The 141985-nt window shown below is 48.7% G+C and overlaps 3 protein-coding genes and 1 long non-coding RNA gene across 11 annotated transcripts; 3 read left to right on the forward strand and 1 right to left on the reverse strand.

The window, feature by feature from the left end:
- The first annotated feature begins 19270 nt into the window (after window positions 1–19270).
- Window positions 19271–58755, forward strand: FLT4 (fms related receptor tyrosine kinase 4). Of its 4 annotated transcripts, none has more exons than XM_051833789.2 (31): window positions 19440–19595; window positions 29935–30031; window positions 30392–30636; window positions 30828–30940; window positions 31074–31236; window positions 31390–31529; window positions 31769–31937; window positions 32237–32354; window positions 35331–35485; window positions 35566–35728; window positions 38263–38389; window positions 39441–39549; window positions 40412–40774; window positions 40919–41065; window positions 41165–41296; window positions 41402–41508; window positions 41771–41906; window positions 42327–42431; window positions 42735–42848; window positions 43033–43121; window positions 43227–43377; window positions 43742–43836; window positions 44207–44329; window positions 45301–45412; window positions 46128–46227; window positions 46813–46918; window positions 47754–47908; window positions 49205–49325; window positions 50740–50825; window positions 57055–57267; window positions 57596–58755. In XM_051833789.2, the coding sequence occupies exons 1-30, from the start codon at window positions 19538–19540 to the stop codon at window positions 57254–57256; spliced, it is 4101 nt and encodes a 1366-aa protein (XP_051689749.2). In that variant the 5' UTR covers window positions 19440–19537; the 3' UTR covers window positions 57257–57267; window positions 57596–58755. The 4 variants fall into 4 exon arrangements, with proteins under 4 accessions (XP_051689748.2, XP_051689749.2, XP_051689750.2 ...); XM_051833790.2 differs by having other exon boundaries at window positions 57835–58755; XM_051833788.2 differs by having other exon boundaries at window positions 19271–19595; window positions 57055–58755.
- Window positions 58756–69910: 11155 nt separating this feature from the next.
- Window positions 69911–70930, forward strand: SCGB3A1 (secretoglobin family 3A member 1). The gene is made up of 3 exons (XM_008275004.3): window positions 69911–70019; window positions 70257–70492; window positions 70789–70930. Exons 1-3 carry the CDS (start codon window positions 69965–69967, stop codon window positions 70810–70812), a joined length of 315 nt encoding a protein of 104 aa, XP_008273226.1. The 5' UTR covers window positions 69911–69964; the 3' UTR covers window positions 70813–70930.
- A 6210-nt stretch (window positions 70931–77140) lies between these two features.
- On the reverse strand, window positions 77141–133200 carry CNOT6 (CCR4-NOT transcription complex subunit 6). Of its 5 annotated transcripts, none has more exons than XM_051833810.2 (12): window positions 132863–133200; window positions 109345–109458; window positions 99374–99560; window positions 96749–96834; window positions 93351–93440; window positions 93185–93253; window positions 91591–91748; window positions 90423–90577; window positions 87891–88045; window positions 86462–86692; window positions 82539–82741; window positions 77141–81575 (listed from the first exon to the last, which is right to left on the reverse strand). In XM_051833810.2, exons 2-12 carry the CDS (start codon window positions 109454–109456, stop codon window positions 81363–81365), a joined length of 1659 nt encoding a protein of 552 aa, XP_051689770.1. In that variant the 5' UTR covers window positions 109457–109458; window positions 132863–133200; the 3' UTR covers window positions 77141–81362. The 5 variants fall into 5 exon arrangements, with proteins under 5 accessions (XP_051689770.1, XP_069932601.1, XP_051689769.1 ...); XM_070076500.1 differs by having other exon boundaries at window positions 93336–93440; window positions 132949–133199; XM_051833809.2 differs by having other exon boundaries at window positions 93336–93440; window positions 132932–133199.
- A 52-nt stretch (window positions 133201–133252) lies between these two features.
- Window positions 133253–135138, forward strand: LOC138850223 (uncharacterized). Its single transcript, XR_011389920.1, has 2 exons — window positions 133253–134057; window positions 134881–135138. It is a non-coding gene; the product is annotated as an uncharacterized lncRNA (long non-coding RNA).
- Window positions 135139–141985: the final 6847 nt, after the last annotated feature.

A 141985-nucleotide genomic window follows, 5' to 3' on the forward strand; every position in this document is an offset into this window, starting at 1 on the left:
TCTGCCTGTCAAAATAATAATAATAATAATAATAATAATAAAAGATCTATTAAAAATACATTGAATCTGTCCCCTTTGAATTAATATCACATTAACATGAGAATTGTGTTGTAATAATTATCATGCATTTACTGTGACCCTGAGAACCTAATGTATTAATAAATTCCTTTTTTAAAAAGAAAGAATTTTAGGATGTGTCTGGGTTGAACCGAGCTGGCAAGCAGAATTTATCATAAGCAATAACTGTACTCTCAAGATAAGGAGAGCAGGCAGGCTGGAGCTGGAAGGGGAGCATCTGCCCAGAGAGTCTGAGGGGATTTCTCTTTATCCAGCAATGATGGGAGATAGGGAGGAGAGTTCTGGGAAAGAGGCAGGGTTTCCTGGAATAGGGGTAGCATCTATTTTCTTTCTTAGTAGGTTCCTTTTGGGTCTGTCCTGGTGATTCTGGAGGTGGGTCACAGTCAAAACTGCTATGCTAATGATATTATAATGAGCTTAGGGTTCATAAAGATGACAGTGTGGCTGCCTTCTCTGGGACACCTGCCAGCCCTGTAGTTTCTAGGTCATTATGAAGAGGAAAGCCCTTGAGATTTCCTGGGACGGCTCTGTTCATATCTAGCTGTAAATCAGTAGATGGATGGACATGTTGAGTCCTTAACATGCAGGCAGGACCCAGTAAGTATAATGCCCATTACTCACCTTGCCATCTGCTCTGAAGAGGGTTCCTTTCCTCTAGGGCACAGGTGGAAAAGACAAGAAAGACTGACCCTCATAGAGGTGTGCACAACTGTTCCTCTAAGTCATTGAAAAGTATTAACTGGAGGAATGGTTTTAAATATGTGAGGGGGTGGGTGTGTGGCAGCTGCTAAGTTGTCATTTGGAACACCTATATCTCATGTCTGAGTGCCTGCTTCGAAACTCAGACCCTCTGCTTCTGATCCAGCTCCCTGCTAATGCACATCCTTGGAGGTAGCAGGTGGTGACTCAAGTAGCTAGGTCCCTGTCATCCACATGGGAGACCCGAATGGAGTTCTCCAATCTCCTGGTTTTGGTCTGGTCCAGCCCTAGCTATTGCAGATATTTTGCAAGTGAATTACTGGAATTGCTGGATGAAAGATCTGTCTCCATCTGCCTCTCTCTCTCTCTCTCTCTTTCTCTCTCTCTCTTTCTCTCTCTCTCTTTCTCTCTCATCTTTCAAGTCAAACGAAAAATAAATGAATAAATTATATAAATACAGACGCATGTTGGACAGGTGGCCACATGACATAATATGGCCACACGGTGGCAGCATTTACACAGTCCACAAATTGGTGACTCATTACAGGGTCTGTATCTTGTAGCACAAGCAGCTAAATCCCAGCAACTCACCTTCTGCAATTGCTCCCTGACTGCTGTTTACAATTCTTTTTGCAGGGTAAGACAGAAATCCATCTGGAAGCAGTCCTTATGCCAGAGCTGAGCAATGCAAACAAGAGTGAAAATCTATAGTGTAGTGAAAGATATGCAGAAGAGGACAGACAGAATTGACACAGATATGCATGATCACAGCCACAGATACCACACACACACATATGTCAAAGGGGAACATTCATCTTACCAAACATGTATTTTGAATTCCTAGAGTCTTCAGAAGCACATTAGTTCAATACGATAGAACCACCTTGAAAATTTGACGCCCTCTTCCTAAATCTGTCCCCCAGAACCAGGTAGAAGGAATCCAATCCCATTCCTCACAACATCCCTTTAGCTATTTGAGGATGGTACACTGTCCTGTGTCCCCAAGTGGATCCATCTCAGGGGTAATGAAATCACAGGCACATCTTGGGCTGTGGGGCAGGGTGGAAGATGAGCAGGCAATGTGGCCTGGTACTGTAGGCCAGGGCTGCTGTGGGGCAGGAGGCTCCCCAAGGGGATTTCTTCTTCCTTCCTCTGTTCTGGGTGCCCTGAGCCTGGGGCAGCAGTTGTGCCTGACCGTGAAACAGGTAGGTGGTTCCCTAGATCCATCCAGTCTGCCTCCTTTCCTCTTCATTCCCTCCAGCTGGGCTTTGGATGTGGCCCCCAAAAGTTCATGTGCTGGAAACCTAGTCCCCAAAGTTCTTTATTGATGGGACCTGGAGATGGAACCTCTGGGGGACCATCAGGAGTAGGTCAGGTCGTGAGGGCGGGGCCTCCATGGTGGTGGCTACAGCTTTCTCAGAAGAAGCAGAGAGGATTGAGCCAGCATCCAGCTGGGTGTGTGATGCCCTCACCATGGCAGGATGCAGCACGAGATACACACTGGATGGTCCCATGCTCTCAGGCTGCCCAACCTCCTGAGCTGTGAGCCAAACAAACTTCTATACTATGTGAATCACCTGGGCTCCAGTGCTCTGCACTGCACAGGACATGGATGGAGACAGATGCATTTCCTTGGCCATAGGGAAGGACTCTGTACATTTTGTTCTGTCAACAGAACCCTCCTGTATGTCTCTGCCTTGGAACAGGAAGGCAAGTCACACTTTTCCATGGCTGGCCAGGATCCACCCTGGGTAACTGGGTTAATGGGTTTAGCCAAATCCCCTCTTGGGGCTTTTCTTTCATGCACAAACACACATTTCTTTACCCATAAGTGAATGAACTTAGAATCCATTTCCACCAATGATGATAACAAGCCTTCATTCCCAGGGAGCTAAAGCCAACTCTAGAGTAATCCTCAGTTCCCCCTGGCTGACTTGGGCTCCTTTTAGCAAACCCTTGGCTGCCGAGGTCCTCCTGAGCCCCCACAGCTGGCCACTGTCCCTGGGACGATGGCAATGAAGAGGTATAGGTCTGTGCCCTGTGTGTGCCTGTTTCTCCCCAGGCTGCCAGCCCAGCTGTGTGTTGTAGGAAGTGGTACAGGGACCTCACTCCAGCCCTTCTGGCCTGCCCTGAGCTGGGCTCTTCTGGGGGCAGCCAAGGGGCTCTCACTTGGGCATCTGCCTCTGCATGGGTGTGACTACAGGCTGTGGGCTTCTCTGTGGCACCCACCTTATTCTTGCCCCCACCTCCACGCAAACAAGGCACTGCCTGCACCCCAAGATCTCCTCCAGCCGTCCTCTCCTTCCCTGTCACCCCCGGGGACACTGAGTCCTTCTGAGGATGCAGGCCTCCTATGACTCCTTCTCAGTTCCTGTCTCTATCGTTCCCTGCTTCCTGTCCACTGTGGCATGCTCAGCCTTCCCATGGGGAAGCATTTTCTGCCAGAGCTGCTTCCTTCCTACTTTGTGGCTTTTAGAAACTCTGTGGTCTGAGTCCACCACACTGGCTTTTGCTGGTGGTCAAATCAAAACTATTTCTCTGTCCCATAAGTGGCACTTGCATTGCAAAGCCTTTAAGATTGCAGGACTCATGTCATCAGTAATTCACAGAGAAGTCACTACACCTTTGCTCAGCTTTCATCCTCCAGCAGCCCCTTTGGACACACTACACACGGTTGTGGCAGGGTCATAGAGTGAATGGGACAAAGTCTTCCCTTTGTCACTATTGCTGAATTCTCTTGGCTAAAGTAAGACTAGAGACCTGGGGGTGGGCATGTGGTACAATGATTAACTTGCTGCTTGGAACACCTGCAACCCATATTGGAGCCCTTGGGTATGAACCCTAGCTCCACTTCCAATCCAGCTTCCTGCTAATGCCTGAGAGACAGAAGGTGATGGTTCAAGTTGTTGGGTCCTTCCATCCCAGTGGGAGACCGAAATTGAGTTCCAGGCTCCCAATTTTGATCTGGCCCAGCCCCAGTTGATGTGAGAATTTGGAAAGTAAGTCAGCAAATGAAAAAATCTCCCTCGCCTCTCAGCTTTTCAAGTAAAATCAATAAGTATATTAATTGATAAATTAATTAAAAATAAGAGGCCATCTTATAATCAAAGGGAGGGAAACCCAACTTTAAATCTTGGTGGGAGAAGCTGCACAGTTCTATTGTAAAATTGGTGGATACAGGGAGGAGTGAAGAGTGGGGATTGTCTACCATCTTTACAGTCTCCCACATTAGGAGAAAAGAGAAAAATGTAACAACAAAGAACACTTGACTGATCAATAAAAGATAAGAAAGAAGGTATAAATAAATGATGAAAGAGCAGAACAAATAGAAAGCAAAGAGCAAGATGGTAAATATCAACCCAAATATATCACTAATTACATTAAATGCCACTGGACTAAATTCAAAATTGTTGGTCAAGAAGCCAATTCCATGAGACTTACAGGAAGCATTCTAAATGTGAGTACCACACTTACATAACAGTTGTATTGGTTATTTGAACACTGTCCAATGATACCCTAGGGAAAATCTGAGCATAAGGCAAATTTTGCACATGCTGAATTTCATTTACAGGAAACTGAATGAACACAGAAAATTATTCCCAGTCCACGTTGGTCAAGTGCACAAAAAGCACACATTCATGCACACATGTGTGCCAACCACCTGCCTTCACAGTGTGTGCTATAAGCCACACCCATCCACCTTTGCTGGGACAACCTTCCATCTCACCTGATTTCAAAGTTTCCACCACTTTAAAGACAAGCAACCCCAAGGTCTTTCTTTTACATCAGAAAATGCCACATTTATGCTCCATAAAACTGTGTGGATATATTTTTGGTAACAGTTTCATTGAGATAAATTTATATACCATGGGGGCCAGCACTGTGCATAGCAGATTAAGCTGCCAACTACAATGCCAGCATCACATATGTGTACCAGTTCAAGTCTCAGCTGTTCCACTTCTAATCCAGCTCCCTGCTAATGCACCTGGAAAAGCAGCAGAAGATGGCCCAAGTATTTGGGCCCCTGTGCCCACATGAGAGACCTAGATGAAGCTTTGGCATGGCCTAGCACTGGCTATTGTGACCATTTGCGGAGTGAACCAAAAGATGGAAGATCTCTCTCTCTCTCACTCTCTTTCTCTTTCTCTCTCTCTCTCTAACTCTGCCTTCCAAATAAATAAATAATGTTTTAAAAAATAATAGTGGCTTCTCCTGTATTCACAAAGTTGGGTGATCATCAGCACAATCAATGTGAGAATGTTCCATCACCTTGGAAAGAAATGCTGTGCTCCTGAGGCATCAGCCTGCATGCTCCCATTCCCCCAGCCCCCACAGCCATAGGCAGCCACTGCTTCTTCATATCTTTCTGTTTTGGACAATACATACAAGTGGAATTGCATCATGTACGTTCTTTGTGATTGGCTCCTCTCTCAGTGTAAGGTTCTAAAGATTCATCTATGTAACACTTCATTTTATTTTATACTGGAATAACAGTCCATTGTATGGATACAACACAATTTATTTATGCTTAATGGACAGACATTTCAGTAGTTTCCACCACTGAACTTTTTCTGGATAATGGAGCCATTTCTGAAGGACACACATTTTCGTCTCTCTCGGGTACATCCCTAGGAGTGAAGTGCCTGGCTCGTGTAGTAACTCTATGTTTAGTGTTCTGAGGAACTGCCAGAGTGATTCCAGAGTGGCTGTACCCTTTAACATTACCCCCAGCCCTGAAGGGGAATTCTCATTTCTCTACATCCTTGCCAAAAATGGGTTGTATCGTCCATCATTTTGATTTTGGCCATCCCACGGGGAGTGAAGAGTGATTTTGATGTGTGTTTCCATGATGGCTCCTGAGGTGAGCATTTGTCGTGAGTGTGTTGGCCATATTTGTATCTCCTTTGGATAAATGGATATTAAGATCTTTTCCCTTTGTGATTTTCTTGTTGACTTAAAGCAGTTCTATATGGATTCCATAGAATCTGTTAAGTATTTTTCCTCATTGTATGGATTGTCACCTGTGTTTTTGTTGCACAAAAATGTCTTAATTTTGCTGTTGTATAATTCAGCTAATTTTTCTTCTAGCTTCTGTTTTTGATGTACTAAGAATCCACTGCCAAATACATGACCAGAAATACTTGCGCCTTTGTTTTCTTCAAAGAGTTTAATAGTTTCACTTTTGATTTAGGCTTTGATCCATTTTTAGTCTATTTGTGTGTATAGTGTGCAATGTGTGTGATCAAGGTCCAGCACCATTCATTGAACAGGCTGTTTCTTCCCTCATCGAATGGTCTTGGGAGCCTTGTCAAAGCTAATTGACCAGGGCCGGCATTGTGCATATTGGGTAAAGGCATCGCCTGCAAAACCAGCATCCCATAAAAGCACTGATTCATATCCTGGTTGCTCCAATTCTGATCCAGCTCCCTGCTAATGGCCCAGGAAGAGCAGCGGAAGATGGCCCAAGTGCTTGGGACCCTGCCACCCATTTGGGAGACCTGGCTGAAGCTCCTGACTCCTGGCTGAAGCTTGGCCCAGTCCTGGCCATTGTGGCCATCTGGGGATTAAACCAGTGGATGCAAGATCTCTTTGTCTACCCCCTTCCTCTGTCTGTGTAACTTTGACTTTCAAATAAAAATAAATACATCTTTTTAAAAAACTAATTGACTGAGAATATTCTCGAAAGATGGAAGACTAGGAAGCACCATAATCTGTCCTCACCTAGAAAATGGCCCTGGCAGAACCTGTGAGATGTCAGTGCTGTGGAATTCTGAAGACTATTGAAGGCTTTCAGGAGAAGGATTGGAAATGAAGCTCATTTAATTTAGCACAGGACCAACTACTAGTCTCCCACTTCTCACCCTGCTGGCAGCCTCTGGGAACATTCCTGTAGCAGCTTACACACAGCCTGTGGGAGCCAGGGTGGGCAAAAAGGACTCTGTCTTCCAAACACTGGAGATCATGCTCTGCTGATTGCTGTATCTGAATAGAGAATGCCTTGGTTCCAACATAACCTAAAAGGCTAAAACATTTTTTTAAGGTTTCTTCATTTTATTTGAAAGACAGAGTTATAGGGTGGGGGTTGGGGAATCATCCATCTGCTGCTTCACTCCCCAAATGGCTGCAGCAGCCAGAACTAAGCCAGTTTAGAGCCAGAAACCAGGAGCCACGTGGGTGCAGGGGCCTAAGCAACTGGGTCATCACTGCTTTACCAGGTACATTGGCAGGGAGCTGGATTGGAAGTGGAGCAGCTGGGAATCCAATCAGCACCCATAGGGAATGCTGGCACTGCAGGCAGTAGCTTAATCCACTACACCGCAGCACTGGCCCCTAATGCATTTTTTTAGAATAGACTATTTTTGGTGCACAAAATGTGTAAAAATGTAATTCCACAACAACTCAAAGTGTTGGGGGTAGAGCAGTGAAAGGAGCAGGTTTTGTGTTATTGTAGTCAAGCTGATATAAACTCAAATGAGAGTCCCACAAATTTAGGATGTTACACGTAATTTTGGAGTTGACAAATGATTTAGTGGTTAATATGCCAGTTGGGACACCTATAATCCCACACTGGAGTGCATAGGTTTGAGTGCAATTCCAGTCTCCTGTTAATGTGCACCCTGGGAGGCAGCAGGTTATGGCTGTAGTTGGGTCCCTTCTATGCAAGTGAACCAGCACATAAGATCTCTCTCTGTTTGCCTCTATCTCTAGCTTTATCAACTCTAACATCTCTATCTCTGTTGCTGTCACTGACAATCAAATTAATTTTTAAAATGTGACTCAGTCTCTTTATCACAGGCGTTCTCTGATTTTCTATTTCTTTTCAAAATAGCTAAAGAATATACATCAAAAGACACAACAATGGGATTTAAATGCCGCACTACCACCCAGAAATCAACCAAACAAAGAAGATGGCAGGAGCCGACACTGTGGCATAGCGGGTAAATCTGCCACCTGCAGTGCCCAAATCCCATATGGGCCCCGGTTCAAGACCCAGCTGCTCCACTTCCGATCCAGCTCTCTGCTATGTTTTGGGAAAGCATTGGAAGATGGCCCAAGTCCCTAGGCCCCTTTACCCTCATGGGAAGACCAGGAGGAAGCTCCTGGCTCCTGGCTTCAGATGGGCGCAGCTCCAGCCGTTGCAGTCAATTGGGGAGTGAACCAGTGGAAGAAAGACCTCTCTCTCTCTCTCTCTCTCTCTGCCCCTTCTTCTTTCTCTGTGTAACTCTGACTTTTAAAAAAAAGAAGATGGTAAAGGATAATAGGGGACAAAAAGAGTATAAGGCATATAAAGCAAATAGCAAAGTGACAGAATTAAGTTCTTCCTTATCAGTAGTTACTTTCAATGTTAGTTGATTAAACTCCCCCAATAAAAAAAATTGGATGAATAGACCAAAAAAATTATCAACTACATATCTATAAGGGACTCAATTTAGATCCAAAGTTAAAAGTAAAAGGAGGGAAAATTATATTCCATGCAAGTAGTAACCAAAAGAGAGGCTGGTGTGGTTATACTGACATCAGACAAAATAAACCTCAGTCAAAATAGCTACAACAGACAAATAAGGATATTAGATGTTGATAAAAGAATAACCATCAGGAAGATATAACAATTTCAAATGTGTGCACCTAACAAAATAGCTCCATACAAAGAGAAAACATACATATTTTAAAAAGAGAAGTAGCTTCACAACATTCAGAGACATCAATATTCTACGCTCACTAAAGGACATAAACAAGACAGAAAATCAGTAAGGAAATGGAGGACTTGTACAACACTGTAAGCCAGCTATACCAGACATACACAGAACATGCCCCCAACAACAACAGAATACTCTTCTCATTTACAATGAATCTTTCACCAGAACAGATGCGAAATAAGCCTCAAGAAATTTTAAAACATTGAAATCATATAATGTGTCTTTTCCAAAAACATCAGGAAGGAAATCCGTAAAATCCACAAATTTGTGGAAATAATTGAAATGAAACAACTAGTACAACAGGAAACTGTGATAGTGACGAGAAATTATAATGAAGTGAAGAATTCAATAGATCAAATGAAAAACACATTAGAGAGCCTTACAAACAGAATGGGTGAAGCAGAAGAGAGAATATCAGACTTAGAAGACAGAGCACAGGAAAGGATACAGTTAGACCAAAGAAAAGAAGAGGAAATTAGAAATCTAAAACATATTGTTGGGAATCTTCAGGATACTATTAAAAAAAAACCAACATTCGGGTTCTAGGAGTTCCTGAAGGCATGGAGAGGGAGAAAGGATTACAAGGCGTTCCTAGTGAGATATTAGCACAAATTTCACAGGTATGGAGAAGGACAGAGACATCCTAGTACAGGAAGCTTATAGAACCCCTAGTAAACACGACCAAAAGAGATCCTCACCACGACACGTTGTAATTAAACTCTCCACAGTGAAACATAAAGAAAAGATCCTAAAATGTGCAAGAGAGAAATGTCAGATTACTCTCAGAGGATCTCCAATCAGACTCACAGCTGACTTCTCATCAGAAACCCTACAAGCTAGGAGGGAATGGCGAGATATAGCCCAGGTACTAAGAGAGAAAAACTGCCAGCCCAGAATATTATATCCTGAAAAAGCTCTCATTTGTGAATGAAGGTGAAATAAAGACTTTTCATAGCAAACAGAAATTGAAAGAATTTGTCGCCACTTGTCCAGCCCTGCAAAAGATGCTTAAAGATGTGTTGCACAAAGAAACACATAAACATGGTCATCAATACGAAAGAAGGTAAAGGAAGGAAACCTCACAGCAAAAGATCACAGGGAATTCAAAGCATACATTAGAAAATATCTTTGGCAAATGGCAGGGCAAAGTTACCACTTATCAATAGTCACCTTGAACGTTAATGGCCTGAACTGTCCAGTTAAAAGACACCGATCGGCTGATTGGGTTAAGGAACAAAACCCATCCATTTGCTGCTTACAAGAAACACATCTTTCCAACAAAGATGCACACAGACTGAAAGTGAAAGGCTGTAAAAAGATATACCATGCCAACAGAAATGCAAAAAGAGCGGGCGTAGCCATCTTAATATCGGACAACATAAACTTTACCACAAAAACTGTTAGGAGAGACAAAAGGGACACTATATAATGATTAAGGGATCAATTCAACAAGAAGATATAACAATTATCAATGTATATGCACCTAATTACAGGGCACTGGTTTATCTAAAAGATTTGTTAAGGGACTTAAAGGGAGACTTAGACCCCAATACAATAGTACTGGGGGACTTCAATACTCCACTCTCAGAAATAGACAGATCAACAGGACAGAAGATCAACAAGGATACAGTAGATTTAAACGACACTATAGCCCAAATGGATCTAACAGATATCTACAGAACTTTCAATCCTACAGCTAAAGATTTTACATTCTTCTCAGCAGTACATGGAACCTTCTCTAGGATTGACCACATACTAGGCCATAAAGCAAGTCTCAGCAAATTCAAAAGAATTAGAATCATACCATGCAGCTTCTCAGACCATAAAGGAATGAAGTTGGAAATTAGCAACTCAGGAATCCCTAGAGCATACGCAAACGCATGGAGATTGAACAACATGCTCCTGAATGAACACTGGGTCATAGAAGGAATTAAGAGAGAAATCAAAATTTTTCTGGAAGTAAATGAGGATAACAGCACAACATACCAAAACTTATGGGACGCAGCAAAAGCAGTGTTAAGAGGAAAGTTTATATCAATAGGTGCCTACATCAAGAAATTGGAAAGGCACCAAATAGATGAGCTTTCAATTCACCTCAAGGATCTAGAAAATCTGCAGCAAGCCAGACCCAAATCTAGTAGGAGAAGAGAAATAATTAAAATCAGAGAAGAAATCAACAGGATTGAATCCAAAAAAAATTACAAAAAATCAGCCAAACGAGGAGCTGGTTTTTTGAAAAAATAAAAAAATTGACACCCCATTGGCCCAACTAACTAAAACAAGGAGAGAAAAGACCCAAATCAATAAAATCAGAGATGAAAAAGGAAACGTAACAACAGACACCACAGAAATCAAAAGAATCATCAGAAATTACTACAAGGACCTGTATGCCAGCAAACAGGAAAATCTATCAGAAATGGATACATTCCTGGACACATGCAACCTACCTAAACCAGGAAGACATAGAAAACCTAAACAGACCCATAACTGAGACAGAAATTGAAACAGTAATAAAGGCCCTCCCAACAAAGAAAAGCCCAGGACCAGATGGATTCACTGCTGAATTCTACCAGACATTTAAAGAAGAACTGACTCCAATTCTTCTCAAACTATTCAGAACAATCGAAGAAGAGGGAATCCTCCCAAATTCTTTCTGTGAAGCCAGCATCACCTTAATTCCTAAGCCGGAAAAAGATGCAGCATTGAAAGAGAATTACAGACCAATATCCCTGACGAACATAGATGCAATAATCCTCAATAAAATTCTTGCCAATAGAATGCAACAACACATCAGAAAGATCATCCACCCAGACCAAGTGGGATTTATCCCTGGCATGCAGGGATGGTTCAATGTGCACAAAACAATCAACGTGATACACCACATTAACAGACTGCAGAAGAAAAACCATATGATTATCTCAATAGACACCGAGAAAGCATTTGATAAAATTCAACACCCTTTCATGATGAAAACTCTAAGCAAACTGGGTATGGAAGGAACATTCCTCAATACAATCAAAGCAATTTATGAAAAACCCACAGCCAACATCCTATTGAATGGGGAAAAATTGGAAGCATTTCCACTGAGATCTGGTACCAGACAGGGATGCCCACTCTCACCACTGCTATTCAATATAGTTCTGGAAGTTTTAGACAGAGCTATTAGGCAAGAAAAAGAAATTAAAGGGATACGAATAGGGAAGGAAAAACTCAAACTATCCCTCTTTGCAGATGATATGATTCTTTATTTAGGGGATCCAAAGAACTCTACTAAGAGACTATTGGAACTCATAGAAGAGTTTGGCAAAGTAGCAGGATATAAAATCAATGCACAAAAATCAACAGCCTTTGTATACACAGGCAATGCCTTGGCTGAGGAAGAACTTCTAAGATCAATCCCATTCACAATAGCTACAAAAGCAATCAAATACCTTGGAATAAACTTAACCAAGGACATTAAGGATCTCTATGATGAAAATTACAAAACCATAAAGAAAGAAATACAAGAGGATACCAAAAAATGGAAAAATCTTCCATGCTCATGGATTGGAAGAATCAATATCATCAAAATGTCCATTCTCCCAAAAGCAATTTACAGATTCAATGCAATACCAATAAAAATACTGAAGACATTCTTCTCAGATCTGGAAAAAATGATGCTGAAATTCATATGGAGACACAGGAGACCTCGAATAGCTAAAGCAATCTTGTACAACAAAACAAAGCCAGAGGCATCACATTACCAGATTTCAGGACATACTACAGGGCAGTTGTTATCAAAACAGCATGGTACTGGTACAGAAACAGATGGATAGACCAATGGAACAGAATTGAAAACCAGAAACAAAAACAAAGAAGATATATAAAGTATATATGAAAAGATTTTCTTATTATTTATCACTATCTTATTTATCATTTCTTGTTCTCTTCATGCATTCCTGAGTTACCATCTGGAGTCTTTCCTTAACCCAATTCAGCTTTGCTGTCAATCTCCTCCATTGGGCTATACTGAAATATAATACATTTCTATATGTCAGAGGCCCAGCAATACATTAACGTACTCATTGCTTTGTACAATTGCTTTCTAAACCAGTGAAGAGAAGAGAAGACTAGAAATATACATTTATTCTGTCTTGGATAATAACCTTTGCTGATGCTCTTTGTTTTTGCAAGTGGATTCAAATAACTGTCTGGGGTTACTTACTTCTAGCCCAGAAAACTTCTGACGTTATTTAATGTGAGGTGGATCTGCTGGCAACAAATTCCTTCAACCTTTTTTGTAATCTGGAAATGCCTTTATGTTGCTTTTGTTTAGGAAGATAGCTTTATCAATAGGAGATTCTTAGGTTAACAATGTTTTTCTCTGAGCACTTTTTTTCCTTCTATTTTTTTTAATGTTTATTTAACAAATATAAATTTCCAAAGTACAACTTTTGGGTTATAGCGACTTTTCCCCCCATAACCTCCCTCCCACCGACCACCATCCCATCTCCTGCTCCCTCTCCCATCCCATTCACATCAAGATTCATTTTCAATTATCTTTATATACAGAAGATCAATTTATTATATACTAAATAAAGATTTCAACAGTTTGCACCCACACAGAAACACAAGGTATAAAGTACTGTTTGAGTACTAGTTATACCATTAATTCACATAGTACAACACATTAAAGACAGAGATCCTACATGGGGAGTAAATGCACAGTGACTCCTGTTGTGTTGATTTTAACAACTGACACTCTATGGCGTCAGTAATCACCTGATGTTCTTGTCATGAGCTGCCAAGGCTAGGGAAGCCTTTTGAGTTCGCCGACTCTGATCTTATTTAGACAAAGCCATAGTCAAAGTGGAAGTTCTCTCCTCCCTTCAGAGAAAGGTACCTTCTTCTTTGATGGCCCATTCTTTCCACTGGGATCTCACTCACAGAGTGAGTGTTGTGTTTGGGTTTTTTTGTTTTGTTTTTGGTTTTTGGTTTTTGGTTTTTTTTTGCCAAGTGTCTTGGCTTTCCATGCCTGAAATACTCTCATGGACTTTTTAGCCAGATCCAAATGCCTTAAGGGCTGATTCTGAGGCCAGAGTGCTGTTTAGGACATTTGCCATTCTATGAGTCTGCTGTGTATCCTGCTTCCCATGTTGGATTGTTCTCTCCTTTTTAATTCTATCAGTTAGTATTAGCAGACGCTAGTCTTGTTAATGTGATCCCTTTGGCTCTTAATTCTATCACTATGATCAGTTATGAACTGAAACTGATCACATTGACTAGTGAGATGGCATTGGTACATGCCACCTTGATGGGATTGAATTGGAATCCCCTGGCACATTTCTAACTCTACCATTAGGAGTAAGTCCGATTGAGCCTCTGCCAAACTCTACATCTCCTCCCTCTCTTATTCCCACTCTTATATTTAACAGGGATCACTTTTCAGTTAAATTTGAACACCTAAGAATAATTGTGTTTTAATTGAAGAGTTCAACCAATGGTATTAAGTAGAACAAAAAAATACTAAAAGGGATAAAGTATTAAATTGTACATCAACAGTCGGGACAAGGGCTGATCAAGGCACCATTTCTCATAGTGTCCATTTCACTTCAACAGGTTTTCTTTTTGGTGCTCGGTTAGATGTCACCCATCAGGGAGAACATATGATATTTGTCCCTTTGGGACTGGCTTATTTCACTCAGCATGAAGTTTTCCAGATTCCTCCATTTTGTTGCAAATGATCGGATTTCATTTTTTACTGCTGTATGGTATTCTATAGAGTATATATCCCATAATTTCTTTATCAAGTCTTCTCTGAGCATTTTTAACATGTTATCTAATTGCCTTCTGGCCTCCATTGTTTTTAATGAGAATTTGAATTAAATCTTACTTTGGTTACCTTCTATGTAGCTGTTTTTTCTTGCTGCCTTCAAGATTTTCTCATCACTGGGGTTCATCATTGTTACTGTGATGCATCAGCTGTGGATCTCTATAAATTTTATATAAATATATTTTATATAAATGTATATATAGATCTCTTTATACATTATACCTTCTTGGAGTACATTGAGGTGTGTGTGTGTGTGTGTGTGTGTGTGTATTTTTTTCTTCAAATTCACAGTTTTCAACTATTATTTCTTCAAATAGTTTTTCTGCTTTGGGCCTCTCTCTTACTATCTCCTTGTCTCACGGCCCCCTCTCCCTGTCCTAATGCCACCATCATTATATATAAGATGATGTGTTCAATGTCAGCACACACTTCTCTAAAGCTCTTAATAGTTTTCTGCATTCTTTTTCCTTTTTTTTTCCTTTTTTCTCACTGTATTTCAGACTGCATATATATTATCTAGCTTTGATTTCAGATGCTGTCTTCAGCCAGGGAAAGTCTATTTTTGAGCCTATATAGTGAATTTTTCATCTCAGTTACTTTACTTTCCTGTTCTCAAATCCCTTCTTGGTCCTTTCTTTTCCATTCACTCTACATTTTTCTTTATTGACATTGTATGTCTGATGAGACATTGTTGTCAGACCTTCTTTTATTTCTTTAAATTTAATTGTTTTAAAAGAAAGAGTGGTGGCCGGCGCCGCGGCTCACTAGGCTAATCCTCCGCCTAGCGGCGCCGGCACACCGGGTTCTAGTCCCGGTTGGGGCGCCGGATTCTGTCCCGGTTGCCCCTCTTCCAGGCCAGCCCTCTGCTGTGGCCAGGGAGTGCAGTGGAGGATGGCCCAGGTGCTTGGGCCCTGCACCCCATGGAAGACCAGGAAAAGCACCTGGCTCCTGGCTCCTGCCATCGGATCAGCGCGGTGCGCCGGCCGCAGCGCGCCGGCCGTGGCGGCCATTGGAGGGTGAACCAACGGCAAAAAGGAAGACCTTTCTCTCTGTCTCTCTCTCTCACTATCCACTCTGCCTGTCAAAAAAAAAAAAAAAAAAAAAAAAAAAAAAGAGTGGTGGGGCTGGCACTGAAGCACAGTAAGTTAATCCTCTGCCTGTGGCACCAGGATCCCATATAGGTGCTCGTTTGAGTCCTGGCTGCTCCTCTTCCAATAATTCAAGTCTCTGCTATGGCCTTGGAAAGCAGTAGAAGATGGCTCAAGAACTTGGGCCCCTGCACCCAGGTGGGAGACCTGAAAGAAGCTCCTGGCTCTAGATCGGCCCAGCTCTGGCCATTGCGGCCATCTGGGGAGTGAACAAAGAGTTGGAAGACCTCTCTCTCTCTCTCCCCCTCTGACTGTCTGTAACTCTACCTCTCAAAAAAAATAAAATATTTTTTAAAATACACAAATAAAGAAAGGATGGTTAAAATGATAAATTGTATGCTGTATTTTACCACAATATTTAAAATATGAAATTAAAAGATTAAAAAGCTAAAAATTAATAAAGATGGTTTTAGGAAACTATGAAATAATATTAGGTGGTCTAATAAACTTTTAACTGGAGTACCTGCAGAAGAAAGGAGGAGAAACATCCTTTTTTAGACACACATTCAAAAGCTGAAAGAATTGATCACTTGCACATTCACATTATAAGAAGTGTTGGAGGAAGTTCTTTGGGCATAAGGAAAATGCTACCTGATGAAAATATAATGTCAAAAAATGGTAAAGATAAAAGATTGTTTCTTCCTAGTTAAGTACCTTAAAATATAAGTAATGAAACAAAAACACTGAAACTGCATTGTGAAATACAACGATAGGTATGAGACCAACAATACCTGGCTTGAGAGCTTGGAGGGAAGAAACACTAGTGACTTTTGTGAGGTTTTGCATTATATGTGAGGTTGTATATATGAAGCTGGGCTGTTATAAGTTAAAGTTGTATATTGTAAACACCAAAGCTATAAAAGAGAGTGTAGCTAATAAGACAGTAAATTAGATAAAATGAAATCATAAAAATACTCTGTCCAAGAAAAATGAGGGAGAGAAAGAGGGAAAAGTAAACAAATAACAGATGGGACAAATAAGAAACAACGATCAAGATGGCAAATTTAACTTAATTCACATCAACAATCAAAGAGCTGAAAGTGTCAAATGCAAAATAAAAACAAGACCCAATCACAACTGAAATATAAAAACACATATGGGTTAAAGGTAAAAGGTCCCCAAAAAGGTGCCAGGCCAACACTAATGCTAAGAAAGTTGGAGTGGTTATATTAATGTTAGACAAAGTGAAATCCGCAACAAAAAAATAATAACTTAAACATCATGAAAATTAAAAATTACTACTCAAAGGACATTCTGGGGAGAATGAAAAGAAAGCAACTATCTAGAAAAAATATGTGCAAATCATAGGTCTGATAAAAAAATTTGTATCTAGGGTATATTGAAAAACCTAAATTCTCACTCACAGAGAAAAAATTACCTGATTTTTTCAAAAAACAATGTATAATTATACACAAAGAGCAAACAAGGAAATGAAATGCCAACATACATTTTCTTTAAAATTGCATAAGAATAATAGATATCAAGGAATAAATGTAACAAATATGCCCATGAGATATACACAAAAGCAATAAAACATTATTGACAGAAATCAAACATTTAAAAATAGAGATTCTGTTTATGAATCAAATAAAAAGCTGGTTTTTCTCAAACTGATTATAGCTTAATTACCACTGAAGTCTCTAAGTCACAGCATATCACCTGTGTGTAGAAATTGGCAAAACAAGTCTGAAATTTGAATACAAAAGCAACTTGTTAAGTGCTGCAAAGTCACCTCTGAAGAGTATGTTGGGAGGATTTATGCTCTCAGACACACCATTTTATAAAGCCAAGGTAATTAAGACATCATAGCATCGGTACAGAAAAAAAAATAATAAAACCCAGAAAATAACTCATTCAGTGTAGGCCTGAAATTTATGAGCAAATTAGAATTAGAAAACAGTGCAGAAAGAATGACCTTTTCATCAGTGATCATGAGACAAAGAAACCTGGCCCCCTGTCTACTTCACATCACAGAGAAAAATCAATTATCTAAATGTGAAAGAAAAACCAATTTAAAAATTTGAGTGATAGAAAAGATAACCCTCTTCACAACATCAAGAGTGAAGACTTAAAAGCACTAACAAAAAGGAAAAAAGTCATAAGGAGGGCTGCATGAAAATTAAGATCTTCCCCTTTCCTGGGGAAAAAAAATAAAAAGATACCAATAAGAAAGTGAAAAGTGGGACACGGAATGGAAACGGGATGTAGCCCATGGTGGTTAAGGGTATTTTCCAAAGATGGCCTCAGCAGTACCTCCCATTCCACATGCTCTTCTGGAGAACGACTTTGCCTCTCCCATCAAGCGCTGATGGGTATGTCTCCTAGGCAGGTTTTGACTTCTTTGAGATGGTAAGACTTCCACCTGGCTCTCTTGGGATGCTCACTCTGCAGAAGCCAACAGCATCCTACAAAACAACCATCCCAAGCTTGCCATGCTGGAAAGGCCATGAATGGGTGCACAGGTTGCCAGTCCCAGCTGAGCTCATGACAGCCAGCACCAACCACCATCCATCCAATCCAGTCAAACCTTCGCTAGCTGACAACAACAGCTTGAGGGACCCAAGCAGAAATTACCCTGCCAAGTCTTCTCACATTCCTGACCCATAAAAACAAGAGCAGAATAAAACAGTTGCCACTTTGCAGCTATGGAGAGAGAGAGAGAGAGAGAGAGAGAGAGAGAGAGAGAGAGAGAGAGGAACAGGGCACATAAACACCAGGAAATACGCAAAACTGTTCATAGCAGCTAAAGCTGGAAACTGGTAACAGCAGGCAACAACTTCCATCAGTAGTAGATGCATAATAAACTGTTTATTCTACAGTATGCAAGTGAGCAAAGCAGTATTGATGAATCTCACAAAAGTGTTTAAGGATTAAATATATCTGCTACATATCTATTTAAATCACTTTTTTAAATAAGCAAAGCATTATTTCATGAAATAATGAAAAAAGCAGGAAAGTGATAAAGCCATCATAGTGGAAATCTTTGGTGGGGTGGGGGCGGAAGGCAGGCAGTTTCTGGAATGCCAGTGCCATTCCATATCCTTTGGCCTGGGTAGTGCAAATATGGGTGTTTGCTCTAAAATTCACATTTATAATACACCGATGTCTTATATACTTCGCCCAAGTGTTACATATCACAGTAAGTTTTGTTTTAAAATTGAAAGAAAGCAACAAAATATAGGACTAAGGGAAAAAAGTCTACCCATTCATTATTTGGTTGTCTTAATTCCTCCAACGTTACTTATTAAATCAGCAAAACGGTCTCCACGATTCCAACTTAACACTCTCAGTGCTGCCTCGTCCTTGAGAGCGGTAGTGGTTGCAGCCGACCCTCTGGGATCATTTGAGGGCGAAGATAAACGGGCTTTGGGGACCCATGGGGAAGTGTGAACCAAGTGAGCACACGCAGAGGGAAGACGGTGAGACGGTCATCGTCGCAGGACTTATTTTTAAAGAAATGTTGAGAGGGAGAACTGAAAACAGAAAGGAGGCATATGGGAGGGTGGCCAGGCCAGAAAGCACGGTGTCACCCCAGGGGCCAGTGTGGGCACGAGTCCGCCACAGAGACCTCGAGAGGACCCACAGCGGAGACCAGGCCTGCAGGCGGGGACGGGCGCAGCCCCCATGCACGCCTCCCGCTCGGGAAGCGGACATCTGCGGGACGGTGACGAAGATGGGACCGACTGCTGTTTCAAGCAGCGGCGCTCAATGTTGTCAAAGGACGGAGAAACGTGAGCGACCGCCTTCCGTCCATCCCTGGTGCCAGGCCCCAGCTGCTTCCCAGCGTGGCGAGGGGTGGGCATCGTCAGTGACCTCCACTGCCCGGGGCGGCCACGCCGGACAAGGACGCCGCGGACTGGGAAGTGCGGGCTCTGGAGAGGGGCCGAGCAAAGCTGAGGTCCTTCTCGCCGACCCCGCACTCTCCGGCAACCGCTGGGAGGTCCTGCGCGAGGTGCGAGGGGCGGTCGGAGGGCCCCCCTCCCCGCCCCGGCCCGCCTCCGCGACGGCCCCGCCCCGGCCCGCCCCGGGCTGCCCGAAGGCGCCCTCATTCCCAGCCCCTAGCTGCGGCCGCGCAGGTCGCACCCGCGCCGCAGCGGCCGGAGATGCCGCGGGGCGCCGCGCCGGGCCTGTTCCTCTGGCTCTGCCTCGGATTCCTCGACGGTGAGCGCGGGACTGGAGGTGAAGGGGGTACGCGCGGCGCGGACGGGCAGGAATCCGCGGGCCCGGAGCGCGGCGAGGAGGAAGAGTCTGCGGGACTTTTGTCCCGGCGCCGGAGAGGCCAGCGGGCTGCGCCTTGGGTGCCCGACCGGTTCCTGCGTCCAGTGTTCTCGGAGCGAGCTCCGTCGGGCTGCAGCCGTAGCCCGGATCTTGCGTTTCCCCTCTCCTTGTTCCCTGGGTCCCGGCGCAGTACGGCCCGGCCCGCAATCCCCGGGGGCGTCGCAGGGAGCCGGAGCGACCGACCTGGCCTGGCCCAGGCTTGAGCTCGCTTCTCGTGGGCTCTGGAAATCATTCCTCCAGCCGGGAGGCGCGATGCAGGCGCAGGGGCTCTGGACCTCCGCGGCGCAACCTCGGTCGCGAGGGCGCAGGTGCCGGCACGGACTTAAGGCGAATCCAAGGTCCGCTTCTCGTGGGCGACCAGCGCTGCAGAAAGGGCAGAAACGTAGGACTCTTCGGATTTGAGGGGACAGGAGGAAGGAGGACCAAGGAGCCTGGACTAGAAGGCAGAGTCTGCCACCAAGCAGAGGAGAAGCGGGGTTGGGTTTGTGCCCTTGGGGGGAGAGCGCAGGTGTGTTGGGAAAGGGGGCTGTGGAGATTGAGGCCGAGGGTCGAGGGTCGGAGGAGAGAGTTCAGGTGTGGGCGGGAGTGGAGATTTGGATGGGACCGCAGAGGAGATGGCGTGGCTCTGGGAATCACCAGGCACGGGGCCTCTTGGGTGCCCCAGGTGCAGGGAGGCGTGAAGAGGCCTGAAGGGAGAGATATGCGGATGGAGGTGGCTTTGTTGCTTCCTCTGGTCCAGGTCTCTAGGACCACACAGCTCTGCTCTCTCTGTCCCCTCCTCCCCCAGGTCGGAGGACCCAGGACAGGGGAGGAGAGGGAGGCGTGGCTGAGCCTGGGGGAGGAGGGTCTCCCAGGACCCTTGCACCCATCCCATGGCCAGGCTCTCCCAGGTGCTCTGGCTGTGTGTGTTGAGTGACTGAGTGAGTGTGAGTGGAGGAGTGAATGGGGCCCTGGTTGGACCGCCTGGGTGTGGAATGGGAGCTGTCCCCCCCCCCCACCTTCAGGCTACATTAACTGAGACTTGGGAGAGAGGCTGGACTGAGACGTTGGACAGGAAGCAGAGGCAAGGGTCTAAGAGAGGACACTAAGGTCAGGAGGCCCGGGGGGAGGGGAGCTTCCAGAGAAATGAGGAAGATTCCACAGGAGGAGGAAAGAACCTGGGGAGGCCAGAGGGTGTGGGAGGTGGAGGCGCATCAAGAGGCAAGGCCATGTCACGCAGTCCGTGCAGGTGACTGATCAAATCGACCAGCAAAGGACAGACAAGGAGACACCCAGGAAAGGAGGTGTCCCAGGCTGGCAGGGAAATGACAAGAGACAGAGACTCACCTCCCTCCAGCCCCAGCTGCGCTAAGCAGAACCCTAAAAGCCCTGAGTCTTAAGGGGTGCTGTGTCCTGTACCCCCAAGTACTGTCAAGTGTCAGGATAGCCAGAGCAGGAGGCAGGCGAGCAGCCTGATAACCCTAAGCTGACCCTCCAAGGTATAAGAATGGTCATAGAAGTGAACTCTGGCCCCTGCTGTGTCCCAAAGTGCCTTGCTCTGTGGCCTCAGTTCCTTTTCCTCTCCCTGCACCTGCACCTCCACCTCCCTGCGAACAGCAGTGGAGCAGGCTGGCAGCCCCCAAGGGCTGTGCATGCCAGGGCTGCACTGCCAGGTTCACAACCCAGCCAGGTCCACAGTCCCATCCCAGCAGAGTCCCTGCAGAGAGAGGGCTGTGTGCACTGCCGGTCAGTTCAGGGATGTGTACAGGAGGCTGAGGACACTGGCTACTGCTGTGGCCTGAGTCATGCAGGAGCCAGTCCCTGCCCCTCAGCCCTACCGCAGGCCCAAGGTGGACAGCAGTGTAAGGGGATGAGGCAGGATGCAGGCGCCCAAGTGCTCTGCAGACTCCAGTGCAGACCTGAGGCTGGGACTGCGGCTGAGGGGCCCTGCTGCCTCCCCAGTGCACAGCATCCCCAGGACCAGGCCCAAGACGATGAACTATCTGGCTTACTCCTCAGCATGCCCTCCCCACCCTGACCCCAAGCAGTGGCTCACTGGCCCAGGAAGGAGATTGCAATTCATACAAGCCATGAACCACGGTGCCTGCTCAGGGTGGCTGAGGGAGGATTTGGACCTGCACCCATTCTGCAGGGGTTTCCCGATGCCAGACTGGCAGGGACACAGACATGGCAACAGACATCCGTGGCTCAGAGATGAAAGTATTCAGCAGCCTCTGTGCGGCCAGCAGGTGACTGTAAGACTGCACAGGAAGGCGATGTCACTTCCAGCCACCGGCTTCCTGCAGAACTCCAGGAAAGGGAACCCCAGGCAGGGCAACGACCGTCTCAAAGTGCCACAAGCAGGAAAGTAGATCTGGTGAATGAGACAAGAGGACAGTCAGACACACAGGGGACAGTGACAGGAGCCAGCAAGGCAGCAGCAGCAAGGAAGCCGTTTTCTCTGCAAGGCAGGTGGAAGGGAAGAGCACCAGGGGGGTCCTGAGATTGTGCAACAGGTGGGGACCCTGGAAGGAGGAAGGAACCCATGGCCTCCCCGTAGAGTGTCCATCGGGCTGTCCTGCAGATCCCAGGTCACGTGACTAGGCCAGACAAGGAGGGAGGAAGGCTGGGAGCACGCAGGTGTGATGGGGCAGAGTGGAATGAGGTTATCCAGGAAAATGAGTGAGGTCCAAGTGTGAGGAGGAAGGTTCTTCTCTGTGCTGGCTTGTATCCCTCCTGCTGGCATTTGGGCGGATTTCCTGTTGCCTAGGCCTAGCCTCAGCCCCATGGCCCTCTGAGACTCCCCTTGCAGGTGGGGGAGTGGGCAGGCAGAGGGCTCCAGAGGACCCTCACTCTCCCTGGCTCGGCATCTGAGTGAGACCCAGGCGACAGGTCCCGGCTGGAGCCAGGGATTCCTGAGTTTCGATCTTTTTCAGACACTGGCTTCCTCTGAGATCTCAGTTTTCCGGTCACGCCGAGGGGACAGTGTGGGAGCAGGAAAGTGTGGGCATTCGTCACCGAGGCACTCCGGGGGAGTGCTCTGGTGGAGAGCGGGGGGCAGGGCAAACCTCAGGCCCAGCCCCACCATGGTCCGTGGCTGGCCAGGTCGGGGTGGCAGATGGGGGAGCCCCGCCACGTGGCCCACAGGGTCAGCAGGGGTTCATGGGAAAGGACTTGTCGGCCACAGAAGAGGACATCCTGCCTGCGTTTCCCTCTTCCTGCGGCAGGAGCCGGTGGCCCCGATTTAGCAGCAGTGGGGGCCACCTCTGAGCCAGCTGGGCTGTCTGATAACACAGCTCGTCCTGCTGGCTGCCAGCAGAGCCCTGACCCCAGGGAGACCAGGGCAGCTGCTCCGCGCTGGGCACTCAGCATCTGCTCAGGCCCCTTCCCCCTTGCCACCTGCATGGGGTGTGCAGGTACCCCAGCTCCCCGGCAGGTCCAGTCCTGGCTCAGCCTTCCCACTGTTCCCTGGCTGCCCCCAAGGGACCGTCTGCATCACAGGTGTGGTCCCCAAAAGATTAGCAGTGGCAGCCACTGCACATCCTGACCCCAGCACCATGGCTTTTCCCAAGCCCCACAGATGCCCTGCAGGGGGGCAGCTAAGAAGCCAGGCAGAAGGTGCTGCACACACACACACACATACACACACACACACCACCCCCAGAGGTCTGCCAGGCCTGGAAGGGGCTTCATTCCCACGTGCTCTGCATCCCGCTCTCTATGTAAAACCCAGGCTTTCGGATGGGCTTAGGGAAGACTTTATTCTCTCTCAGACCAAGGTTGCCCTCAGTTCTATAAAACGGAAGAGACTACTTTGATGAGGCAGGGCCCACGCCTGCCACACCCATGCTTGAATTTCTAACAGTAAACACGCCTCGGTGTCGAAATGGTTAAACAAACTGCCTCCCACTAGGGCTAGTTGGACCCAACCTAGAAGCTGGGAAATTGAGATGAAAGGAGCCAGTAGCTCACTAGATGCTAGTGGCAAAGTGGCTCAGGTCACGGAGGTGGCCGATGTCTGGTGTCTGGCCCAAATGCCATGGGGATCAAGGGATAAGAAGGGAGTGGCAGGGCAGGTAGCTGGCTGCATTCCTCAAGGAAATCCCTCGAGTGGTGGATGGATGCCACCTCTCGGACATTGGACCCTGATGCCCTAGAGACCTTTTGTAAGATCGGCTGCCCCCCAGGTCCACTGCTCGCTTGATGTGCCCCTCCCCCAGTACCTGGCAGCTGCACCTTTCCTGGCACTGCCTCCCTCACCTTCTATACCTACCCATATTTTAGGTACTTTCTGTCCCTTGGGTCCTCCGGGCCAGTCCTGGGCCAATCACCAGCCAAGCCCAATGCTGGCTGTGCGAGGGTGAGAAGGCACAGGAACTCAGGCAGCTGCTACAAGGAGGAGAGGAGCCTCCCTAGGGGCTCTGAGAAGGGGGGCAGCTGTGACGTCATGGATGTCACATGGATGGTGAAGTCTTCTGGGGTGGGCAGGGCACTGAGTGAGGGGCAAGGAGACCAAGAGGTGTTCAGATTCCAGCCACAAACAGCTGGGAAGCTGGGAATGGTTTTAGGCCGGACAGGGATCAGTGTTCTAGAAAGTACGTCAGGTAAGGACGGGACCATTGGGGCCACACCAGGGGTTGGTCCATGGGAGGGACACTGAAGCTGGACAGATGGTGGGGACAGGGGGAGAAGAGGGGAGAGAGATCACCCTGTGGCCAGGACAGTGTACGTGTCTGAACACTATGACTGCCAAGTGCTTCTTTAGCCCAGCCAGCGGAGGGGAGGGGCAGGAGCCTGGCATTCCCAGCCACCCCACCACCGATGCCACCTCCTGGGCCAGCAAGCTCCTAATCCACCTACAAAGCCCTAGGTTACAAAGACCACATCTGTGCCAGCAAGGTGTTCCCTGACCCCCATGCCTCTGCTCCGACCTCACACTCAGCAGGTGGTGACAGCAAAGGCTCAGTGTGCAAAAGCTGGTAGCACTCTGCTCGCGGGGCTTCTTGAGGTGCTGTTGTGCTCTCTGCAGCCTGTGGGTCCTAGCAAGCCCTGTTTCACAGTGGGGAAACAGGCTTGGAGAGAAGAAGCAACTTGCCTAAAGCCCTGCAGCCAGAGAGAGGGGCATCATGGGATCCAGCCACAGCCCCTCCCACTGCAGCCATCCCAGGCCTACAGGGTGAAGTGGGAGGCTGGTGGCCTCCTGGCCTTCACACTGCAGGTTTGGAGGCACAGGGACTGCCCGCGAATTAGGGGGGAACCCCACCCTGCCAGGACTCTGCATATGGCTGACCCAGAGAAGAGACAGAGCTGGCACAGGTCTCTCCACTCTGCCCAGACCAAGAACCAATGCACAGAGACCTCAAGCCCAGCTATGCCTGGCCAGCTGTCCCCTTGTTCCTGCTCATACTCTCAGCCAGAGTGACCTCCAAGCTCACAGAGGATCCTGGTGTCGTTGTGTGCAGGACCTGGGGAGGCAGTCATGGCCCATGCCATCATAGCCTGGGAACTACCTAGAGACACAAACCCTCCTTGCTGCAGATCATAGCTGAGAGGGGTTGGATGCTCTTGACCTCATCACCAGGGATAGGTGCACAGGCCTTGGAGCACACTGACTGGGCCCGGGCAGCAGAGGAGGGCAGAGGGCACAAGGCAAACCCAGGCAGGGCAGTGGGCGAGGTCCTGATGTGGCAGGACTGAGAGATGCAGCCAGCCAGGATGGTGGGGGCTGCCAGGAGGCCATATCGAGGGCATCTCTGGGTTCAGATGGCTTTGAAGAGCCGGTGAAGGCACCCTCAGGTCCTGATATCCTGCTGGGCTGAGGTGGGGGACGGAGCCCAGGCAGCAGGCTGAGTTCAGGGAAGCTGTGGGAGAGATGTTGCTGTGACCCCAGCCCTCTCCCTCTTCACTGCCCTGTGGACTCAGCTATGCACCTGCAGGCAGCTCCCAGGAGCAGCTCCTAGGAACAGCTCCCAGGAGCAGCTCGGAGCAGTGCTGTCCCCAACACTGCAGAGAGAACCAGGCCCTGTCTCACTAGACCATGTCCCCAAATCTCATAGAGGTGGACGCAGAGGAAAATAGGAATTCTGTGTGGGATGGAGGGCAGAGGGGATGGCAGTTCCCCAGGGCCACACCGAGATGTCCATGAAGTGAAAGTCAGCCTCACTCTCTTGCTTCAGTTCTGCCTGTGCCACAGTTTCCCAGGAGAGATCTTTCTGAAGCCTGGCATTGGTGCTTTAAAGGGCCTTGTCTGCAGGGACCAGGCCATGCAGGGAACAGACCCCAGAAGGGGGGAGTGCAGTGACCAGGGCCCAGGTGGCCATGTGCTCTCCTGCGGAGGAGGAGCGGCTCTGGGGCTTCAGATTGGAGGAGCTGAGGCCCACAGGGGCCAGATTCTTGTCTGAGCCCTTCCAGCCTGTGCCTGTGGAAAGGAGGCTGGGGCGCCCCCTGCAGGGACGGGCCTGTTACTGCACAGCTGCGGAGCTGCCCGCTGCTGCCAGGGCTGGAGCCTGTTTCCTCACATTTGTAGACTTCCTGTGATCCCTACCAGCCCCGCTCCCAGGCTTTGGGAAGACCAGATGAGACAGCAACAGCCAGCCACTGCCTGGCTCATGACCAGCGCATACCCACAGGACTTCCCACCCACCCCGTCCCTCGCCGAGGGGTGGTGCTGCCGCAGGAGGCAGCAGGACACCCATTGTCCACTGTTCCTGTGGCTGACACACAGGTCCCCATGGCCCCAGGCCAAAGGGTGTCCCAGGGCTGCTGACAGCACAGAGAAGAGGAGGCGTGCGCTCTGGCCCGCTGACCCCAGCCGGCGCCTTCCCCGGGCCCCTCTGCTGCAGGCCTTGGGGCCAGGGCCATGCTGGCGGGGGGAAGGAAGAAGCCAGTTCCCAGGCCAGGAACAGGAAGGCAGGGGGAGTGTGGTAGAGGCCGGGATGACAGCACTTCCTGCTGCGGGAAGGGAAGGCCAGCGGAGACAGACAACAGCCAGGCAGGAAGGATGCACCTTCTTCAGAGCTGCAGGTGGGGGCTGGGCCGCCCCAGAGCCTGTGGACACAGCAGTGTTAGGCCCAAATCTGGCCCGCCGCTGAGTGGCCAGGGGCGTGCAGTCACCAGGGACTATCTTTCCCACGGGAATGACGGGGTCTGGCACGCTTCCAGCCGGAAGAAAGATGGATGGTGGAGGTTCTGTTGGATGTCCCCTCCTCTGTCCATCCTCCTACCTGTCCATCCTCCCTTCCTCCCATCTGTCCCTCCATCCACCCAACCATGCACTCAGTCATTCAACAAACATTTATTTGTTGTGCCAGCCTGTGCCAGCCATGGGGTGGGCTAGAAAAGGGAGCTGTCTTGGTTCCTGCCCTACTGAAACTGCTCTGAGGACGGCATAGAAGCACACAATTAGACACACAAAGAAGTTCATGAGAGCACCACAAGTCATGGTCAGAGGACCGAGTAAGCACCAGGAAGCTGAAGGGAGCTGGTTTTTGTAGGATGTGAGGAGGTTGTATCTAAGCTGAGGCCTCAGGTGAGAGGAGGCCACAGTGCAGGAAGAGGAGAGGAGATGGGAGCAGAGGTGTGTGCAAAGGCCCTGAGGTAGGAAAGGGCAGCCGATGTGTTGAGAACAGTCTGGAGGCTATGGTGGCTGAAGGACATGAATATTAGGTGGCAGGTAGAAAGGCTAGGCCCCAGTCTGCAGTTTGGATTTTGGGAGAGTGCAGTGGGAAGTCCACAGTGGGGTAAAGTAAGCCTGATGTAGCCCATTTGTGTTTTTAAAATACCACAGATAACGGTGTGGAAGAGGGCAGGTGGGCTCCAGCTGCTGCAGGGGGTGGGTGCAACTGCGCAGACCCCAGCAGGACAGCAGGAGCTGGCTCTGGGATGCCTCTGGCCCAACAGGTGCTGGTGGTAGACAGATGGGCAGGGGGAGGAGAGGTGGCCGTCCACAGCGTGTCCCAAGGGAGGAGATGGATACTGTCAAGGGAAGAGCTTTTGGCAGGAAGGTGGTGGGGGTCTGAGTCTGGGGATTCCCCTCAGGGCACAATTCAACTGTGGGGCCATGGATCTCCATGGACCAGGACAGGGCCACGTGGGTGGGAGGAAGGAGCATGGGCTTCTGATGAGGCTGAAGGGCTGAGTGGCAGTGGAACAGGGGCGTTGAGCCAGGAGGAAAGAGAGAAGATGGGCCCCAGTGCGGGATTGAAGGTGGGGAGGATTCAGAACATGCCTATGAGTGTGCGTGGCCAGGGGAGAGGCTAGGGTGCTGGTGAGTCATCGGTGGATGATGACATCATGTAGAATGGGCTGAGTTGGGCCAGGAGGGGATGGTGAGCTACGGTCTACAGAGAATAAGGGGAAGTGAGCAGCACAGCCACTGCTGAAGGGTTTAGAGGGGGAGAGGGTGGTGCCATCAGGTGTGTACAGGAATCGTCCCCTCAGGCATGTGGGTGATAGCAGCAACTGCCCCAGGGCAGTGATGTCCCCAGAAAGCCAGGCTCTAGATAAGATGAGAGGAGCCATCAGAGGACATTAGGGTCTGCAGCAAAGTCTGGTGATCACAGAGGGCACTGTGGAAGGTTGGTGAAAGCAAAGGCGAGCTTGCGGGGATGGGAGGAAAGGGTCGGCAAGAACTATGGATGGTCCTGTTCAGCACAGTGGTGTGGATGCTTCCTCTATTGGTGTACTGTCCCTAAGGCTCCCTCCCCTATCCATCCACACACACACACCACTCATCCATCCATCCATCCATCTACTCACCCATTCATCCATCCATTCACCCTCCTACACATTCACATACCCACCACCCATCCATGAATCCATACACACACACACATACACACACTCAGAACTGACCCATCCGTTCATTTGCCCATCCACCTACCCACCCATTCATCAATCATCCATCAGTCTTTTTTTCCCTCCATCATCCATCCAGCCATTCCTGTGTTCACCTGCTGGAACCATATTGCTCATCAGCTTCTGTTTGGGGATTAGTAAGATGTCTTCAGATCTGGCCATCACAGTTCAGTCCATGTGCTCTAACAGCAGGAGCCACAAGGGGCACAGATGAGGTAGGAGCCACCTGAGTAAGAGCAGCTGGTCCCCAAGGCAGGGGTACATGCCCTGGACCCTGTGAAGGAGAGCCTCAGGAAGGGAATACAGGAACCCCAAGGGACCTATGGGACTAGAAATCACTGGAGGCGAGAGACGAGGCTGTGTCTCCCTCCCCCCTCCAGGACAGGGACTTGGGGGAAGGGACAGGACGCAGCTCTGGGCCTCTGGCCACACAGAGTCCTCCCTTCCTGTTGTCTCAGGTTGGCCCTGGCAGGATACATCTGCCAGAGCACCAAGCCCAGACCTCCTGCGGGGCCCGACCCACCCCACCAGAGTCCCACCCCCAACATACATGTACATGTGGGTGCACACACCACTCTGTCACTGATGCATAAATATGCACCCCTGTACATGCATAAAGCCACACACTATGCTCATGGACACACAACAGACTCACACGCAGACCCACAGAAACTAACATGGACCCACACCTGTCAACATGCACAAATGCAGGCAGCAGGCTGGGGTCCCGTGGGACAGAGGGCTGAGTCCCAGTCAGCCTGCACCTGCCAAGGATGGGTTTCAGCCAGGGAGACAGGTTTCTCTGTGCGAGTAAAGAGATGATCTATGGGGAGAATGAGGCGTCGGGGGAGGCCCAGGTCAGGAGCCCATGGAGGAGACTGGGGCAGCCGGTGGGAAGCTGTGCAGGTGCAGAGAAGCTGATTGGGCCAGAGAATCGCCCATGGGGCCTGGGCAAGGGTGGGGTCACAGGTAGGGAACAGAGGGGCAGGCTCTAGAATGTGCAAGACTCACCCATGATCAGGGAGTGTTTGCTTGGGGTTCAAGAAGGAGGGGCCTTCAGGCAGAGCTATGGGATCACAGGGCCAGTGTAGGAGGAGGCTTTCTCCTTGCCAGCACCACAGCTGGCTTGGAGCCAAGTGCCTGGGCTCAGTCCACACTTTGACCACAGTTCCCCTAGGGCAGATCTGCCGTCAAGGCAGTCTCTGGTGGAGGCTGTGGTGTCTTGGAACCGTTCTGCCTCTACTCCAGGTGCACATGGCTAGACCAGGCTGCCCCTGCCCCAGGCTGGGGACTGTTCCCGTGGGCCAAGAAGACCTCACAGCACCTGATGGACATTGTCAGGTGAATCCCAGACTACAAGCCACACTAACCCTGTCTCCCACCTCAGGCCTGGTGAGTGGCTACTCCATGACCCCCCCGACCCTGAACATCACAGACGAGGTGTACATCATTGACACCAGCGACAGCCTGTCCATCTCCTGCAGGTATGTGGGCCCCCTCCCCCATGGCAGGAAGTGATGGCTGAGGATACAGAAGGCAGCCTGTCCCCAGTGTGGGTACCTGGAAGCCCTACAGACATAGGCAGACTGCATTCATCCAGCCTCAACCTCACCCACCCCCAGGGGCTCTGTGTGCCCAGAGATGGTGGCCTCCCTGCAGCCCTAGCTGTGATCCAGACACTGGCTCCCTGGGGCTCGTGACTGCCCTGCCCTGAGTGTGTGCTGTGTGCACCTGACCCCTGCACCATCCAGTCCTCTGCCATAGACAGCGATCTGCAAGGCTTAGCTTTTGAGGGAGGCTCTCTGGGGATTGTCCTCTTCTGACCTCCCCCGGTCCCCCACCAGGGGACAGCACCCCCTCGAGTGGGCCTGGCCAGGGGCTCCGGCAGTGCCAGCCACGGAGGAGAAGGACAGCGAGGACACAGGCGTCATGCGAGACTGCGAGGGCAGTGACACCAGGCCCTACTGCAAGGCACTGCTGCTGCGCGAGGCGCACGCCAACAACACAGGCAGCTACCACTGCTACTACAAGTACATCAAGGCCCGCATCGAGGGCACCACAGCCGCCAGCACCTACGTGTTCGTGAGAGGTGAGGCCGCCAGGCCCCTGCATCCCCTCCCTGCCGGCCTGCTGATCCTGGCACTGGCAGGAGGGAAGGGGGCCTCACCCTGCTCAGGAGGGTGGCATGCGGGCAGCAGCAGCAGCTGCAAGTCCCACGGGTCTGCCTCGCTGCCCCAGTCCTGGCCAGAGTCTCCCCCATCACCCACACCCTCTCCTCAGACTTCGAGCAGCCGTTCATCAACAAGCCCGACACACTCCTGGTCAACAGAAAGGACTCCATGTGGGTGCCCTGCCTGGTGTCCGTCCCTGGCCTCAACGTCACACTGCGCTCGGTACACAGCCTCCAGCTCCCCACCCCTGCCCTGGGATCTGGCCCTCTCGCCCTATCCGGGCAAGGCAGCCACTCTCCTAGCCAGGAGGGAGAGAGGGAGCAACCAGCTGCTGATGATGGCCATGTCCCTGCAGCAAAACTCAGTGTTGCGGCCCGATGGGCAGGAGGTGGTATGGGACGACCGCCAAGGCATGCGGGTGCCAACGCCGCTGCTGCGAGACGCCCTCTACCTGCAATGCGAGACCACGTGGGGCGGCCGGGACTTCCTGTCCAACCCCTTCCTCGTCCACATCACAGGTAGTAACTAACCCAGCCCCATGACTGCTCCAGTGCCTGGGCAGGAGGATGCAGGCCACACCCACCTGGAAGCGTGCTGTCCTTGCCACAGCTGGCATGCTGTGTGCACCGCCCCGCAAGAGCCCTGGGGGATAACTGCTCCTGTGTCACCAGGCAACGAGCTCTACGACATCCAGCTGTTCCCTAAGAAGTCCCTGGAGCTGCTGGTGGGGGAGAAGCTAGTCCTGAACTGCACTGTGTGGGCCGAGTTCAACTCAGGTGTCACCTTTGATTGGGACTACCCAGGCAAGCAGGTGAGCTCAGCAGCTGCCCCCGCCTACCTGTGCCTGGTGCGCTCTGGGCCACTGCGTGGAGGAGGTCGGCCAGCCCCATGTGCCCCAGCGTGATGGGGATGTCTTTCACCCCAAGGAGAAATCTGGGTCTGGGTCTGAGGCTCCCGGAGCCCCCACCGTTGGGACCGGGCCTGTGCCCTCCGTGGGTTAGCCCTGCCGAGGCCCAGCGACTGACCCCGGGCTTCCCCTGGGGCGGGCAGGCAGAGCGGGGTAAGTGGGTACCCGAGCGGCGCTCCCAGCAGACTCACACAGAGCTGTCCAGCATCCTGACCATCCACAACGTCAGCCTGCGTGACCTAGGCCCCTACGTGTGCGAGGCCAACAACGGCGTGCAGCGCTTCCGGGAGAGCACCGAGGTCATCGTGCACGGTATGGCCCAAGCTCAGGGTTCTCGTGCCCCACATTGCCTAGGTTGGGGCAGGCATCAAGGGTGGGGAACCAGGGTCCTTGGGCAGTGGGGCCTGGAGTCAGAGGTCATGTTGCACCTGAGCAGGAGGAAGGGAGGGTGGTGAGCGGAAGGCCCTGCCCAGTTCCCGAGCGCTGGACGGCCCAGCAAGCACCAGTCTGCAGTGTCTGGCTGCTGGGGACGCAGGAGCCGTGCTGCGACTCCCCACCCCCTTTCAGCACTGGTCAGCCCAGGATTTACATTGATGCCTCCTATCTGGCAGAAAAGCCCTTCATCAGCGTGGAGTGGCTCAAAGGACCTGTCCTGGAGGCAACCGCAGGAGACGAGCTGGTGAAGCTGCCCGTGAAGCTGGCAGCGTACCCCCCTCCCGAGTTCCAGTGGTAAGCTCCCCGGCACCTCCCTGCCAAGCCCAGCCCACAGTGGGCCCAGGGATGAGAAAGGCAGTGTCCTTCCTCACCAGAGTCCATGTGCTGAGTCCTGCTGGGGACTTTGTCTTGGGAGACCTCCAATGGGCGTGCACATGAGGCGAGATTCCAACTCCAAGGAGGTGGCCTGCGCTGCTGCCGAGTTGTGAAGAGTTTGAACAACACCCTCAGGCATGGGTGGGTGTGATGGGCACAACATGAGGCGTTGTCTCCTGCTTCCTATGTACCCTAAGCCCACCTGTGCTCTGGGTAACCTGCAGGGCTTGCCCCATGGCAACAGCTTCAGGCTCTCTGGGCCTCTTTCCAGCTCCTGCCTCTCCCAGGAGCCTCCTGTCCAGAAATCTGGAGATGCTATGTGGCTCTGACCCAGTGTCATGCAGCCCAGCCTTGGGCCGAGCTGGGTTGCATGGCAGTGAGCAGGAGAGCATCCAGGAAGCCTGAGGCCAGGCTGCCAGTCTCTGAGCTGAAAGAATGTTGTACCCCCCGAGCAGAGTGTGCCAGAGGCATTGATGGGACTCTTAGTAGTGGCTCTGACCCCACCAGGTGCTCCCCAGAGAGCTCAGGAGGGCATAGCACCACCCCATACACCCTCAGGCCATGTGAGCCATCCTCAGTCCCAATCCTGATACATTGCACTGTAGTCCAAGCCAGGGAAAGGAACAGCAGTCCAACCTGGGCCTGGAGCTCCTCCTAGTCTGTCCTCCTCCTTCTGACCAAGGGAACCACACTCCTCCCAGCCTGGGGCACCACCCTCCCAGCAGGGCAACAACAGGCCCAGGCATCCTGAGCCAATATCCCTTGCTCTGGCCATAGGTGGAAAAGCAAGCTTTTCCTGGGAGGGTCCTGGTCACCCAAGGCCCAGGATGACCCTTCTGAAGCCACAGATCCTGGGGTCCTCTGGAGACACATGGTGCAGTACAGGGGCCCTTGGGCACGGTCCTGAGGACACTGCTGCTGCCTGGAGCCTCACTCACAGGTGCAGCTCCTGGGGACGTGGGGACCCCCAAGCCACTCGCTGTGCCACATCAGTCTCCAGCCCACTCCCCAGGCAATGAGTCTCACATGGCTTTCCTGCGGGAGCATTCGCAGCATGTGCAGCCCTTCTCCTCCGGCTTGGCCAATACCTGCCTCCAGGAAGCGCTCAGCTGCCCCAGGGCACCAGTGGCCAGCATAGCCCCACAGGTGCCATCTTCCAATGAGGACCACACCAGTACATGGAGGGAAGGCCTCCAGGACAGACAGGCAGGCCACACTTAGAAGCCCCACAGCATGCCCAGCACAATAGCAGTGCCACCTACTGACACTGCTGCAGCTGGGCTCCTTGCCCACTGCAAGGTGCATTTGGTTTCCCCAGTTTTTAGGGGAGGACACAGTAGCTTATGGTGGTGAGGGGTTTGCCTGGGGTCGCAGATCTGGCTGGTGACAGACTCAGGATTGCAGCCTTGTTCGCCAGAGCTAGGCAGACAGCACAGCCTCAACTCCACCCATGCTCTGCCTTGCGTTGTGATCCCAGACCAATCACCTGCCTCTAGTCCCAGCCATGGCATCACAGCGGAGAGTCAAAAGCAGATCCCTACACCGCTCTCGCTTCTGGTCTCTGCCAGAGGGGCATTGCGCCCCTTTCCCAGACCCCACCGTAGCACCTCTCTGGCCGACATGTCCCAAGGGGACCATTTCCCAGCACTCAGGTTGCAAAAAGTCTGGCTCAGGACTGGGGAGGAGCCCCCTTGAGATATGAGGCCTCTGACACCCAGACAGCAGGCACCTAGCTGCAAGGGACCTCCGTGTGCTGGGTACAGCGGTGAAGAAACAATCTCCACCCCCAGGGCTCACAGCTCAGTGGAGGTGGGGTGGGAGTGGCAGCCAACAGCTACACACAGGAACCACTGTTTCTGACTAGGGCTGTCTAATCAAGATGGTGAGTAGGGCTACTCTGATGAGCGGAATAGCCAAACCCCAAGGAAGCAGGAGGAAGGAAATGTGCTGATTGCCCCGAATGGAGATTGACACGCAAGCAAGGTGCCCAGCTCTAGAGAAATCAACAACAGGCAGATTCGGGAGGCGGGGGGCAGAAAGCCAGGCAGGGACCGCCCCTCGTGGGCAGGATCTGGGCTGTCTTGCATGGGGACTGAATCTTCTTCCCGGGGTCCTGAAGGAGGACAGGACCAACGGACACCCCTGCAGTTGGTCCCCAAGTCAGTGTGGAAGAGCCGCTGCCAAAGACTTGCAGGGGGCAGGACCCTCCTGACTGGGCCTGGTGACCCTGGCTGCAGAGGGCTGGTCATGGCCACAGGCAGGGCAAGGGAGAAGAAGGAGGCTGCCACACACGAGTCATGGTCTCTTCTCACTGTGTGTGAAAACAGTTTGGAGGCTCTGGAAGTGAGTCCAGACCCAAGCCCAGTGCCTGGTGCGGCTGTGGGAACAGGCAGATCAGGCCTGGGACATCACCTCCGCTGCCGGGCCCTCTCGGCCTGGCCCAGGAACAAGTGTGCAGCAGCCTGGACTGCAGGACAAGCCTCAGGGCTCTTACTTCCTTCCTCCCAGCAGTAAACATGAACCTGCCATGGGTTCCACCTCTATGGATTCCACCCACCAGGGATAGCAAATATTTGGGGAGGAAAAAAATTGTGTCTGTACCGAGTATGTGCAGAATGTTTTATTCTTATTCCCCAAACAATACAGCACAACTTTGCATGGCATTTATATTGTGTTAGGCATTATCAGTCATCCAGTGCTACAATAATTTCACAGGTTCTATGCAGATCCTACATGCCATTGTACATAAGGGACTCAAACAGCAGTAGATTCTGGAATCCAGGAGGGTCCTATGGATTTCAAGGGACAGCTGCATCACAGTTGGAGGGGATGGGACTACCAGCTGGAGCTAAGGCAGGATCCACATGGTCACTGAACTCCCCTCCTGGCCTCTAGGTACAAAGACAGGAAGGCAGTGTCTGGGCGCCACAGTCCACACGCCCTTGTACTCAAAGAGGTGACTGAAGCCAGCGCGGGCATCTACACCCTTGCCCTGTGGAACTCTGCAGCCAGCCTGAGATGCAACATCAGCCTGCAACTGGTGGTGAATGGTACATGGGGCCGTGGCCAGGGCTGGGCCCAGGTGTCTGGGGGCAGGCCAGCTGACCAGCCATCTGCCTGTGCCCTGCAGTGCCCCCCCACATCCATGAGAAGGAGGCCGCCTCCCCCAGCATCTACTCCCGCCACAGTCGCCAGGCCCTCACCTGCACCGCCTCCGGGGTGCCCCCGCCACTCGGTATCCAGTGGCACTGGAGACCTTGGACACCCTGCAAGACGTTTGCCCAGCACAGCCTGTGAGTACGGCCATAGCCCCTCTGCTTCCCAGTCCCGATCCCAGCCCCAACCCCATTCACCCACCGCCCACGGAACCCTGCTCTAAACCTGAACCCCATCTTTGCTTGTGTTGCCTGTGCCTTTGAGGATTTATTCATAAAAATCTCCACCCAGATCGTGTCATGAAACTTTCTCTCTGTTTTCTTCAAGTAGGTTCTAGAAACCTAGTTTTGGTCTCATATTTAAACCTTTTAATCCATTTGGTTTTTGAAAGAGGTGAGAGACAGAGGTCTAATACCTTCTCTCACATGTGGATTTCTGGTTGTCCATGTCCCATGTATAGAACGGACTGTCTTGTCCCCAGGATGGGTTCCCCAGCAGCTTAGTTGAAGACACATCAGCTGCAGATATGTGGGTTTCTTTCAGGGCTCTGTGGCAGGTGTGTGGATTCTGCCTCCAAGGCTGCATGTCTGATTTATGCCAGTGCCAAGCTATCGTGGTTAAGGGAGCTCAGTAGTGAGCTTTGAGGTCAGCTGTCACGTTGCCCCCAGCTTTGTTCTTTCTGTTCAGGATCACTTTGGCTATTCAGGGTCTTCTGTGATTCCACACGAATTTTGTTATAAAGATTTATTTATTTATTGGAAAATCAGAGCTACACAGAGAGAGGAACAGACAGAGAGAGAGAGAGGTCTTCCATCCACTGGTTCACTCCCCAAATGGCCACAATGGCTGGGGCTGGGCCAGGCTGAAGCCAGGAGTCAGGAGCTTCTTGTAGATCTCCCATGCAAGTGCAGGGACTCAAGCACTTGGGCCATCTTCTGCTTTCTCAGGTGCATTAGCAGGGAGCTGGATCTGAAGTGGAACAGATGAGTCTGGAACCAGCACCCACATGGTGGTGGCTTTACCTGCTATGCCACAATGCCAGCCCCTCCACACAAATTTTTAAAATGTTTATCTACTTCCGTGAAGAATGTCTAGGATTGCATTAAATCTGTAGATTTCTTTAGTTAGTATGGGCATTTTAACAATTTCAACTCATCTAACCTGCTGTAGCCAATCTCTGGCCTCACCTCCCGAGCCAGGCTCAGTCTCTCTCTCTGTCAATCCAAGAAGCCTGGCAGGACACTGGAGCTGGGCCAGCTCATACCACCTCCTTTGAGAACAAAGTCCCCAGACCCATAATTGCACCATCAGAAGCAGACAAAAGGGCAGGCCTCTATGCAGCAAGGACAGTGCTTGGCCAAGGGGGCAGACCTGGGTAGAGCCGTGACACCTGCACTGAGCTGTGTGGCACACCAGGCACCTGCACACGCTTTGCTAATCCATGCAACTCATAATCCCCCTTACAGAGGAGGAGACAGGCGACTCTCCCGAGGTCCCAGTTGTGAACCACACAGCGTGCTCCTCTGCTGGGACAGGACCCTCCCGAGCTTGCTGTCAGCACATGGACAGACTGAGGGCTCAGACAAGCAGGGCGTGGGGAGCAGGTGCTGAGGTGGCTCAGTGTCTTAAAAAAAAAGAAAAAAAAAAAGATTATTTGAGAGGTGGAGTTACAGAGAGACAGAGAGGTCTTCCACCCGCTGGTTCACCCCTCAGATGGCACAACAGCCACAGCTGAGCCAATCCAAAGCCAAGAACCAGGAGCTTCTTCTGGGTCTCTCACGTAGGTGCAAGGGCCCAAGGACTTGGACCATCTTCTACTGCTTTCCCAGGCTGGATCAGAAGTGGAGCAGGCAGGACTTGAACTGGCGCCCATATGGGATGCTGGCGCTGCAGGCTGGGGCTTTAACCCATTGTGCCACAGCACTGGCCCCAGGCCAGGATCTTGACAGCACCAGGGAACCAGCCAGGGAACTGAGCAGGGGACATGCCAGGGCAGGTGTGCCATGTAGCCAGAGACCCTTGCATCACAGGCCAGAGAAGGACAGAAGCTGGAAACCCAGGCAGGAGGTGAGGACTGCACCTCTGGTGTGGTTGGGGACAGGCTCAGTAGGGGTGACTGTCGGCCTGAAATGTCCAAGGCCCCTAAGGGATTGTGTTGAACCATGTGGGCTGCAGCTTAGCACTGGCCTCTGCAAATGTGCTTCCTTCCAGGGCTCCACTATCATGATCTGTGCCAAGCAAGGGAGGCCTGGGGCCCCCTGCTTGCCTGGTGCTGGCAGACAGGGACCTCTTTTGGGGCCCTGGAATGCCCAACTCATCATAGGAGGAGGCTAGATGTGCAGGGGCTGCACAGCAGCCTGCAGGGGAGCCTGCAGTTCCAAGAAGGGGGAGCGAGGGAGAGCAGGGTGAAATGGTGACTTGGTGAGCTAGGCAGCTCCAAGGTGGAGTGGGCAGGAAGAGGCCAGCAGAAGCAGGATGCAGGGCGCCCACATGAGCACGGGCAGTGCCACAGAAGGGCTGTGTCTGGCATCCTGTGGAGGACAAGGGGCAGGGCACTCCATCCCCCTCACTCACCACGATGGGAGATGAATCTGAAGATGAACCTGACCCCTTTTGTGGGCCTCCCTGCCCATATCCTGCATCCACCCTTGCCTCTCCTGATCCTTGGCAGCCGGCGGCGGCGGCAGCGAGACCGCATGCCACAGTGCCAGGACTGGAGGGAGGTGACCACACAGGACGCTGTAAACCCCATTGAGAGCCTGGACACCTGGTCAGAGTTTGTGGAGGGGAAGAACAAGGTACAGTCAACGGTGCCACCAGGGGGGTGGGAGGAGAGGGGAAGGGGCCTCTTCTGCCTCTCTTGGCTTCTACCTGGCCAGCTAAGGATTAGAGATAGTTCTTGAGGGTCAGGTACCTTTTCTACAACATCTGGGCCTCAGCCCCTCTGCCTGCATGTGGACGGGGCCTGGCCTTGCCTCCAGCTGCTGCCAGCACAAAGATGCTGAGATCCAAGGTGACCCCAGCTACCCACAGGCCCCAGGGCTAGGAAGGGACTGGGTGGGGGCTGGCCAGGTCTCCATAGAAGGGCTGCTGAGCCAGTGGACCAGCCTGGGGGCAATGCTGACAAGCAGCCAGGCGGGGGAGGGGAATGAACAAAGGCACCCACTTCCTACAGTCACTTCCTGTTTTCCTACACACCTCCAGAGCCTTTTCCTGTTCCAGGCCTGGCCAGGAAGTGCCCGGCTTGGGGTGGGGGTGGGGGTCCTAGGACATAGGCAGAGCCTGTGGCCCTCTCTTCCCCACCCCCACCCTTCTCAAGCTTCCTACTCCCTGAGGCCAGAGTCCTTCTGGAATCCTGGGACCACCTTCTCCCCTGGCAAATCCCCAGGACCACAGGAGAGGTGCTGTGGACAGCCCATGGGCCGATGTGGGCACGGCAAGCACAAGGAGCTCACACACTTCGCAGCTGCTGACCCCAGCACAGGAGGGGCTGGACTCTCCGTGCAACCACAGCCTGAAGTGTCGCTCTGGCTTGAGCTGACTCCTTTGGCAAGCAGGCTGCTGACTCCTCCTTAGTGCCAGAGGTCTCTCTGGTCTTCCACGCACTGCCCTCTGACCTCAGCTGCAGCCTGGGCCAGCTATCCATGTGCTGCTCTTGCCTGTGCTGGACAGCCCGAGAGCCTCGTCTTCTCTTCCCAGTCCCGCCTCAGTGCTTCGGTCATCCCTACTCCCAGTGCCTCCACTTCCCCCATTACTCTGGTGGGCACAGCAGGCCCCTGTGCAGACAGGGAGGTCCCGGGAGGGGGACTCAGGAGAAATGGACCCACCTCCTGCCTGTGTTCTGCCCAGACGGTGAGCAAGCTGGTGATCCAAGATGCCAACGTGTCTGCCATGTACAAGTGCGTGGTCTCCAACAAGGTGGGCCGGGACGAGCGGCTCATCTACTTCTACGTGACCAGTGAGTGGCCCGAGAGCCCCCATCCCTTGGGCAGGCCTGGGTGCAGGGTCAGAATCCGGGTGAGGAGGCACTGAGTTTCAAGCAACGGTAGGATGCCCAAGACAGATATCCATGGCCTGCGGGCCCACTGGGTCATCATGGGAGTTGAGATCACCAGCATCTAGACAGGTCCTGGTGCAACAGAGTGGAATGGTACTCTCTGCCCCCCAGCCCTGGAGGCTCTGCCCTCAGGGATGTCCTCCTGCTCCCAGAAGCCCCACCTGGCCCTACCTCCCTGTCACCCAACCCACCCCGACCCCAAGCCCTGGAGCCCTGCAGCCCACTGATGTGTTTTGCTCAGAGGAGAGGAGTTCCAGAGTTGACCCAGATTTTCAAATGTGTTAGTGCCCTCAGGACAGCCAAGAAGCCCAGGAGTAGGCAGTCATGGGCCCAGGAGGGTAGATGAGGGCACCTCCAGAGGCATGGAGCCAGAGAGAAGGGGCCACCAGAACCTGACCAGAAGCAGCCAGAGAGACAAAAGGTCATCAGGACGACAGGGCCAAGCTAGTGGGGAAACCACTGCAAGGAGAGGATGATGGCGCAGGGTGTGGTCAGTAGGGAGAAAGACAGTCAGGTCCCGGATGAGTGTGGTGAGAGGCACTCACAGACATCTGGGCTCCGGGGAGAAATGGGGCTTGTCCAGGAGAGAGATGGCGGCAGGAGGGGAGCTACGGGGCTGATTTCCGAGAGGACACCCTGGAGTGGAGAGGGCCCTGCTCCATGTGGTGCACACTCTCTGCTGAGATCTGAGTGAATTCAAAGGCTGACAGGGAAAAGGAACGAGCTCCCAGCAGAGTCACAGGGGTTCCTCTGCCCTCCATAGCCATCCCTGACGGCTTCAGCATCGAATCGGAGCCGTCCGAGGAGCCCCTGGAAGGCCAAGCGGTGCGCTTGAGCTGCCGCGCCGACAACTTCACCTATGAGCACCTGCGCTGGTACCGCCTCAACCTGTCCACGCTGCACGACGCGCAGGGCAACCCGCTGCTGCTCGACTGCAAAAACGTGCACCTCTTCGCCACGCCGCTGGCCGCCAGCCTAGAGGAGGCGGAGCCCGGGGCGCGCCACGCCACGCTCAGCCTGAGCATCCCCCGCGTGGCCCCCGAGCACGAGGGCGACTACGTGTGCGAGGTGCAGGACCGGCGCAGCCGCGACAAACACTGCCATAAGAAGTACCTGTCGGTGCAGGGTGAGGCGCGGGGCGGGGAGCCCTCCCTCACCAGCTCCACCTCATCCCTGTCTTCCTCCCTTGCCCCTCTTCCGCATCATCTGCGCCCAACCCCAAGGTGCTCTCTTTAGCTCTGCTTAGTTCTCTCTCGACCCCCTGTCCCAGCCCTGGAAGCCCCGCGGCTCACGCAGAACCTGACCGATCTCCTGGTGAACGTGAGCGATTCGCTGGAAATGCGGTGCGCGGTGGCCGGGGCACACGTGCCCAGCATCGTATGGTACAAAGATGAGAGGCTGCTGCAAGAAGAATCTGGTGGGCAGGGTAGCCCCAGGCGGCGGGCAGGGTCTGGCGGTCTGCGAGTCCCACGCGCCAGGACCCGCCTGAGCCCGACCCGCCACTCACCTGCCGCAGGAATCGACCTCGCGGACTCGAACCAGAGGCTGAGCATCCAGCGCGTGCGCGAGGAGGACGCGGGCCGCTATCTGTGCAGCGTGTGCAACGCCAAGGGCTGCGTCAACTCCTCCGCCAGCGTAGCTGTGGGAGGTCCGGCCGCCCCCTCGACCCTCGACCCACGCGCCCTGGTACGGCTCCCCGCGGCCCCTCCTGCGCGCGGCGCGCACCAGAACCTGCCCCTTTCTGCCCATGCAGGCGCCGAAGATAGAGGCAGCATGGAGATCGTGATCCTCGTGGGCACCGGCGTCATTGCCGTGTTCTTTTGGGTCCTCCTCCTGCTCATCTTCTGTAACATGAGGAGGGTGAGTGCTCCTCCCCCAGCTCCTAATACGGTCTCCCTTGCCCCTGCGCCCACTGCTGCCAGCCTTCCAAATAGGGTCCCTACCTTGGTTCACCTGGCAGCCTCGTCTCCCTGGAAACCTCCCCCACCTTTCCATACCAGGCTTTAAAGAGACTGGTCTCTGTCCTCTCGAGTCGATGAGAAACCCCAAGGAAGTGCCATCCACTTTGCCCAAACCGCAGTGGAATGGCCAAAGCAAAGAACTGTCTCACCCCCGTCCCCAGCCAGCCCACGCGGACATCAAGACGGGCTACTTGTCCATCATCATGGATCCCGGGGAGGTGCCTCTGGAGGAGCAATGTGAATACCTGTCCTACGACGCCAGCCAGTGGGAGTTCCCCCGAGAGCGGCTGCACCTGGGTGAGGCCAGCGCCCTGTCTGCCCCCCCCCCTCCCAGCCCCTGCACAGTCGAGCAGGCTGGAGCCAGAAATCCCACCCTTCTCAGAACTCCTGCCAGGAAGGCCCGCCGGACCCTCACCTGGCTGACCTGTTCATCTGGGCGTGCATCCCCAAAGCCACAGAGCCACGGCCAGGGCTCCCAGTTCCCAGGCCCTGGGGTCACTTCCAGCTGCTCTGAGTTGGGTGGGCCTGTCACACCTGCCTGGAGAGGATGCCGGGGGCTTCCTGTCTGCCTGTCCTCTCCCTCTTTTCCCATTGCAGCTGCCCGCGCGCTTCCTGTTTGGCGCAGAGGCTCCTGCCCCGGACCCTTGGGACAGGCTGCCCCTGCCGCCCACCCTCACCCCCCAGACAGTTCACCTGGACCCTCCCCTGCCTCCACAGGGAGAGTCTTGGGCCATGGGGCCTTTGGGAAGGTGGTAGAAGCCTCTGCTTTTGGCATCAATAAGGGCAGCAGCTGCGACACCGTGGCAGTGAAAATGCTCAAAGGTGTGGGAACAGCAGGGGGATGGGAGTCAGCAGGCCTGAGGGGTGGGGGGCCGGGGCTGGGGACTGTGATGCCAGAAGGGAAACTGAGGCTCAGAACTAGAATCTCATCCAAGATTCTACAGAGAGATCTGTGAGAGTACAGCCAAGCTCACCCGCTTCCTCGGAGGGTGGGGGGCGGGGAGCCAGCTGAACATGCTGGGGCCCCAGAAAGAGCCTGACTATGCCTTCAGTAGCGAGGGAGGAGGGGCGTCAGGGATTAGGGCAGAGCCTGGGTCACATGCTAAGGCCCTGTGTTCCCTACAGAGGGCGCCACAGCCAGTGAGCACCGCGCCCTGATGTCGGAGCTCAAAATCTTGATCCACATCGGCAACCACCTCAATGTGGTCAACCTCCTAGGGGCGTGCACCAAACCCAACGGTACGCGTTCCGGCGCCCTGGGAGGAAGCCCAGGCGTCGGGCGCTCGGCGCTCCGAGCGGGAGGAGCCTGCTGGGTTTGAAGGGGCAGGCGGGAATACTGGGTGGGGCATCCTGTCGGGCGAGCGTGTGGCTGCGCACCCGGGGCCCCAGTGCCCTGGGTCACCCAGGGCCGACCCCTCTGCAGGCCCCCTCATGGTGATTGTGGAGTTTTGCAAGTACGGCAACCTCTCCAACTTCCTGCGCGCCAAGCGGGACGCCTTCAGTCCCTTCGCGGTAAGTGGCTCCCCAGTCTGGACGCAGAGCTTCAGGGCGAGCCGGCGGGCGGGGCCCGCGGGTGGCCGGCAACCCTGGGACCCGCCTGGCTTTGTGCACCCGCAGGAGAAGTCTCCGGAGCAACGAAGGCGCTTCCGCGCCATGGTGGAGGGGGCCAAGGCTGATCGAAGGGGGCCGAGAAGCAGCGACAGGGCCGTCCTCGCTAGGCTCCTGATGGGCAAGGGCGGGGCAGGGCGGGCTCCTCCAGTTCAAGAAGGTAAGAGCCTGGCCCGCCCCTCCAGGGGACGCTGGGGTCTGCGGGACTTCCACGGGAGAGCAGGTCCTGGCTTTCTGCCAAGGAAGGGAAGAATCTGCCCTCAGGGACAGATATCACAGATGTTTGACATCCGGCTTGGGATGAATTGACAGAGTAAGGGAGTAGTCCAGGGCCAAGAAGCAGGTGCAAAGGCCGGGAGGTAAGCAGGTGTCCTGGAGAGAGTGGAGGCTGACAGAGTGCTGGGAGCTTCAGGGACCCAGCTAGGAGAGATGCAGTTGGGTGAGCAGATGTCCCCCTTGGGGCTGGATGAGTAGGGAAGCCAGGACAGAGGTGTCTCCTGAGTCCACCTTCCTTCCCTGTGCAGCTGAGGACCTGTGGCTGACCCCACTGACCATGGAAGACCTTGTCTGCTACAGCTTTCAGGTGGCCCGAGGGATGGAGTTCCTGGCCTCCCGGAAAGTGAGCATCCTTCTCCCCACCTCCACAGGCCCTTCAATGGGGAAGAGGGCCCATCCCGCCACCAGCCAGCTGTGCTCTGCCCGCACTTCACCCCACAGTGGTCCTGGGATCCAGCAGGTTTTCACCCATTTTGCAGTGGAGAACTAAGCCCGAAGCCTGGAAATGACTTCCAAGGCCCCCCTGGCGAGTTAGTGCACAGCTGACTGATGGTCTCTGCCGTCCCACACTTTGACACATCCTGGGGGGCACACAGAAGTCTTCACCTGAAAGAGCAAGGCTCAGGCAGGGCACACCCAGGGCTCTGACTGCCTGGGGCACCTGGGAGCTCCACCCTGGCTGACTGCCCCCTCCCACCTCTCTGCACCCCCAGTGCATCCACAGGGACCTGGCTGCTCGGAACATCTTGCTGTCAGAAAGTGACGTGGTGAAGATCTGTGACTTTGGCCTTGCCCGGGACATCTACAAAGACCCTGACTACGTCCGCAAGGGCAGTGTGAGTGCAGGTCACCAGGAGGAGCAGAGATGAGGGCTGGGCAGAGGTGGGGGTAGGGGAGGGGAGGACCACGGTTCTCTTGTCCAGGAGTGGGCAAGAGAGGCTGGCACAGGGTGGCATGTGCTTCTTGGTCTGCCAGGCCACCTGCCCAAATACTGGAGACCCATTGTCCCCCTGGGCCCCAGCAAATTCTGAGAATCTGAGGTCAGGGCACTAACAGTCCTGCCCACTGAGGCATCCTGGGGCAGAGGAGTTGACAAGCATGGAGCACCGTGCTGCACCTGGGGCCTGGTCCATTTGGTGGACACTGACTCCTGCACCTGCCCTGTGGGGTGGTAGAACAGAGACTTTCCACCCAGAGATGGGCAGGCCTGGTGCAGGGCCACCAAAGGAAGTCCATCTGCGCACAAGCTGCAGAGTATCTGCCTGGCAGCCCGCTCTCTGATTTGGGGACAGGAAGAAAGGGTAGGACTGGAGGAAAGGAGCAGGCTGGGTACAGGATGTGCAGTGACGGCCGCCCGCCCTACATGGCTGCTGTGTGAGAGGTGTTGGTCCTTCATTCTAACTGTCAAGTGTGGGGGCACCGGGAGGTGATGGTCATGTGTTCGCAGGAGCTCCCCCATAAGCTGTGAAGAGAAGGCAGTGGGGGTGGCTGAGGTGGAGACACAGACCAGTCCATAAGGGCCCCCAGGTGGAGGGTGTGAGAAGGAGAGGGAGAGGTGATGGGAAAGATGCCTAAGGCCCTCAGGAGGAGGAGAGAATGGGTAGAGCGCGTTTGTAGAGGGTGACGGGGCGACAATGTACAGGGGGGAGGCTGGGCTGAGGGCCTGGAGCTGGAGGACTCTGGGGGAGGGGACTTGTGTCCTGGGCCTACAGCAGGAAGCGGGGGCAGAAGGGACCTGCTGTGGGGGGCGGGGGTGCGCTGCAGCCCTGATTTCCCTCTCCCCGTGTGACACACTTGCGTCCCCCAGGCTCGACTGCCCCTGAAGTGGATGGCCCCCGAAAGCATCTTTGACAAGGTGTACACCACTCACAGTGACGTGTGGTCCTTCGGGGTGCTGCTCTGGGAGATCTTCTCTCTGGGTGAGTGCACAGTGAGGTGCCCAGCTGGGGGGCCTGCCCCGCAAGCAAGCAGCCCAGGCCATTCTGAGGCAAGTGAGCTCACAGACCACCAGGAGCACCCACTTCTCCCCAGCCTGGCCCAGGATCCTCCGGGCCTGAGCCTCCAACAGGGGCCACCCTGGCACCACCCCTGGGGGCAGCCTGCAGGAGGTTGTGCCAGGGCAGATCCCAGGTGCACATGGCAGCCCTGGTCACTGCAGGTTCTGGAGGAGCCTCAGTGTTTACTCTAAACACTCCTGCTGATGCAAGTCCCACAAGGGACTCGGGCACCAGGGGAACAGAGAGGGGTCCCCACACCAGGGCAGGGGAGGCAGTAAACACATGGGAAAATTAAAGTCTCCTCATATGGCCATGGCAATGGGCACCATGCCTGAAAGTGAAAGAGCAGCAAGACTTGGAGGGGGGAGCTGCCTGTGAGCCGGAGGGGCCGGGGTCTGGGCTGCTGCAGGAGGCATTGCTAACATGTCTGGAATGTGTGGGTTCTCCCGGCACCCCCAGAAAGCAGGCCATTGTGAGCTGTTAACTACATGGAGAACTTGGAGCTGAAGAAGGGCAGCTGCTTGTGGTTGGGGGTAGCTATCCCCCCAAGAAGGGGGAGCAGACAGGACAGGGGTGATGGGAGGCTGGGCTGAGTAGCTGGCAGCCCACGCCCCACCCCTCCCCTTCCTGCCACCAGGGGCCTCCCCATATCCTGGGGTGCAGATCAATGAGGAGTTCTGCCAGCGGCTGAAAGATGGCACCCGGATGCGGGCCCCAGAGCTGGCCACCCCTGCCATGTGAGTCTCCCCGACTGGCCTGTGGGGGTGGGGAGATGGGTACAGGGAGAGAGGTGTGCCTGTGGGTGGGGGTCTGTGTGCAAGCGTAGAAGAGGGCTGAGGCAGGAGAGGGCTATGCTGCCATGGACAGGTGTGGGAAGGGGCACAGGTCGGGTAGAGCTAGGGACTGGGGACAGCGTGCAGGCCCAGGGCTTCTCACCCAGCAGATGACTTACTCACTGCCTGTGCCTCTGTATCTCTCCTCTACCGGTGCTGTATGCTGACTCCAGGGAGGCTAGAGCCAATAGCACAGGCCTGGCCTCCACCCTAGAGGACAGAGAACTGCATCGTAACTGCGAGGGGCACAAGCCGGGGAGGGGATGGGGGGGACACAGGTGCTCTGAGAACACTGGAGCCGCAGAGTCAGGGGGACCAGGGCAAGCACATCCTAGAAAAAGGAGCCAGAGGCCGCTGGAGACAGAGGGGAGGGTACTCCATGGCAGGAGCCTAAGCCTACAGCAAGGAAGCTGGGGTCTACTGGGATTGGTGGGCAGAGGGTTTGGGACCCCCTCAGACCCCAGTCCAGCAGCCAGCTGTACCCCGCAGTCGCCACATAATGCTGAGCTGCTGGTCCGGAGACCCCAAAGCAAGGCCTGCCTTCTCAGAGCTGGTGGAGATACTGGGGGACCTGCTCCAAGCCGGGGGCCGGCAGGTGAGTCCCCTCTGCCCCTGCCCTGACTTCCCACCCTCGCTGCCCCTCCAAACCCTGCCCACGCTCAGCTATCTGGCAGGGGCAGGCACGTCCAGACCTTGAGCACTGCCCTCTCATGCCCGCTGCCCATGCCCCCATGTCCCTAGAAGTGAAGATCAGAGCTTCTTCCTGCCCCTGGGGAACCGCTGGCTGGTCCTCACCAACCTTCCAGGCAGCCCTCCTCTCACTAACGTATTAATGATTCGTTCCTTCCCCTTGCACCCGTTCTGCCCTCTGCCCCTGCCCAGCACACAGGCCCTGGACTTGTGAGTCCTGCGTTTCTCCATCCATGCTGGAGTGGCACAGGGGTGGGGAACAAAGCAGGCACCCAGGGCTCTGGGACCTGGAGGAGTCACAAGAAAGCCATCTGCAGGCCAGGCCTCAGGGGCTGGTGACAGACAGTGTGGGGCTGTTTTCACGGCAAAAATAAGACAGAAAGGGTGAGCAGTGGATGCTAAGCCTGCAGCAGCAGCCACAGGCTGCCGTCAGGACACCCCAGCAGAGCTCTGTCCCGCCACCTCTCCCACACTTTCTATAAGCAGGGGCTGTGACCAGGGCCTGAGCGGGGCTGTCAGGAGAATTTAACAAGCCTGGCACAGTGAGCAGTCAGTGTGCTTGACACCTCATTGGCCACAAGAGCTGCGTGTGCTGGGGACCTGGCCTGGGCCTCTGTAGCTTCAGCACTTCACTCGCTCCCATTCCAGGGCTTAGGGCTCCACGCAGACCTGCGCTCAGGGCTTGGGGAGGAGGGGCAGTGCAGGTCTGTGACCCTGGCCTCCTCTCCTGTTCCTGCCAGGAGGGAGAAGAAGGCTGCACAGCGCCTCACGCTGGCTCTCGGAGCTCGGAGGAGGAGGGCAGCTTCCTGCAGGCATCCACCACGGCCCTGCACGTCGCCGAGGCTGACACGGATGACAGCCCCCCACGCCTGCACCGCCACAGCCTGGCCGCCAGGTCAGCAGTGCTCCCTGGGCCTGGCAGGCGACAGGGGGAGAGTGCTTCGGACAGGGCATCATGGAGGAAAGGCAAACTACAAACCTGAGAGACCGTGGGACACCGACTCCAAAAGCAGAGCAGCTTTAAATGACAGCATGGGGTCAGGACGCCTGAGGGCCATGTGGCCTACGCTGTGCTTCCCTGCTCGCTGCCTGCCAGTGCCTCAGGTGTTTGGTGTTGCCGTGACCGGATTCCCGAGGCTGGGTGCTTTAACAAGAAAGGACACTCACTCAACTCACTCTTAGAGAGATTCGGGGGCACAGTGCCGGCACCGGCCCAGCTCTGAGGAGGGCCTCACAGCAGAGGGCTCCACAATGGAGCGAGTGCGAGAAGGACCACAAGGCAGGATAGGAAGCCGGGGAGATTCAGGGCCAGCCTGGTTCCTTTATGACAACTCCCTGGGGATTAACTAGGGTCCCGGAGAACTACAGTAGTCCCTTCTGAGGGTGTTGTCCCTATAACCTGATGACTTTCCCCTAGGCCCACCTCTTAGCTTCAACACACTGAGGACCAGACCTTGGGGCCACCCTCCGGTTCCTTGTGCTCCTGGCCCCCTGAAAGCCCCCTCACCCCAACTTTGTGGAACACCCATCCCAGGCACATTTTCTCGCAGCAGGAGAGAGAGTGGAATGGGCTGGGTTTGGGCCAGGATCCCTCCCATGCCTCAGAGGCAAGCTCTGTGGGCCACAGGGGCCCTGTGAGCAGAAAGACCCCTCAGTAACTGTTTTCCAAAGTCAGAACTTAGCCCAAGTCCCCCAGAATTCTGGATCCGAGCTCTCGGGTAAGCGGCCCTCCACGTTCCCACCAGCATGGCTGACAGGCATTGTCCTGAGAGGGCTGTCCTCAGCACAGAACAGGGCCAGACCTGGGCGACACAAACAGGGATCTGCCCTGGCAGGCTCCCTCCACCACCACCACCCCCTACACAGCCCGCCTTCTTGGCATGGCGGCCCATCCTGGGGAGACAGCCCAGCTGGGGACGACCGTTCACCTCCCACAGCTGAGCACCGGCCATGTACTCGCCAAGCTCTGTCCCTCCTCCTGTACAGCAGTGGAAACACAGCTCAGGGTGGGTGTTGTGGGGAGGCACGCAGCCCAGGTCCTTCCCCTAGAGCTTCACGATGGACATTAAGGCAGGTCCCAGACCAGCACTCAGACCCAGGCTGGGGGTCATTCCCAGGAGGGGAGGGGGAAGGAGCTGTCAGAAGGACTCCTGTGTGCATTTGCTCAGCACCTTCCATCTTCTCCCCACAGATACTACAATTGTGTGTCCTTCCCTGGCTGCCTGGTCAGAGGGACTCAGGCCCAAGGTGCCTCCCAGATGAAGACGTTCGAGGAGTTCCCCATGACCCCGACAGCCTACAAAGCCTCCGGGGTAAGGTGGGGCTGGGGGAGGGGAGGAGTTGTGTGCCTCAGGCCCCAGGGCCACTGAACCCCATGGGGAGCAAGGCATGCAGGTGACAGAAACCACCTGGGACAAAGAGAACAGGACAGATTATACCTGGGCGAGGTCAAGGCCGGGTACGCTTAGGTCTGGGTGCTCATGGGATGTGTCTTAGTATGCTTGTACAGCTGCAATACAGTCCCTGAAGAGGGAAAAGAGGTTTACTTGGCTCACCGTGCTGGATGCTGAAAGCCCAAGACCAGGGGCCGCCTCTGTGAGGGCCGCAAAGCAGGTGGCATCCCAGTGGGGGAGTTTATGCCAGAAAGAATCTCACTGCAAGACAGGAAGCCGGAGACAGACTCAGCAGCCAGGCGACCTCTTCTTTAGCTATCTGTTCTCCAGGAAACTAACTGGGGCCTGCAGAGCCACGCTGATCCCTTCCAGAGACCTAATTCCCTGCCCAAGGTACTAAAGCTCTCTCCTAAATCCCCCACGGCCTCTCAGCAGCACCACACAGAGGACCAGGCCTCCAACACAGGTCCTCCAGGGAACAGGCCCTACCGGTGCCCCAGCAAGCTGCTGCCCCCACATGCAGCTTCCCCTGGTCCCCGTGACCCTCCAGCAGCGCAGAAACTCTAGTGCAGAGACAGCTCCTGCCCCAGCAGGTCTCATGGTGTCCACCTGAGTCTTCGGCCCACTTTGGTGGCAGTAGGCACCTCCGAGCCACGTGGCCTGAGAGTGGGAGACAGTGTCACTAGAAGAGGGGGGGCATGGGAAAGCCTTAGGTGTCAGGCAGGGCCGCCCAGCTAAGCTCAGGTGGCCCCATGAGGCTGGAGCGTGTCCATTTGATCAGAGGAAAGACCAAGGCCCCAAGACCTTGTTCTGGGTGCACACAGTCAGGAGACCAGGCAGGACTTCCCTGTCAATCCCCTTTCGGGGCCGCAGAGAGCCTGGGTTGGCGGGGCTGTGGGGGTGGGGTGGGGAGTGGGCATCAGTGGGAGCCCTTGGCCAACAGGCACAGACTAAGGCCAGCAGAAGGCCTGGGGGGCCCCCACGCTCTGAGAAGGCTTCAGCCTTCCCTCCTGCGTGGTTCACAGTGAGGGGGACCAAGCCTGTAAATGACGAGCTGCCAGACGCTGCCATGCTTGCCCCGTCTCTCCCACACCCAGGCTGGCCTCTTGCAGGGCCCCAGCGCACAGTGGCCCACGGACCAAGGAGTTTCCCTTGTCCATGACAGGGACATGTGAGCCTCTGCCATGTGCCCTGGCGATGGACCAAGTTCCCATTTGAGGGACCGTGTTGGGCCTGAGGACACAGGCTCCGGTTGCCCTGTCTCCTAGCTGAGGACAGCTGTCTGCAGCAGGACCCCCCGTGTGGCCCACAGCCTCGCTTTCTCTCTGCATAGGACAACCAGACAGACAGTGGGATGGTGCTGGCCTCAGAGGAGCTGGAGCAGATAGAGGACAGGCATAGACCAGAAGGCGGGCTCAGGTAAGGGCTTGCGGCGCTGCCTCCCCTGCCAAGGTGAATGGTGCCCTCCGGAGAGAAGAAGAAGCAGAGAGGCCCAGGGAGGGAGACTGGGGTTTGGGTGTGCCCTGTCACTCCTACCTGAAACCTTTCACGCATCCCTGTTCCCTGTGTGGGTATTGAAGGTGGGCCTCTCTGAGGCTCAAAACATTCAGCTGTCTAGCCCCACCGCACAATTCCCCATCACCATTTTGACCCGGCAGCATCTGGCTCCTGGTCAACATCTCCCTTTCATTTGACAGATGCTCAGATGCTGAAAGTGTGCATGACCCACCATGCACATGCACCCCCTCCCACAGCCATGGGGGCCACCCCCAGCCTCAAACCTCCAGCACCCCCACAGAACCACCTTCTGTGGCTGGTGACCACAGAAGCCACACAGATCGTTATAACTTTTGCTGGTGTCACGTTTTTGTTCATGGTCTTCTGGCCTTTTGGGAACATCCTTATGGAGTTGTTTTATGATTATGGTTTGATTTTTATTTATTCGTTTGAGAGACAGATCAAGATAGAGAGAGGGGGAGACTTTCCATCCACTGGTTCAGTCCTCAAATGCCTGCAGCAGCCCTGACGGGACCAAGGCTGAAGCCAGGAGCCAGGAACTCTATCTGGGTCTCCTACGTAGGTGGCAGGGACCCATCACCACTGCCTTCTACGGTCTGCATTCACAGAAAGCTGGAGGCAGGAGTTGGAGTTGGGCATTTTAACTACATGACGCCAGTAGCATTTTAACTGCCACACCAAGCGCCAGCCTCTGGCACTGTATTTTGTTAACAGAGGGAGTCTAGATTGAAGATGATCTCTGTGTCCCCAACAAGATAGCCAGGAAAAAAAAAAAAAGAAGTCTGTCAACTTGAATCTGTAGACTTTTTTAGGGTGCAGACAAAAATACTAAATGTCTACTTAAAATATTTATTTTGTCAGTTTACTAACACATACCTGTTTAAATGACAGGACCTGCAATATTTTGTGAAACATTAGTCTTTTCCCCTTTCTTTAGCCATTTTATCCAAATCATTCACCTGCAGCTCTGACATGGGGACCTTTGTCGGGGGCCCACATGGGGGTGTCTGACATCATTTGCCAGCGACAATTCTTTACTTATACCTGTGCAGTTTTTTTTTAAGACTTATTTACTTATTTGAAACGCAGAGTTACAGAGAGGCATAGGTAGAGAGAGAGAGGACTTCTATCTGATGGTTCACTCCCTAGATGGCCACAACGGCCAGAGCTGCACCGATCCGAAGCCAGGACCAAGAGCTTACCCCGGGTCTCCCATGTGGATGCAGAGGCCCAAGGACTCGGGCCATTTTCTGCTCTCCCAGGCCATAGCAGAGAGCTGGATCAGAGGTGGAGCAGCCAGGACTCGAACCAGTGCCTATATGGGATGCCGGCACTGTAGGCCACCACTTTACCTGCTATGCCATAGCACCAGCCCTGCAGTTTTTGAATCTTTGAATCTTCTACCCTCTGCCTTGAGCATTTGCACTGATCCTAGTTTTGTGTTTGCTGTTTCGACTGTGGTCAATGGCGGCCTGAAAACACTAAGTGAAAACTGCCAGAAATGAAGAGGCAGCCCCTTTTCATGTGCACACCATTTTGAGTTGGATGATGCAATCTGACAGCCTCCACTCGACCCTGCCCTTGTGCAGCGCATCCACACTGCACACACTGCCGCTGCCACTGCCACCACCGCCATGCGCTCACCACTGCTGTGTCCTGGCCCTGGTGTTTACATAACCCTTGAGAATGGCTCAACATGCGGGAGTGGTGATGCTGGCAGTTCCACAGATGCTACAGAGAAGCGGAAAGGTGCCTCCTTGAAGAGACAAGGTGGAAGTTTGCAAGTTCAGATGGAAAGAAAAAAACCCTACGCTGAGGTTACTGTGATGTAAAATAGGAGAAAAAGAATGGGTGCCCTCTTTGCTGTCATACCTCAGACTGCACGAGGTACAGCGTCGGTGTGTGGCAGGTGCTCAGTGAACATGGGAAGGCCCTAAGGGACAGGGCTCCGTGCCATCTGTGGTCTCAGGCTTCCACAGCCAGTCTTGGCTCTCACCCCTGCAGCTGAGGGCTAAGGCCTTTGTCTGACTTTCCGATGGTTGGTGTCTTTTGGTTCTGCTTTTCTCACAGGTGTATTTATGACTTTATAACTAAGCCAACCACTTGCTTGTGTCTTGCTCCAGCCAACAAAGGCTGTGTTGGCGGCATGGCTGGCCCTGGCAATTGTGGGGCCTGCCCAGGAACCACCCCTGCATCTGCATCCTGCACCTTTACCTCCCTGTCTCTTGTCTCGCTGATCAATTCCATCAGGTGACTTCTATTTTCTGTGAGTAACATGGGCTTGGAAAGGCAGCGGCAGTTACACCTGCAGAACTATAAGGGCTGTTTCGTTCCCAAACAGCATGTTAGTGTTCCAAAAAAGCAAGTAAAATGGTAAACTGGAGAGGACTACCATTTAAATGCTGATCTCCTAATCTCGCTCAGAATCAAACAGAGCCACCATTCAGCCCAAGCCTGTGAGGTAGGCAGACAGACTCCGTGTACCATGAGTAGGGCGCTCCACACAGGGACCAGCACATCCAAGCAGGAGCCACAGGAGAAGGGGAGTCAGCTGGGGCAGGAGAGGAACGTGGCAAAGCCCTGGGGACAGGGGCCGCACTGACCGGGGACACAGCGGAAGAGACTGAGGCCCAACAGAGGAGGAGCAGAGCTGTGTTTGTGAACATTTGAGGCACGAGGAGTGGCTGGCTGGGGAGGGCTCTGCTTCCAGAAGAGCGATGAGCAGGCAGGGAGTGCTGCTGGGTGGTCAAAGAAGAAAGTACCAGAAGATTCTGTGGAAGGATGATAGTGTCCAGAATTCAGAAAACAGCATTCTCGCTCTCTCTCTCGCTCTCTCTCTCTCTCTCTCACACACACACACACAGTGCCTGGTTCTCTACCAAAAATGCTCCTCACGACAATGGCAACAGAGGGCACTGTTCTTCCCACAGGTTCCCTTGGGACACAGGTGCAGCAGCTCACTGGGCAGATACATGCCCCTGGAGAGGTCTGTGTGGGAAGAAGGGAGGAGTTTATCTGCCCGGTCCTTTCCTGCTAACCCTTGGTCAGATTCACCCCGTAGGGAGTTAATCTCTCCTCATTTCCAGGTTGCCTCATCTGGCCCTTTCAGCAACCAGGATGCCAGATCCCACTCCCTTCCCTATGGCCTTTTATCTGAATCTACAGGTGGCTGATGGGAGAGCCAGGGAGAGAGCCCTGCGTTCCCTCAGGCACTGGATGACCCTGGCAGCAGTGTGATGCAGGACTTGAAAGGAGCCTTTGAAAGAAGGATGCAGTCAAAGGGATTTGAGTGTCACCAAAGAGGCAGGGTGCTATGTCATTTTTCAGTGGAGGAAAAGCCACCTATCTTCATTCATTTTCTGCTGCTGTAACAAAATACCTGGGCCTTGTGGGGAGCAACTCGGACTAGACTAAGTTACTGGAATTAAGACTTATTCTATGCATCTGCTCTCCCACAATATGGCGCTGGGAGAGGAGGAAACAGCTTCTACACAGCTGCCTCCAGTTCGACCAATAACCTGCAAGAGCTGATCCTGCTCCTGATTGGAGGAGAGCAGCGTACTCGGTGTGTGGGTAGCAGAGTTGGGATTGGTAGAAGAGGACTATAAAGGAGGAGAGAGACAACATGCACAAGGAACATCTAAAGGGAACACCTGAGCAGCCCCCGAGAGAGCCGGCCGGCGGTGTGCCGCTCCCCCGCTGAAGTGGGGAAAGTGGCAGGGGGAGCCGCCCTTCCACGGAGGTGGAAGGATCGGCAGCCAACCCAGGAAGGACCAGCAGCAAACCCGGGAAGGGCCGAGCAGACAAAAGAACAGCGCAGGGTCCTGTGTTGTTCCTCCATGAAGAGGGAGAGCGACAGGCCTGGATAATTTAGAATGAGTAGGAATTTCTTTGACTCACGGTGCTGGAGACTGGGAAGTCCACTTTTCTAACCCACACACTCCCGGGATGACAATGTGAATCTGCTCATGAGAGCACTCGGGATCTAATTACTTCTTCAAGGTCCCAGCTGTCCACACTGTCTGCCCTGGGCACTGGGTTTCCAAACCATGAACTTAGAAGGATGCATTCAAACCACAACACCACCGTGGCTCCTCACGCCTTGCATGGGAGAACCTACCATTTCCGATGTAGGAAATTCCAAAGTGAATAATCATGAATGGAAAAAATAAGCAGTATCCATACAAAGTTCTTGTAAGAATAAAACAGGATATTAGAATCTGAATGTCGCAGTAGCAACTTGCTGAGCAGAGACACTGTAAGGCTACACTACAGGAACTAAATGTGGAATGAAGCAGGAGCTACACACATGCAAACATACAGACAAGATAAAGACATAAAATGACAGCCGACAAAATTCAGGAAAGAAACTGAAGCAAAAGACAAATCCACTCGAAACAAAGAGTAGAGTATGCCAGGGACAGTGCAGCCATCCCCTGCCCTGCAGGGTCCCCTTCCATGCATCTGAAAGTGCAAACATTTGCTGTCACTTTCCAGAGAGAATGCATGCATGGAAACCTTTATTCCAGTCTATCATTATAATAATTTATTATTCGCTGTTCATCTCTTGCCTATGAAAATTAAACTAGAGAATAAAAGTTTACCATAGGCATGTACACATAGGACAAAACCTAGCATATATAGGGTTCAGTACTGTCCGAGGTCTCAGGCAGCTACTGGGGTGATGGATGCATCCCCCTAGAGAAGGGGGATGCTGTATACATGACCAGACTTGCACAGCGGGATGGATGCCAAAGGAGTCAAGACAATGAACCTGAATGAGGTTAAAAAGGGTTAGAGAGAAAGTGGCAGGTTATAGAAGGCATGGAGAGATCCAGTAAAAGTGAAATTGCAGTCCCTGGGGAAGAATATGCAAACAGTGGGATAGACCTAATATTTGAAACCTACAACTCAATTTATTTATTAAATAAATAAATGAAGACCTGACTCTACATGTCGGCAAGAATATCTGGAGAAACTGGCACAGGATGGAAAATTGTGAGAGATATCAGAGCTATTCAACTTTAAAGGTGGACACTTTGGGGCATGTGTTTGGCTTTGCAGCTTAGATTCCAGCTAAGATGATCCATGATCCACATTAGAGTTCCTGGGTTCGATTCCTGGCTCCTACTTTTGACCCCTGGAAGGCAGCACATGGTAGCTCAAGCAGTTGGGTCCCTGCCAAGCACACGGGAGACCTGGATGGAGTTCCCAGCTCCTAGCTTTGGCTGCTGCAGGAATTTGGGGATGGAACCAGTGGATAGGAATGCCTCTCTCTCTCTCTCTCTCTCTCTCTTTCACAGCATACACACAGATATCCATGTGCATGCTGCTTCTTGCTTCTTGAATGAATAAATATAAAAAGAAATGCACTCTGGAAATTCAGACAAAAAGAACAAATCCCAAAGAAAAGAGTCAGGTTGGCCACAGACTTTATCTCAACAGCTCCATGCAAAACAAAGCAATAATTAAACCAATTCTTTCAAAAATCAAAGAAAACGAGAGCCAAGGCTGGAGCTCAGCAGGGCAGAGAGGTGGGTGGCACTGGAACCGGCAGGACCCTGCAGGCCCCAGGGGAGAAGCTCGGGTTTTCTTCCCAGAGCTACAGGAAGCCATTAGAAAGTGTGGCAGGAGACCCTGATGTCACATCTAACCTAAGGAGTCTGGCTGCAGGGGTGAAGACCTGGCAGAGCCTACAGAGACAGCAGCCTGCTCTGCAGTAGGGGCACCAGTAGACAGCTGAGCACAGTGCATTCTGGGTGTACAGTAGACAGGACTTCTGGATGGACTGGGTATGAAGCGGGAGGGAAAGGAAGGACACAGGAATTTTAGGCAGGTGCTTGGCTTGAGTGGCCAACTGAACACTGATGCCATTTACTAAGATGGGCCCGAGAGGTCAAAGGGTTTGTTTGGGGGATGAAGGCAGAGCTTCTCCATGGCTCCTTGTCCAGGCCTGGGACAAATCTGACCGGTGTGGTGTCTGTTTCAGTCAAGGCTGGGCTGTGTGGTTCCCAGAGCCCCTGAGCACACTTCTTGCTCCAGTTGTATCATGATCCTGATCCATCCCCAACCCCGGGTCCAGTTCCCTCTCCTCTTGTCCCGCTAACGCTGCCTTCCTTTGTCTTGACAGCTGTAAAGGACCTGGTCAGGCTGTGGATGTGACCAGGGGGCACCCTGGCCCCCATGGGCGGCGGCGGCGGCCTGACCGGGGAGCGCAAGGAGGCCAGGTGTTTTACAACAGCGAGTATGGAGAGCTGTCACGGCCACGCGACGACAGTGACAGCTCCCCAGGGTCTGCCAGCCCACCCTTCTTCACAGACAGCAGCTACTAAGGCAGCAGCAGGCAAGACCCTCTGCCCTCCTGAGCCTGGGCCCTGACAGTTGGGGGTAGGGAGTGTGGGGCGTGCTGGCAGGGGCGCCCGGCTGGAAATACCTCCTCTTTGATTCTAACCCTGGAGGAGCTTCCTCTCCCTCTGCGGCCTCCAGAGCCAGGAAGAGCAGAACTGGCTCACGGGCTCCCCTGCAGCCTCCCACCATACCTGTCCCCAGCCTCCCCTAGCAGTCCCTCTCCACTAGATGCCAATGCCATTTAGCTCCATGTCTGCAGTTGCAGCCTCTGGGCTGGGTGCTTCCATGAACAGCCCTTGGTCCCCTCCTTGCATCACCAACAGGGGGCGACGTGGTGCCATTTTCTGATGAATCCTACGTGGGTCTGAGAGTCCCTAGTGGCTGAGGCAGAGCTGGACGAGTGCCACCCCTCCCAGCCCCACGAAATCGTCCTCCACCCACACGAAGCCTCTCCTTGTGGGCGGTGACTTCCTTCACCTGCTAGGGGACCAGGTGCCATCTCAGAGCCACAGAGGCCGGCTGTGGAGGCCCCTTCCTGAGCCGAGCCTCGTCGTCTGTCCAGGATGAGCCAGGCACCTCGAGCAATGCAGAGCGGCCGCCCGCGAGGACTGAAAGGACCCATCGACAGTTTTTTCATTGGAACTTCACAGACTCTTTGGCCGCTGTGAAGAATTCACCTTCCAGAACTTCCGCCATGACGGTCCTACCAAATCTAGTCGATTCTGGCCTCAGACCCCCAAGTCAGATTGCCACTTGTCCCTAGAAAAGGCCCCCAGAAGCAGTGGACGAGATGGATGGTCGAGAGCTGCCCCCTTGTTTCTTCCTCTGGTGCCTTGCAATCTGCCACCCAAGACCTGAACATACCTGCACCGCCGTTTTGCCCGTGTCACCCAGCAACCCATCCCTGGGGGTACCCTACCTGTGGCACCCTCCTTGCTTGTCCTGTGGACACCCCAGCAGGCCAAGCCTCTGCCCTCAGAGGGGAGCAGCCCAGAGAACGGCTCTGCCCAGGCCGTCAGCCCAGCTTGCCCTGCCCAACCTCCCCACCAAGAGAACGCCCCCGCCCCCGTGCTAGTTCCTCCCGGAGATCAGCCCCCAGCCACCCAACCCCCACACTGAGACGCTTGCAGGACAGGCGCCAAGCGGGGAGTAGGGTGGAGTCCTCCGCCAGACCTGGGTGTGCATCTGGCCGTGAACCTCGGCGTCCTGTGGCCTCCTTCCTCTCCTGTCCCCTCACCGTGGGCCCAGGCTTCAGGCTTATCTAGTGGCAGTCTGGGCAGGTCCGTGAAACCCCACACCCCACCCCACCACGTGCGCACCACCTGCCCGTGTCACCTGTCCTGCCATGTTACAGCACGCGCAGAGATGTCCTGGGGAGGAAAACCGACCACCTCCTCCCCGTTGACCGCGCTCTCTGAAAAGATCTAAAATATTTAACAAAAGATAATAATAAACCTGATGCCAGTCTTTGAGTTACAGTGAATGGACTCGAAGTAGTCAGCGCTCCGAAAATTCGGGCTTAACCTAGTTCCTGGAGATCTCAAAGGAAGCGATGCTAAGAGGCAGGGACCCTGGCTCGCGCTGCTAAGCCCGAGGTCCCGTCTCTCCCTATGGCGGCTGGGGTGGGGGTTAGGGGCGAGGGTCCTCCAGAGTCGTCCGCAGACAGCGTCGGCAAGGCAGCGGGACGCTGGGAGCGGCCCGGGTCCGAGCGAGCGCACAGTCTGGCTCCGACGCTGGACGCAAACACCTTCCCCGGCGCGTCGCCACCCCGCGTCTGCATCAGCGGTTCGGCGGGAGGTTTGCGTAGCGGCAGCGCAGCCCAGGCCGCTGGCTGCCCCTCTCAGGTGGAGGCGGCGCTCGGGTGTAGACCCGGGTCCTGCGACCACGCACTAAGGCGCTCGCCTGGACTCTGAGGCGTGGAGGCCACGGATCGCGGCGTGACACCCACCGTCTGGAAACGGCCTTAGGGAGAAGGGCCGCAACGACCACGAGCGGCTGCGGCGGACATAGGCCCGCCCGGAAAAGCCGGGTCGCCCACGCAGGCGCAGGCGCTGGGCGGAATCCGAAGGAGCTCCCGCGGCCCGCGCTGCCTCTGGTCGCGTCCTGGCACGCAGCTGTCCTGGGGAGAGCCACCCCCTGGAGGGAAATAAAATGAATCTAAATGGGAATGCAGAAAACACCAGGATGGACTTTGACCAGGGCTTAACCCGGGTACCGTTCAATGGGCTGTCCTCACGGGCCTGCCCGAGTCACCAACCCCAAAATGCCCACCTGCGGTGGGCTCCTGCCCAGCCTTCGCTGCGCCGGCCTCCTGGGGTGCGGCAGGGGCTGCACTCATACTCTGGTCCTACCTGGACTGCAGGCAGCATGAATGGGAACCCCGCTGGCCAGGGAACTGGGCCAGGGGAAGTCACACCAGGCTGCGGGGCACGGGCGCTCACCCTCGAGGGTCTCCCAGCCTCTCCCACCCCTAAGAGCCTTGCCTTCTCCTTCCAGGCTCTAGTCCTCCAGGCAAAACCTGTCCTCTGCTTGTCCCTTCTCAGACCCACTCTCCTGCTCATTTCCGCTAGAGAGCATTAGGCGGGGACCTGGGGCACCCTGGACGGTCCCTTGACGGCCGTGATTCTGTCTTGTGGTCACAGCGTCCCTTGGCCTGGGGCACTACTTAGGCTGGGGGGCCTGCTGGAGGGGTGACTGATGTGTATGAACAGGGAAAGCAGGCACAAAGGTGGTGGCAATGGGCCTGGGACCAGAAGGAAGAGTGGAACCAGAGGACGTGGTCTGAAGTGGGACAGAAGGCCTGTCCCATAGGGCCTGGGAGCTCAGAGTTCCCCATTCTGCTTCTTACTTTAAGGCTACAGGGGCAACATGCTGGGTCAGTGACACTTTGAAAAGAAGGGATCATTTTTAAAAAAAAGATCTATTTACTTATTTGTAAGGCAGAGTTACAGAGAGGGAGAGATAGAGAAGTCTTCCTTCTGATGGCTCACTCCCTAAATGGGTTCAACAGCCAGGGCTGGGCCAGGTCGAAGCCAGGAGCCTAGAATTCCATTCCGGGCTCCCCCACCCACCCCACCGTAGATGGCAGGGGCACAAGTTCTTGGGTCATCTTCTGCTGCTCTCCCTTGTGCATTAGCAGGGATCTGGATCAGAAGCACAGCAGCCAGGACTCAAACAGGATTCAAGTATGCAATGCTGGAGTTGCAACCATCTGCTTGGCCCACTGCACCACAACACTGCCCCCAAAAGAAGGGATCTTGAAGGAGCCCAGCCAGGAAGGATTGGGCTGCATCTGGGCAGCTCCAAAGGCAGGAGCAAGGTCTGCTGCAGAGCTCACATGGGCACGGGGGGGGGGGGGGGGGGGGGGTCCAGTCTCACATGGGTCTGTGGTGTCTGCAGGTATCCAGTCTGGACCTATGGAAAAAAAAAAAATCCTCTTCCAAACTGGTCTTCAACCACATTGGGTCCCTGGACCTGCTCCACCCACACCACCTGAAACCTGGATGCCCTTGACTGAGGAGGAAAGGTGAGGCCATGTGCCAAGGGCAGGCTGGGAGGACAGAAGGAGGTTGGAGATAGAGTCTCACCCCACAGACAGGGACATTGTGGCTTCCTCTGGCCTGGGAAGGTGCCGAGGTCCAAATGGAGTAGAAGGAATCAGAAGAGCAGGCTCAGGAAGGGCTGGGGGCAGGGAGGCAGCTGCTACTCCCCCTGCAGGTGGAAAGACAGCACCTCCAGACCCACAGAGTTCCTGCCTGTGGCGGTCTTTGTGCCTGGGAGGAGGAGATCCAGGGAGCTGCCTCCAGCAGAACCCTGGCTCCACATAGACCACACCCCCAGGCCCTGCAGCCCCACATTGCTCTCAAAGCCATGGGCCCTCCCAGATAATTGGCCACAGAGTGTCCAAGGTGCTGCCCTATGTTTAGGAGAAGACAGAGCATCACTGAGAGAGAGGCCAGCACTGGGACTCCAGGGCAGAGAGCCGTGACTAGGGGCTGCCCAGGGCTGAGCGTGGAGACTGGGGACCCACCCTGGCCCTCAGAGCCTCAGCTTCTCACTTGTAACTTGGCTGCTTGCTTTACAACACCTTGATGGTGACAGTCACAGTGCATTACTGGGGAAATTAGAGTGGCTGCACCCAGTAGGAAGGCCCGGTTCCACCACGTCACATCAGCCATGGCATCTGAACTCCCCCACCCACCAGTGCCCCAATCAACACATGCTCCATCCCCCGCCCCAGGTGCCCACCTGCAATGAGGTGAGTATTCCAGCCTCTCCCTCACTAGATTCCTCTGTTGAAACCCTAGTCCAAGGTGATGGTCTTGGGAGGGAGCCTTGGGCTGATAGTGCCACGAGGGTAGGGCCCTTCCAGAAATCAGCTGGCAGCAAACCAGGAAGTGGCACTCACCAGATGCCAGATCTGCTGGTCCCTTGACCTTGGACTCCAGCCTCCCAGACTGGGAGAAATGGAAGTGTGCAGTGTAAGCCTCCCAGCTAAGACGCCATCCTGCCATCCATCGTCCCAGCTGCCGAGGGGTCACAGAGAATCCTCCGGAGGCTGCAGCTGTGGAGCATGTAGGCAAAGGCATCCTCAGGACGATGTGGGAAGAGCTGGGATCAAGTGAGGCCGGGGAGGAAAGGCATCCATCAGGAGATCAGGCTGGGCAGTGTCCCGGATCAACAAGCCACTGCAGTTCTGCCCCTGGCTGCAGCCATCAAGGCAGAGAGCAAGAACCGTTGGTTCTGGGCCAAGCATGCATACACTTTCCAGCTGGAACCCAGGGCTGCAGCGCGTGCTGTAACCCAGACACGGCTCATCCACAGTGGGGACTGAGTTGGGGTTCAGGGAGGTGCTCAGCGACTAGAGAGCGAGAGAGAGGAAATTCAGGGATTTGGAGCATGTCAGGACACAGCATCCTAGACAGCCCCAGAATTCCCTCTGTGAGATGGGAGGTCAGCAGGTGGGCACAGCCCCGGGCACCTATCTCTGGGTTGCTGTGGGTACTGCAGGAAGCCCCACCAGAGCTGGCTGCCGCACAGCTTAGTAGTCGGGAGTGGCCTTGTCCCCGGACCTCGATGCCCTTGCATCTGACCCCTCCCATGTGCCTGAGAGATGGGAGTGAGAGAGGGATCGCTAGGGCTCTCTGAGGTTCTCAGCTGCTTTGAGGTGGCAGGAGGATGTCTCGGATGAGGGCGGGACCCTCGTCTGAAGTCTGGGATGGGAGTGCTCCCCCTCCCCAGGGTCTGGCCCACCAAGTCACATCCCTTGTGTGGAGGGAGCACAGGGCAGGGCACTGGAACTGGACAGCACGTGACCTGGGCACTGTGCAGAGTCCCCTGCACCTGTAACTGTCCAAGTGTCCCAGGCAGCTCTGTTTCTTCTGGGTCATGAGGGCTGCACTATCCCTACTCCTTGCCCCCACACATTTCACTTAGGGAACCACTGCCGACTTGGCAGAGCTCTGCCTTAGCCTGGGATGAAGCAGGTAGACTGGACCTAATAATGCAATGCTTTTCCTGGCCCCCACTGCCACAGTCAGCACAGCCTCTGAGAGCAGCAGATTTCAGTGAGACCACATAGAAGAACCCTAGGAATGGTGGCAGGTCCTGTTCCCCTGGTCCTGAACCAATGTTTGAGGTTTGGCACTGCCAGCTGCCAGCCTGTCACCCCCAGGGAAGATGGTGACCTGAAAAATGAGAACCGAGAGATGGCAGAGAACAGCAAGGTACTGGTGATATCCCTGGAACCTGGATCAAGTTTTGCCTGAAGGTAGAATGGTCCCTGGAATTTCTGTCTTTGCTTAAACCACATAGGTCAGCTTTTCTGTCACTGTCACTGTCACCAATGCCTGGAGCCCATGCAAGCAGAATCCTCCTGATGGCATCCATTGTCCCTCTCCAGGATGGAGCCCTAAGGGGAGGAGGGCCCCCGACAAGGCAAAGGCAGAGGAAGTGCTTGAGAGAGCCAGGTCAATATTGATCTAAGGGAAGGCACACACACAAGGGGGAGCAGCAGGTGTAGCCAGCACTGCCCAGAGCCCCAGGGCCAGATGACTGAGCTAGGAGGAAGCAAGAAGGAAACTGAGGAGGGCTGGCAGAGATCCTGGGCAGGACACCGACTCCTGGTGCCTCCTGGGTGATCTGGGGAACTGGGAGAGCCCAGGAGCCCCCACTACTCTGGCACTGCCCATGGCCTGGCTGTACCAGATGCTAGTCTGCTCCTCTTCAAGCCCCCCAATGAGGTCCCACTGGTGGCCTCAGTTCAGCTCCCAGTGGAGCCCCGGATATGCCCACCTGACCCCGTGATGAGGGAGAGTCTGCATTGGCTGCTACAGTGGTCCTGACCAGAAAGATGTCCCCAGAGAGAGAGCAGTGTGGCTGAGTTAGCCAGGGGTGCCTGAGGAGGGACCCTGGGGTTGTGGGAAGCAGCAGGGAGCAGACCGAGCCTCTCGGGGTTGCCCACCCATCCCCGCCGTCTCATGGTCAAGGAGCTGGAAGGAGCAGGGAAGGCCACGCAGGGTCTGTTCCCATCTCACTCACACATTGGCTTAGAAATGCAGAGTGTGATAGGAATAGTTTTATAGGAACGCACATGTCCCAGGGCACAGCAGCCACTCAGTGGGCTCTATGACACCACATAGTGGTACCTGGCCCAGAAAATGCGGGCGGTGGGCGTAGAAGACCCCCCACAACAGCTGTGTTCCAACATTCCCAACAATTCGCTTAATAATTTACTTAGCTGGCTGTTAGAGATGGCATCAGAGAGGGCTCCTGGGTGACAACCAAGAAACACAGATGTTTCTCTCTCTCTCTCTCTCTCTCTCTCTCTCTCTCTCTCTCTCTCTCTCTCTCTGCCTTTCGGATAAATAAATAAATCTGGAGGGAAAAAATGGGACTAGCATTGCGGTACAGCAGGTTAAGCCACCGCCTGCAACTCTGGTATCCTGGTTCAAGTCCCAGCTGCTCCGCTTTTGATCCAGTTCCCTGATAATGCACCTGGGAAAGCAAGAGAGGATAGCCCAAATGCCTGGGTCCCCACACCTACATGGGAAACCCCAGCTCTGCCCACCACAACCATTTGTGAAGGGAACCAGCAGATGAAGAATGGGAGATTCCTCTCTAGCTCTCTCTCACTCTCTCACTCACTCTCTCTCTCGCTTTCTCTCTTCCTCTCTTCCTCCATTCTTCCCTCTCCATAACTCTGCCTTTGAAATAAATATAAATCTTTCTTTTAAAAAAACAGCAAGAAAGAACCACAGATGCTAGTTTATCATAAAGACAAGAAGAAAAGAATAAGCAGAGCTCCTGGGACCCTGGGGAACGCTTAGGGTGCTGGGGGTGGGGTGGCGTGCCAGCCTGCATGTTGAGGCTCCAGTCCTCACGCCCTCAGCAGCCGCATCTTGGGCCCAACATAGCCCCCATCAGGCCTTGGAAAGAGAAGGGCGGGCTCCAGGAGGTGTCAGCAGCCTGAGGAGCTCCTTGCAAACAGGGGCTCCGGTTGCTGTGTCTCCCAGGAGTGGACAAGTCCTCACAGTCGGCCGAGTCTATGTTAGGGCCCCTTCTTACTAGCGGGCGCCCCAGTGACCAAGTGTGATTTGTTGAGGCCCCAAGCCGCCATGCCAGGGGAGGCAGCTGGCATGGCCCTCTCAGCTCCCACGCTGGAGCACCTGTCGGTGGGGTGCCGGGCCCGAGGCCAGCGTGCTCCTTCCACAGGCCCCAGCTTGGTTCTTGGCCCAGGCCTCAGGGCCACCGAGCTCTTGTTTACTTCGGGCACTTCCTGCATTCCCGGAGCAGTGGTTGAGGTGTGAATGTTTGTCTTGGCTTCAAGGACATCCTGCAGACACTGCCCAGTTCAGGCTGACCCTGTCACCTGCAGAGGATGCCAAGTGCTCCCTCAGAGTTACAGCCAGCTGGAGGCAGGCAGGCAGGCAGGGGCTGGGTGCTGATGGCTGCTACCCACGTGCACCCTCCCTTTGTGCCAGGTGGAGTCTGATGCCCACTCTGGAGACACTCACGTGGCCTGGCAGGCAGGGAGACAGCACAGGGCTTGGAGGGCATGGCCAGCCTGCAAAAGTACCGCGGTGCTGGCTCCTAGAAACTTCTAGTGTTACCTCACTCGGGAGGAGTCTGGCCATCATGAGGTGTGTTCTTAGAGGAAGAAGACTCTTGTGGATGATCCTGGGGGGTCCTACACACAATCATGTGGAATCTTAGAAGGAAGCAGGGCGATTTCACACACGGGCTCATGCACATTACATGCACACACATACACCAAGGAGGAGGAGGAGGCAACGTGAGCACAAAGGCGGAGCCGCGAGCAGCGGGGGGGGGGGGGGGGGTGGGATGAGGAGCAGGTTGGCCACAGCACTTCCAGGAGAAGCGGAGCTCAGCCCTCGCCTGACTTCTCCACCACCCCCACCCCCATGCTGGGCTCCAGAGCTGTGAGTGAGAACATCAGATGAGCAGCCATTTGTGAGAGCAGCCTCGGGAGACCACAAAGGGGCATCCACCGGCCACCCGAGCAACCTGGGCTCCGGCAGGCCCCAGCTGCCTCCACAGCCACTGATGCAGATGGTTTGCGAGGAGCAGCACTGAGAGCCCATGTTGGGGAAAGAGTAGTCCAGCAGGCAGAGCCTCGCCTTGGCTCAGGAGTCTGCCCTCCCTGGCCCCTCCACGGTGGGATGGGGATGCAATGGAATGTATTTTGCTGGGGCACTGTGCAGCTGTTCTCTGGGGACAAAAACCTTGGGGTACGTGGAAGAGGGCTGTCAGCACTCTGGGCTCCCCAGAAGCACCCCACCCCTGAGCCAGTGCAGCTGCAGCGCTGGAGGGAGGTGATCTCACAGAGGGAGAGAGCCAAGGGGGTGAGGGCGGCCACAGAGACCCATGAGCTGTTGGGAGCCTGTGGGTCCTCAGCCTCCACTCTGCTTGGCCTCTGCAGTCGGCTCCCTCTGTCCTCAAGGCCTCACATTGGGAGAGGCCCAGGGTCAGCTCCCAAATCTACCTGCTTGGGTTCCTTGGGCCACGGCCTCCCTGGCATGGGACAGTGTTGGAGAGGACATAGAGACACTGGCATCCCTGGCCCACTCCTGTCATTGCAGCCATTTGGAGGGTGAGCCAGCTGCTGGAAGATCCATTTCTAACTCTGTTTCTCCCTTTCAATCTGTCACTAAGCTGTTCAGAAGTGGAGGAGGGGCCTGTGCTGTGGTGTAGCGGGTTAAGCCACCGCCTGCAGTGCTAGCATCCCATATGGGCACCAGTTCAAGTCCCGGCTGCTCCACTTCCAATCCAGCTCTCTGCTGTGGCCTGGGAAAGCAGTGGAAGATGGCCCAAGTCCTTGGGCCCCTGCACCCATGTGGGAGACCCAGGAGGAAACTCCTGGATCCCGGCTTTAGATGGGTGCAGCTCCAGACATTGTGGCCAATTGGGGAATGAACCAGAGGATGGATGGAAGACTTCTCTCTCTCTCTCTCTCTCTCTCTCTCTCTCTCTCTCTCTCTATGCCTTTGCCTTTGCCTTTGCCTTTGCCTTTGCCTCTGCCGCTATGTTACTCTGCCTTTCAAATAAATAAATAAATCTTTCTTAAAAAAAAAAAAAAGTGGAGCATGCTGGACTTATACAGGCATCCATATGGGATGCCAGCTGCAGGAATCTGGAAGCCTTGACTGAGCATCAGGGCAGGGCTGGGACTTGCACACCGCCAGCACTTTGCTCCTGCACAGACTCCAGGTGACCTGGCTGCTTGTGCTGGGGTGGTGCCTAGGGGTGAGGGTAGCGTGCTAGGCAGGTGGATTCATCTGATTTTGTTGCTATAGGGAAAAAGTGAGGCAGATTATAGAGAAAAGAGGCTTATTTAGCTCTCCATTTTGCAGGCTGGAAATCCAAACAGCACAGCACAGACAATGGGCAGGGCCTCCATGGCTCTGTCCCTTTGGTGAGCGGCAGCAGCAGGAGCTTGTGTCGGGGGAGAAGTCACAGAACAGGAAGCCAGAGTCATTCCGGGATGTACAGCAAATCCCCGTTGCGAGGAGCTCGGGCCCGGGAGAGAACCTTACTCCCTTTTGAGGGCTCTGCCTCATTTCCGCCCCACCCCTGCTGAGGCCCCACACAAGGAGGACCAAGCTCCCAGTACCTGAACCCTCGAGAGGGGCATGCGCTCAGGCCACAGTCACACCGCAGAGCAAGGAAAGGTCATCACCCTCCACAAGCGATTTCTCCACGTAAAGGACTTGAACAGACGTCTCTCCACGGGGATACACAAACGCCCGACAGGCACAGGAGCGACACTCAGCGACCTTAGTCATGGAGCAAACCCAAACCCAATCGCAGTTAGGTGATTCTGCCCCCTCTTGGAGGGCAAGGTCGTTGTAGTAATACAGAAAATTACAAGAGCACGGGAGAACCCGCATCCATTGGGGTGGGAATGGAGAACGGTGGAGCAACTGTGGAAACATGTTCTGTGGCCCCTCGATAAATGAGACATCCAATTTTCGGAGGGCCCAGCGATTCCACTCCTAAGTGTGCACCCGAAGAAATGAAAGCAGCTGTTCCACGCGACCCGGAGCACAGATGTTCAAAGCAGCACCATTCACAGTGGCTGAGAGGTGCCCATCACCGGGAGAGTGGTGCCATCACACAGCGGGCTATCACTCCGCCACGAAAAGCAGTGCGTGGCTGTGCTTGGAGGATGGGGGTGGGGGCCAGGGACCGGAGGCATTTCCTCTTGGGTTAGGTAAGGGAGGCATTTTGGAACTGAGCAGACTTGGTGACTGCACACCACCATGAATGCACTGACTGCCCCGGCCACTGAATTGCTCACTTTGCAAATGGCTAACGTTCTGTTGTGTTAATCTCAACTCAGTAATAACTTTTTAAAAGATTCATTTTATTTGTTTGAAAGGTAGAGTTAAAGAGAGAAAGGGAGAGAGAGAAAGGTCTTCCATACACTGGTTTATTCCCCAATGGGCCGCCAACAGTCAGGGCTGGGCCAGGCCAAAGCCAGGAGCCTCTGGGTCTCCCACATGAGTGCGGGGGCCCAAGCACCTGAGCCATCTTCCACTGCCTTCCCAGGTGCGTTATCAGGAAGCTGGATCGGAAGTGAAGCAGCTGGGGCTTGAATTGGCGCCCACATGGGATGCCGGCACTGTAGGTGGCAGCTTAACCCGTTACACCACAATGCCAATACCTCAATAATAATATTTTATTTAAAAAATGGATTTATTTATTTGAAAGACCATCATAAAAAGGGTGGCAGTGGGGAGACAGGTATCTTCTGTCTGCTGATTCACTCCCCAAATGTACACAACACCGGGGCAGAAGCCAGGAGCCTGGCACTCCAAGTGAGTCTCCCACATGTGTGGCAAAGGCCCAAGTATTTGGACCATCTTTCACTGCTTTCCCAAGTGCATTAGAAGGAAGCTGGATCAGAAGTGGAGCAGCCAGGACTTGAACTGGCACCCATATAGGATGCCGGCATCCTATATGGCTTTGCCTTCTATGCCCACAGTGATGGCCCCACAGCATGCCATTTTCAACTTGGGAACTGTTTGTTTCTGGAATTTCCCACTATAGAGAATGAAACCAGTGATGGGGTGTCAATAAGGAAGGCCAGCCAGAGCAGAGTCCAGCTGGCATATGTCGCCTTCAGAGAAGGAGGCTTGGGACACACAGGTGATGGCCACAGGACCTGCTGCTTCCATAACAAGGAAGATAGCGTGGCCCCTGCCTGGTGAACATCATCCCTTCCAGAAAATTCCTGGAAGGGGCTGAATCTTCCCAAGCTGAAAATTCATCTCCCATTGAAGTTAACTTCCACAACGACCAACATGCTACGTAACTGCATGCTGGGGTTATGATGCAACAGCCAGCTCCGAGCAGCCACCAGGGGCAAGGGTGCACCTGTGAGGAAACAGGGGAGCGCTTGAATAGCCCTCACAGCTGCTCCCAGGCTGGGCGGCCACGGCAGCAGGGCCTCCCACCCACGAGCCCAGTCCAGGGTAAGCACAGGCTATGCCCTCCGGCTACAGACCTTCTGCAGGTGGCCGGTGACTGAGGATTTGCAAAAGGGGTTCTTAAGTACCCCAGGCCCGCCCCCTAACCACCACCTGACCCAAGTCACAACTGGCTTCAAGGACGGGCAGAGGATCCAGGGCCTTGGTTCACATTAGTGGCTGCCAGTGGCCCAGCCAGAGAGAGCCGATCACCTGCATGGAGAGGCCTCTCTGGTGGCTGCAGCACCCTGGCTTCCCCAGGACCAGGGGGCACAGGAACCCCTACAGGACATCTCCATGGTCTGGGATGGGGGCTCCTCCATGCAGGTAAGGACAGACCTGCCGATCTGAGCGCCTCCCCTGGGCCTCACCATGGGGCAGGGGAGACGAGGTTAGCCCATAAAGGAAAGGGGCAGGGCTGGGAGCCCCTGTGGAGACAAAGCATAGCCTGGGTTTCTGCTCTCAGCTCTGGGCCCCAGGAGGCTGTGCCAAGAGGAAGTCCCCAAGGTCCTGGCAGGTTAGGGGGCACAGGCTTCCCAGGACCCACCCGCCACGCAAGGAAGTTGGCCGGGCTCTGCCTGAGCAAATAGTGCCTACTGGAGAAGATGGGGTGAGGCTCCCGCTAAGGTATATGAGGCCCCTCGGGGCCACTGAGGAAAGCTTATCTTCATTCCCAGGTGGCTCCGTCAAGCCCACACCAGCATGAAGCTCGCCATGGCCAGTCTGGTACTCTGCCTGGTCCTGCTCAGTGACTCTGGTGAGAGCCCTTGGGGCCTTGGCTCCCAACCCTTGCGAGGCTGGGACCTGGCCTTGGTGCCTAATCCTTCCCGGCCCCGACTCCTGCAGCTCCCATACCCAAGGCACAGTGGGGCTCACAGATGCTGGGCAGGTTGTAGGGGCTCCCATGGCACCTCCTGGAGGACACAGGTCCTCCCACGGGTTTCCTCGGGACCCCTGTGTGTAGGTGCTTGACTCTCCCTGCTTCTGTCTGCAGCTGTGGCTTTCTTTATGGACACCGATGCAAAGCCTGTGGCCCAGCCTGCAGCTGCCCTGGCCTCTGCCGTGGAGGCTGGGGCTGGGGCTGTGGGCAGCCCGGCCTTCAGCCGCTTCAGCTTCCTGAAGTTCATCCTGGCCAGCCTGGGCATCCCTGTGGAGCACCTCATCGAGGGCTCCCGCAGGTGTGTGGCTGAGCTGGGTCCCAAGAGCATGGGCGCCGTGAAGACGCTGCTGGTAACTAGGGTCCTGGGCACCTGGTGGATACACCTTGCTCCCCAACCTGTTCTCCAAGCCAGCCCGGAGAGAAGCTCCATGGCCTCCATGTTAACAGTGGGGGCTGTGAAGGGTGCAGGGGCTACTTGGGGGCTCCTTTCCTAGGGTGGTGGCCAGTGAGCTATGCTGCTTGGCCCCAGTGTCCCCTCCCCAAAGAAGGCGGCTGCCCCTTTCTTCCCACATGGGTTTCTCGCCGCCCCGCTGTCCTTGGTGGCTGTGAAAGGCACCCCACCCCCAGCCTGGCTTCTCCTTCCCAGGGGGCCCTGACACTCACAGGGTGAATGGTGTCTGGAGTAGCTCCCACAGGACAAGGTGCTGCCCTTCCAGAGATGGGATCCCTGCTGCTGGGTCCCGAGCAGCCGCCCCTCCCCTGCCTCTTTAATAAACGTGGTCACAGCAGCCTGGAGTAGCGTTTCTTGCCTGCATGTGGCCGCCGTGGGGGGCTGACAATTCCGCAGGCGACAGGGAATGGCAAACATCAGTTACACTGGATTTGGGACCAGAACTACGAAGAATCCTGGTTATGCGCTGTACTCGTTCATGAAGCACAGAAATGATCTGATTGTTGAAAGCTGGTGAGAACGCAGCAAATAAGCAAGGCCGTTTGTCGCTAACCAGAAGGTACCCTGACAAGTTCATGGCATTTGGCACTGGTTAGGATGCTGCTCAGGACCTGCATCCTGTAGCTGAGCACCTGGGTTTGGGTCCTGGCCCTGCTCCTGATTCCAGCTCCCTTCTAATGTGCAGCAGTGAGGGCTCAAGTAGTTGGGTCCCTGCCACCCACATGGGAGACCTGGACTAAGTTCCTGGCTCCCAGCTCAGCCCAGCCCCACTATTGCAGGCATTTGGGGAGTGACTCAGCAGACGGAAGACCTCTCTCAAATAAAAAAAAATAGTCTATATGGGTGCAAAAGGTTTTGAAATCCACGAAGCTTTTCAGATCATGCATTTCCCAAGAAGCAGTTCAAGCCCCCTCCCGTGTGGAAGCCTCTGTTGCTCCCTTGGTGGATGAACTCCTCTGTGGGGTGTGTGTGTCTGTGTATTCTCCCCAGTCCCTGGGGCGCTCCTCCTGGCTCACCCGAAGGACCATCCACCCCCGGTGCTGGCAGGAGGGCACCCCAGAACCAAGACACAATGACCACATGAGGGGCCGGGACCAGGCGGAACCCCTGCAGCTGCTTCATGTCCCCTGGGGCACAGCTGTCCGTCTTCACTATTCACGCGTGCTGGACAAACATAAGCCATCTCCAGCTATTTGAAATTAAAACATGGGTCTGGCCTTTTCTGCCCCTATTTTGACAAAGATATTCAGGGAATTAAATGAGCGTTGAGTTCAGAGTCAACCCAGCGCAGGGAGGAGCCACCTAGATTCAAAGATTCAAATTCAGTTTAAATCTCATTATCAAAGCATTGCCCCTGAGGTGGTCAAGGATCCTGTGTCCATAGAAGGCTCCCCTCTGGACAGTAACAAGCCCCTACCACATCTCTGGTGAGGACACAGACCCCAACATGAACCCCGGCAAACCTCTTCCAGGGTGACAAAGCCAGGCTCTTCGCCGGCCATCTGGTCACAATTCCTTATTAATGAGCTGGATTCAGTGTCCAGGAGAAGCGGTGTAAGGAGTGGACATGAGCAGTGCAAGTGGTGGGGGCAGGGAGGTTGCCTACCCCAGCCCTCTCTGCCACAATGGGGTAAGCGTACCCATGGCGCTCATGGGTGCTGGGAGTTGCCTTCAGAGAAATCCACCTCAGACTGCGCCACTGAGGTCACGCCCCTCGCCCAGTGGCCATCTGCTGGTGAGGGAGGACCTCTGAGAAGGCCTGCCGTCCCAGTCTCTTGAAGGGACGGGTCAGCAGCCAGGCAGCCTGAGGTGGTGCCCAGACGACCAGGAGCTGCCCCTGCAGGAACAGAATACAGTCCTTCAGGGCTGGTGCTGTGGCGCAGGTTAAAGTCACAGCCTGCAATTTAAGCATCCCATATGGGTGCTGGTTCAAGTCCTGGTTGCTCCACTTCCGATCCAGCTCCCCATTAATGCACCTTGGAAAGCAGCAGCAGATGACCCCAGTCCTTGCAGCCCTGCACCCATGTTGGAGATCCAGCAGAAGCTCTTGGCTCCTGGCTTCGGATCAGCTCAGCTCTAGCCATTGTGGCCATCTGGGAGTGAACCAGTGGATGAAGACCTCTCTCTGTTAACTCTTTCAAATAAATGTTTTAAAAAATAGTCCTTCATTTCCCCACCCAATACAGAGTGGCTGCCCACTTAGGGTGTTCTGGAAAGTGACTCCCACCCACACAGGACCTGGACTCCCCGTTCCAGATGGCTCTGCCACACTGCAGGCCAAGCTGAGTCTCAGACAATGCACTACTGTTCAGCTTAAGCATGGTGTTGGTGCATCAGAAACAGGGGCAGGCCTTCCTAGAAATGGTTACTTGGGGCAGGCACACTCACTCTACATCCTCTGTCAGAGTCCCTGGTTTGGTTCCCAGCTCCTAACTCCAGCTTCCTGCTAATGCACACCGTGGGAGGCAGCAGGTGGTGACAGGTCCCCACCATGCGGGAGAGCTGGACGAAGCCTGGGCTCTCAGCCTTGGCCTGACCAGCCCTGGCTGTCAGGCATCTGGGAGTAAATTCAGTCAATGGGAGATGGGAGACATCTCTCTTAAAGAAACAAAAAAAAAACTTTTTTAAATGATGACATGTTGGGGAAAGAGGAAGCAGAAGTAGAAAGCTAGATTTCTTTAAATATATTTTATTTAGCCAATTGGTAACAGGAATATTTTACATTACTTTTTATGGAAGACCTGAAGTTTTTTTAAAGAAACCTCTAAAAATGGAAATTTAAAAAAAAAAAAAAAAAAAAAGCTTTGTTTCTGGTGGTGACATAACCGCCAAAGAGGAATAATTCGATGTAGCATGAAAATATGGAAATTTAACTCCACATCCTGGGGTGGGAACAGTTGTACCCAAAGACAAGAACAGCAGAGAGTCTGACATCTTTCTTGTGCGTGGTGATGCTGCGCTGAAGCCATTCTCTGCGGTAACTCGGGCAGGAGGGCTGATACTAACTCAGTGTCGCTGAAACAAGATTTCTGGCAAAGTCAGGAAATGCTGACATACGATGATTAAGGGTATGAAAAAATGTCACAGCATTTTGTCAATTATATTACAATTGGAAGTGTAATTGCAAATGCCTGACGTACTCTTTTTTGAGGAAAAAACAACCTAAAAAAAACTCTTATCTTTGTCCACTAAGCTGAACTAGAAACTGGCCCACTAAGTAGCAAGAGGTGTCTTTCTGGATTGTGGTCTCTGGATTCCATTCCCACAAACATCCAAAGCTCTTGGGAGAAACTCTCCAGAAATCTGGAGCGGGGAAGATGAAAGGTGAACCTGCAACACCAGTGGAGTCCAGAACAGGAGGCGGGTACCCAAGCCGCCTACGTTCCAAAGAAATGGAGCCAGACAAGGAAACTTTGACCACCAGCAAAGGACACTGTTGGCTAAACTGAAAACCAGCTACTATTCTGTTATGCATCACCTAAAAACTTCCTGGTGACATTTATGACTTCAGGTGACTAATTTATTTTAACCCTGGGAAGGAAGCATTAATTCAGTATACATTTGACAAACAGGGTTTTCTTTTGTTCTGGTGCAGCTATATTCATCCCGAAGCCTGTGGCATACCTTCTGCGGTTTACTGCTCCCACAGGTGGCGCTAGGTTTGCATTTCCACTCAACTTGCACATTTACATTCAGGAACTTGTCCACATTTTTTAAACTAGGGAAGTTAATTATGAATTCTTATTCTTCACTTTATCTGAAAGGCACACAAAGATCTTTCAGCTACTGGCTCACTCCCAAAATGCCCCTGGCCAGGACTGGGCTAAGCTAAGGCCAAGAGTCCAGAACTCCAGCCAAGTCTCCCACATGGACTGGAGGGACACAGGCACTTGGACACTATAAGCTGCCTCCCCAGGAGATGCGTTAGCAGGAAGCTGGAGAGAAGCATAGCAATTGGGACTCCAACCAACACAGACACGGTGTGTGGCATCACAAGCAGTAACTTAAGCTGCTGCGTCAAATGCCCACCCTGGAAAAACTAGTATGACAATTAAATATCAATTTAATTAGCAATTTTAACTTACACAGCTTTAGTAACCCATGCTCTGTGCATCCAGATTTTAGAAATTATTGTGTGATTTTGGCTAGGCGTCTGTTACAATGAAATTTATTTTTTCATCTCACTGCACTATAACCCCTTCTCAGCTCATCATCCCCGTCCACTGAAGTTGATGACTCATCTGACCTGCAAGTCTCCCTCTCTCACCCCGTCTCCACGCCGCCCATAGCTCTGTGACTTTTCCAAACAGAAATCTGGCACACCACCCCACCCCCCCCATTTAAAACTGCGATGGGCCACCATGTGGCTCACTTGGCTAAATCTTCCGCCTACGGCACTGGCACCACAGATTCTGTCCCGGTTGCTCCTCTTCCAGTCCAGCTCTCTGCTGTGGCCCGGGAGTGCAGTGGAGGATGGCCCAAGTGCTTGGGCCCTGCACCCACATGAGAGACTAGGAAGAAGCACCTGGCTTCTGGCTTCAGATCAGCTCGGTGTGCCAGCCGTACCAGCCAGTTTGGGGGGGGGGGGGGGTGAACCAACAGAAAGAAGACCTTTCTCTAACTCTGCCTATCAAAAATAAAACAAACAAAAAAACTGTGCAATGCTCTCTTTACAATTCCTGCCAAGATATTCAAACTTTACCACATGGTTTGGGTTCAGAAGGTGGTGTGTTCCAACCACTCCACAGGTACCCTGCGATCCAGTTCATGTTCTGATCTCATCCAGCTCAATAGCTACACACATATCATAAAGGTTTAAAGATAGCTCTAAATCATCCTGCAAATAAGGTCAAAGGTCACCTTGTAATAATTTATAGACCCAAGTAGGCTTATTTGTTCCACACTTGGTTTACCTTTAAAAATATATTTATACATTTGAAATACAGAGTGACCAAGGCGGAAGGAAAGGAGAGAGAGAGGGATCTTCCACCTTCATTTTCCAAATGATCCTAAAAGTCAGATCTGGGCCAAACTAGGGGCTCCATCCATATGGGTAGCAGACAAGTACTTGCGCCATTTTCCTCTGCCTTCCCAAGGGCATTCATTAGCAGGAAGCCGGACAGGAAACAGAGCAGACGTGACCTGGATGCGGGATGCTGGAGTTGTAAGCAGCAGCTTAACCTGCTGTGCTGCAATGCCAGTATCTTTAGCCCGTACAGCACTAGACTGTAGTGGTCAGCAAGTAACCTGAAGTCAGGGACTGTCCCTGTCAATCTATTATCAAACTAAATACAGCACCTGGCGATTCCAAGTGTCTCAGTGATGAGAATCAATAAGTATGTGACCTAGAAAACTGGGTGAACACCTGTGATTCACCAAAATGAGCCAACCACTTAGTCCTTCTATTCACGGGGTCTATTCAGAAGCTGGCTAAGCTGTCCTTCACTGACTTGAGGGGACTCTGCACACATTAAGGGTCACTTTCTCAATGAGGTTGGAAAGTATTTGGTGTAAGAGCCCTTGCAGATCTTGCTGAAGCAGTTTCTCAAGACAAAAATCCAATATAATTTACTACCTTTTAAAGGAGATTAGACTAATTTGAAGTTTGCAGTTCAAGGAAAATGAGAAAATGGACATCACTTCATTTGATTCCAAATGTTAAACATCCTGGCAGTTTCCTCAGTTCCCAGCCATAGATTAGTTGGGCACTTATTTGGGGAACAATCTATTTAACAAAGTAATCTATTTACCCAAGTAATTCTCAAATTCTAAAATTTTAGCCCAAAATAACCCTTCTAGAAGATTCTTCTTACGCAAAACCTGTTACGTTAAAATCTATCTTTTTGGGGCCAGAGCTGAGGAGTAGCAGGGTAGGTCCACCGCCTGTGATGCTGGCATCCCATTGGGGGTGCTAATTCAGGTCCCGGATGCTCCACTTCCCATCCATCTCCCTGCAAATGCACCTGGGGAAGCAGGGAGGATGGCCTAAGTCCTTGGGCCCCTGTACCCACGTGGGAAACCTAGAGGAAGCTTGTTTATAGGTGAGATTATGACGGATTGGGTAGAGCAGCCTACTTTAAAACATCTCCCAGCTCTCTGCTAATGGCCTTGGAAAAGGAGAAGATGGCCCAAGTGTTTGAGCCCTTGTGTGAAACCCAGATGAAGTTCCTGGCTCCCAGCTTTGGCCTGGCTCAGCGCTGGCTGCTGTAGCCATCTGGCGAGTAAGCCAACAGATGGAAGATCTCTCTCTCACTCTTTTAAATAAATAAATAAAATCTTGGGGGGAAAAAAAGCTGAACATCTCAGCACAATTTCACTTTATCTAAATTGTTTTCTGGTTTTAAATGACTTTTCTCCAGCCCTACAAAAAATTCACATTAATTTGTTAAAGAAGTAGTTTCTAAAAAGCAAACAGACTTGAGGTTTCCTTCTCAATTGTAAGCCAACATCTGAAGACTTGGGAAGCCACGCATTTTAAAAGTTTATGCAAAAAAATACACAGGTAACATGTAAAATACTTAACAAATTGTATAACCCCAACACAATGTTTGCTACTGTATTTAAAAGCATTTATTTAAAATATGTCAACCTTCTTCCAAAAGACAGGAAGACACACGAGCCCATTTCTTATATTATGAGGTATTATGGTAACAACAACAACAAAAATTCTAAATGTAAAAGGACCATCAGTCGTCTAAATATAAAAGTGAACTTTGGCAAAGATATATGAGTGTTATACAGAATAACACAGCCAATAAGGAGATACATAAGTTTACACAATTTCCCCATAACCATGGCCCTGTCCCCATCCACTCTTCCCTTCGAAAGGGTGAGTTATAACCCTGTCCCAGATAACTGAGAATTTTAAATAGGCGGTCTTCTGTCCAACATTATTGTTCTCAAACTTCAGTACTATAGCTATACAAATTACACTTTTAAAATATTTGAAACAGATACTGAATTTATTGGTTGGCTATGAATAGGAAAATACATCAGGTAAAGAAAGAGACCCTGTATATAAATATAATACTAGCTAGTTACAATTTGACCAAGAAGGTTCCAAACCAAAAAGAACAGTAAAAGCCCTTGTTACCACCAGTCCACATGGTATATATTCAGTTTCCCATCCCCCTCCCAAAGAGCTGCCTAGGCAATGTGACATTCTTTGAGCTTAGTGCAGATAACGTGCTGGGTTTTGTTGCATGAATGGTAAACAAGAGTTAGTCCAGTGCATTACACAATATAATGTAATGTTGAGTAAGCACTAGAAACTCTATTTTAGACACTACTTCAACAGAGTAGATATTAAATTTATGTAACTGAAAAGGAGAAAAGTAAACATCTTAAAACACTGCTTATGAATGGGGGAGAAACACCTGCTAAAAGGTGTTTGAATTATTTGCAACTTTTGTACTGAATATTCTTGATAGGTTCATTAAAAGAACTGCTCTAATTGTTTTGGCTAACTTGGCTTTTGTCCATATACAACATGACCCATAACCTTAAAACTTACTATGGAAAATAATTTTGTAAGTTTAAATAGTTAATTAAAAAAAGTGGAACTCTACAAAATTTGAGCATTATTACTAAAAACCTGAATCTTAGAAGAAGAGCTCTGAACTTTTAATTTCAACATTTAGAAGTGCATTCCATTCAAATGAATGATATCTTCGGCTTTCAAAGTGCTAACTCATAATAAATTTTCCTGGTTGTCACTAAATCAAATAATAAAAACAGAAATACATTGCTTGGAAACGTTCATTGTCTATCTTCTTGGACTATTAAAGTTGCAATCAATTTATTTCTATAACTTTAGTTTAAATTATGCCATAAATTAATTTTGATGAACATTATTTAAATTCTCAAAGCATAAATAATTACCAATACGGTAAAATGTTCTTCAAGACAGTACAACAAGGAATTGTGCGCCTCCAGATTTCTGATCTTTAAAAAACATACCCCAAATTTTCTGTAAAAGATTCATAAAGAGGATTTATCCAGCAAGAACACTGAGATTACATTATGGCAACACATTAAATATATTTGTTACATATATTTTGAAAAAAAAAAACTATGCTGTAAAAACACTAGTTTTTATTGCATTTTCAGGAGTGTGGATCATTGAAAATTATTCAGGACACAGAAAATACTTAAAACAGAAAACCTTACTTAACAAAGTATCACAATCTATTTTGGTGTGACCATTTATCCCCCAGAGACCTGTAAGTCTTTCTTTTGAAGGTTAATCTACACTCTTGGTTCATTTTATCACTATCCAAGTAAGGTGGAGAAGCTGTTCAAAGTGATCCACAGAATGCAGTATGCTTGGAAGAAGCAAAAAAAAAAAAAAAAAAAAAAAAGGTGTTTTGGGACACAACATGCCATTATGCCTTAATATGCTGTCCCCAAATTCAAATTAATTGTAGACAATAACAAATACAAATGAAAACATCTTGTGTAAAGCTCAAACCTTTTAGCATCTAACAAGTGCACTCTCGTTCCAGTATCTATGAAGAAACACACCTTCCATGAACAAGTACAAGATGAGTAAGTGCTCCTCCCTCCTCAGTGAAGCTCTCTGGACCTGAGGCTGCACAGTGCACCTCACAGGAGTGGCTTCCTTGGTCTCGTCATTCCGACCAGCTCTGGCTCACCCTCCCTGGACATTGTCATGATGCACGTTACCAACACAGTGTTTAGGAAAACAATAAGTAAACACATCTTTTATTCACACTTCACCAAAAAAAAAAAAAAGAAAAAGAAAAAAGAAAACCAAAACCAAAAACCCCGTAAAAAGTTATGCACTGGTTCTACATCACTAATGCCAAGGTTTTCAATGTACTGATTATAAACTGGATGTGTCTGATATCAGCATAACTTAAAAAGCAAAAATTTAAAAACGATCACAACAAAATCTTAAAAAAAAAAAAACCCTCAAAGGAAAAATCAGGTCCAAGACAAAGATTCAAGATCAAAACCTTCTGAAGAATTTTTTCAAAGAAAAAAAAAAGAATCATTTATTTAAACAACATGTAATTTTATTTTCTCTTAAAAACAGAATAAGCACATTTGAGTGCTAAACATTTTTCATAAAATTTTAAGTCATTATCCAAAATGACTCATTCTCTGTATAAAAATTGCTAATAACATTCAACATTTTTTTCCTTAATGCTCACATGGTATTCTTTTGCTCCCCTGCCTGCAGTTGAAACAAAAGCAGTTAGACCAGGATCCCTCTAAATTCATTTGATATTCAAGTGAAGAATGAACAAATGAGAACAGAACGTATAAAAGTTAACTTTGCAACGTTAAAGCTGGCTATAATCTCTAATCTACGGCACTAAGGGTGAAATTCAGGGTGCAATACAACTTTTACCTTGGTTGACATATTAAAATGACTTAGTTCAAAATTGATCTGAAGAATTGTCTTAGGGACCTGCTTTAAAAATGCATCTAATTTATACTGCTTCATAAATGGAAAATTACTTTTCTTAAAAAAAGGAATGATTAAAAAAAACACAAAGACTAACGAATACATGGATAACAAAAAGAATTCACATGATAGTAGTATTGTGGGTGACAAACAGCACTGTGCAATGACACCAAGAAGCAGTGCTTGGGTCTGGTGAGCAAAGAAAGACCCAGGGACCCATCCTATGAACATGTTCCGAAACATGGTGTTCAATGCTTCACAATGGGAAAAAAGCCACAGCTCATACAAAAGCATTTTCATAAAATTCTCACAAATGTTAAATAGTATTTAAAAAATAGAAAAGAAGATGCACAGATTTTCTCTGCATGCACAGGCAGTGCTTGGTGAGAATAAATTTAGGCAGGCACAGTGGAGATAGAACAGGAAGTGTCTCAAAAAGGAGTTAAGAAGCTGTACCCAAGCAGCTATAATTGTTTAACTTAAAAAAGTTAAAGATTTAAAAATATCAGAATGTACATATATCAACCATTACATTCAGTCCACAATGTCTACAGATCACACACTGTTCAGCTTATCTGTCCTGGTAGATTGCTTTCATAAAAATTCAGCAATTCATGAATAAGTTGCATCTGGTTCAAGATTTGGATTTAAAGAGCAATGTTCTCAATTTAAAAAGAAAGTAGTATAAAAGGGCTAACAAAACCCTAACAGTGCAAATCATTAGCAGAGAAAGTCTGTTGCAACTTCTTTTACAAGCTGGCCTTTATAATAACACATGAAACATGTAAAAAAAATTTAGCCTTAGGTTACAATACAATCATTTTCAAATCTGATTTTAGTACAAAAATTTCATAAATCAGGTCTTCGTGGATCATATACAATCATAAAGGCTAAATTCAATTCTATATTTTACAAACAAGTCTGAAAAAGGAGGGAGTAAAGTATGGAAGAATGGTCTCTGGATGTTACTACTGGCCTCAAAAAAGTAGTGCTACAGATTTCTGTGCAAAGAGAATATGCTGTTCAAACATTTTCCTATTTCAAGGCATGAAAATATACTGGATAGAAGAAACAGGAAAATTACTTGTAACAAATTAAAGATAGGTGCAAACACACCAATCCCTGTCTAGCAGTATATAAAGCATATTGGGCTCAGAATTTGTCTGTTGCTAGCACCTGGCTTTCATACTAAATCCTTACAAAGTAATCAGATTGAAATTTCAAATCATCATTAAGAAAAAAACCAAAACAATCCCTAGTGGCCATACCTCACTCCCATCATCAGATTTTCACGAGTTTACAAGTAAAACTGAGGTTGTCCTCTGAAGGTACTTGACTACCTCCTGCCAGGAAGGTGAATGCCATTAACTTGGGGCAGGAAAGGCAGTAAGAGCTCCAGTTGTGCAAAAAGTGAGAAGTGGTCAGAGGGGATGAGAGGGTGTGGGCAGCCGCTGATATTATTCTCAGCTAACCAATGGTGGTCCAAAGGTCCCAGGATGCCTAACGTGTTCAGCTGAGGTTTAGAATAGAAGATGTAGTCAATTATACCCTGAAAAACAACAAGAAAAAGACAAAGCCCCACATAGGATTAATACCAAAATACTTAATGTTTTCAAAGACACAGCCTTACCATTATGTTAGGTTGGGTTAATAAAAAGAAAAGTAAAAAGAAACTTACTAGTACTATACAAATGGAATGATCCCTTCAAAGGTCAAATGCAACAAAACAAAGCATTCTTCTTCCCATCTGAATTTTTTTTAAGATTTATATATTTGAAAGACAGAGCTAAAAGAGAGAGAGGGAAAGGGGGACAGAGAGGGAGAGGAGAGCCCAGCCCCACTGTTACAGGCATTTGGAAAGTAAACCAAGGGTCTTCTCTCTCTTGTATGTCTCTTTCCCTCTCCTTTTGAAGTAAATTAAATATTAAAACAATAAAAATCTCTGAATAGCTAAAGAAACCATATGCTATCTTTCAAAGGAGTACAGTTTTGGTTAAATTAAAATATAATAGAAGCAACACCTCACCCCAAATGATACTAAATTAGATAACACTGTACAGCATATCCAACTGCTAGTAAGGTATTCTACAGAAGACTAACAGAAGAATATTGCTGTCGACAAATTTAAGATTGTTTAATTCCAGTCTGAACATATATCCACTGTTTTATTTTTTGAGAAGCAGAGACAGAGCCCCCTGTTTACTCCTATTTTATTGGTTCACTTCCCAAATGCTTATACTAGCCAGTGCCAAAGCAAGGAATTCAATCCAGGTATCCCACATGAGTAGCAAGAAATCAACTACCTGCGCCATCACCACTGCTTTCAAGGGTTTGCATTAGCAGGATCAAAGTTAGGAGCTTGGACTAGAACCCAGTTGCTCTTATGTGCGACACATCATCGTAACTGCTAAGCTAAATGCCCACTCCCATACCCCCATTTTAAAGACATCCAGAAGTTAGAGGGCTTGCTGGTTAGCTGAGGTTTTATAAGCTTGCCAATCTCAGGACACACCTTGAAATCAAATGTGTAATTCGTGTAAGGCATCAGGCCACTCTCATAGGCACTCTTTAACTTGAAACCGTGAGTGATCCTTCCGTTGGTTGTTCCATTCTTCCCATTACAGCTGAAGTTTGTAAGACTTTCATTGTATCTCAGTTCCTTAAAGTCTTTATGATTTGTTTCTACTCCACCAGTGCTCAAATATTCTACAACACCTAAAATAAAAAGAAATATACTTTTTCATTATCAAGTACAATATACAGGGCACAAGATGCAATTTAAAAGATCATGCAATAGTATAAATATTCCCACTTTCTATAATGTTTCTCTTTTTCTTTAGATTTATTGAGAGGCAGTGTTACAGACAGAGGGAAAGACAGAGAAAGAGGTCTTATATCCATACGGCCACAATGGCTGGAGCTAGGCCAGGCCGAAGCCAGGAGCCAGGAGCTTCTTCTGGGTCTCCCATGTGGGTGCAGGGGCACAAGCACTTGGGCCATCTCTATATCAGAAGAGGAGCAGCTGGACACGAACCAGCGCCCATGTGGGACAGCGGTGCCCTTAACCTACCATACCACAGGGCTGGCCCCTACAAGTTTTCTTTTAAAAACTTTGCCAGACTCTGTCTAAACTTGTTTTAGTACACTGAATATTTTATATATATATTTTTTTTTTTTTCATTTAAAACTGTATCACATGAGCAGGTACACTTTCCTATTATTTTTCTTTAATGGCTACATAATAAGGTACAGTGCCTGCTAAACTAGTTCCTTATTTTTGAAAATTCAGGTTGTTTTCACTTTAAACGAATTAAAAGTTATCACCACAATTGTCGTCTTAGTACACAGGTGTCTATTTATACTAAATTATTTACTTGGTATATGGCTCAACACTAGAACTCTGGAAGAGAATGCAGTTAGGGATGGGCATTTGGCTCAGCAATTCAGCCACCACTTGAGATGCCTGCACCCATTTAAGAGTGCCTGGGTTTGAGTTCTGGTTCCACTTCCAATTCCAGCTTCCTGCTAATCTGCACTCTGGAAGGCAGCAGGAATGGCTGAAGTACTTGTGTCTCTTAAACCCACATGGGAATCATAGAATGAGTTCCAGGTTCTTGGCTTCAGCCTGGCCCAGCCCTAGCTGTTACTGACATTTAAGGGTAAACCAGCCAATGAAATACCTCTGTGTGTCTCCATTTCTTTGCCTTTCAAATAAAAGGTTTAAAAAATAAAAAACAGGGCCTGATATTATGTGCATAAAATAGGCTTAAAAATTTATTTATTTATTTACTTGAAAGGCAGAGTTACAGAGAGGGAGGGAGAGACACATCATCCACTGATTCATTCCCCAAATGGCTGCAATAGCCAGAGCAAGGCCAGTCCAAAGCCAGGAGCTTCTTCTGGGTCTTCCACATACATGGGTGCAGAGGCCCAAGCCACTGGACCATCTTCTACTGCTTTCCCAGGCTCATTAGCAGGGAGTTGGATCAGAAGAGCAACAGCTGGGACTTGAACCAGTGCCCATATGGGATGCTGGTGCAGCAGGCGGCAGCTTTACCGGTTTAAATTTTCATTGTATTTTGAGCGGAAGAGTGAGAAAGAGAGGTATCTTCTATCTACTGGTTCACTTTCCCAAATGTTCACAGACCGCCAACAGCTGGGGCTGGACCAGGAGCCATCCAGGCTTCCCATGGGGTAGCATGGACCCAAAAGCCTGAGCATCATCTGCTATCTCCTAGGGTAAATACTAACAGGAAGCTAGTGCATGGATGAAACAGGCACTCCAACATGGGATGTGGGTCTTTATTTATTGAGTTCTAAGCCTCATTTTACCACCAGGCCAAATGTCTGCCCCATATGAAAATATTTTAATTTTAATAATTAGTTAGCAAAAATCAAATATATTTCTCATGGTTGCTATCAAAACACTGTATTTTCTGGCCGGCGCTGCAGCTCATTTGCCTAATCCTCTGCCTGCGGCGCCGGCACACCGGGTTCTAGTCCCAGTTGGGGCGCCGGATTCTGTCCCCATTGTTCCTCTTCCAGTCCAGCTCTCTGCTGTGGCCCGGGAGTGCAGTGGAGGATGGCCCAAGTGCTTGGGCCCTGCATCCACATGGGAGACCAGGAGGAAGCACCTGGCTCCTGGTTTCGGATTGGCGCAGCGCGGTAGCCGCAGCGCGCTAGCTGCAGCAGCCATTTGGGGGTGCACCAACAGAAATGGAAGACCTTTCTCTCTGTCTCTCTCAGTCTGCCTGTCCAAAAAAACAAACAAACAAACAAAAAACTGTATTTTCAAATGGGTCTTAGGTGTACTTAGGTGTATACAGACTGTCTTGTCCCATGGGGCCAGCATGTGGCTCAGTAGGTTAACACCCTGGCCTGAAGCGCAGGCATCCCATAGGGGCACCAGTTCGAGATCTGGCTGCTCCTCTTCGATTCAGCTCTCTGCTTTGGCCTGGAAAAGCAGTACAAGATGGCCCAAGACTTTGGGCCCTTGCACCCGAATGGGAGACCCGGAAGAAGCTCCTGGCTTCAGATCGGCATGGCTCCAGCCGTTGCGGCCAATTGGGGAGTGAGCCAGTGGATGAAAGACCTCTCTCTCTCTGCCTCTCTTCCCTCTGCATGGCTCTTTCAAATAAATAAATAAAATCTTCAAAAAAAAAAAAAAAAAAAAAAAAAGATTGTCTTGTCCCTTAGGTATTTTATAGCTATACATAGGTAGAGAAATAGACAAGAGATAATCCTCAATTGTTTCAGTGGCAATAATCTCCAATCTTTCAATGTGATGTGACAGATTATGTAATGTCAGATTTCAGACACTTGTGTTTTCCCTGAAAACAAATTTTGACGTAGTTTTTTCTTTTTAATGGCTTTTATCTATGCCAATTATATGCTATTTATTCCAAACATGAATGTATGTATTTATGCATGCATGCAAGTTCAAGCAAAAGTATTCTTGTGTGAATGAATATAAGCAAGGACTTCATACTAAAATAAAAAAAGAATAATTTGATATTATAAGGACTATGATATATATTCTCTGTACCATCTATGGAACCGTACCAAAATCAGGCTTTTTTATTTTTTAATTCTACTTTGTGATTATAAAGATTCTTGCTCTTTTTTTGGTTAAAATCACTTGACTGACAATTTATATAAATAAACAATCTCAATTTCCCCTTAAGGTGTATTCTAATCAAGTCATCAAACTTATATTTCCACATGCTGAAATTACAAAGAAATAGTCTTAATTTTTTCAGAGTCTGGATTATGTATGATTTACAAAATACAACTCTGTGTTCTTTACCAAGTTATTTCAAATTATCAATGGTGATTAATATCCTTTCTCCTCAGTCTCCATAATGCCATCCCATTTTCAAAGACAGTCTCTACATCCCACATACCAAACATTTTAAAACCTAATCACAGGGCCGGCGCCGCGGCTCACTAGGCTAATCCTCCGCCTAGCGGCGCCGGCACACCGGGTTCTAGTCCCGGTCGGGGCGCCGGATTCTGTCCCGGTTGCCCCTCTTCCAGGCCAGCCCTCTGCCGTGGCCCGGGAGTGCAGTGGAGGATGGCCCAGGTGCTTGGGCCCTGCACCCCATGGGAGACCAGGAAAAGCACCTGGCTCCTGGCTCCTGCCATCGGATCAGCGCGGTGCGCCGGCCGCAGCGCGCCGGCCGCGGCGGCCATTGGAGGGTGAACCAACGGCAAAGGAAGACCTTTCTCTCTGTCTCTCTCTCTCACTGTCCACTCTGCCTGTCAAAAAATAAAAAAAAATAAAAATAAAAAAATAAAAATAAAAAAAACCTAATCACAGCTGCCACTAAAAGTTAAATTTTCATTTTGACTGAACTTGGAATTGTCGGCAATAATGCATTATGAAAACATTGTAAGTCAAAAAAGCATTCATATAAAGTAAGATTCTTTTCTCACCAGAGTCTGGCAAAGAATTAAGGTCTGCACATAACACAAGTGGAATAGTTCCAAATTCTCCCAGTACATTAGATCTCAAGCTTCGAGAGGCTTTATCAATAATGTTCTTCACTTCAGAGAGGAACATCATAGTTTGTACCAACTTCACATCGGAGTACTCTGGATCCCAATGCATATGAGCATTCGCCACAAGAATGAGTTGCTTCTCTGTTCCAAGATGTGCCTTTCCAGCTACATTAGATAAAAAGAAAACAGACAAAACCTGCCCATCAGCCCATATTTTCTTAGAGTCTGAGGAATTGATATCTCAGTCTCAGAACACAAAAGGACCCTCAAATGTACCTAAGAATTTCCCAACTGACAAACGAATATGACCCACCATAAACTTGAGAAACACTCCAAAACCCTTGCTTGACACTTTCAGCACAGGACTCATTCTATTTGGAACAATTCTCGTTTTTTAAACAGTTCTGTCTGCTTAAAACTTTTGGCCTTAGCTCAGATGTCCTAAATCAAGCTTCACAAAAGTAAATCTAAACTCTCTTTCTTAAATGTATTTCAAATAACCATTAAGCTCTTATCTTTCTTATCTTTAAATTAAATATCCCCAGTGAAACTGTTCCTCAAGTGACTACCATTTCAGATATCAAATGATGGTCACTCTAACTGTACTTTTAGTACCTGGTAAGTGGTCCATGTAACCAAAACTAAAACAGTGAATAGATGAGGAGTCAGCTTACACAGTCTCCTTGTTACCAAGGAACTGTGGAAGTATATGGAGCTCTTATCCCTGAGCAGTTATTTAAATCAGCATTTACATCAGTATTTCTTTTATGTGAAAAATTCTTGAAAGCCGGCACCGTGGCTCAATGGACTGATCCTCCGCCTTGCGGTGCCGGCACACCGGGTTCTAGTCCCGGTTGGGGCGCCGGATTCTGTTCCGGTTGCCCCTCTTCCAGGCCAGCTCTCTGCTGTGGCCCGGGAGTGCAGTGGAGGATGGCCCAAGTCCTTGGGCCCTGCACCCACATGGGAGACCAGGAAAAGCGCCTGGCTCCTGGCTTCAGATCGGCGCGCTGCAGCCGGCCTCGGCGGCCGTTGGAGGGTGAACCAACATCAAAAGGAAGACCTTTCTCTCTGTCTCTCTCTCTCTGTCCACTCTGCCTGTCAAAAATAAAAAATAAAAAAATAAATTAAAAAAAATTCTTGAAAGCAAATAATACTTTTCTGTGCAATGCTTCCTCATCTTAAGCTCTGATGCGGAGCAATAGAGGTATGATTTTAAAAAGAATTCTCACTGAGTTTCTTCAGGTGTTATAGAAGACCATTAATGTATAAATAAAACTTCTGTTTTCTATTCATTTTGAAGATGTCTAGTCAAAACTACTAAATTTTGGAGGTCAATTTTCCAGGAAGTGAAAGGATCACTCACATGACATTTCAATCAATTCCTTCCGAAGTTCTAGTAGTACTGCAACTCCAATGTTATCTTTTGTCATGACTCTGTTCAGCATAGCTTCAGACCCTTCTGAATTTGCCATTGCTAGCTGATTAAATTCAACAGTGTGTTTCTGAATCAAGGTAAATCTAAAACAAAAACAAACACACACACACACACACACACACAAACATAAATTGGGATTACCAAAACTATGTGGGAAATGTAGCTACTCAAACTCCCTTAACAGATTACCACTTAAATCAAATTTTGGAAAACCTTCCAAACTATTATCAAGTATCCCACATCCATTTAAAGCTCTTCTCAGTTTGTGACCAACACAAATAACACCTTGAAATATCTTTATAACTTTTTTGGCCGGCGCCGCTGCTCAATAGGCTAATCCTCCACCTTGCGGCACCGGCACACCGGGTTCTAGTACCGTTCGGGGCACCGGATTCTGTCCCGGTTTCCCCTCTTCCAGGCCAGCTCTCTGCTGTGGCCCGGGAGTGCAGTGGAGGATGGCCCAAGTCTTTGGGCCCTGCACCCGCACGGGAGACCAGGAGAAGCACCTGGCTCCTGGCTTCGGATCAGCGCAATGTGCTGGTCGCAGCGCGCCAGCCACGGCGGCCATTGGAGGGTGAACCAACGGGAAAAGGAAGACCTTTCTCTCTGTCTCTCTCTCACACTATCCACTCTGCCTGTCCAAAAAAAAAAAAAAAAAAAAAAAAAAAAATCTTTATAACTTTTTTAAAATCTTATAAGATAATGTAGTCATCTTCTTTTTAGATTTCAATACTGGTATATCCCATTTTGTAATTTTTAAACAATTGTTTCCCAAAATATGGGTTTAGGAATCCCTCTACCATCCTAGAGGAATGTTAACTACATGGTTAGTTACAATTAACAACTGGAGTTAAATCCTAGTAAACACCTGAAGAAACAGCAGCACTTTAAACATCTCTGCAAAACAAGGTTATTTTTAATACATAAAAACAAACTCAGGGCAAGTGTGGTGGTATGGCAGTATAAACTACCACTTTGGAAGCCTGCATCCAATATCAGATCACCAGTTTAAGTCTGGGCTACTCCACTCTGATTCAGCGTCCTGCTAAAGCACCTGGGATGCAGTGGATGATAGTCCAACTACTTTAGTTCCTGCTACTCAGGTGGGAGAAATGTAGGGATTCCTTGGCTCCTGGCTTTAGCCCAGCCCCAGCTGCTGCAGCCATTTAGGAAGTGAACCAGCAGATGGAAGATCCCTCTCTCTCTCTCACTCCACTCTTCAAATATATAAACAAGTCAATCTTTAAAATAAAATAGACTTATTTATTAGAAAACTTCAGTTGCAGACAGGGAGATACAGAGAGATCTTCCATCTCCTGGTTCACTCCCCAGTTGGCCACAATGGCCAGGACTGGGCCAGACCAAACCCAGGAGCTTCAGTCAGGCCATCTTTTGCTATTTTTCCCAGGCCATTGGCAGGGAGCTGGATGAAGTGAAGCAGCCAGGAAGGACACTAATACACCCATAAGAGATGCTGCCATTGTAGGCAGCAGCTTTACCCACTATGCCACAATGAGGGCCCCAATAAATAAATCTTTTTTAAGAAGGCAAAAAATACACCCCTAAATCAATAGCATTGTTTTCTTGAGTAATAAATTTCTGTTATTTATCAAATAATGACCCTTGAGAACTTTTTTCTTTTTAGAAAACAAGATGAAGGGGCTGACATTGTGGTACAGCAGGTTAAGTTGCTGCTTGCAATGCCATGACCCCATATCAGAGTGCCAAGCTGAGCACCAGCTTCTCTTCTGATCCAGCTTCCTGCTCATGTGCCTGGAAAAGCAACAGATAATGATCAGCTCATGAGGGAGACCAGAATGGAGTTCTAGACTCCTGGCTTCCACCTTGTCTAGTCCCAGCTTTTGCAGGCATTTGGGGAGTGCCTTCTCTGTCACTCTGCCTTTCAAATAAATCAACGGTCTGGCCTACAAAATCATTTGGTCTGACCCTCCCAAGGCAATCATAGGCGGGACTTGAAATTCAGTAAATCTATAGCAGGCTAATTGCTGATATTTTTATGGCCCAGGGGGCCTGCACAGTGGTGTAGCAGGTAAAGCCACCTCCTGCAGTGCCCGCATCCCATATGGGCGCCGACTTGAGTACCAGCTGGTCCACTTAGGATCCAGCTCTCTGCTGTGGCCTGGGAAAAGAGTGGAAAATGGCCCAAGTCCTTGGGTCCCTGCACCTGCTTGGGAGACCCGGAAGAAGCTCCTGGACCCTGCCTTCAGATCAAGTCCACCTCCAGCCGTTGTGGCCATTTGGGAAGTGAACCAGCAGATGGAAGACTTCTGTCTCTCTGCCTTTCAAATAAATAAATCAGTCTTTAATTAAAAAAAAAAATTTTTTTAATGGGCCATGAATGGTACTATAAATATCCAAATGGCCCTTGGCAGAAAAAAGGTTCCCCACCCCAGAAATAAATAAATAAATCTTTATAAAAAAAGTTTTAAGATGACTTACTTTTCTACCTTGAAGAATATTGCACAACCATCAACATGTTTTCTTTCTTGTTCTGACATTGTCCTAGCTCGAGACTTAGGACTAAAGAATCCATTATACCCACGTTCTTTCAGTTCTACCAGAAAGAAACTGTAATACTGTTCCGTTTCAACCTCCTGAAAAATGGTAAATGGCAAAGTTATTACACAAGACAAAAATCAGTTCTAGGTACTAACTTTATATGAATAGTTTGAGAGCCTGAAGTAACTCCAAAGGACAGATCTGTAAACTAAAAAATGTAATATCATTTCAACGAAACTTGAATATCTACTTGTCGTTTTACAGATACTAGTTGCCAGGGTCAATTCCCTACTGTTCAGGAGTAAGGAATGGACAATCATATATGCCTATAAATGTCAAACCAATGTGAACTAAGAATCAAGAGTTGAACAGAGCTTCACAGATCACAACTTCAGATCCATGAGGAGAAAGCGACTTGCCCAGGATTTCACATGTCCTTACGAAAGAAGTAATGGAAACCCAATGATAGCACATGCTAGGTCTGATCCTTTGACCACTATGCCCTAATTATTCTGATGACAAGGCAAAATTATACCTTGGCAATATCACAATTTTAATGACTTTGCCATTCAATTAAAAAAGTGTATAGGGACACTGGAGTGAGACAGAAGGTGAGTATTTAGCTGTCAGAGCAAATGATTATAACCCAGCTTAACCTATTTGCTTTGGCAGTGCTGGGCTACAAACCGAAGCAGGTACAGCTAGTTTGTGTCGAGACTGCTGCTCTTCTAATCCAGCTCTCTGCTAATGGCTTGGGAGAGCAGCAGAAGATGACTCAAGTACTTTGGCCCTCGTATCCACATGGAAGACCTGGAGGCTGCTGGCTTCCAGCTCTGGCTGTTACGGCTATTTGGGGGAATGAAACCAGTGGATGGAAGACCTTTCTGTGTCTCCCTCTCTCTGTCTGTAACTCTGCCTCTCATATAAATCAATAGAATCTTTAAAAAAAAAAAAAGTTCAATAAAAGAAGAAAATAGGCAGTATTTTAAGAACCATTGAAGCTATGACTTCAAATGTGCCCATGTACTTCTACCAGTATACCTGAACCTTGCTTTATTAATGCTGAGGAATTTATGCTATTTATTTATACAACTTCTGTACGACTTACCTGAAGGCTTATGATATCAGCATTGCAGCTCAAGATTTCTTGAATAATGGCCTTTTTCCTGTAGTCCCAATTTAATGCCCATGATGGACAATAGCCGTATAACTGCCGGGTCGCATATTTATCACAAAGAACATTATAGCACATGACAGAAAACAAGGCTGTAGGAAAAATAACTTTACTTATTCACACACGTGACAGAAAACAAAAATGTAATTTCAGTAAAACCTTCATGTAAATATTAAGTTTTACTTTATTATTTAATTTAAGTTCTCTGAACAGTTATCGTATGCCAGACAAGGGGGATAACATAAGGAGGAGAGATGATGAACAAATTAGAATGGTAGGTGCAGAATGTTTGGAAGCTAAAAAGACTAAGATGCTGGGTCCTTTACTCTCTAAGACTAACATTCCTAATTTCCATACCCCCTCCTCCAGGCATTGTGGAAACTTGACACATTATTAAGCTTCCTTAATAGGCATGTCTAGTTTTCTTCCTTAAAGCAACTATGTGATGTTAACTCATACAAAAAAGGAGAATTATCACAGACCAATACTTTATAGACTGCAGGGCTTCAACAGGACTACTTATGTTCTGAGTGGGTGAAGCCTTTGGTGTGGGGAAACTGTGCTGTGCACTAGAGGATGTTGGGTAGCCTCCCTGGCCTTTACCCATCAGATGCCAATGGATTCCTCCAGCTGCGACCACCAAAACTGTCACCTGATATTGCCAGAAGTCCCTTGGGGGACAAAATTACCTCCCTTTGAAAAGTACTGCTTTATAAAATACTTCCCATAACTATATTTAGAGCACAGATGATCTAGAATAAAGTATTATTATCTCCTAGACCAAATCAATCTCAAGCATTCTTTTTTTTTTTTTCTTTTCAACAGGCAGAGTAGACAGTGAGAGAGCAGAAAGGTCTTCCTTTTCCGTTGGTTCACCCTTCAATGGCCGCTGCAGCCGGCGCACCAGCTGATCCGAAGCCAGGAGCTTCTCCTGGTCTCCCATGCGGGTGTAGGGCCCAAGGACATGGGCCATCCTCCACTACTCCCAGGCCACAGCAGAGAGCTGGACAGAAGAAGAACGACCAGGACAGAATCCAGCGCCCCAACTGGGACTAGAACCCAGTGTGCTGGCACCACAGGCAAAAGATTAGCCTATTGAGCCACAACACCGGCCTCAAGCATTCTATTTTAATGTTGCCTATAATTTAAATTTTGCCAAGAATATTAATTAAATAAATTTAAAAATACAGCCAAGGGGCCAGTGCTGTGGCATAGCAGACTAAGCCTCTACCTGCAGTGCTGGCATCCTAGGTGGGTGCTGGTTTAAGTCCTGCCTGCTCCACTTCTGATACAGCTCCCTGTTAACAGCCTGGGAAAGCAGTGGAAGATGGCCAAATTATTTGGGCCCCTGCACCCACGTGGAAGACCTGGAAGAAGCTCTTGGCTCCTAATCTGCCCAGCTCCAGCTTTTGCGACCATTTGGAGTGAACCAGAGAATGGAAGACCTTTCTGTCTCTCCATCTGTCTGTAAATTCTGCATCTCAAATAAATAAAGAAATAATCTTTAAAATAAAATTAAGCTACCAACCAGTTGGCCTTGTTCTGTCTGGTTCTTGTAACATAATCCAAGATCGTGGAGGTGGATGTTCTGCTGAAACTAGTTGAACAGAAAACATAGAATTAAAACAATATTCTTACACGTCTTCCTAATAAAAAGGCTTAAATAAATGACCACTTACTTCTTTTTGCAGTACCTGACAAATTATCAAGCAAATAGTTCAGTAACCTTCTTGTTCCATCAGGTTCTTGATAGAGGTTCAAGATAGCCTGTGTAAGTGGATTTCCTGAAAATATTTTTAAATAGGCAAAATGAAAACCAAGACAAAGTACTAAAATATTTCAAAACTGAAAAATGTACAATTATCAGATCATCTATAACATTACAGAAATTTTTGTTTTTTTGACATGATGAGTAAAATGATTTGTGCCATGTTCCACAGAAGTACCTAAAAACTATTAATAGAGAGCTATCATCTAGAAGTGCCCTGGTAGTGGTGGCCATGAGCCTCACCAACAGTTTCAACAGCACAGATATTTATAATGATCAAAAGCAAGTGAAGAGGCCAGCATTGTAGCATGGCGGCTAAGGCTGCCGCCTGCAACGCCGACATCCCATGTGGTGCTAGTTTGTGTCCCGGCTGCTCCATTTCTTAATACAGCTCCCTGATGATGGCTGGAGAGAAGCAGAAGATGGCCCAAGTGTTTGGGTCCCTGCCACTGTGAGGGAGACTGGGAAGAGGCCACTAGTTCCTGGCTTTGGCCTAGCTCAGGCCATAGCAGCCATCTAGGGAGTGAACCCACAGACAGAGGATCTCTCTCCCTCTTTCCCTCCCTCTCAAAAGAAAAAAAAAAAAAAAAAAAAAAAGCAAGTGAAACTAGACTGGGTCAAGGGGTGGCAAGAGAGATTATAAAAACAGAAAGTATAATGAATCAGAGAATCAAAATTCAAGAATGCTACAAATACTACAGTTGTAGTCTGGCCCTTAAGTTTTTTAAAATCCTTTCTGAATAAAATAACAAGATAGGGCAGGCTTGGTTTAGAAATTAATGTATTAAGGAAGGGGGAAAAAAATCCCAGAGTCACAAAACATCTGTCACTTCAATAACTCTTTTGTAAGTGCCAAAAATAAAAGCAAACTCGGTTATTTATATGTATGGACGAGAGGATTCTCAGGATGATCCCCCGTGTGCAGCAGTGTTCAAACAGAAAAATCCCTACACAAGTGCTGTGCATGTGATTGGGGATGTTACAGCTCCATTTCAAGAAACATCAAATGGGGCCAGTACTGTGGTAAAGTGAGTAAAGCCACCACCAGCGGAGCTGGCATCCCTATGGGTGCCAGTTTGAGTCCCAGCCAATTCACTTTCAACTCAGCTCCTTGCTAATGCACCTGGGAAAGCAACAGAAGATGGCCCAAGAGCTGGGGCTCCTGCTACCTACATGGGAGATCAGGAATAAGCTCTTGGCTCCTGACTTCATATCAGCCCAGCTCTGGCAGCTGCAGCCACTTGGGGAGTGAACCAACGAACGGAAAATCAATCAATATCTCTCCCCCCCACCCCCACCATAACTGTGCCTTTCAAATGAATAATCTTAAAAAAAAAAAAAAAAAAAAAAGGAATACCAAATAAATTTTACAGATTAAGGAAGACAGATAAAGTGGTAGAAGACTGTAATCATACAATGAATAAAAATCAGAGTATGGTATATAGTAACAAGTACAGCCCAGGGGAAAAAAGCAGCTTTTTCCTATTCTCTTATGAAAGACTAGACTGAAAGGCAGAATGAGGACAAGGGATAGCAACTCAGGACAGAAAAGGAAGGTGAATCTTAAGAGCTACGGAGGGTAAAATGCCCCATCCAATGAAGTAGCTAAACATTCTTCCAAGCTGCATTACACGGATGGGAAAATCAGCAAAGTTGGTTTGACTTTTACATACTCTTTCAGTTTCAAGATTCTAGACTCTAAGAATTAGAAAGGAAAAACTGTGCTGCTCTAAATGCCAAGTATGTTTTTGCAGACAAGTTCCAAGAGCATCACACAAGCACAGTTCTTTAGTCCGACATAGCCCTTACACTTGTTAGTCACGATCCTGTGAGACAGGCTCACTCGTAACACGGAAGTCACCAGGACCCTTTGTTAAAGCCCATCTCGAGAAAATGGAGTCAAATGAAAGCTTGTCAGCTAGTTAAGCAGCACAATCTGAAGAAACCTCCACAGATGCTGCTGTCCCTACTTCCCAGTGCCAAAGGCATTAGAGATGACTCCTTATGATCCTGTGCTTCTGCTCTCTAAGGTCTTTATACACTGAAAACCATTCCCAAACAGCTTTATGCCCCTTCTCGTAAGTGCATCCAAGCTCAGTGGTGCATTTCTTCCTACATCTGTTTGCTCTCTGAAATTCCCTTTTTTAAAAAAGATTTATTTGAAAGGCAGAGTTAGAGACAGAGGCAGAGAAAGAGAAAGTGAGAGTGAGAGCGAGAGACAGCGGTCCTTCATCTGTTGGTTCACTCCCCAGATGGCTGCAATGACTGGAGCTGTGCCAATCTGAAGCCAGGAGCCAGGAGCTGCTCTCCCACACAGGTGCAGGGGTCCAAACACTTGGGTCATCTTCCACTGCTTTCCCAGGCCACAAACAGAGAGCTGGGTCAGAAGTGAGTTTCTGCCTTTGGCCTAACCCAACCCTGGCTCTTTGGGGTCATTTGGGGGAGTGAACCACTCAACAGAAGATCTTACTATCTCTCCTTCTTTCTGTCACTCTTTTAAAAAAAAATTTACTTCTGATCTTGGATCATTTTCCTAGGACTGGTGTTGTAGTGTACGGGTAAAGTGATCACGAGCAATGCTAGCATTCCATAAAGGCACCAGTTCAGATTTGGGCCGCTCCACTTCTGATCCACCTCTCTGCTAATGTGTTTGGAGAAGCAGCAGAGGATAGTCCAAGTCCTTGTGCTCCTGTACCCACATGGGAGACCCAGAGAAAGCTCCTGGTTCCTGGCTTCAGACTAGCCCAGCTTCAGCTGTTGAGGCCATCTGAGGAGTGAAGCAGCAGATGGAAAATCTGTCTATCCCCCTCTCTATAACTCTGCCTTTCAAATAAATAAATTTTTAAAAATATATTCATATATTTCCTAATATTTTTATTGGATTAATCATGCTCCTAATTTCTAACACATTAATCAAGCCCTCATAAATCAAGTTTTAAAATATTATGTTCAATGTTCTTCATCAACAGGTCCAAAGGAACCAAAAATTTCTATTTCTTGTTTCTACAGTACTGTACTGTACTGTTTTTCAAGAAAAAAGCTGTTTTTAATATGACAAAATAAAGTAAGGCCTCAAAAATGTATCATCAGAACAGAGTTGATGAAAACAGAAGCTAAATAAGCAAGGTTGGTCTAGGAGCAAAAGAATACAAAGAGTAGTATACAGTCTACAGATAAGAAGGAAAACCAATGGACTACATCTAAGAAACTGATTAAAAAATCTGGTTAAAAGTGAGCCTACAGGAAAAACAATCCCCCAAGAAAAGGAGTTTCTAGATTCTTTAAAGACATACATAGTAAGAAGCACAAACATGGAAGCCATACCTTTCAGGCCTAAAGTCTGCAACTGAAACAGTTTTCCCAGCTCAAAAGGTAGAACTCGTAACAGGTTGTTATTTAAATGGAGTTCCCTGTTAATGTAAAAATTCCAGGATGTCAAAAGATATATTAACCTTTAACTAAAATGAACAATATAATTTCTAGGGATATAAGCACCTACAAATGACAAAATCTTGTATTCCAATATCTCGTACAGTGCTTCTCGAACTATAAGTGGTTTTAAAAAAACCAAACTGCCACAGATGAATACTTAGGCTAACTACAAGAAAAAGTGGATTCTTTAAAAATGAAACAAGGGTGGGAAAAAAAGACAAAATACAAGCCCCCATTTTCATAAATTATTAAGAGTGAACAGACATATCAAATCAACTCTCAGTTACTGCACATGTCTCACTGCAGATTGGCATACACACGTGGTACAGACTACACCATTCCTCAAGCCTTGCTGAACAGTACTGGTCTAGTATACCTGGGGTCTACTACCCACATTAGGAAAGCAGAGATGACAAGACAGTCTACCACGTGAGTAGTTAAGACAAGTAAAATCATCAGGTTGTAACTACACAGAAGAGTTTATGATAGCTGCATAATTAAGCCTATGGTTACTATTTCTCCAATATATTGATTTCACCAGCAGATTTCCCATCTGCTGGTTCACTCCTCACATGGCCACAACAGACGGAGCTGAGCCGATCCGAAACCAGGAGCCAGGAGCCAGGAGCTTCTTCTGGACCCCCCACGCAGGTGCAGGGGCCCAAGGACTTGGGCCATCTTCTGCTGCTTTCCTAGGCAGTACGCAGAGAACTGGATTGGAAGAGGAGTGGCTGGGACATGAACCGGAGCCCATATAGGATGCCAGTGTCACAAGTGGAGGCTTAGCTCACTGTACCATAGCGCCAGCCCCAGCATGGCCATCTTAACCAGCACCTTAAGTGCTGGGCCAAATGCCCGACACCAGTGTTTTTAAATTACAGAGGTAACATGTGTTGTGATAGAAAAATTTAAAAATAATGAAAAATATTTTAAAAAATAGAAAAAAAAGTCAGCTATCTTAACTTCTGATTATTTTAATTATTTATTTTGTATAGATAACTGTAATAAAAATATAAAAGGAATTTTCAGTAGCAGTGTTTAAAAAAACAAAAAAACAAAAAAAAAAAAAACAAAAAAAAAAACAAACAAACAGAAACCCAGCCCTGACACTAGCAATTCCCTACATTAAGTTTTATTAATCAATGCTTAAGAACTTTGACTACTACTAAGCAGACCAGACCTATGGAGCCACACACTAAGAAAATCTAGTTTTTGGGCTGGAGCTGTGGCAAAGCAGGTTAAAGCCCCAGCCTGCAGTGTCAGCATCCCATATGGGTGCCAGTTTGAGTCCCAGCTACTCCACTTCTGATCCTGCTCCCTACCAATGCATCTGGGAAAGCAATGTAGGATGGTCCAAGTCCTTGGGCCCCTGCACTCAAATAAGAGACCTGAAAGAAGCTCCTGGCTCCAGATCAGCTCAGCTCCAGCCACTGAGGCCACTTGGGAAGTGAACCAGCAAATGGAAGACCTCTCTCTCTTTCTACCTCTCTAACTCTTTCAAATAAACAAAATAAACCTTTAAAAAATAAAAAAGAATATTTAGTTCTGAGTATTGCTTCCTATTTACTTTGAAGTGTGTTACCTAGGAAGGAGGTTCTTTAAGTAAATCTATCTCAGCAAATTAAAAATATAGTATATACTGAATAGTTAAGCCTAGAAAAATGCCAAAACACTGGAAGCTACAGAAACTAAACAATTTTTATGGGGATCCTATTTTTTTTCACTATGTGGCTAATGATTGAATACTACAGAAAAACCACGAAGACAAGGGAGGGTAATATCACGTTAAGGTTAACATAGTAGCTGGAATTTGGCTTTATATTTAATTTGGGTAGATCTTCTCTACCTTATAAAACAGATGCAAATTTTAAAAAAAGCAATTATCATTTGTTAAAAAATAATAGGTACCAGGCAGGGTACAAACAGTTTTTTATTCATTATCTAAAACATCTCTAATGTCAGGCTTTGAAGCTTGCTTGAGATCATGAAACTTGTAAACAGCAGTCAGGATTTTAACCTGAATTCCGTATGACCACAAATTCTACATACCACATTAAAGTCTTCCAAATTTAAGAACTAATTCTAGGATCCTTCAAGTTCAGACTTTACAACTATGATGTATAGCAGTACTGAGATGGCAAAATGGTTTCACCAATAGGCATTGGTTTCCTGGACCCTGTGTTAAGGATGGATGATGCCCCAAATGTCTGTAACAGGTGAGTCTCTGGGATAACACAGTGCCTTACAATGGTTTACCCTCACTCTGATCAAAACTTTCAGTTCAAGAATAAAATACATGACACAAAACACAGTAATTTAAACAAGCTTCAAGCAATGGACCTATTCAATTTATTATTTACTAGTAGACATTTAATTTGCCTTAAATTTTTTCATAAAGAATATATTAATGTTTACTTTTCTTCCAATGTTATTAAATGGATAGTCTACTTCCTAACCAACTGAATGCTGTCTTGTTTTAGGTATACAGTACAGCAGCACTAAGTGGAATCTGCATACCTGAGTGATACCATGTTTCCGAGTTCTGCTGGTAAACTACGGATTTTATTAGAAGACAGGTCCAGATATACCAGATTGTGAAGCTTGGCAATGTCTGAAGGAATGCGGGACAAGGAATTATCACTCAGATGCAAAGCTGTCAAGTGAGTTAGCGTCCACAATGATGAGCTTAAGCTTCTTACTTTACCTGAAAGAGAGGGAAAAAACAGGGGAAGGATTTTAATAGTGTTCTCTACGGTCTGATCAGTTTATTAACGTAACATTTAGGGTTTTTTTGATGAGTAGCTCAAATCATAAAATTCATCTAAAAACTCTGAGAATGGTTTAACAAGAAATGTTATTTATTCTAAAACAACTTACTGTATGATTCAGTTATAAACCTTTTAACATGTTGAAGTTATATTACAGCTCTTCAAAAAGTTCATGGAAAATAAGTATTATGAAAAAATTTATTATGAAAAACTGTGCATGAGTTTCAAAAAAAATTTTTTTAAGATTTATTCATTTACTTGAAAGTCAGAGTTAGAGAGAGGAGGAAAGGCAGAGAGAGAAATCTTCCATCCACTGATTCACTCCCCAGCTGGCCGCAACGGCTGGAGCTGCACCAATCCAAAGCCAGGAGCCAGGAGCTTCTTCCTGTTCTCCCACATGGGTGCAGGGGCCAAGAACTTGGGCCATCTTCTACTGCTTTCCCAGGCCACAGCAGAGAGCTGGATCAGAAGTGAAGCAGCCGGGACACAAACTGGCACCCTTATGGGAATGCCGGCACTGCAGGTGGTGGCTTTATCCCCTACACTACAGCACCCGCCCCTCAAAACTTTTTCATACCCAAATAAACAATGTTTCATTTCACTTTCTGAAGCATCCTTGAATAGCAATACTTAAATTGCATTTTGAAATTCTGCACAATGGGAAAGATTTTATCCTTTAAAATGACTTGTTATATGACAGAAATATAAATGCTTAATAGTGATGACAGATAAAATATTTAGGCATCATAAAACTGATTTGCAAAAACATAAACTCTAGTATCTCAGAGGCTAAAACAAGAAAGTTCTTGAAAAAGAACAAAAATTTTACCTTACAAAAAAAAAAATAGAAAACAAGATAGTCTCAGTTGAGCTCTTAGACCACAGTACAAAATAATAACTGTATCAAGAACTATGTGAGGGACCAGCCAGTGCCAGCATTCCATATGGGCGCTGGTTCATATCGGCGCTGCGCCAATCCGAAGCCAAGAGCCAGATGCTTCTTCCTGGTCTCCCATCCGGGTGCAGGGGTCCAAGGACCTGGGCCATCCTCCACTGCCCTCCCAGGCCACAGCAGAGAACTGGACTGGAAGAGGAGCAACTGGGACTAGAACCAGTGCCCATATGGCATGCCAGCGCTGCAGGTGGAAGGTTAACCAAGTGAACCATGGTGCTGGCCCCACAAACCCAACTTCTTTTAAAAAATTTATGTATTCAGCCGGCGCCGTGGCTCAATAGGCTAATCCTCCACCTTGCGGCGCCGGCACACCGGGTTCTAGTCCCGGTTGGGGCGCCGGATTCTGTCCCGGTCGCCCCTCTTCCAGGCCAGCTCTCTGCTATGGCCAAGGAGTGCAGTGGAGGATGGCCCAGGTGCTTGGGCCCTGCACCCCATGGGAGACCAGGAAAAGCACCTGGCTCCTGGCTCCTGCCAGGATCAGCGCGGTGCGCCGGCTGCAGCGGCGGCCATTGGAGGGTGAACCAACGGCAAAGGAAGACCTTTCTCTCTCTGTCTCTCTCTCACTGTCCACTCTGCCTGTCAAAAAAAAAAAAAAAAAAAAAAAAATTTATGTATTCATTTTTTTAAAAAGATTTATTTATTTATTTGAGAGGCAGAGCTCAGAAAGAGATGGAGAGACAGAACTAGAAGTTTGGTTCACTCCCCAAGTGGCCTTGTCAGCTGGAGCTGGGCCAATCCAAAGCCAGGGGCCATGGCCATGAACTTCTTCTAGGTCTCCAATGTGGACGCAGGGGCCCAAACACTTGGGCTATCTTCCACTGCTTTCCCAGGCCACAGCAGAGAGCTGGATCAGAAGAGGAGCACCTGGGACAGGAACCAGTACCCATATGGGATGCCGGCGCTGCAGCTGGAGACTTATTAGCCCACTATGCCACAGCGCTGGTCCCTCAAATTTTATTCTAAAATTGAATTCAGTGTCTAAAAGAAAAAACAGGATTGGATGGGATTAACAGCAGATTAGACATTGTGGAAGATAAGTGAATTTGAAGACAGCAACAGAAACTATATAAAATGAAACAGAGAAAATACACTGAAAAAAAGAAAAGTAGATCAGTAAAGTCTGGGACAACTTTAACAGCCTATATGTACGTACTTGGAGTTCTTAAAACAGGGATAGAAAGGGGACAGAAAAAATATATTCAGAAAGATAAACAAGAGACAACTGAGTATTTATATACAAAGAATGAAGCTGGGGCCATAATCACACTATTTACAAAAATTAACTCAAGGGGCCGGCGCCGTGGCTCACTTGGTTAATTCTCTGCCTGTGCGCCAGCATCCCATATGGACACCAGGTTCTAGTCCCGGTTGCTCCTCTTCCAGTCCAGCTCTCTACTGTGGCCTGGGAGGGCAGTGGAGGATGGCCCAAGTGTTTGGGCTCCTGCACATGGGAGACCAGGAAGAAGCATCTGGCTCCTGGCTTCGTATCAGCGCAGTGCTGGCTGTAGCGGCCATTTGGGGAGTGCACCAACAGAAGGAAGACCTTTCTGTCTCTCTCTCACACTGTCCAGAACTCTACCTGTAAAATTAAAAAAAAAAAAAATTAACTCAAAAACCCTTGGAAGAAAATATACGCATAAGTCTTCATGGCCTCAAAGATTAGGCAACTGTTAGTTGTGACACTGATAGCAAAAACAACCACCACAAAATTAAATAAAAAGCAAGACTCAACTATATGCTATCTACAAGAAATGTTCTTCATTTGAGAAATAAAAATAAATGAGAACATAAAAAAATAGATTAGGCTGGGGCAGCAGCGTGCTGCAGTTGCTTAAACTGTCATCTCTGATGCAGGTATCGTATATAGAAGTGGTAACTCGAGTCCTGTCTGCTCTGCTTCCAATCCAGCTCCCTGCTAATGAACCTGAAAGTAAGACAATGGCCCCACATCTTGGGGCCCTGCCACTCATACAAGGGATCCAGAAGAAGTAAGTTCTAGGCTTCTGACTTCAGCCTGGCCCAGCCCCTGCCATTGCAGCCATTTGAAGAGTGAACCAGTAGATCAAAGATTTCTCTTTGTCACTCTTTCAAATAAACTTAAAAGAAAAATAAATTTTGCTGATACCAACCAAAACAAAACTGAAGTGGCTATGTTAAAACAGATTTCAGAACAAAGATACTCCCAGAAATGAGGTGAAACCAAGAAGATATGCAATCCTAAATGTTTATACAACTAATAAAGCATCAAAATACTTGGAAAAACAATAGAACTGAGGAAAAAAAAAACAAATACACAGATTTCAGAACATTTTTCTAAATTAGCAACACAAAAAATCAGAGAAGATATAGATGATTTGAACACACCAACAAGCTTGACCTAAATAATAGTTACAGAACACTCTACCTAATAATAGCAGAATACACTTTCTTTTCAAGGGCATAAGGAATATTTACCAAGACAAATGACATTACTGGGTCATAAGTAAAAAAAAGCCTCAATCAATTCAAAGATACTATAATAAAAAGAATGTTTTCTGCATGTTGGAATTAAGTTATCAAAAAAGATATCAGGAGAATTCCTAAACATTGGATATTAAATAAAACACCTGCCATAAGCAATCAAAAGAGTAATTTAATTAGGAAGTATTCTGAATTGAATAAAATGATTCAAATTGAATTCCTGAGTAGATAAAAACCCTCTACCTCCTACCACAACTGCCTGGAAAACACAAATTCATCCCTGAAGAAGAGAACACCAAATTATTCTATTATTTCACATATAATTTCAGGTATTCAAGATAAATGATCAAATTGAAGGACTCAAAAAAAAAAAAATCCCCAAGAGATAGTTATTGAAGTCACCAGAGTCACCAGATACAGTCTTAAAAAAACGATAGACTTAGGCCGGCGCCGCGGCTCAATAGGCTAATCCTCCACCTTGCAGCGCCAGCACACTGGGTTCTAGTCCTGGTGGGGCGCCAGATTCTTTCCCAGTTGCCCCTCTTCCAGGCCAGCTCTCTGCTGTGGCCCGGGAGTACAGTGGAGGATGGCCCAAGTCCTTGGGCCCTGCACCCTATGGGAGACCAGGAGAAGCACCTGGCTCCTGCCTTCGGATCAGCACGGTACGCCGGCTGCAGCGTGCCAGCCGTGGTGGCCATTGGAGGGTGAACCAACGGCAAAAAGGAAGACCTTTCTCTCTGTCTCTCTCTCTCACTATCCACTTTGCTTGTCCAAAAAAAACTGATAGACTTACACAGCCAAGAGATAGTAATAGGGACTAGATTTTCCCTCCCACCCAAAACAACTAAAAATCCAGACAAAATATATGAACTGGACACTGGACACCAGGCAGCACAGTAACAGATGGGAAATAAACAGTGAGAACTGTCCTGCCAGTTTCTTGATGGCAGTGCAGATGGACAGGACCCAGGCAGGGTGGATGGCTGACCTAAGCTGAGATAAAACTGACAGATGCCAAGGTGCCCACAGTTCACAGAGTGCTAACAGGAGAGAACACTGGTAGAAAGCTCTGGTGATCTGAGTATCAATTAGCAAACACATGTGAGGAGTAACTTAAGGCCAGGATAGGGGAGTAGAGACAAACCAAAAACAGCAGAGGGAACAATCTTTGGGGATCACAAGGGTCAGGAACAGTTTGTGTCCAAAAGTCAGGTAGGATTCAGGGAGGACTATTTAAAGTAAACTCCAAGAGAGTCAAACTGTTTCCAAGTAATTAGAATTACCAGGAACACAAAAGTATCTTATGTCATTGTAACACAGCAGGTAAACAGCCACTTGTAATACTGGCCTCCTATATGGGCGCTGGTTCATGTCCTGGCTGCTCCATTTCCAATCCAGCTCCCAGTTAATGGCCTGAGAAAAGCAGTAGAAGATGGACCAAGTGCTTGGGGCCCTGCCACCCACATGAAAGACAGAAAAAAGCTCCTGGCTTCAGCCTGGCCCAGCCCCAGCCATTACAGCCATCTGGGGAAGGAACTAATAGGTGGAAGAGCTCTCTGTATCTCACTCTTTCTCTTTAACTCTTTCAAATAAATACATCTTTAAAAAAAAATAACCAAAAAGGTTTAAGTTTCACAAAGTACTGTGTCCGATCAGAAATTGTCAGCCACACAGAGAAATGAATTAAAACAAATCTAGAAATAAAAAAGATAACAAAATTAATGACATTAAAATTACAGCCATATTATTTATGCCAAAGAAAAAAGGAAAATGTTTTTAAAAAGTACCCATATGTGGGACCAGTGCTGTGGCACAGTGGATAAAATCACCACCTGTAGTGCCAGCATACCATATGGGCGCTGGTTCGAGTCCTGGCTGCTCCACTTCCAGTCTAGCTCTGTGCTATGGCCTGAGAAAGCAACAGAAGATGGCCCAAGCGCTTGGGTCACTGCATCCACGTGGGAGAGCTGGGGAAAGGTCCAGGCTCTTGGCTTCAGATCAGCTCAGCTCTGGCCATTGAGGCCATCTGGAGAATAAACCAGCAAATGGAAGGCCTCTCTCTCTCTGCCTCTTTAACTCAGCCTTTCAAATAAATAAATAAATAAATCTTTTTAAAAAAAATACCCATATTTAACTCCCAGTGATGAAAACACACACTATTACTACTAGAGGGGATTAACAACACATTAGATACTGCAAGAAAAGTATTAGTAAACTTTAAGACACAGTATTAAAACCTGTCCACAATGATAAAAAAAAATAAAAAACCATAGTAAGTTAAACATGGCATCATTAAGCTACAAGACAACTTCAAGTAGTCTTAAATACAAGTAATTATACTTTTCAAAGGACCAGATGAAGAAAAACAAACTCTGAAAAAAGAGGCCTTAACTATAAACCCACAGACCCAAGAAGCTTAACAAAACCTGACCACAACAGAAGTGAAAAAACAAAACTAGAAGTCACATCAAAATCATACTGCTGAAAAGCAATGATAGAGAATTTAAAGGTAGCCACAGAAAAAGGACAAATATATTAACCAGAATGACAGTGGACTTCTTAGAAACAAACAAAAGAGTTAACATATGCCTCCATTTCAAGTCATTCCGATGGAAAAGGCAGTAGCTAACACAGAAACTTACACTCGCATAGCAATGAAGAACTTTGGAAATGCTAAGTAAATCAAAACATAAACATACATTAGCTAATGAAAAAGCAATGACAAAACTAGAGTATCACTATTTGGAAATTTCAAAGAATTAACAATGACAATGAACAGCAAGACAAAGGAAGGCATACAGACCTTAGTGCCTCAGGAAGAAAAAGCCCGAAATGGCCTGCTGTGGTTGGATTTTACCCCTAGGCTTCACCTGCTGAAATTTAATCCCCATTTTGAGGAATTAACAAAGTGGAAACTTAATCCAGCTAAGCAGTTTAGAAGTGAAGTCTCTGGGAAGAGACTAGGGTTAAATAAGGTCATCAGGGTAGCGCCCTAGGATTAAACACTGGTGGCTTTAGAAGAAGAGGGAGAGGGACTGGTACTGTGGTGTAGCACAGAAGGTAAGCAGTGCTGGCATACCATATGGGCTCTGATTCAAGTCCCGGCTGCTCCACTTCCAATCTAGCTCCCTGCTAATGGCCTGGGAAAGCAGTAAAAGATGGCCCAAGAACTTGGACCCCTGCACCCATGTGGGAGACCTCGAGGAGGCCCCTGGCTCCTGGTTTAGGATTGGCCCAGCTCCAGCCATTGCAACCATCTGGGGAGTGAACCAGTGAACAGATCCTCAATCTCCCACCCTCTCTCACTCTCCGCATAACTCTGCATTTCAAATAAATAAATAAATCTTTAAATAAAAAAGGGGACAGGGAGAAGTGGATACAGACACACATGAACTCCTGTTCCTTGCTGTGTGATGTTCTGTGCCACTCTTGGACTCTGGTCAGCAAACATCACCAGATGCAGGCCCTAGCTTGACCTTGGGCCAGAGCCAAAAATCAAAATAAACCTCTTTTCTTTATAAATTACCAGCCTCATATATTTCATTATAGTAACTGAAAATGGACTAATACTTAAAAAAGCTTATTGAAAATCAAATTAAAAACAGGTCAAACTGCCTGGTCTTCATTAGAGAAGCTGCAAGGCCAAAAAAAAAAAAAGGATGGAGAGGGAACTGACAAATTAAGACACACTAAGAAGGGTCAAAGAACTAAAAATGGAATACTTCTTACATATACCTGTATGTCTACCTCTATGGTTTAGGTATACATAATTTGGTGTTAAATGGTTGTGACTGGATGTGGCACATGGAAAAGTTGAAAAATTCTATTGCTTAACCTGGGTGGTGATTTTGTGGTTCCTGATATTTTAATAATTAATACATCAATGACATGGGGGTTTTCTGTCCATTTTATTTTAATAATGATCTTTAAAAACTCTTTCTTTTAAAAGCAAACAATGGTGAGTCATCCAGCTTATCTGTTTACCTCCAAGTGGCACAAAGAAGTCAATACCCATCTCCCTGGAACCAGAACAGCACAAGAGCAAACCACAGGTTTGAATTCAATGACCCAGGATCCCTAGAACTTTATCACAGGATCTAAAGCAACCAGCGCTAAATTATCCACATGAAGTAACTATCTTAGCATGAATAACTCAACCTACATAATTTGTACACATATTAGCTTAGGTATTAGGGCTATGAGAATAAAGTGAGTAACTTTCTATCAACCTGTTTAAACCAATAATTTATCCTCCATGAAGACAGTTGATAAAGACATGACTAAATGTTAAAAATGTTAAAGCTGTCTCCCCTACTCCAAACAAGGGACTTATAATACAACTGCTGGTACAGGCTGAAAATGGAGGAAAAAATACAATATACTAATTCCACATGAATTAAAAAAGTAAAAGTGGGGACAGTAATTGCCCTTCCTTTGAGAGATAACTACTCAATGCAAGACTGTTTCTCTTTTGGGCTCCCCTGACACAAAAAGATCAATTAGACAGAAAGGGGAAAACTCTCCATTACTACATCTACTTTACTGAACTAAACTTGGTTTAACTAATTCCTGCACTCGACGTTATCAGAAGTGGGAAAACAGAAGAGATTCACATGGTACCAACTTCTACTATGGCTGCAGAGGACAAAACGGAAGTATGTTCAACAGTTTAACCAGAAATCCTGAATTATACTGTTACCATGACATCCTCTTTGTTTCCTGTTTAGTCTCTTTTTACCTAGGCATGTTGCTTCTAATTTGTCTCACACTTCTGCACTCCCTTCCTCCCATCTTTTTTTTTTTTAAGATTTTTATTTATTTGAAAGAGTTACAGAAAGAGAGAGAGACAGGTCTTCCATCTGCTGGTTCACTCCCCAAATGGCCGTAGCTGAGCTGATCTAAAGCCAGCAGCCAAGAGCTTCTTCTGGGTTTTTATCAGGTGCAGGGGCCCAAAGACTTGGGCCATCTTCTATTGCTTTCCCATGTGTAGCAACAGAGAGCTGGATTGGAAGTAGAACAGCCGAGACTCGAACTGGCACCCATGTGGGATGCCAGCAATGCAGGCGGCAGCTTTACCCGTTAAGCCACAGCACCAGCCGCTATAGTTTTTTCCGCTATGTATCTTGCGTACGCCTAAGGCAATGCCAGGTAATGTTTTCCACATTAGCATGTGCTTACAACATTAAATTTAAGAAAATCAATAGGTAGAAGAAGAGAAAATTTCTTCTACACTATCCCAGAAGGCAAAACTCAGGACAATCTGGAAGTTTAAGGGAGCATATCAGGCCAACATGAACACAAAACTTATTTAGCACTGCTTGCAAGAAAAAATCATGCCACTTCACTACTTCTGAAATATTTAAAAAGAGCCTGGAGGCCCACTGGCAGGATACTGAAAAGATATCCTTAGTGGCTCATATATTTATTTCAATATGTCTATAGCACATGAATGGTAGGAAGAACCTTAAAGATCTGCTTCAAGCTCAAGATTTTGTTTCTGGGGCCAGTGTTGTGGCACAATGGGTTAAATCACTACCTGCAATGCCAGCATCCCACAAGAGCACAGGTTCATGGGGCCAGAATTGTGGCACAGTGGGTAAAGCCTCTGCTTGTGACGCGGGCATCCCATATGGGCACCGGTTCAAGTCCCAGCTGCTCTGCTTCCCTGGTAATGTGCCTAGGAAGGCAGTGGAAGATGACCTAGTCCTTAGACCCCTGTGCCCACATGAGAGACCCAGATGGGAGTTTCAGCCACTACAGCCATTTGAGAAATGAACCAGCAGATGTCTCCTCTCTGTAACTCTGCCTTTCAAATTAACAAATCTTAAAAACAAACAAAAAAAATCCACAAAAATAAACAAAAAAAGATTGAGTTTCTGAGTAAGGCTATATACTCAGACTAAAAAGCAAATAAAGAAAATGAGAAATGAACCTATCCCAAAACCTATACACAACAGTCATTTCCCAACCCAGTGGATTATCTATTATTTCATAATGTAAAAGAACAATCCCACTTTGAAACTCTACTATCAGAGAATTAAGTATCAGAACAAACTTCTGGGCACTAGGTTATTTCACATGTGTTGTTTTCATTTCATTTTATAACAGGAAACGATACTGAGCATAAGCAATGAATGAGTTTTAAATTTTCAAGCCATGTTCTTTTTCACTGAACCTCCTGTTTCTAAAATAAATTACCATGTATAAAACACAATCATTGCTTCTCTTGTGTATTGGCGTTAGAAAATTTAATTTCCTACCATATTTTAACTTCCATACCATAAACTCACACTTCCATGTCTTACCACTTATTTCAAGCTCTGCCCAATGTGATTTCTTTCCATTTGCTGCTTCCTCAGAGGACATAATCGTGTACATCCTCCGAGGGTCAGGGGGCTCGTATTTTTCTTTGGGCATGCCTGTTGAATTAAGAAAAGAAACCAATCAGCATTCTAAAGAATCAAATAAATAAAAAACAATACTTTTTTTTAAAGTAGACATATATTATGGCCTTTAAATATCATTTCCCACTAGAAATGAACAAGGGGGCTCCTTAGAGAAACAGGTGATTTCAAGTCCAGGACAAGCAGAAACAAACAAGCCTGGATACCAACAAGGGGGTGCCATTTTGCAGGACATGGGAGCCAATGTGAAGAAGCTTCCACCAGCCAAATGTGAGACAATCCGGACATCACAAGAATAATCGTAACTGAATCATTATAAATTACATGAAATAATAATTTTAACTTAACAACACACATCAGAATGTCAGTTTGAATTCTGGCTACTCTAATTCCAAACCAGCTTACTGTTAATGTGCCTGGGAAGGCAGTAGATGACGGATGACCCAAGTGCTTGGGTCCTTGCCATCCACATGGAAAATCAGGATGGAGTTTCTGGCTCCTGGCTTTAGCCTGGTCCAGCTCTGGCTGTTGCAGCCATTTAGGAAATGAACCAACAGATAGAAGATCTTTCTGTCTCAGTCTTTCTCTGCCAAATAAATCAACAAATTCTTAAAAAAACAATAAAACTATTAAAACAAATCAACAAAAAAATGCTGTAAGACCTAAACTCAGTGATGAATCTCATGACAAGCGCAACTGTACTGAATGTGCCTCCTGATGACATACTACAGGGAGCACACAACACTCCTTACGTCCCTTCTCCCTTACCAACAAATTTAAAAAACATGAATAAAGTTAATACTATAGAACTGTATACCTGCTTATGGTGACAAATTTTATTTTATGTGTTTCATCACAGTTAAAATTATATTAAAAAAAAAAAAAGCGGAGCCAGCATTTTGGCAAAATAGATTAAGCTGCTGTTTGCAGCAGAGAGCCTGATCAAGTTCCAGCTGCAGTGATTCTGATTCATCTTCCTCCTTATGTACCTGGGAAGGCAGTGGAGGATGGCCCAGACCAAGATGGAGTTCCTGGCTCCTGGCTTCAGCCTGGCACAGACCAGGCTATTGGGGCATTTGGGGAGAGACCAGCAGATGGAACTTCAGTCTCCCTTCCTCTCTCCCTCTGTTAACCTGCCTCTCAAATACATAAATCTTTTTTTTAAATCACAAAAATACAATCAGATGCAGAATATGGAAAGTTCAGAATGACAACAGACCCAATTTCTTCAACAAAAAAACGTTAAGAGGAAACTGACACAGAATAAGTGATTTAAGAGGCTCAGCAAAAAATGTAACATGTAGATCTTGTTTGGTTCCAATTTGAACAAATTAAGTATAAAATGGCATTTTTTGAGAATCAGAGAAATTTGAAGATCGCATACTATGGTTTGTCTTTCAAAAGTTCATTTGTTGGCCGGCGCCGCGGCTCACTAGGCTAATCCTCCGCCTAGCGGCGCCGGCACACCGGGTTCTAGTCCCGGTCGGGGCGCCGGATTCTGTCCCGGTTGCTCCTCTTTCAGACCAGCCCTCTGCTGTGGCCAGGGAGTGCAGTGGAGGATGGCCCAGGTGCTTGGGCCCTGCACCCCATGGGGAGACCAGGAAAAGCACCTGGCTCCTGGCTCCTGCCATCGGATCAGCGCGGTGCGCCGGCCGCAGCGTGCCGGCCGCGGCGGCCATTGGAGGGTGAACCAACGGCAAAGGAAGACCTTTCTCTCTGTCTCTCTCTCTCTCACTGTCCACTCTGCCTGTCAAAAAAATTAAAAAAAAAAAAAAAAAGTTCATTTGTTGAGGGTCTGGTTCTCAGTGTGGTGGTGCTGAGGTAGTGGGACTTTAAGAGGTGGGGCCTAGTGGGAGGTTGTTAGGTTGTTAGCAGGATGCTGGCCTTGGAAGGGATTAACAAAATTCTTATGGGATCTCAGGCAAGAGTGAATTGTGAACCTGAGTTCACAAGAGTGAAAACAGTGAACCTGATCCAGAATTTGTCTTGCTTCCTGTCATGTCTTGTGATGTCACCATGATGCTATTCCACACCTGTGACTCAACCAAGGGACCCTTACCAGGGGTCACATCAATGGGGCTGCCAGATCTTGAAATTCTACCCTCCCAAACTGTGACCTAAACCCTTTCTTTATACATTACCAAAGCCTAATTATTTTGTTATAGCAATGGAAAACTGACCAATAATTGGACTAAATACAAGGGGGCTTGGTTTACTGGTTAACATACAAGTTAAGATGCTTGCATCCCATACCAGAGTACTTGAGTTCAATATCAAGCTCTGGCTCCTGACTCCACATCCTTGCTAAAGCAGTCCCTAGGAGGCAGCAGTGATGGCTCTAGTGATTGAGATCCTGCCACTCACCAAAGAGGGTTGGTCTAAGTCCCCAGCTCTGGCCTGGGCCCAAGCCCAGCCTCAGTAGTTCTGGACAATTAAGTCAGCCAATGGGAGCTTCTCTCTGAAGCTATGCTGCCTCCCCTAATAATCGAAAGCAGAACTAATCTGCAACACAGAAATGGGCTTTGACCATTTAGTCAAAACACAAGAGATAAGTAACTCTAACAAGCTACTTGAAATATGAATATATAAATGGTGAGATTATTTAACTGCATAAGAAACAGCACATCTAAAAACGGTTTTCTGACTTACATGTCAATTGCTTCAGTGTAAAAATACAATAACTAGTTTTCATACTGATACAAAATAGATGATACAGAAAGTTACACAGTAAAGAACTATCCATTCTGTAAGAGGGACAATCTTTCTCAATGACCATATCACTAACCACCTAGGAAACGGGAAATGTTGTGTACCCAACTTGATGATAATATCATCTAAGATTACCCAAATGCCAACATTCCGACCAGATTCTACTTACAGAGCAACCATATGATCTTTCTTAGCTTTCCCAAACAAAATGTTCAAACAGTAAGAAACTGCTCTGACCAGCTGAGATCAATATTTTAGTCCTATTAATCATTCAACTTTTCAGTGAAAGCTTGGAAGTCTGACTTACCAATTCTCATGTTAACTTAATATAAACCCATGTCCAGAAACTGATCACATTTCAAAGAAGTGTCACTGAACTCAGAAACCTTAACACCATGTCCTGGACATGTGGTCACTCTGTCAGTCATGATTTCTTTTAAGTTTTAATTTTATTTGAAAGGCAGAGTGATGGAGAGATCTTCCAGCTGCTGGTTCACTCCCCAGATGGTCAAAACAGCCAAATCTTGGCCAGGCCAGGCCAAAGCCAGGAGCCAGGAACTCCATCCAGGTCTCCCACACAGGTGGCAGGGGCCTGGGCATTTGAGCCATCCTCTGCTGCTTTCCCAGGTGCATTAGCAGGGATCTCGATCTGAAGCAAAGCACGAAAAGCCACTGTGCATCAACAACTGGCTGAACAACGCTTTTTAACCAGGCTGTATTTGCCACACTGTGGCAAATTCACTACTCCGCCATTGGTCACTTAGTAGCTGTCTCTGGGATCAGATGGACTGTTGAGATATCAAATTACTTGTATTCAAGTCATAGTTTACTTAGTAAGTGCCCTAATGTCCAAAAGTAATGATGTTGAAAATTCAGACATGCTGCAAAAAAGCCATAAAGTGCTTCTTTTGAGTGAAAAGATTCTCAACTCAATAAGAAATTCATGCTGTTATACTGTTAATCTATTACTATGACTAATTGACAAATTAACTTTATAACAGTTATATATGTATAGGAAAAAAACATGCATATATAGGACTCAGTACTATTCAGTTTCAGGTATCCACTGGGGGTCTTGCAAAATGTCTCATCAGATATAGGGAAACTCTGGTTTCTCAGATAAGCCATTTGCACAAAGCCACTTTCCTAACAACACATCTCTACCATTGAACTAATGCTAACTCCTACACTAAAGCCCCTGTTACCAATCACCCTTATTTCAAAACTGCTTATCTGGTATCCTTTTAGTCTTTAAAAGCTTCCCCTGTGCCCCAACACCCACCAATACACCTGTGGCCCCCAGCACAGCATGCATATCCTTGATTGCAATCTCAGCTATTTATTTCCAAATAAACTATTTGGTCTCTCTGAAATTAACTTGAGGCTATTAATAGGGACTTATGCTTTTTAATTTATTTCCAACAATTTTTTTAGGTGTACTAGAAGCAATGTTACCTCTGGAATAAAAGCCCTCCAAATCCTCAATTCTGATCTTTACCAGAGAAGTCCCCCATTACCTGCAAGGAGCATATTCCAAGGGCCCCCAGTGGATGCCTGAAACCCTACAACTTATTAAACCCTACAATTTAATGTCTTTTCAATCTTAATTAAGCACTTAATCACAATCTGTGGTCCTAACTTTTGCAGTTTGAGGTGTGGTAGGAAAACTGGCACAAATTCCTCAATTCACACAATTCCACAGATTACTTTCCATCATAGTAGTATCAGCACCCTATTTTTATTTCCTTATTGAGAAATTTCATCTTTCCACTTAAAAGAATCCCTTTACAGCATCTCCTTGGCATATCCAAATTGCCAGTATCATAGTCTTGTGATCTGGAGTCATTATTAAGTAAAATAATGGTCACTTAAACATAGCACTGCGATATTCTAACTTTCAATCTGATATCCCAGATGGCTATTAAGTGACTAATGGATAGGGAGCACATAGCAGGGATACAACAGATAAAGGCATGGTTCATTCACTTCCTGGGATCAGCACATTTTTCTACACTACTCAGAATGGCATGCAAATTAAAATACACAAATTATTTCTGAAATTTTCTACTTAATATTTTCAGACTACAGTTGACTATGGATAACTAAAAACTCTGGAAATCAAAACCACAGATAAAGAGGGACTGTACAAGAAGGCAAAGTTTTTGTAAAATGATCAATTACATGTCGTGGAGAGGAAATGTTTAAGAGGAGCATGGGACATCTTTCAGGGCCCAAAAATTAAGACTAATGAGGGCTGTCATGTCAACATGATACAGGAACCAGCTAGAAGGGTCCCCTTCACCAGCCAATTTAAGCAAACACAATCACAATTATAATAGACTGAAACACACTTAACCAATAACATTTTATGGGTACCTCAAAGAAAATTAAAACAAAGGAAAACATGCTCCTATTTGTGCCTCAGAAAGAGCTGGCAATGATGTAAAAGATGAATTAGCAGCAGAGGAAACTACTATAATCAAACCAAGGAAGCAAGACAAAGAGAGAGAGTATATGCACACACCATATGTGGCAGCTAATGAACTATGAAAACAGGGCCAGCGCCGTGGAACAGTGAGTCAACACCCTGGCCTGAAGTGCCGGCATCCCATATGGGCGCCGGTTCGAGACCCTGTTGCTCCATTTCCGATCCAGCTCTCTGCTGTGGCCTGGGAAAGCAGAAGAAGAATGCCAAAGGGCTTGGGGCCCTGCGACTGTGTGGGAGACCTGGAAGGAAAGCTCCTGGCTCCTGGCTTTGGATCAGCGCAGCTCTGGCCATTGCAGCCAACTGGGGAGTGAACCATCGGATGGAAGACCTCTCCCCCACCCCATCCCATCTCCCTCCCTCTCCCTCTCCTTCTCCTCTCTCTGTGTAACTCTTTCAAATAAATAAATCTTAAAAAGAAAAAAACTGTTAACCGAAGAGAATTATTTAAAGTCATTCCCTCAGGAGGAACTACATTCATAGTACTCAAACAGCACCAGTGAAGTGAAGTCCTTCTTTACAAAAGAATGATCACTAATATTGTATGAAAAACAAAAGTTTGAAGGGCCCGGAGTTGTGCTGCCTGAAATGCTGGCATCCCATATGGGCACCTGTTCGTGTCCCAGCTTGGACTTACAATCCAGCTCCCTGCTGATGGCTTGGGAAAACACGGAAGATGGGCCAAGTGTTTGGGCCTGCCACCTACACTGGATACCCAGAAAAAGCTCCTGGTGCCTGGCTTAGCCCTGGCCTTTGTGGCCATTTGGAGAGTGAACCAGCAGATAGAAGCTCGCTCGCTCTCTCTCTCTCTATCTCTCTGTAACTCCACCTAACAAATAGATACATTTTTAAAAAACACAAAAGAAAAAGTTTGAAAACAGCAATATTACAATGTACAAACTACAATCATTTTCTAATCTCTACTGAATATTATTTAGGCAAAGATTATGAACTGGGTTAAAACCATTAGATGAATCACTGGTACTACCTTAATGCTAACATCACACAGACTACTTTCTGATCAGAAAAGTACAGAATGTTCAATGGAGGAATAACCTGTTACCCCCTTCATCAGACCTGGCAACACTAATGGTGAGAGAACCAGATATTGGACCTTTTGATGTGATGGGAATACAAATACACATCAAAAATGCTTCCGTGATTAAAAATTAGAGGAAATGTCCAGATGAGATCAAAAGAGCACTCAGGCAAAATGAGAATGTAGGACTTCCCGCAGGTATATCTGTTTGCAGCTTTCAACAAGCTGTTGTCAGGGCCAGTCTAGATTTGAAGAGAACTAAGGGACATAAACAGATGCTATGAATGGTCCCTACATTGGATCCACAAGTTAACAATAAAGAACATTACAGAAAACATTTAATAGCTACTTCATATTTATAATATTAATAATTATATGATGCTATTTCAGCCATGTAAAATAAACATGGTTTTTTATTAAAGGTTCTCTGAAATTTAATTGGTCAAATTTTCTTCAAGAGAAATGTGATCGAGTTACAGCCAATCTTAATTGACAAGACAAAGAAAATGCTGAACTGCCTTTCTTTTTTTTTGAAGATTTATTTATTTATTTGAAATTCAGAGTTACACAGAAAGAGTAGGAGAAGCAAAGAGAGAGACAGAGAGGTCCTCCATCCGCTGGTTTACTCCCCAATTGGTTGCAACAGCCGGAGCTGCGGCAATCTGAAGCCAGGAGCCAGGAGCTTTTCCCGGGTCTCCTACATGGGTGCAGAGGCCCAAGGACTTGGACCCTCTTTTACTGCTTTCCCAGGCCATAGCTGAGAGCAGGATTGGAAGTGGAGTAGCCGGAACTCAAACTGGCACCCATACAGGATGCCGGCACTGCAGGCGGTGGCTTTACCCACTTCGCCACAGAGCCGGCCCCCCACCATCTTTCCTTTTACAAGTCTTCTCTATTCTTTGTATTTTACTTCATTCCCAATCATAAAGGAGGGGGGGGAAAGCAACACAGGTAGAGAAAAGGAAGGAAGAAAAGCTGCAATAAATAAACTCAAGTGCAAAAGAGCCCTTAATTTGACTGCTCAGGCACTTCTTGGAGCTTCCACCAGTTACATATATAAAATAATAATCATCCTCATATATATGCTGTATATAACTATATATATTATTATCGATGCCAATTTACTTCTTCAACTCCAATTTCTCACTACTTCACATCCAATTTCTTTTAAAAGATTTTTATTTACTTAACAGGCAGAGAGAGAGAGGGACAGAGATCTCCCATCTGCTGGTTGACTCCCCAAATGGCTACAACAGGCAGGTTGAGCCAGGTCAGGCTGAAGACCAGAGCTTCTTCCATCTTGGGCCATCTTCCATTGCCTTTCCAGGCACACTAGCAGGAAGCTGGATAGGAAGTGGAGCAGCCAGATCTCGAACCAACACACACATGGGATGCCGGCGTCATTGGCAGAAGCCTAACCTGCTATTCCACAACGCTAGCCCCTGCATCTAATTTTTCACTAACTTCTATTGATTTGTACTTCTTTAGACAATCTCGTATTCTCCATTTTCACTCATTTTTCAGCTTCAGCTATTAAACAACCTTCTCTACAGTGCTACTGATTATCTTCCAGTTATGTGCTTGCTTACATCACTCTCCTGTTAAGAACCCAAGATGGGTGGATGCTGAGGTGCAGAGGGTTATGTGACACCAGTACCTGATATCAGAGTGCCAGTTTGAATTCTGGTTACTCTACTTCAGTACCAGCTCCCTGCTAATGCACCTGGGAAGCAGCTGATTGTTTCTGCCACCTGCAGAAGAGACCAGAATGGAGCTCGTGGTTTCAGTTGGTTGAGCCATTTGGGAAGGGAATCAGCAAATGAAGATACCTCTCTCAGTCACTCTGCCTTTCAAATAAATCAATCTTTAAAAAGAAAAGAAAGAAAAGAGCCGAAGAAGGCCCTGTCTATCTACAAAATTCCTTCACAATTTGGACTTGGCCATCTTCAACCATATCCACACAGGCCACCCTATAAAGTCTTATATTAATGGGCACAAATCTACTTCTAAGACATAGTCATTCAATACATGTTAATCCCTTTACCAAAGACAATCTTCACTTGAACTCTTAACCCCTTCCCCTTCACAGCAAAGGCAGGCACAAGCTCAAACTACCTCCTTGCACATCAAACATTCATGGGAGCATCTATCACCTCAAATGGTATCTGTTTACATTACACCATATTACACTAATGAACGAGTCTATTCTTTCCTTTATGATCCAGAATTAGGTTTTCAGAGAGAAAAATCCATTATCTAATTAAATTCAGAGTCACAGAGAGAGGTAGAGACAGAGAGAGAGGTCTTCCATCCAGGGTTCACTCCCCAGTTGGCCACAATGGCTGGAGCTGCGCTGATCCAAAGCCAGGAGCTTTCTCCAGGTCTCCCACGCTGGTGCAGGGGCCCAAGGACCTGGGCCATCCTCCACTGCTATCCCAGGCCACAGCAGAGAGCTGGATCGGAAGAGGAGCAACTGGGACTAGAACCAGCACCCATATGGGATGCCGGCGCTTCAGGCCAGGGCTTTAACCCGCTGCACACAGCACTGGCCCCAGCCATGCTTTCTTAAGAGAGTTTTCTTTATAGAATCATTCATTCATTCAACAAATACTGTCTGAGCACTAAGTATTAAGCACTCTACTAGGTGCTAGGAAAAAAGAGTAAGTAAGAAATATATGATCTTAGCGTTTCATCTATTGGAGAAGCCATCAAAAATCTCATCAACACACAATCACACTACAACCCTTTACTTTTACTGACACCACTCTAATTTAGGACTTTGGTTCCCATTTCTTCAACTACTATGATAGTCTCTTATAATTGGTACTTAAGCTATTAAGAGTACAACTAACCTATATATCTATATACTACTCCTAAATTCTTCCCAAACCAAGTTCTAGTCATACTGGAAAGTTCAGTAAAAAGAGCAAAATTTTTTTTCTTAAGAGATTTATTTTGGCCGGCACTGCGGCTCAATAGGCTAATCCTCCACCTTGCGGCGCCGGCACACCGGGTTCTAGTCCCGGTCGGGGCACCGGATTCTGTCCCGGTTGCCCCTCTTCCAGGCCAGCTCTCTGCTGTGGCCAGGGAGTGCAGTGGAGGATGGCCCAAGTCCTTGGGCCCTGCACCCCATGGGAGACCAGGAGAAGTACCTGGCTCCTGCCATCGGATCAGCGCGGTGCGCCGGCCACAGCGAGCTGGCCGCGGCAGCCATTGGAGGGTGAACCAACGGCAAAGGAAGACCTTTCTCTCTGTCTCTCTCTCTCACTGTCCACTCTGCCTGTCAAAAAAAAAAAAAAAAAGAGAGAGAGAGAGAGATTTATTTTATTTATTTGATAGAGTTACAGATCTGAAGCCAGGAGCTTCTTCCAGGTCTCCCACATGGGTGCAAGGAACCAAGGACTTGGGCCATCCTCCACTGCTTCCCTAGGTGCATTAACAGGGAACTGGATTGGAGTGGAGCAGCCAGGACTTGAAACGGTACCCATATGGGAATGCTGGCGCTGCAGGCCAGGACTTTAACCTGCTGTGCCACATTACCAACCCGAAGAACCATCTTTTGTAGAGCAGACTTCAAACTAAAAAATTGAAAAGTTTAACCGGAGTGACTTTGGTCCTATACTAGCTTTAAAAGGATGGTTATATGGCATCAGCTACTCTTCCCTTTAGGATCTCTACAGCAAGCAAGATAAGCATTTGGTCTAGTGGTGAAGTACCAGCATCCCATACTCTTGTAGTGCCTGGATTGGACACCCTGTTCCACTCCTAACTCCAGCTTCCTACTAATAACCCTGGGAGGCAGCAAGTGATGCCTCAAGTAATTGGGTTCCTGCCACTAACAAGAGGCCTGGACTGAGTTCTTACTCTTAGCTTGCTTCAGCCTGACCAAGCCTAGGGCCATTATGGAGTGAACTAGCAAATGGAACACTCTCCTGTCTGCCTCTCGGCTAATTAATTTAAAAGATTCCTACAGCTTAGAAAACAAATTCAAATCCTGTAGTTTAGAATTCAATATACCCTACTTTTCCAGATTTTCATCCCATTACTGCTATGCACCCTGATACAACTAGCCAACAAACTGCCATCCTTCAGCCATGCCCGCATCTCTTCATCTCCAAGCTTTAGACTTGTGATTCTATACATATCTCAAGCATAAATCTTCCTCCCTCCCTATTGTAGCCTCCAAAACGAGGAACTTTCCACGAAGATTAGACAAAATAATAATAGTTTTGTAGAATGCCCTTCAAAGATCACTGTGAAATCTACAGCTTTCGGGACTAGACTAAAACACAAAAAGGAGCAAAGTTTAGCTTAGTGGTTAAGACACCCACATCCCACACTGGAGTACCTGAGTCTGATACCCAGCTTCTAACTTCAGTTTCCTGCCAACGCAGATCCTGAGAGGCAGTGGTGACTACTCAAGTAGTTGGGTCCCTGCCACCTACATGAGACCTGGATTGAATTCTGAGCTCTTGGCTTCACTCCATCGTGTCCCAGTCCCAGCTGTTACAGGTATCTGAGGAGTGAACCAATAGATGGGGGATAGGGGAGCTCACCTGCTCTTTCTCTCTCCTTCAGTGTGTGTGTGTCTTTCAGTGTCTCAAAAATTTTTAAAAATTGGGGCTGGTGCTGTGACGCAGCAGGTTAAAGCCCCGGCCTGAAGCACCAACATGCCATATAGGCGCAGGTTCTGATCCCGGCTGCTCCTCTTCCAATTCGTTGTGGCCATCTGGGGAGTGAACCAGCAGATGAAAGACCTCTCTCTCTGTCTCTACGTCTCTCTGTAACTCTTTCAAATAAATAAAATAAATCTTTAAAAAAATATAAAACACAAAACTCAGGCTTTCAATAATCCTATGACAAATTTATTACAGTCTATTATTTTCAGAACTTATGTGTGGAAAGAAGACTCAATGAAAACTACAATTTTCAAAACAGATTAACAAGAAATGAGCTCCAAGCCATATGACTTACAATTCCTAACACAATGTAAATACTATGTAAGTATTATACTGTATTGTTTATAGAATGACAGGAAAAAAGCCTGCACATGTTTAGTACAGACACATCTATTAAAAAAAATATTTCCAATCCACAGTTGGAGTCCATGTGTGCCGAACTAAACAAAGAAACCCAGGCTCATTCACGAAACAGTGCGCTTACAACCTGCCCCCTCTGTGCTTCTCTCATCTCCCCAGTTCCCATTTAGTTCTCACAAACCTCCATGCCTTAGCCTGTACAATTGGCTCTGCATGAAATGACCCCAAATCATCCTTTAAATGCCAGCTCAAATATCCAATTTCAAAAGAAGCATTACAACCTTCTTCCCTATCCCTCCCAAACAGTGCAATTATTGTTCCCTGCACTGAGCTATTCTAAACTTTGAAAATTTATCTACTATGGCATTAATTAACCCATCTTAATTTTTTTTGTTGTTTTTTAGTATATCTTACCTACTTTAATGTGGGCTCCTTGCACTTACATGACTCCAAGGGGAGAAGCTTTGATAGTTAAAAGGCAAACACTGTTGCCAAAAAAAAAAGCATCAGAGCAACTGCTGCTATGGCCTAGTGGGTAAAGCCACTGCCTGCAGTGCCACCATCCCATCTGGGCACCAGTTCGCGTCCCAGCTGCTCCACTTCTGATCCAGCTCTCTGCTATGGCCTGAGAAAGCAGTAGAAGATGTCCCAAGGGTTTGGGGCCCTGCACCTGTGTGGGAGACCTGGAAAAAGCTCCAGGCTCCTATCTTAGGATCAGCCCAGCTCCAACTGATGTGGCCATCCCGGGAAATGAACAGTGGATGAAAGACCTGTGTACCTGTGTGTCTGTCTTTCTCTCTCTCTCTCTGCCTCTGCCTTTCTGTAACTCTGCCTTTCAAATAAATAAATAATTTTTTTAAAAAAGCAGAGACAGTGCCCATCTCACTATGAATTAAGAAAAATTAGTGTCTAGGCTTCTAACCTTTAAGACAAAATCTAGAGAAACCAGACTAAAAGTACCTCAAAATCCAAGGAAACTGAGAATACCAATTTTAGATAGAGACAACTTAAAGGTTAAATTGTATAAACTTAATCTTAGTGACACCCTGGCAAAACTGTGTTAAGCACCTATTTGCCACACACTGCACTAGGTATGTGGCAGCTGACATCTTGTCAGGCCTATCAGGCACTTTACATGCAGTTAACTCATTTAACCACCAATTCTCTTAAGTAGATACCATAATTCTCCTTACATAAAGAAAGGAAGGTCCAGAGAATGAGGAACTTGACTGAGATCACAGATACTAAAATAGCACAACTGTTACTTTAACCAGAGTCCGGTTCAAGACTGCTTTTAACCACTAAGCAATAATTTGCCTATGTTATCTCAATTCTCCTAGCAACCCCCGAGATGAGGTTTTTTTAGATGAGAAACTGAGACTATAGTTTAATTTGCCCAAGATTACATAGTAAGTAACAGCTGGGACTTGAATGTAGGACAATTTAGCTCCAAAGCTGTAGTCCTCATAACGGTGACTTTACAAGATCAAGATGTCATGTTCATTCTCCAGATATTATGTTGCTGGAACCAAGGTTCTAATTTACATCTCAGTTGTATCATCTTTATCATATTATCTTTACCTGTGCTTTCTACTCCAAGTCTTCCCTAAAACACTGATAAAGCAAATCTCACACAGTATCATTTCCGGATCCTTTCACATTTAAAAATTAAGCAGTACAGGCCGGTGCCGCGGCTCAATAGGCTAACCCTCCGCCTTGTGGCGCCGGCACACCAGGTTCTAGTCCCGGTCGGGGCACCGGATTCTGTCCCGGTTGCCCCTCTTCCAGGCCAGCTCTCTGCTGTGGCCAGGGAGTGCAGTGGAGGATGGCCCAAGTCCTTGGGCCCTGCACCCCATGGGAGACCAGGAGAAGTACCTGGCTCCTGCCATCGGATCAGCGCGGTGCGCCGGCCGCGGCAGCCATTGGAGGGTGAACCAACGGCAAAGGAAGACCTTTCTCTCTGTCTCTCTCTCTCACTGTCCCCTCTGTCAAAAAATAAAAAAAAAAAAAAAAAAAAAAAATTAAGCAGTACCTCAAAGGACTTTCCTTTTTTTGAGTTAAAGCTGTCAATAACAAATGAAATCAGAAATTTCCAACTATTTATGAACTCAATAAAAATAGCAAATCACATTCAAAAGATATGAAAGATAACTACTTTTAAAAACAAAGTAAAATATATTAAGAAGAGTGACATGCATTTTTGAAAATCTTTTTAACATCCACCCACTAATATACAGGGTATGAAGTCAAAATCATGATTTATGTGGACAAAACTCATCAAGATTAAAAGTAAGGAGACGGGGATCTGCATTGTGGCTAGGCGGGTAAAGCCACCCCTTGCAGTGCTGACATCCCATATGAGTGCAAGGGTTCATGTCCCCACCTCTCCAGTTCCAAACCAGCTCTCTAATATGGCCTGGGAAAGCAGCAGAAGATGGTCCAACTCCTTGGGCCCTTGCACTTGCGTGGGAGACCCAGAGGAGGCTCCTGGCTTCAAATCTGCTCAGCTGCAGGCATTGCGATCATTTGGGGAGTGAACCAGTAGATGCAAGACCTCTCTCTCTGTGTGTCTCTACCTCTCTGTAACTCTTTCAAATAAGTAAAATAATTGTTAAAAAAAAAAAAATTGAGAGAGTGGCCATCAATTCTAAATCTGTCTCCTTATCATGAACCAAGCAACAACCATCTAGTTTCTGGCTGCCAACATCATTTCCTTTCCTTACCTTTGGCCAGATTTTCCAACATCTATTTACTTTCCCTTTCTCACTATGAATAACATTCATTCTAGTTACCACCATCTAACAGCAACTGTGGCCTTTTGAGGTAGTCAATGTTAATTTATTCTAGCTGCTAACTCACATATGCAATCACTTAAGAGTTTCTAAATATTAGCAAACACTTTGGACTCGCTACTCCTATTTTCCCCTAAAACTATAAAAGAAAATTACTCATTAAATGCTGACCTTACAAAGCATCAATAACACTAGGGGCAGGTGCATTGGTGCAGCGGATTAGGCTACCCACTTGTGACACTCAAATCATTTATCAGCATGCCTAGATTCTAGTCTTGCCTTTGCTCCTGATCCAGCTTCCTGCTAAGGCACATTATGGGAAGCAGCAGGTGATAGCTCAAGTAACTGGAACTCTGCCATCCACATAAAAGACCCAGATGGAGTCTTTGGCTTCTGGCTTTAGCCTGGTTCAGTCCCAGCTACTGTACACATTTGGGGAGTGAAATCAGAGGATGGAAGATTTCTCTGTCACTCTGCTTTCAAATAAATAAACCTTTAAAAAATAACACAAAAATCTTTTTCCAAAGCGAATGATACAGTTTCAAAAAATTTGACAGGTAATCTAAAGCACTTGTGTTCATGGAGCTCTGCTACACACTGCTTTTTCACTGCAGATGTGTACATTATTGGCTTTTCCAAAATATTGAACATGCTGTGAAACTGGATTTTTGACCGAAGACAGGGATGGAGTTCCTGGCCATTGCAGAGAGCTGGACTGGAAGTGGAACAGCCGGGACTAGAACTGACACTCATATGGGATGCCAATGCCACAGACAATTAACCTACTGTGCCACAGGTCCGGCCCCTACTCTGCCTTTCAAATAAATAACTCTTTAAAAAAAAAAAAAGATACTGCCAATGAGATCTACTATGTCAACATGATCAGCTACTAGGAGAAACAGGGTCTCCCTATATTATCAAACCTATATCAAATGCCCATATGACCTAGGAAATAGTAGATAGAGAAATGAGTACTAAGAACAGTGGTTTGCTTTAAAGCACTAATAACCTCACTCAAGATGTCACATTTTGGGGCCAGCATTGTGGCTTAGTGGGTAAAGCCTCCACCTGCAATGCCAGCATCTCATATGGGTACTGGTTTCAGACTCAGATGCTCTACTTCTGATCAAGCTCCCTGCTAATGTGCCTGAGAAAGCAGTGGAAAATGGCCCAAGTGCTTGATCCGCTGAACCAACATAGGAGACCAGAAGAAGCTCTGGGCTCCTAGCTTCAGCCTGGCCCAGCTGCAGCCATGTAGGGAGTGAACCAGCGAATGGAAGCTCTCTTTCTATAACTCTGCCTTTCAAGTAAATAAATATATATATATGCTACATTTTAGCTTTTAAAAAAAATTTTGGTGCAGTTTTAAATGTAGAATACCAGCAAGGAAGGAACCATCAGATATAGTCATTTGCTACAATAACTTATAGCAAGTTATTTGCTACAAACAGGTAGAAAGGTAACAACTAGGCAATTTAACAGCCATCCTGTGGGTAAATATGGCTAAATGCACCAATATTTAAATGAACTTTGGGCTGTGGAGTACAGCACAAGTACAAACTTGTGAGACTATGAATATTCTTAGTCTTCTAGAAACTGGATTTTAACACTGTGATTTTTATCCCAGATAAGCTTCACCACTAATGGGGAAAGATTTTTTTTATCCTGTTTTGATATATAAAGTCTATAAATAAGATAATTTTATATAATCAAATAAAACCTCAGTCATTGCAGCCTATCTATCAGGGAAAAGCTTGAAAAATACATATGTAACATAGTACACTAAAAATTTATTTCTAGGCCAGCGCCACAGCTCACTAGGCTAATCCTCTGCCTGCAGCACCGGCACCCCGGTTCTAGTCCCGGTCAGGGCACCAGATTCTGTTCCAGTTGTTCCTCTTCCAGTCCAGCTCTCTGCTGTGGCCTGGGAAAGCAGTGGAGGATGGCCCAAGTGCTTGGGCCCTGTACCCACATGGGAGACCAGGAAGAAGCACCTGGTTCTTGACTTTAGATCGGCGCAGCGCGCCAGCTGTGGTGTCCATTTGGGGGGTAAACCAATGGAAAAGAAGACCTTTCTCTCTGTCTCTCTCTCTAACTCTGCCTGTCAAAAACAAAAAAATAAAATAAAATAAAATTTATTTCTAGGGGCGGGCACATGGGTGCAACTCCTGCTCTGCTCCTGATTCCAGTTCCCATACCCTAGGAGACAGCAGTTCATGGCTCAAGTACATGGGTCTTGCCACCCAGGAGGAAGACCTGGATTGATTTCCAAGCTCTCAGCATTGGCCTGGCCCAGCCCTGGCTGTCGTAGACATTTGGGGAGTGAACCAGAAGGTGGAAGATCTCACTCTCCTGGCCTTTTAAATAAATTAAAAAAAAAAAAAAAAAAAAAAAGAAGAAAGAAAGAAGGAAGGAAGGAAGGAAGGAAGGAAGGAAGGAAGGAAGGAAGGAGGAAGAAAGAGAGAAAGGAAGGAGGGAGGGAGGGGAGGGGAGGGAGAGAAGGGAAGGGGGGGAGGGAGGGAGGGAAAGGAGGGAGGGAGGGAGGGAAGGGAGTTTTTTCTTAAGTTTAGACCTAAGGAAACAAAGCTGGTGACTAGGTGCTAGTCTTCTTTCTACACTGCCTCTTCTTTACTAGTACCCTCTTTCCCTTCTCTTCCGTTATAAATATTTCCAAACCGCAGTCTATTACCTTCTTCCTCTTAACCTCCCATTTGCTTGGTAGCTCAGTGTACAATGACTTTTATTTCCTTGATCCCATGAAAAGCTGCTCTGCTTAAATTCACCTGCCTGCCAAATCTCATGGTTAGACCTCATTTTCACCTAAACCCAGGCACCATTTGTCACCACTGAAAACCATCTCTTTCTGGACGCTCTTAGCTCTTCAGGCATCTGTAATCTGTCTTCCTCCCACCTCCTTAAATAACCTTGTCCAAAATTAAATATTGGCTGTTCCTTAGGGTCCCTTGGTCCTCCTCCTTCCTGTATTAACTAATCTGTGGTCCATGAGTGAGTTTCACATTTGTGTACGCACATATTTTCAATCTCTTCACCAATGTCTGTAATTCTCAACTCATCCTCAAGTAAGGACCTTACCTCCCTTCAAAAGGCAAAAAACTTATGTTCATACATGCTTCCTGAATGATTGCCTAACTTCCACTGCCAACTACTACATATCGAATCCTTCACGACTGTTCCAGATGCCTATTAAGACATAGCAACCTAAATAAGAGGTTTGTTAAACTTAACATAATAAATTATCAAACAATTCTAACTTCCCTTACCCAAATCTGCTCTTCTTCCTTTATTTCCCATGTTAAAACATACCAGCAGTTCCCTAAGCTAATTAACCTCTGATTCATGATCAACCCTTTCCTCTTTTTATAGCTCACTGCTTGCCTGTCCCTAACTCTGCTATCTTTCAACATTATTCTAGGTTTTCTACTCCTATGCTGATGTCCATCTTACACGACTTAAAAATGAACTCTTACTCCACTATCTTTTTTTTTTTTTTAAAGATTTTATTTATTTATTTGAGAGGCAGAGTCACAGAGACAGAGAGGAAGAGATAGAAAGAGGTCTTCCATCCACTAGTTGGTTCACTTCTCAAATGGTTGCAATGATCGGAGCTGGGCTGATCCAATGCCAGGAGCCAAAAGCTTCCTTCGGGTCTCCCGCATGGGTACAGGGGCCCAAGCACTTGTGCCATCTTGCACTGTTATCCCAGGCCATAAGCAGAGAGCTGGATTGTAAGAGGAGCAGCTGGGACATGCACCAGTGCCCTTATGGGATGCTGACACTGCGGGCAGAGGCCTAACCTCTTATTCCACAGCATTGGCCCTTACCCCACCATCTTGACTCCTTTTATCTAGCTTCTATATTTTCATGTTCCTCCTGAAAAGGGTCTCACACACACCTTTCTCCCAACCCTATTCACCCAAATTCTCAATACATACTCTTCATAAACAAAGGGAAGTCCCAACAGCTTCAAGGAAAAAACTAAAACCAAGCTGTTTCTGACCATTCTTGTCGGCATCCCTGCAGCATTCTATGCTTCACAACCCAGTTGTATATAATTTGATCTGGGACACAATGCTCCTCCCAATCTACTCCACTCAGCCTGACAAACCCCTATTCATCCTTCTTAAACACCCAACTTAAAGGCCTAAAGTTTCCCAGGCAGAATTTAGTTACTCCTTCCTTAGCAATCCCATACCACTCTACATACTCCTAACTACTACTGCATAACCTGAAGGATGCTTTCTTGTTTAATTTGTCTCTCTCTAAACCCACTTGGGATGAAAGACTGAGTCTACACACAGTGCTTCATATATGGGTTGTTCAACAAGTATTTTTGGAACTGATTTATAGCACTATTTTAAAAAGCTATATTCAATTATAACCAATTCTGCTACAATACTTGTTTTAAAAATATTAATTTTTCCAATATGACTAACGTATTAGGGAACAATCTGGGTGTAACAAATTTTTAGGTGCTATTTTGTCTGCAAGCACACACACTGAGGGTAGAAAATCACACCCAACTGAACTGAGCTGTGAAGAATATACAATACACACACACAAACACCACACTCAAATTCTACCAGCTGAGTAAGTTCACTATGTGTTACGAGCTGTATCCACTCACAATTACCCATCTGACTTTGGGTAACTCTTCCTGCTTCACAAAAACTCCAGAACAGCAACCCTCTCAATGTCCATTTTCACAAGCAGCTAAGTCCTTTTCAAGGTAAAGTACCATATTTGACATAATAGTTTAAGACTCGTAGTTTCCACTACACAATTCTACATTAGGTTGGTGATTTTTCAGAACATATGTGACTTTACAACAAAACTGCATAAATTAACAGCTGTATGAGGAGTTCTTAGGTTAAAGAAAGTCTCAATATTCCAATTCCAATAATCTATAGGTCAGGAAATTCTGCCTTCTCAAATTCCAAAAAATCTTTATAGCCCATACCCTAACAGACCCTCATCATGTGTATCTTTAAGCTGTGACTTGTGAGTGCAAGGTTGATTTTTCCAGCTTGAACTCCACAGTCTGCCTAAGTCTACCATCATGTCACTTAAAAGGATTCTGAGGACCAGCATTGTGGCACAGCTGGTTAAAGCCCCAGCCTGCAGTGCCGTCATCCCATATGGGCGCTGGTTCGAGTCCCAGCTGCTCCACTTCCGATCCAGTTCTCTGCTGTGGCCTGGGAAAGCAGTGGAAGATGGTCCAAGTGCTTGGGCCCCCACGCCCGCATGGGAGACCCTGAGGAAGCTCCTGGTTCCTGGCTTCGGATTAGCGGCTATTTGGGGAGTGAACCAGTGATGGAAGACCCCTCTCTCTCTCTCTCTCTCTCCTCTCTGTGTGGCTCTGACTTTCAAATAAAAAAATAAATCTTTAAACAAAATAATTTAAATGACCCTATACTAGAGAGCAACTGGGCAGGGCCCTCAAGCCCACCACAAAAGGGACTACAGATACAAGAGACACCAACACCCAAGTTGGAAATGGACTCCATCATTAACTCTATACTATCTCAAATGTGACTTGAGTTTTACTTGTAGGACCTCCACTCTATTCACAACACAGACCTCAAAATAAACTCTCAATCACCTTGCCCCCTTGCTAAAAATATTTTGTCTCTCCCCTTGGCGATAGAATAAAGGTATAAACTTCACTTTAGCTTGACAAACATGGTCCTTCAAAATCCAGGGTGGAACACACCTTTGCAGGCATCTGAAGTCACTCCCACTGCTCCATAACACCTTATCACTAGCCTTACCCCAACACTGGACACCTGAGTGTTCCCACTGTTCCTTCTATTAAGAAATGACCCCCATCTCTTTAGTCTGCTGAACTCTTGTTCAATGTTATTCTCTGTAAACTGCTCCCATTCCCTCCTCAAATTTAATCCTTCTCTCTTCTGTTCTCTCACAGCATCTGGTGCACCTTCTAAGTCTACACACTCTAAGAAGGCAGAGACTGAGTATTATGTGTTTGAATGTGCAGTGTCCATCACTGTGGCCAACAAGTACTACTTCTTGCCATGTTACTTACTACAAAAATATAAATAAATGAGGGAGAAGAAAAGCCAGGAGAAGGATACAGCTAAAGCAGCCTAAATGAGTCCCCATTTGCACAGATATAACCCTCCTTCTCCTCTTGTTCAAATATCAAAATATAGCACAATCCATTGAACTCTGATACACAGGCTGGGTGTACAGTATGTTTACAGTGTGATAGAGTTTATTAACTGCACTTCACTGTAAAATGGCTCCTTCCTAAAGTGATTAGTGGGTACATCATTTTGTAGAAGTTAGCAATTTTTTTTTTTTTTTTGACAGGCAGAGTGGATAGTGAGAGAGAGAGACAAAGAGAAAGGTCTTCCTTTGCCGTTGGTTCACCCTCCAATGGCCACCAACGCAGCCGGCGCACCGCGCTGATCCGATGGCAGGAGCCAGGTACTTATCCTGGTCTTCCAAGGGGTGCAGGGCCCAAGCACTTGGGCCATTCTCCACTGCACTCCCTGGCCACAGCAGAGAGCTGGCCTGGAAGAGGGGCAACTGGGACAGAATCCGGTGCCCCGACCGGGACTAGAACCCGGTGTGCCGGCGCCGCAAGGCGGAGGATTAGCCTAGTGAGCCGCAGCGCCTGCCAGAAGTTAGGGAATTTTAAAATTAAAATGAAAACTCCTCTAGATAATGTACTAATTTCCAATCACAACAAAAGTGCAAACAGTTCTGCATATACACGAATCAAAATCTTTTCTCCAGTAAAATACATGCTCCTATCTAAACCTACCTGAACTTTTCCAAAGTGATAAATGCTTTAAAAGCAGTGTTTCTCTCCAACAGTTAACCTAGCACATGGAAATGGGTTACAAAAGTGCTGTAAAGGGGCTGATGTGGTGATGCAGTGGGTGAAGCCGCCATCTGCATCCCATACAACCACTGGTTCGAGTCCTCACTGTTCCACTTCCAATCTACCTCTGGCTAATGCACCTGGGAAAGCAGCAAGACAGCCCAAGTGCTTGGGCCCCTACCACCCACAAGTGAGACCCAGACAGATTTCCAGGCTCCTGGCTTCAGCCTGGCCCAGCCCAGCCCCGGTCATTGCAGCCATTTGTGAAGGGAACCAGCAAATAGAAGATTTGCTGTCTCTCCCCCTCTCTGCCTTTCAAATAAAAAAAAAAAAAAAAAAAAAAAAGTATCTTTAAAAAAAAAAACAAAGTGCTTAAGATATTGATAGGGCCAGCGGCGTGGCTCACTTGGTTAATCCTCCACCTGCAGTGCCGGCATACCATATGGGCCCCGGGTTCTAGTCCCAGTTGCTCCTCTTCCAGTCCAGCTCTCTGCTGTGACCTGGGAAGGCAGTGGAGGATGGCCCAAGTGCTTGGCCCTGCACCCGGATGGGAGACCAGGAGGAAGCACCTGGCTCATGGCTTCGGATCGGCGCAGCGTCGGCTGTAGCAGCCATCTGGGGGGTGAACCAACAGAAGAAAGACCTTTCTCTCTGTCTCTCTCTCTCTCTCTCTCTAACTCTATCTGTCAAATAAATTAAAAAAAAAAAAAAAAAGATATTGAACTCTCACCCCTCACAGCCCCAAGGTTCCTGCTATAAGCAGCCCTCAACATTTATTCCAGTAGGCCTTAGATAATAATATTCTTTCCTGTTGCACCACTGATATGAAAAGACTATAAGAAGGTTAATATGTGTACAGTGGAATGAATATCTGGGTATCAACCAAAATGTATATTTATATACTACTAGTGGGCAAATTCTTGTAACACTTTTATTTGCAGCCCAAGTTCTTACAAACCACAGCCTTGTCTGTTCAAAAGAAAACAATCTGAAGTTTCCCAGTAATTGTAGTGTGACTTTGCCAACAGGTTAAAAAAAAAAAAAAAAAAAGAGTGAAAATACCTTCCAATTGAACAGGCATTCAAACCCAGCTTCTTCAACCACATCACCACTGATGAATACACTTAAAATTATGCCAAGGATAGATTTCACAGAGAATGTGAAGTCTCAAAAGAAAATATATGTCTTAAGTCACAAACTCTTTTTAGCATGTCTTTAAACATCTTGGTCACTTATTGAGAACTGATCAGAGTAAACAACCTTAAGTAACTTCAACCAAACAGCCCCTGCTCTCCCCAAAGAATGTCAGGCAGTGACATCACCCAATCACATCACATGCTCATGCACACAAAACCTGGTCCTTTCCCTTCTGATTGCAGTATCTCGGGCAAGTGGCTTTGACCACTGAGCACTTCACTTTCCTCATCAGCAGCTGTTCAAATAGTTCATTTGAGGCAAGAAGACTGGACTAGATCACTGGTCTAAAGATACTAAGCAGTCTTTAAGACTTCATCACATTCTAAAGACTATGGTGACTGTCTTCACTGCAATTAAAAAAAAAGCCGATTTCTCACAGGCCACATCAGCTCCTACAGCCTTCAGAACTATTTTAGAGCAATGTTAAAGTCTACTGTATTGTGAAAAATACGAAGCGCTACTACACACCAGTTTATTTTTCCCTTATTCATACCCACTGTAAAGTTAAAGCCCCAGACACAAGCAGGCAAGGCGCTCAAGCAGCCAGCGATGAGACAATGTACCTAGAAAACAGGTTTTAAGTACAAGAACTCAAATCCAAGCATTCTATAAACTGTGTCAGTTGAACACATCAACAAATCCGAGGTGGCCGAGCAAGATGACCAGTCACACTGTTGTCATCTGCAGTAAGTTAAATAAAATAAGGTTACAGGTGCTGGATGCAAGGCAGAGGAGGAAAAGAGTCGATGGGGAAAAAGTTTCCAACGAAAATAACGCCGGGTGTTGAAAAATAAAAAAAGAGATGTGCCTGGGGCTACCGGAGAAAACTGCTCGCAGCGACGGGACTGCCCACAGGCGAGTCGTAGCAACACGGTAAAACAGATCTCTTCACCCGGTGCTAGGTGAGCTCTACCCTCGCAACACCCCCTCCCCAAAAGAAAGTCGGCGTCAGACAATGTTAAACAATTCGGGGGGAGGGGTAACAGTCGGCTTCCCGCTCGGCAGTAACTGCGACGTTCCACGCTCCACGGCGCGCCACTTGCGCCTCGGCACTCCGGGCCCGGGACTGCTCCTCGGCTCGGCGGGGCCGGGCCCGCCCCCCTGCGCGCCGCCGCCGTCCAGCAGCGCCCCCAGCCAGCGCTCGGGGGGGGGGGGGGGGGGGGGCGGGATCGCGGGCCGCCACAGCCGCCCGCCTGCCCGAGGCAGCGGGCCCGGCGCCCGCGGAACTCCAGCCCGGGCACGACCGAGCGGGCTCCGAGCGCGGCCGGCCCGCGGGCCCGCCTCGCTCACCTCTCGAGGGGCGCCGCCCTCCTCCGCCGCTGCCGCCGCCTCCTCCCTGTGAGTGCAGCGGGGTCTGACCTGTGGAACCACCATACCAGTCCCGCCCGCTGCTGCAGCGCCGCCGCCGCCGCCGCCGCCGCTCGTCTGCCGCCTCAGCCGCCGCTCTTTTGTTCCCCTCCGAGCGCTGCCGCTCCAGCCGCCGGCCTCAGACGCCCCGATGGGCCGCCGCTACACCTTCCTGCTCTCTCGGCTCCCGGCCTCGCCCTCCGCGCTGCGCCCGCCGCCGCCTTCGCTCCCGCGCCGCCGACGCCGCCGCCACCGACGCCGCCGCCTCCTCTTCCGCGCCCCCCTCGTTTTCATTGAAAGCAAACAAGCATCATGGCGGCGGCCGCCGTCCCCCAGCCCGGCCGCCGCCGCCGCTCTAACATCCCGGCTGCCCATTGGCCGACGCCGGCGGGAGATACCATCGGCCTCCCCCGGGAGGGTACCCAGGCCCCGCCCCCTTACCCCCCCCCCCGCGCAGGAGCGCAGTGAGCCGGCCCGGCGCTCTCCACCCCGCCCGCCCGCCCTCCCGCCCTCTCTTCCCTCTGAGCTCTGAGTCCCTGACCCGCCTCTCTGTTTTCTGCTGTTGTTAAGCCTCTTCCTTTTTCCTTCTTGCTCTTTTCGCCTCAGGTGGTTCTCCTTTATCTCATCTTTTCCCTCTTCTTCCTTGAGTCTCCTCCTTTGCCTTAAGCCTTAGCCTGTCAACACGTGGGAACACAGACAGGCTTGGGACTTTTGACCTTAAACCAGTATCTTAATCTGCCTAAAGGCAATACTTCGGGTGGTCCTGAGCAGCCCTGTAATTCTGCCTGGTCCAGTTATGCAGAAAAAAATACGCACGTGGGCCGTTTCAGTCCTGCAAGTTAATGGATGGTTTTGGTGGCATTGGCCTCGCCTGTGAAACCACCCATAATTGCATTCAAAGACCAAGAGGTTCTATTCAGGGCAGGCCGTGGTGTTTGGTGAACAGAGAAAAGGACACAGGGGTGACTCAGACCTCACCCTGCCCGAACTACTGATAGGGGCAAGACAGCTGGAAAGTCAGAGGTGTATGGTACAAAGGAACTGAAGCCCATCCACCTAAATGACACAACAGGACAGGATCTTGCCTGGAAAGTCAACCCTGAGAGATGAGCGTGAGATGGCTTCCAAGAGCTAACAGGTGAGATCCTCACTCACCCACTGCCTCCAGCTCCAGGGGGTGTGGAAGGAGAGGGGCTGTTGCTTGGGTACAGACTTGGCAGGACAAGCATAGGCCTAAAAGGCAACCACACTTGCTCCTCCCCAGAATTGCCTTGAGATGGGCATTGCCTGCCCTTTGCCAAGACATAAGCAGTGACAGCCTGGAATGGTAGGGTCGGGACACGGGACAGGGCAGGGCACTGGCAGTAAGCCCAACACAGGTAGGGATCAGTAAAAACAAGCAGCCCAGCATGGCCACCAGCCCCTAGGCTGCTGGAGTTGTGTACCAGGCTGAGGGGACAGCAGGGCAGGCACGTGTGCTTGTGCCCCGGCAGCCAGTGCTCTGGCCTGCAGAAAGGGGTGCTTTTCTGTAATTACTCAGCCCACAGTGGGCTATTTACTCATGATTGGCACAGTATGTGTGGTGGACGGCAAGAATGGTTGCATCACAAAATACATGGTAGCACAGAAGTAGCCATGCCACAGACTTGTTTGGAGTCAACTCTGGACTAGCCCCCATGGGGTGGAGGGTGGAAACTGTATCAACCCAACCTGTGCACATTATGTTCTTTGCATAGCTGGGGAGAACTCCGTAAAATGTCTGTTCATCCTTTCAGATCCAGTTGCAGTGTCACTCAAATTGGCTTATGCAAAAAAGAGGTTATTTCTTCATTCAGGTGTTACATAACTAAATCTTGCAGGCACCATAAGAGGATCAATCTCTGGGCTGGCACTGTGGCGAAGCAGGTAAAGCTGCCGCCTGCAGTGCCAGCATCCCATATGGGCACTGGTTCAATTCTCAGCTGCTCCACTTCTGATCCAGCTCTCTGCTATGGCCTGGGAAAAAATGTAGGAGATGGCCCAAGTCCTTGGGCCCCTGCACCCACATGGGAGATCTGGAAGAAGCTCCTGCTCCTGACTCCTGGCTTCAGATCAGTGCAGCTCCGACCGTTGCGGCCAATTGGGGGAGTGAACTAGCGGATGGAAGACCTCTCTCTCTCTCTACCTCTGCCTCTCTGTAACTCTGCCTTTCAAATAAATAAATAAATCTTGAAAAAAAATCAATCTCACTCTGTTCTCCCAGCTGGCCTCCTCACACAGTGGGAGAAATGGCCACCTGCACCTGTGTGTTTAGCTTCTGCCTGCTTCTGCATGTGGATCAAGGGAGTCATTTTTTCCTAAAAGTCCCAGCGGAAGGCCCCAGGCAGGACTGGCCTGGAATGCACCCTGTTTCTCCTCCCGCAGCCAACCGTGAGGTCAGTCCCTCGTGAATCAGAAGTACCGAGAGTGGGAACTGATTCTTCACAGCCGGTGGGGACGGCCAGGAGAAGGGACACAGACCTTCCCTGGCATCTCTCCTGCAGGCTCGCTGCCCACATCCATGGTGGCAGCACTTCCCAAACAGTGTGGCTGCCATTTGTTTACCACTGCCCCTGCCAGGCTGTGAGCTGCTCCATTCCTCTTTGGGCCCGCACACCATCACCTGGGGTGCTTTTGAGGTTTTGCCACTTGGCAGGCTTTTCCCTGTTCCTTCTGTCAAGAGAATCTTGCAGGACCAGTCAGCGATTGATGAGGGGATACTGGAAGAGAGTTCTTGCATTGTGTGTGAATTAGTGGCAGCCAGCACCATTGTCCCTATCACATGGAGTGGACAGAGACTGTTGAAGAGAGACAGCTGTGGTGACATGGAGTCAGTCTCAGGTCCTAACCTATCCCAAGTGTGACCCAAATAATTAAATTTTGCTTAAGGCAGTTTGAGTTGGGCTTCCGTCATGCACAATCAAATTTTAAGTTGATGCTCAAGCAATGCATTGGGTGGGTGAATAACCAAGATGAATAGCCAGGTGGTAGCCACTGTATCAGTCCATTTTCACTACTATGATGAAATAATTGAGGCAGACTAGCTGTAAGGAAAGAAGTTCAGGTTGCTCGCAGTATAGGAGGCTGGAAGTCCAAGGTCAGGTGGACCCACTGGTGTGTTTTTTTTTTTTAAAGATTTATTTATTTATTTATTTTGAAAGTCAGAGTTACACAGAGAGAGAAGGAGAGGCAGAGAGAGAGGTCTTCCATCCGCTGGTTCACTCCCCAATTGGCCACAAAGGCTAGAGCTGAACTGATCCAAAGCCAGGAGCCTGGAGCTTCTTCTGGGTTTCCCACATGGGTGCAGGGGCCTAAGAACTTGGTCCATCTTCTTTCCCAGGCCATAGCAGAGAGCTGGATCAGAAGTGGAGCAGCCAGGGCTTGAACCAGCGCCCATATGGGATGCTGGCACTACAGACTGCGACTTTATCAGCTACACCACAGTGCCGGCCTCCCCCCCGCCCCCACTGGTATGTTCTATGGTGAGGGCCTAATGGCTGATGGCAAACTGGTGGGAGCACCCACAAGAGCAAAAAATAGCATTGCCAGATCAGAAGCCAAGAGGCAGTGTGGGCATTGGGCTCATCCTTACAACTTGCTCTTGTGAGAACTGACTCAAGGTCCCGCAAGAACCACCTTAACCCTTCTGAGGGCAGCCGCCAAACTCAGGACCTCCCACCTACCTCTTAGCATAGCCACACTGCATACCAAGTTCAAAACACATTGAGCCAGCACTGTGGCACAGTTGGTTAATCCTCCACCTGCGGCAAAAGCATCCCATATGGCTGCCGGTTCTAGTCCCAGCTGCTCCACTTCCAATCCAGCTCTCTGCTGTGGCCCGGGAGGGCAGTGGAGGATGGCCCAAGTGCTTGGGCCCCTGCACCCACATGGGAGACCCAGAGGAAGCTCCTGGCTCCTGGCTTTGGATCGGCACAGCTCCAGCCGTTGCAGCCATTTGGGGAGTGAACCAACGGATGGAAGACCTCTCTCTCTCTCTCTCGCTCCCTCTAACTCTACCTCTCAAATAAATAAATAAAATCTTTTTAAAAAAATGAACTCTTCAGGGACAAACCCTTCCAAAACCACTGATGTTGCTGTGGTCTCCAGTACTCAACCATCCTGGAGAATTGCAATACAAACCCAGGCTTGATGCAGGATGTGGCTCTTAACCTTAGGGATCCAGTTTCAGGAGTTGCCAGGATCCTTAGAGACAGGCAGTGTTGATCAGACTGCCTACAGCAACCAAATTTCACAGGAGACTGCTGAGTAAGCCAGGTCCTAAGGTCTATCTGCAACACAAAGTGAACCACTTAGTGAGCAAAATGCTTGACTGGAAGATCCAGGAGCCCTCTTCCTGCAGGGAAGCCTAAGGCATGGACCCATTGCATGGGCTCATTCAGCTCTGATAGTGGGATATTTCTCTAAGGGCTGGAGACCCTGTAGTCAGGGGCCAGCACTGATAACCAAAACTCCTCACCCATGGGGCAGGTGTTGTGGCACAGCAGCTAGGGGCACCTCCTGTGATGCCAGGATCCCATATGGGTGCCGGTTTGAGTCCTGGCTGTTCCACTTCAGATCCAGCTCCCTGCTAATGGTCTGGGAAAGGCAGAAGGTGCCCCAAGTGTTTGAGCCCCTGCTACCTACATGGGAGACCCAGATGAAGCTCCTGGCTTTGGCCTGGTCTTGCAATGGCCATTGTGGCCTTCTGGGGAGAGAACCAGTGGATGAAAGATCTCTCTCTCTCTCTCTCTCTCTCTCTCTCTCAATCTCTAACTCTGATTCTCAAAATAAATCTCAAAAAAGAAAAAAAGGCCTGGCAAGGACATGGGTAGAACCTGGCTGTCTGCCTTGCCTCTGGGCTCAAGGTCTCCGTTCCAGTTTTCCTCAGATTGGGTCTTGTGTACCAGTGAAATCGGACAAGACCCCCTAAAATTTACCCTGAAATGTGGCCCCTTAAAGTTCCATAGAAATGCTATCCGGGGTGCCACATGTGCTACCGGAATTTGGGGTGCCTTACGATTTTACCACGGGGTTATTACTAAATCCCCAATATTAATAAGCCCAAGAGGGTTCTTGTCTAATATTTAGAGAAGAATTCTAAATACCGGCACAGATAAATGAGGCAGCATGGTACGTTTTAAGCTTTTATTTAGTGAGAAAGATGCATAGCAGAGTGAGAGCTTATTTAGGGGAGAGAGGTAAATAAGGGGTTCATACCAAGTACCAGGAACCAGCCATGTGGAGGAGCATCTAGGCCAGGAAGCCTAGAGCACATGGCCTAAAGGCCATGCGCCCTGGAGGCGCGGGGCTACAGCAAACCCCATTCCTAGTAAGAGGCCAGGGAAAAAGAGCAGGGCAGGCCACACCGTGGCCCAGCTTTTAACCCACTTCCAAAGGGGAGTGGTTAATTAACCTGATTGGCTGGTGGGCACCCAGGTGTGGCCAGGTCAGGGAATGAGGCCACACAGGGGCGTGGCAAAGGCATCAGGTAGGGATATGAGGTCACACAGGGGCGTGGTCTTCCAGTTCACAAATCTGATCAATTTTAACCTGTATGCCTGCCTACTTCACCAGGAGAAGGTGTAGATCCCAACTGTATCTCCCACATCTTACTCTTTGTCTCTGGGCACACTGTATTAATCTGCAATTGAGAGAAAGCTTCAAAGGGGGGAAAAAAAGGAATTAGTTGGCCTGAAGAATTTAAAAGGCCAGGAAGAGTTTTCCAGTTTCGGGTGTGGCTCGATCTGGGGGCTAATGTGACTGACTCTGCTCACTCCATGGTGACCTTATCAGATGCCAACTTCTAGGAAAGGCAAGCCCAGCAAAGAGGAGAGCGCTTCCAGCAACAGTTGAACAAACGCCGCAGGCCTGACTCTCTGTCCATTCCTGAACCAAATGCCATGTTTGAGGAATGTTGTGCCCTGGCTGAGAAAGTTGCATGTCCACTCCTACAGGTGGATTGTCTTTGGCACCACCGAGAGCACATGTGGAGGCAGCCAGGAGCTGTTTCAGTCCATGCTGCATTACTATAATGTAACATCTGAGGCTGAGTACTTCAGAAGGAAAAAGGCTTATTTGCCCTCACAGTTCTGGTCCCAGGTTGAGGGCCTATCTCTGGTAAAGGTTTCTTGCTGGCAGGGTCCCAAGGCAGCACAGGATGTCACATAGTGAGAGGGAGCAAGTGTTTGGCTGTGTCCTCTGGTCCCTCTCTCTCTTCTCCCTTTTAAAGTTTATCTATTTATTTGAAAGGCAGAGTGACAGAAGGAGAGATAGAGACAGTGAGATCTTCGGTCTGCTGCTATCTTTCTCCAGATGCCTGCAACAACTGTGGCTGTGCCAGGCCAAAGCCAGGAGCAAGGAACACCATCCGGGTGTCCCGTGTGGGTGGCAGGGACCAAGCACTTGAATCATCACCTGCTGCCACTCAGGCACATTACCTAGAAGCAGAGTCATAAGTGGAAGAAGGACTTATCCCAGGCATTCTAGTGTGGGATACAGGTGTCGCTAGAGACAGCCGAATCTGCTCCATCGCAATACCCTCCCCCTCTCACTCTTCTTAAAAAGCCACTGAAGTGCCCCTGCCATGTGGCCAACTCCAGGAAATCTCCCCAAGAATCCTGTTTGGTAGTACATTCAGCATGTATAATTGTTCTGAATAGCACCTGCAATTATTTTGTAAAACAATAACAGCCAAGTGTTACTCCTCTGTACTTTGCTCCCATTTGTTCCTCCACTAATGCAATTGTGGTTTTCAGCTTTAAAAGACAGACCCTTGCCTCTGCTGGGGGTGGGGGTGGAGTTGGGAAATCTTGAGGCATTGCTCTTAGCCCGGGGCTTAATAAAGGACTCATTCCAAATTCTCAGTGTGTGGCGCTTCCCTGTGACTTGCTTCGGGTGTAAACACCACCAGGATTCAGTCATGGGGGTTCCACCCTGATGACATTATCTACACCTAATCACCTCCCAAAAGCCCCATCTCCAAACATGGTTAGATTAAGTTTCTATTCTCTTAACACCTCACAATGAGTATTACATTTCAACACGTGAATCCTTGGGGGACACTCAAAGCATACCCAAATCACCACAGGGACCAGAGAAGAATAGGGGCTGCCGTTACTGGAAGAAAACAGAAAAGCAGAGGTCCAAGATCCCCTGTGCATCCCCCTTATACATGCATGGGCCTCCCTCAAGCTACTTCTCCAGGCATCTGTTTGATCTGGGCTCACTCCCAGGATGCCTTGATGCCTCAGGTTTGGGAGACCTAGGGGACTGTCCACTGAGGCTCAGGTGCATCTGATGGGAAGAGGAAAAGACAGCAAACCTATTCCTGATTTTTTTAAATTAAGATGTATTTTTCTATTTGAAAGACAAAGTTGCAGAGGGAGAGAGAGAGAGAGAGAGAGAGATCTTCCATCTGCTGGTTCACTCCCCAGTTGGCCCCAACAGCTGGAGCTGGGCAAATCTGAAGCCAGGAGCCTGGGGCTTCTTCTGGGTCTGCCATGTGGGTGCATGGGCCCAAGCACTTGGGCATCCTCTACTACTTTCCTAGGCCATAGCAGAGAGCTGGATTGGAAGTGGAGCAGCCAGGACTCCAACCTGCACCCATATGGGATGCTGGAACTGCAGGCATTGACTTTACAAACTATGCCCAGCAGCGCACCCCCATTCCTGTTTTTAAATATATGTTACTTTTTAAAACATTAAGCCTCCTTTTTTCATTGTTAGAAAAATCATTTGTGGGGGCCAGTGTTGTGGCATAGCAAGTGGGGCTGCCACCTGCAACGCCAGCATCCCACAGCAGGCCTGGTTCAAGTCCTGGCTAATCCATTACCCATCCAGTTCCTTGCTAATGTGCCTGGGAAAGCAGTGGAAGATGACCCAAGTCCTTGGGCCCCTGCACCTATGCGGGAAACCCAGAAGAAGCTCCTAGCTCCTAGCTTTGGCCTGGCCCAGGACTGGCCATTGCGGTCATCTCAGGAGTTAACCAGTAGATGGAAAGAAAATCAATCTCTCTCTCTCACTCTGACTTTCAAAATAAATAATAAACCTTTTTAAAAAATCATTTGTAGGCCTGCGCCGCAGCTCACTAGGCTAATCCTCCGCCTTGCGGCGCCAGCACACCGGGTTCTAGTCCCGGTTGGGGCGCCAGATTCTGTCCCGGTTGCCCCTCTTCCAGACAAGCTCTCTGCTGTGGCCAGGGAGTGCAGTGGAGGATGGCCCAAGTGCTTGGGCCCTGCACCCCATGGGAGACCAGGAAAAGCACCTGGATCCTGGCTCCTGCCATCGGATCAGCGCAGTGCGCCGGCCGCGGCGGCCATTGGAGGGTGAACCAACGGCAAAGGAAGACCTTTCTCTCTGTCTCTCTCTCTCGCTGTCCACTCTGCCTGTCAAAATAAATAAATAAATAAATAAATAATCATTTGTATGGCTGGCGCCGTGGCTCAATAGGCTAATCCTCCACCTTGCGGCGCCGGCACACCGGGTTCTAGTCCCAGTCGGGGCGCCGGATTCTGTCCCAGTTGCCCCTCTTCCAGGCCAGCTCTCTGCTGTGGCCCAGGAGTGCAGTGGAGGATGGTCCAAGTGCTTGGGCCCTGCACCCGCGTGGGAGACCAGGAGAAGTACCTGGCTCCTAGTGGATCAGCGCAGTGCGCTGGCCGCAGAGCACAGGCCGCGGTGGTCATTGGAGGGTGAACCAATGCCAAAAGGAAGACCTTTCTCTCTGTCTCTCTCTCACTGTCCACTCTGCCTGTCAAAAAAAAAAAATCATTTGTGGTCGTTTTTTTTTTTTTTTTTTTTTTGTTTTTTTTTTTTAATTAAAACTTGAAAAGCAGAAAGGCATGAACAAAAGAGAGACTTCATTCCTCTCCCTACCCCAGTCTCCAAGACAGGCACCAGAACTGATTGCAATGCTTCAACCTTAAATTGCAAACCAGCCACCACCCTGATACCCTGTGTAGAGCAGCCTTGAGAGTTGCTTGATGCAAGGCTTAATGAAGGTATTGATAAAGTCTAGAAACAGAACAAACTTATTTTTAGATAGTATGTTAG

Source organism: Oryctolagus cuniculus, chromosome 6 (genome assembly GCF_964237555.1).
Source record: "Oryctolagus cuniculus chromosome 6, mOryCun1.1, whole genome shotgun sequence".
Taxonomy (NCBI): Eukaryota; Metazoa; Chordata; class Mammalia; order Lagomorpha; family Leporidae; genus Oryctolagus; species Oryctolagus cuniculus.

Excerpts from the sequence above, each read along its gene's own strand:
- FLT4 (XM_051833788.2), top strand. The coding sequence starts at position 19,538 with ATGCCGCGGGGCGCCGCGCCGGGCCTGTTCCTCTGGCTCTGCCTCGGA. Across the intron at positions 41,509-41,770 it reads TCTTCTGTAACATGAGGAGG|CCAGCCCACGCGGACATCAA; the intron begins GTGAGTGCTCCT and ends CCCCGTCCCCAG. Across the intron at positions 45,413-46,127 it reads CTGGGAGATCTTCTCTCTGG|GGGCCTCCCCATATCCTGGG; the intron begins GTGAGTGCACAG and ends TCCTGCCACCAG.
- SCGB3A1 (XM_008275004.3), top strand. The coding sequence starts at position 69,965 with ATGAAGCTCGCCATGGCCAGTCTGGTACTCTGCCTGGTCCTGCTCAGT. Across the intron at positions 70,020-70,256 it reads GGTCCTGCTCAGTGACTCTG|CTGTGGCTTTCTTTATGGAC; the intron begins GTGAGAGCCCTT and ends TTCTGTCTGCAG. Across the intron at positions 70,493-70,788 it reads GCGCCGTGAAGACGCTGCTG|GGGGCCCTGACACTCACAGG; the intron begins GTAACTAGGGTC and ends TCTCCTTCCCAG.
- CNOT6 (XM_070076500.1), bottom strand. The coding sequence starts at position 109,456 with ATGCCCAAAGAAAAATACGAGCCCCCTGACCCTCGGAGGATGTACACG. Across the intron at positions 93,254-93,335 it reads GTCAGGTACTGCAAAAAGAA|TTTCAGCAGAACATCCACCT; the intron begins GTAAGTGGTCAT and ends CTGTTCAACTAG. Across the intron at positions 91,749-93,184 it reads AGACAGAACAAGGCCAACTG|CCTTGTTTTCTGTCATGTGC; the intron begins GTTGGTAGCTTA and ends TTTTTCCTACAG.